The sequence below is a fragment of the Drosophila virilis genome, chromosome X (assembly GCF_030788295.1).
Source record: "Drosophila virilis strain 15010-1051.87 chromosome X, Dvir_AGI_RSII-ME, whole genome shotgun sequence".
NCBI classification, from domain to species: domain Eukaryota; kingdom Metazoa; phylum Arthropoda; class Insecta; order Diptera; family Drosophilidae; genus Drosophila; species Drosophila virilis.
The window spans coordinates 24,055,152-24,177,619 of NC_091543.1; the positions used below are offsets into that span (position 1 = coordinate 24,055,152).

General features: G+C 41.6%; 8 protein-coding genes and 1 long non-coding RNA gene across 15 annotated transcripts; 6 read left to right on the forward strand and 3 right to left on the reverse strand.

Moving 5' to 3' along the window:
• The first annotated feature begins 38,896 nt into the window (after positions 1–38,896).
• On the forward strand, positions 38,897–44,270 carry B-H1 (homeobox protein BarH1). Of its 3 annotated transcripts, none has more exons than XM_002055282.4 (3): positions 38,901–39,996; positions 42,749–42,977; positions 43,083–44,267. In XM_002055282.4, exons 1-3 carry the CDS (start codon positions 39,216–39,218, stop codon positions 43,726–43,728), a joined length of 1,656 nt encoding a protein of 551 aa, XP_002055318.2. In that variant the 5' UTR covers positions 38,901–39,215; the 3' UTR covers positions 43,729–44,267. The 3 variants fall into 3 exon arrangements, with proteins under 3 accessions (XP_032296009.1, XP_002055318.2, XP_032296010.1); XM_032440119.2 differs by having other exon boundaries at positions 39,872–40,001; positions 43,083–44,270; XM_032440118.2 differs by lacking the exon at positions 43,083–44,267 and having other exon boundaries at positions 38,897–40,001; positions 42,749–42,938.
• On the reverse strand, positions 40,449–68,762 carry LOC6631520 (probable ATP-dependent RNA helicase CG8611). Of its 3 annotated transcripts, XM_002055281.4 has the most exons (5): positions 68,625–68,762; positions 66,763–68,567; positions 66,267–66,694; positions 59,988–60,177; positions 59,030–59,910 (listed from the first exon to the last, which is right to left on the reverse strand). In XM_002055281.4, the coding sequence occupies exons 1-5, from the start codon at positions 68,679–68,681 to the stop codon at positions 59,646–59,648; spliced, it is 2,745 nt and encodes a 914-aa protein (XP_002055317.2). In that variant the 5' UTR covers positions 68,682–68,762; the 3' UTR covers positions 59,030–59,645. The 3 variants fall into 3 exon arrangements, with proteins under 3 accessions (XP_070063498.1, XP_002055317.2, XP_070063500.1); XM_070207397.1 differs by lacking the exons at positions 59,030–59,910; positions 59,988–60,177 and adding an exon at positions 40,449–40,486; XM_070207399.1 differs by lacking the exons at positions 59,030–59,910; positions 59,988–60,177 and adding an exon at positions 60,643–60,671.
• LOC116652048 (uncharacterized) lies at positions 55,284–59,150 on the forward strand. Its single transcript, XR_004305039.2, has 3 exons — positions 55,284–55,562; positions 55,640–55,996; positions 59,071–59,150. It is a non-coding gene; the product is annotated as an uncharacterized lncRNA (long non-coding RNA).
• Positions 68,763–69,472: 710 nt separating the features above from the next.
• LOC6631519 (uncharacterized) lies at positions 69,473–103,822 on the reverse strand. The gene is made up of 3 exons (XM_002055280.4): positions 103,593–103,822; positions 70,102–70,398; positions 69,473–69,831 (listed from the first exon to the last, which is right to left on the reverse strand). The coding sequence occupies exons 2-3, from the start codon at positions 70,154–70,156 to the stop codon at positions 69,683–69,685; spliced, it is 204 nt and encodes a 67-aa protein (XP_002055316.1). The 5' UTR covers positions 70,157–70,398; positions 103,593–103,822; the 3' UTR covers positions 69,473–69,682.
• On the forward strand, positions 70,541–75,943 carry ENGase (cytosolic endo-beta-N-acetylglucosaminidase). Of its 2 annotated transcripts, XM_002055279.4 has the most exons (4): positions 70,541–70,968; positions 74,017–74,254; positions 74,312–74,638; positions 74,699–75,943. In XM_002055279.4, the coding sequence occupies exons 1-4, from the start codon at positions 70,794–70,796 to the stop codon at positions 75,912–75,914; spliced, it is 1,956 nt and encodes a 651-aa protein (XP_002055315.2). In that variant the 5' UTR covers positions 70,541–70,793; the 3' UTR covers positions 75,915–75,943. The 2 variants fall into 2 exon arrangements, with proteins under 2 accessions (XP_002055315.2, XP_015026451.2); XM_015170965.3 differs by lacking the exon at positions 70,541–70,968 and having other exon boundaries at positions 73,775–74,254.
• LOC138911231 (uncharacterized) lies at positions 95,924–101,306 on the forward strand. 2 transcript variants are annotated; one of them, XM_070209096.1, is made up of 2 exons: positions 95,924–97,458; positions 97,536–101,306. In XM_070209096.1, exons 1-2 carry the CDS (start codon positions 96,206–96,208, stop codon positions 97,639–97,641), a joined length of 1,359 nt encoding a protein of 452 aa, XP_070065197.1. In that variant the 5' UTR covers positions 95,924–96,205; the 3' UTR covers positions 97,642–101,306. The 2 variants fall into 2 exon arrangements, with proteins under 2 accessions (XP_070065197.1, XP_070065201.1); XM_070209100.1 differs by having other exon boundaries at positions 95,925–97,480.
• Positions 103,823–107,692: 3,870 nt separating the features above from the next.
• p-cup (presidents-cup) lies at positions 107,693–110,462 on the forward strand. The gene is made up of 5 exons (XM_002055278.4): positions 107,693–108,494; positions 108,561–108,953; positions 109,158–109,621; positions 109,909–110,054; positions 110,118–110,462. Exons 1-5 carry the CDS (start codon positions 107,949–107,951, stop codon positions 110,429–110,431), a joined length of 1,863 nt encoding a protein of 620 aa, XP_002055314.1. The 5' UTR covers positions 107,693–107,948; the 3' UTR covers positions 110,432–110,462.
• A 204-nt stretch (positions 110,463–110,666) lies between these two features.
• On the reverse strand, positions 110,667–113,188 carry LOC6631516 (enolase-phosphatase E1). Its single transcript, XM_002055277.4, has 2 exons — positions 112,659–113,188; positions 110,667–112,134 (listed from the first exon to the last, which is right to left on the reverse strand). Exons 1-2 carry the CDS (start codon positions 112,948–112,950, stop codon positions 110,771–110,773), a joined length of 1,656 nt encoding a protein of 551 aa, XP_002055313.3. The 5' UTR covers positions 112,951–113,188; the 3' UTR covers positions 110,667–110,770.
• Positions 113,189–118,120: 4,932 nt separating this feature from the next.
• On the forward strand, positions 118,121–120,329 carry LOC26531704 (uncharacterized). Its single transcript, XM_070209707.1, has 4 exons — positions 118,121–118,950; positions 119,007–119,718; positions 119,802–120,015; positions 120,069–120,329. Exons 1-2 carry the CDS (start codon positions 118,136–118,138, stop codon positions 119,092–119,094), a joined length of 903 nt encoding a protein of 300 aa, XP_070065808.1. The 5' UTR covers positions 118,121–118,135; the 3' UTR covers positions 119,095–119,718; positions 119,802–120,015; positions 120,069–120,329.
• The last annotated feature ends 2,139 nt before the right edge of the window (positions 120,330–122,468 follow it).

The following is a 122,468-nucleotide window of genomic DNA, read 5'->3' on the forward strand; positions in this document are numbered from 1 at the left end:
GTATGCAAGTATTAAATTAACAACAGCCTACAACATCGCCCGTCCTCACGCACCCCGATATCTGGCTGCCAACCAGCCAGCCAGCATTGCGGCCACAAAGGGGGGAACTGTGCGAATTGTGCGGTGCGTGCATTGACATTATGCGTTTAGTTACGCACTCATTTGTTGGCATTCGCTGGCATTTAGTGCACGCAATGCACAATTTTGATGCCCAAAGTGCACAATTTAGTGCTCCCTTGCTGTCTATCCCAATCTCCAGTTGCCCACCCTGCTCGTCCTTCTTCCCAACCACCAATCAGCCATTCTCTGTGAGTCAAACTCAACTTGTTTGCTAAATAAGCACTTAAGGCCCTACATTTTCTCGCAATGCGTCAGTGCGTCCATAGATTAGTGCGTCGTAACCATTTGGGCAGGCACTGTGCCAGTTTTATGACACTTGCAACCAGCCCCCCGATTAGCTAGTGGAGTTGAGGTAAATTGATTTCGTATACTACTATTGCATGCATCTTTAATACGAGAGGGGGAGCGAGAAATAGAGGCAGGGAGAGAGAGAGAGAGAGAAAAATAGACAGAGAGGGAAGAAAAAGAGGGAGGGAGAGACAGGAAGAGAGAGAGAGAGAGAGAGAGAGAGCTTATCATGGTTTGATTATATCTTCCCATTTACAATACGCCCAGACTTGGCAGATTAGATAACTTTTTCTTGGATTACAAATTTATTCTTACAATATTTACACAGCTTTTCAATACTTTTAATTAGCACATGATTGAATAATGTAAGAACTTGTGTTGGAGTATTGAAACTCTCCGCGAGGATCGTAATAAGGAAGGAACAAAGCGTCCGCTTCGTTTGCTATGAACATAGTAAGTAAAAGTTAGGCTTTAAGTTTTGGTAGATTATTATTGTTATAAGTATCATAAGTTTTTATTCATCTTCTTAAGTAATATAAGTTAAGCAAACAAAATGTTGTATTTGTTAAAACAAATCAAACATTAATTGAATCTCGATTCTGATAATTGTTTTTGGTATCGTTTTTGTACTTTGCATGCATAATTACTAAGGGCATGACTTATCAAAATGCTTCTCTCTCTCTTTGAGTATTTATAAACTGATTAATTATGTAAAGGGGCTTCCTGTCTTGAGCAAATATTTCAGCTTTCCTATTGTCTAGGTTGAGTTTCTTTGTCTGTAGCTTTTCGCTGCTGGCATTTCAAAGTCAACGTCGCGTCGGTCCCTGAATATGTGATATAGCATACAATTAAAGCAATCGATTTCTGCCGACAGTCACGTCACGTTTTCTCTAGAGTACACATGAGAGGGAGCCCGAGAGAGTATGGGTATGGCAAGGCGTCTGGGGGAGGACAATGGGGTCGCTCGATCAGTTGATCGGTCGATCAGTCGCTATTATAAGATCGTTAATAAGCGCTTGTCAATTTCCAGTAAATGTACAAAAAACGTTTATAATCATTAATAATAGCAATTTTATAATTTTGTATAGAAAACCGAGTCTCAGTTTAGAGCCGTAGCGTCGCCCCCCAGGCAACGCAGACGGCAGCTGAAACGTTGGCTTTTCGGTATCTCAAGTGCGTCAAACAGTAGCTAACAATTTTTTAAAAGCTTATTTAAATATTTCAATCCCAAATGCGACGTAAGAAAATATAAGAAAACGATAGATAATGAGCGCCGGCTATCCACGGCAGCAAAGATTATCATTAAAGAAATCAAAATGTGCGGCAAAAAGAGGTCAAACTAAAAATAAATATAAAACAACAAATACTGAGCCAGTCAAAACTCTAAGGGGACTAATTGGAGAGTTCCGGCTATAATGCCAAATATGTCCAATGCTGTAGATTATATTCGTTGCAAATTAGACAGAGGTTTAAGGTAAAAGACTTATATACACATATCATAAGGTTCTGCTTGCACTTGTACTGAACGCTACTCAGAACTCTAATCACTTTTTTTTTTACTATAAGTCGAAACTGAAACCAAACCAGCTGATCAATAAAACAGCTCATCCGAACCATTTTACTCGTAGCATTGGGCTTGGTTCGTAATAAACAACTTATCTGGAGATTTTTGTTACAGATCAACTTCTGAATGGCCAGCAATATTTTAAATGGAAGAAAATATTTCATTGAGAATTGAGTTGTACCATTAACATTTTTAAAATATGTGACATAGCAAAACCTAGATTCAAGGATGTGGAGGGCTAGTTAACGAACCGAGCACGAGGGCAGGAAGCTGGTTCGAATCGAAAACCAAACCAGCGGCAATATTTTGTAGGCGTGTATTAAATATTCAAGAATCAAATGAATTGCAAATTTCGTTTAGGTTATTAGTCTTTCTCAACTACTGCTCGCCTATTCCATGCTGAACAAGTTGACAATTTAGACTTCTTTGCTCCCGTAGAGCATTTTAATTGGTCGGTCTTGAAGAGCGTTTAACACATGCGGCCAAGGCTATTAATAATTGCTGCTGCGGCAAAAAGGTTACCAGTCACATGGAGGCAGAAAATGGATCAATGAACCTGAGCCCGAAGTGCTTGGGGCGTCGCTGTCGGCGAGAGCAAAGCCAACAAAACGCAGTGGCTAGTAAGTTGGCGTCGGCATCGACGTCGACGTCGACGTCAACATCGGCTGCAGCGCTCATTTAAAAACCTTTTAAGTCATCAGGCACGCCCACTTTTAAATGCCGTGCGCAGGCGCCACCCTGACGCCAGCCCGGAAACGGGCAAAGTCGAAGCCAAACACAAAGACGTAGTGCGAAGGGCGAAGGTCTCGTGGTTGACTCTGGTTCATTTTCCACAAGCATTTTCATTTCCATTTCAATTTCTATTTTCACTGAGCCGGGAAAAGTTGCTGAGCTCCTTGACTAATTCGATTGCAATTAGTTGCAGGCCGAGGAGGCTCGACAACAAAACTGGGACGTATCGTGTCTTGCCGTGCTGTGCCGTGCCATGTCGTGGGTGCGTCATAGATGTGTGCTGTGACAGGATTTGGCTCATAATCCAATTAAATGCGTAGCAATTGCGACTCGTTTCCTGCTCGCACCTGTGCGGCATCTCTTGTCTCGGTTTGGTTTTAGTTTGGCTTTTGGCTTTTGGCAAGCGGACGCGGAACGGGAACGAAAACGAGAACGGGAACGCGGCGGGTGACGGCCATTGATCGATCGGCCAATGATTTTGCATAAATTATGAACCAAAAAAACAGTAAACTTAACTTGTGGACTACAAAAGCCAAACGCCGCCAAATGAATACATAAAAAATAATTCAGGAAATGAAGAATCAGCCATCAAAAGCCGAATCTCAAATTCTCTAATTGTGCAATTCCTAGTCTCAAGCTATATCTATATATATATATATATATCTATATCTATATCTATATCTATATCTATATCTATATCTATATCTATATCTATATCTATATCTATATCTATATCTATATCTATATCTATATCTATATCTATATCTATATCTATATCTATATCTATATCTATATCTATATCTATATCTATATCTATATCTATATCTATATCTATATCTATATCTATATCTATATATATATATATATCTATATCTATATCTATATCTATATCTATATCTATATCTATATCTATATCTATATCTATATCTATATCTATATCTATATCTATATCTATATCTATATCTATATCTATATCTATATCTATATCATATGTCATGCGTGACATGCCGCATGAAAGTGCGACTAAAGCCAACAGACAACTGGAGCGACAGCGGCAGCTTTGTGGATGCCACCCAAGCGGGCATGAATAGATACGGTTACAGCTTCAGATACAGATAAATATACAGATACGCAGCTTCGATTTGGTTGCGTTACTAATTTTTTTAGCGTTTTGCATGCGACAAACGCATTGAAATAGATATTTCAAGAGTCAATTGTGCGTCAGCATGAGTCAGCAGGGCGGCTGTCGGGGGCAAAATGAAATGGGGCATGGGGTTTGGGTACGGGGTACAGGGTATAAGAATGCAGTCAGTTTGTCAGTCAGTCTCTGTGGCCGGCCCGTTAACAAGCGGCTATCAGCCGTTGCAGATCTGCAGCTTTTGTGGCCTTAATTACAATCTTTTGAATACATTTGGCGCTTAATCACGTGGCCATTATCTGAGGCCATGCCCCGAACCGCTGCCGATCCGCCGGCTCTCTTCATCAGCACCTGCGACTCACAGCAATTTCATTTTATTTACTTTTATTTTTTTGCTTTGTTAATTTGTTTTTTATATTTTTGGCCAGTGCACAGTTGAAAGGCATCCCGATTCAGAGACAGTGACAGAGTCAGAGTCAGAGTCCAGGTCCAAGCGCCCGTAGTCGGGGCCCTGAGCTGTAATCATCAATCAAAGAGAGCGGGCTGTGCGGCTTTCAACACGTTTAGCTGCACTCGAGCGGTTTGAAATTTCAACTGGCACTCTCGCATATTGTTGCTGGCCAAGTCGGAGCTCCTTTTCTTTAAAGAGACTCTAAATGATTGACCACTGGCCATAATAGTCCAAGTTGTTGCTGTTTTATACCGCTCGCTATGATTGCCAATAAGCTCCGATGACATCGTCAGCGTCTCGACTTCGTCTTCGACTCGACTTCGTATTCGCTTTCGTCTTTGTCTTGGGCCTAGCTGCCTTTTGTGGCTTCTTTTTAACGTTGTCAAGTGGAAAATGTTGTAGAAATGTGTGGTGTCCGGCACCACCGCAGAAACCGCACAATTTAATACCGAATACCAAAAAAGAACGCATGTATATGAAACTTAACTAACTACAAGTTATTGTAGCTGCCAGCTACATTTTGAACGACACGTCGAGCTGTGGAGGATGATCTATCGAGGAATCTGTCGGGAATGTGTCTGTGGCAACGCTTTGTAAAGTGCTACTTAACACATGACCGCATGACCGAACCTCGAGCGGCTCCACAAGGGTCTACGAATGTAAGCTGTATAAATAATAAGAGAAGGCGTATTGAGGGCGGCTTGGCAGTGCTTACGCGTATGGTCAAGCAGTCAATCAAAAAGCTTCAAGCGTAGTGAATAAAAGCAAATTACATAAACAAACATAAAAATCAACAATTACTACCGAATTTGAACCAGCAGCCTCTCGCGTATTAGTTCGATGCTCAGATAGCTTATCCCCCACGGGACTGAGATATTTTTCAATGTTTTCCACACAAACTTTGAGCATCGTTCCTCTCTACTTGTAGATCGAATTTTGCAATGTCCCATCTTAGTGCACACTTTCAACCCAAAAGTTCAGTAACAAATTCAGTTTTCCAGTCTTACGGCTAGCGCTGTGCTCTTCTCATCATTACGTCAATCAGTCCGCCAGCTTAATTTGTAAATCTTAGCTGATCCAAATCAGTTCTGCGATAAATCTATCTTAAATCCTTGGCGCCTTTAAGCTCTTTTTATGTTTTAAATTCTTTTACAGTTCCTGTTGCAATAAATCTCGCAAATATGTTTTCTTACTATTTTAATTATGGGCTTTAATGGTTTCTGTTTATTGTGTTTGTATGTTAAACGATAATATTTAATTCAATCAGCCGATCTTCAAACGCACTTTAATATTTTTATGAACTGTAGCAAGTACAAATTGCTCTTGCAATTCACGATCAACCATCATTTACTCCTGTAACAATCACTTTTAATGAACTTTAAACAACAGCCTGCTTCCTAAAGGCTCTCTTAGTACGGCCAGTTAGTAGTAAACCAGCATCTAGATATCTTTTACCGTTGACAAACTGCCGGACACTCTCCCCCGATATATACTTATATATACACATATATATATATACATTTAGCTCAGCTGCTGGTCACCGCAAACCGCATATATCAACGCACACACACCCAGTTCCAGTCACAGTCGCAGTCGTAGTCCCAGTTTATGTTCCATTTGCTTCATCTTCATTTCACTTGTCAATTGGCTGGCCCCCCCTCCCTTTGGCCAAGCAACTAAATTGGTAACTAAATACTTAAACTAATTTTAAGGTTTAACAAAGTCCAAGACGTTGTCGCGTTGACAAGCGGCCAGTTGCCCAAGGGAGAGTCGAGGCGTGAGCAGGGCGGCCGCATTGACCGCAAGCAATGAAGTGTGTGCTAGCCAGAACCAAAGACGAAGCCAAAGCTGAAGCCGTGCACGGGGGGGAGCACGGGCATGCCTGTGGTTAGGGCGAGTGACGAGGCGAGGCCACGCCAGGCCAGGCAGGGACTGCTTGTCTGGGACTGGGAACGGGAATGCTTAACTTGGGGGTAGGGAGGGTGTGCGCATCTTAAGTAGCCACTAACTGTTATTTACATTGTTTGTTAATTTCGCTCTGGCCCAAGTACCGCTCAAGTACCTCAGACGATAAAAATTTCTAGGGTTTCACCGTGAGCCAAAAAAAAAATTTAACAAATAAACTAAAAAAAATGTAAATTCTTAAATCCAAGTATGAAATTCAATAGTGCAGCCGAAAACAAAAAAAAAAAAAAAAACAAGAAGAGAAAAATGCAGAAATTAGAAGACAGCAAGTGTAAATAAAGCAAAGCTTAGCCTTTGCTCTTTCTTGTCTTCTACTCAAAATGGACACCCAGCTGTAGCCCGAAGGAAGTCCCTAAACGATCATTGGACTTATCATACACTCGACACTACGGAAATCGTGAGCCGACATGATTTGCCTGAACTTCAACGCTGTTGCTCTGTATATCTTTGTATTTGTGTATCTGTGAGCTACATGTATCTGCGCCTCCCTTCAGGTTAGTGTATCTTTGTATCTTTTGCTAATTATTTGCGAGGTTCGTGTGAACTCGGTTTGTAGGTTTGTAGCTGTTCGTGGATTTTTTACCGCAAATGTCTAATGAAGTTGGCCCGCTTTGATTGAGTGGGCGCAATTAAGCAGCCAGCCGGGCTGGCAGCTTTGTTCGGTGGTGTGGTGCGAGGGGGGGGCTGGAAGAAGGGGGCAACCCACACGTACTGACAACAGTTGAGATTGGCTGCGACGTTGCCGCGCATATTTCTCACTCATAATTAAGTCGTTTTGAGCGCGTTTAGAAATTGTTTTCGCTGCGTGTTTAGTTTTTTATAAAGTGAGCAGCTAATTGCAACAGATTTTCCCATGGAACACTTGCACCGCCGCCTGCCCACCACCCACGGCCGCTGTCTGCCGCAGTCGCGACCCCAACGGGCCAGCGAAAGTCAGCATCAGCATCAGCTTTGGCTTTGCTTTTGGTTTTGGTGGCAATGCTTCAAATTGGGTTATTATGTGCATAGTTAAGGCCATCGCATGCGACACTTAATTGCAATGGAATATGCCCTAAGCCTGAGATTTGGGTCAGCTAAGTGGCCCACAAATCTCAACCAACTCAGGCAGCCAGGTAGGCAGGCAGGCACGGGCTTAAATCTGATTCGATTTGGATAACATTTGTGGCGCCAATGTGCGCATAATTAATAATTACGTATACGACGCGTATGCGGCGCATAATTATGCACGGCATTTGCGGCTTTGTCGCTGCCGCAAAAGCTAACACGCAAAAGATAAAACTACGGCTGCAAATACAGAAACAGATATAGATACAAATACAGATACAAATACAATACCAATACGAGGCACATATACAGATTTAAATCATTTCTGGTTGTGGCTGCTTGTCTCTATTATTATTTGGTGCCGGCCATTTTGGTGGCCATTGAAAATGTTGGCTAAGGCGGAAATATGTTGAAATTTCAATTTAATTTGCTAGTTAACAGGTAACAGTAATGAGCAAAAGAGAGAGAGAGAGAGAGAGAGAGAGAGAGAGAGAAAAACAGTGTGAGAGAACGAGGCAGAGAGAGAGAGAGAGAGGCAGTGTAGCTATTGGAGTAAAAATCTAGCTTAAATTTATTTGCAGCTGGTTTTGAAAACTTTTCTCATACTTCATCCTGTTTGTTCTTGTTCTTGTTCCCATTTCCATTCTGTTTGTGTTTAGCGCACGCATCAGTTCCTGCCACAATTTCACAAAAAAGAGCTGAAACGCATAAATTGTTATGGCTCATAAAAATACAAAATAACAAAACAAAGCTTCGAAAATAAAAACAACAACAGCAACAGATACAACAACAAAAGCGTAACGTCAAGTAAATTGAAGCATTTCGTGACCAAATATGCTAAACAGTGACAATTTCACAAATGTCTATTGTGCGCTACAATATAATTACGCGTCAGATACGGCAACAGATACTTATGCACACACACACACACACACAGCCAGACGCACACACATATTAAAGTAGATACATTTGTATCAACAGCTGTGCAAGTTTGCCAATTAATTTGTGAAAATGCGCTATACAAAAGACAACAGCGAGCGAGTGAGAAAGATGACGAGCAGGTGCGAGAAAGAGAGGGAGAGCGAGAGAGTGAGGGGGGCTGGAATATGGAGATCGGTATCACTTAGGAAAAACTTTGCGCACATGAATCTAATTGAGTTCGCCGCTCAAACTCAATTCAAATTATGCATGCAGTCAGACAAACACCCAACCACCCAGCCAACCGCCCAACCACCTGGTTGCATCCATTGTTGTAATGCGCCACTTTATCCGCTTTAATTAGTTTTCGCCACTTGAATTCCTTGGCCGTTGTGCCCATTGTTATGCAGATGCTGCAAACGCTTCCCCTTCCCGTTTTTAGCTGCCGTCTATCTGTTGGATGCACATTTAAATAGCATACATATCATACATATATACATACATACATATATATATATATATATATATATATATATGTATATATATATAGTGCGCTATTATATATAAATACAGCACAATAATTTGATTTTTGTAAGCAATTCAGTTTGTAGGCATGCTATACCAAAAATTATTTCATTATACACAGCTCGAAAATGACTTCCGTTTATGGCATCGACTTTTGTTTTAGTTAGCCAACTCTCACACTCAGCATCTCCACCGAGAGCTCACTCAATATCTCCCTCTCTTCCTCATGCTCTAGCTCTGCTCTGCGGAAATTCAAAATAACCCTAGATCGGAAATAGAGACGGAATGAAAAAGGGTTAATTGCATTTTGATGGCTTTATAAAGTCGGACGATTACTGCTGTTCATTTTCTTAGCTCGGTTCCGTTGCTCTACTCTAAAACTATTTACATTGTAACAACCATGACATGTGTGATGTGTTTGTGCGTGTGTTGTGTGTGTGTGTGTGTAATCCCCTCTCATGTGCGTATCAAATCCCACATGAATTGTTGATAAAATACGCTGCTTTGCCAAGCACTTAACCAAAAATTTTATTTTGAATGTTACTCTAATGTTCGATAAATCACTGCTTATACAAACACACAAGCACACACAGATACTGCTACAGATTGCGACAGATAGTTGGCTGGCGCATCCGCCAAACTGGGTCCATCCACAGGCCAGCTCTATCTATATCTATGGTACATCAATTGAATTTTAATGGAAATCGACGAGGAATAAAAGAGACTAAAACGCTGCAAAAAGGAATAAAAAAAAATTGCAGGAAAAAAAACCGAAAGGGCAAAAAATAAAATGTTGGTAAACTGGCAAACTGTTGGAAAAAGGGAAAATTGTACGTGAAATTAAAATGAAAATGGCAATGAGCAAACGGTTTTCGAGAGTGCAGCGGGTCGTGAACTGCTAGACGCTCTACGCTACCGTTTTGATGGGGTATAACTGTTATACGGAAATCAGTCGCAGAAATTGACCCAAAAATATGTAAAGAATTGTGCGTTAATCGCGGATTTAATTCATGCCACACATTATCGGAAGTATGACCCATTCTAAGCCTGTTTAGGACAGATTACCATTACCTTAAAACCCTCAGATGTCCCGATCTGAGTGATGCCATATTACGGATTGAGTTAATTTAGTTAGGATTAGAAGAGCAAAGAAACGATATGATAAAAACTTAATAACGAAATGAGCTTAAGAAACTAAATGCGAAAAATCGATGACAGTGGTTGTTACAGTTCTTATAATCGATTAAAACAAAACTTGCTTAAGTGTTCTCGCTTCTTAACCGATCAATTTTTGTAACAGATTATCAGTTTTCTTGATTTTAAATCGATAACATGTTTCATAACAAATCCGATTTTAATATGGATACTGAAGTCAGGGGGCTTTAAGAACTATGTGTATAACAGCTTAAGTTGTCTGTCCAAACAATAATTAATAATTAATATTATTTATGGGTTTATATAACAGTTAAAGCTGTTTGTCCAAGCTAAGCTACCCGAAGTTCCAGTTATTCCTCGCACGCATCACTGCTAAATAAAAGAAATCGATAACCGTTTTGATAACTGTTTGCTTTACTATCGATTCTAAGTCGATTAGTTCCTAGAGCTGCGTTTCTCGTCGATATTAAATCGATAATGCATTCTATTAAAGTTTAAGCTGATTGTTTGAGCCAATGTACAAGTACAATATATAACAGTTGTTACAATAGTTTTTATAACAATTTGCAATTCTGTCGATTTTAAGGCCATAACAGTTTCCATAAGAAATATTATAACAATTTTTATAACAGCATTTGTATATAAGTTTAAGCTGTTTGTCCAAGCTAAGCTACCCGAAGCAGCATATCGCTGATTGTAACGCATTTACATAGAAACATTCATCTCGCTCAGCTGTTGAACTGTCTGTGACTTCTTCTTTTTTCCACAAGCTCAGCGGCTCAGCGTTCTGCTTCAATGCAGCCAAATTCTGTTATACTGGCATAGAACCTGACGCCAAACGGTCCCGAGCAGCAAGGCCAGCGACCACCCAACCCAAACAGTGCCCAGCGTAACCAAAAAGCTAAAATGGCCAATTTTACAATTTCAACTCTGCTTCTTCTTCTACTCGTTGTTGTTGTTGGCCTTGTTGTTGTGCGCGACAATTTTTCTACACAATTTTGGTCCTTTTTTTTTGGTGGGGCGAGTTGGTATGGCAAAGGACTGTTAAGGGGAGGTTGGACTCAATTCGCGCCGCTTCGTCTGTTTTGCCTTTTTTGCCGTTTTTAAATGGGCTTTTTATGCGCGGCAGATCAATAATACATACTTTATATAAAATAGAGACACATGGCAATGGCCGGGGTATTGACTGTGGTGGGGGTTGGTAAGGGGGTTGGGTTACTGACTGGCTAGGAAGCGCGGACAGGATATGCGCGCCGAACGGAAATGTGCACATTTATTTATCCTGTTTCGATTTCGCTTTGATTTTTCAACTTTTTGTTGTTGTATTTTTATTTTATTTTTGTTTGTTTGTTGAAGCGCCCAGCTAAACGAAATTTTCAAATGGTTTGCCAGGAGCCAGGAACAACGCCACAAACCATGCCCAACAAGGAGGCAGAGACAGCGAGGGCTGGAGCCGGACAGGCACAGGGCGCAGTTTAGTAACTTGTGACTGGCCACAGTGCCCAAAAGGATACAGGGCTCGTACACACATAAGCACAGCCATATACAGTCACACACACACACACACACACACATACACACAGACAGAGGCAGACAGTGGCCTGGTGGCCACAGGCTTCTGTTTAGGCAGGCACAAAAAATGTTGTAAAATATTTGAACACGAGTTTTTCACGGCTGGTAGTTTGAATGTTCAGCACGGTTACAGTCGGTGCTCGGGACATTTGCATAAAGGAAGATCTAGGCGCCAGCAATACGCAGACTCATGCATTTATGCAATCAAAATAGCCCAAATGCCGCTCCATAATTTCGTTTTAAAGTTCAATGGCTACACAATATACATACAGACCATTCGGTCGCATCTAACAGCTACCCGGAATATATTTGAATGGACTTAGACACCTGCTCCGGAACATATATAAAGCTTAAAAGTTAAACACAGGCGAATATAGCTTTCTTTTAGTCGAAGACTATAGTTAGCCAGTCCGATTTTAAATATTTGATAGTTGAATAATTAAAAATTTATAGGTATATACAAATATTTGAAATCGACTATAACAATATTTTCCCAGTTAGGTATTAAGTTAACCGCAAGCCAACGAAAAACTGAAGTACGGCTCGAACCAACACCTGATCTGGAGGTTCAGTTAATATAAACCCGGCTTTTAGTTTAAGCCTTTGCCTTTCATAAATGAATTTCATAAATGTTATTACAACAATTTAATGATACATTTTGTATATGCTTAGATGAATTGTCTATATCAAAATGACATTTGATAGTGATCAAGTGTATATATACGTTATGGGGGTGGAAAACGGGTGTATTCTCTGCTTTTAAATACATTTTTCGCGCCCAGTTCGCTTGGACGACGCAGCCGCTGAAGCCTAATTGAGTGCACCAACGGATTCCGATACGTGCAAACAGTTGCGGCCAATTGCAATTGCGTTTTGTTTATTTGATGCTACCGGGTTTTAGCTACAATTCTGGCCAACTCATGTAACTGCGAGCTGGAGGACGATTAATGAAACGGCCTCTAACTATGCTGCCGTTGAAAAATTAATGATCAATGCGCAGGTTATTAATGAACTTGACTTTCGTTCTGGCTGTGGTGCTGGTGGTGCTGTTGGCTGTGCTGCTCTTTCCATCTGGTGGCATCTTCCATCTTCATCTGGCTTGCCGACTCTCGTGCTGGCTGTTATCGAAATCTTTTACCCAAATGTGGCTACTGTGCGTCCAAGACAACTGCAGTTGTTGCTGCGGCTGTTTGTTCTTGCGCCGCGGCTGCTCATGCCGCTGCTGGTTGCGCGATAGCATCGGCCATCGTGTGGCGACCATTAAGAATGTTGTCATCCGTTCGGAGCAGCATACAGGAAACGCGCCACCAACCACCACCCTGAAACAGATTTAGCTCTATGATCAATTTAAGCCAAAATTCAATTAGTTGGGGGCGTTGTGCCTGTGGGTGGTCAGTCAGCAATTGTCAGCGAGAAAAATATATCAAATAATGGCAATATTGCCTTTCCCTTAATTGAGGAAGCATCTCAGCCAATTTTTTTAACTGTCCTTGAATCGAGTCTGATTGACATATTTTATTACTGTTCATTTTTTATAGACAACCCTTTTTATTTGGAACGAATTTCCTTATAATGTAAGACAGGCTTCTGAAGTATATTAACAAGAATACAAAACCTTAAACCGCCTTAAACCGAATCTGAGCCGAAGTTCCAGCTTTTGAATTGCCATAAGCCCAAACTTAAACCGCTAAATAAAGTATATATGAGAAAACCTAAACCTGAACCGAACCATATTAGTTTTTAAAAAAACTTTTGAGTGTATAAACGTGGTGCAGCAATTTGGACGGCTTTGTGTATATGTATTTAAAGTTGGCGCAGATTCAACAAGCCTTTTTCACTATTATTCGTCTGAGCTGTATAATGCCGGGTGATTTCGTCTAGTATATATCACTTTATGCGTTCAAAAGTATCTGTTTCTCTTTTTCTCTCTCTCTGTCTATATATATATATATATATATAAATCTCTCCCTTTCTCTCTCTCTCTCTCCCTTTCTACCTCTCTCTGTTTGTCTTCTCTTTTCTCTCAGACTTTGGTTTAAATTTTTGATTTAAAATACGTACTCAACATTTAAAAAGAAAAAAGGATATATAGCAGAGTCCGATATAAGGACTTTTTTCCCCATAACAATAGCCACATAAGGCTCTGCTTCGGCTTGGCAGAGGTAAGCAGCGATTAACATTAGACCTCTACATTCGAGTCGTCTGCTATCGACCATTGGATAGGCAATGTTGCTCACAGATTTGGCAAGCAGTTGAGAATTTGCGAGTTGAGAATTGACGTGGTCTCTTTTCGCAGCATCGTTTTGCAATCGATACTTTGTCAATGGAAAAACGTGAGCTGCCCTGCCCAGCCAAGGCATTTAAGCTCAATTGTAAGGCATCAGCCGCAGCCCCAGTCGCCCACTCAGCGATCCGATCTGGCTCGGATTACGGACTACACTCGCAGTTCCGTGCAACAGTTGTTGTTGTTGTAACTATTGTTGCCGCAAATGGTGTAAATGAGTGCAAGTTTGTTAATAATAAATGTTTAGGCGCTTGATTACATAAAATAGCAATTTGTCGCCGATGCGAGTCAACCACAAAAGTTGCCTCAGCCAGCAAGTGAGACGTAACTAATAATGACTAATAATAATGATAATGTTTTAACCCACACACGCACACACTAACCCAGAGAGACATACCAATAATAAGCTGCTATCGATTTACAGAGCAAGCTACCATTATATGGCCAAAGTCAGCCTGCGACCCAGAGTTAGCCTCAGCCTCATCGAGTCACTCGACCCAGCTCGCGGCATTATTAATAAGCCACAATAACAATTACAACAATAAGGCGCAAGACGCAGACGCAGACGCAGCAGCAGCAGCAGCAGCTTGTTGTAAGTAGCCCGAAACAATTTTGCGGCCTAAACTGCTCAGACGCTGGCAAAGACGTAGACGGAAATGGAGATGGAGCTGAAGCTGAAGCAGAAGCTGTAGCTTGGAAGCGCGCGCCTAGTCAAAAGGTGGACTCATCGCGGCTGCTGCCTGCCTGGTGCTGGATGATTAATGTAAGGCAATCAGAGCCTTTGACTTTTGGTGTGACTACTGCGTGGCCGCCTCCACTCGCCACCACTCGACTCCACTCGCCTCCACTCGGATCCATTACAAATGAAGCCGGTTGACTTGGTTTTGTTTGGCGACTGATGAATGCAGATAAAGACCTGTGGCCAGACGCGGGTCTGGAATGCCTTTGAAGCGAGCGCGCCTCAGCCAACCGGTAGGACAAAATGCAACAATAAACCAAACAGTTGACGAGCTGCTCGAGCGGCTGTTAATGAAACCGACGTGGCTCCGACTCTGACTCTGACTCTGACTCCAACTGCGGCTGCGAGCTGATGGTGATTGATGAACTGCTGTGCGCTTTACCTTTTGGCTGGCTCTAAGACTGACACGATTGCAGCGCAAATTAAATTGAAATTAAATTAACGCTGAATCGTTGAAAATGCGATCAAAGTGTGAAATTAACATTCTGCGCTAATCAGGCGGGGCACGCGTTGCAGATCCCCGATGGCCGCCGCTGGAGATCTGTCGGCCACCCGGCCAATATGCCACACAGCTCCAGCTGAGCGCAACTCGACTGAACTGTACCCAACATAGCTCAACTGAGCTAGGCTGTGAATTGTAAATTGTGAGCGGCTGTTACTAGAACAAATCAGCCTGGCTCTGATAACCATCACAATTGCCCATCCAGGTTGCAACAAAGTCGTCAACCCTTGCGGCGGCGGTGGCGGTGTCGTCTGTCAACTGGCAGTAAATGCCAGTTGCACCACCATCTGCATTGCCCCGCAGTCAGGAGCCGCCTGCCGGATCTGGCTCCGAAAAGTATTCATATTCATATTCCCATACCCAATAGCCATATATTCATGACCCATTCCATGTCGCGTTGTACTTTTTGTGGTAATTTACATTTGGTTCACCTTATCATTAGGCTTGTATCTTCATTTTTTGTTTTTCATATCACGACGTGCATGTGTCTATGTATGAGTGTGTATTATGTGTGTGTGCATTGATCTGTGGGGTGGTTTCGTCTTTAGCCAAGGGTAGGGCTAGTTAGCTACCCTCTTAGCTAAGTTTTTGTTAAATCATTGACAGTTGCAAATTTTCAATTTTTGAAGTGGGCAATTTGAAGTGAACGCGAAATGTCGAAATATTTCACTTAACAGCTAAACATGTCAGCGCGAAAATTAATAATACTTTTTTTTTTTAATTAAGCTATGTTCACTCAAATTAAAGATTTGAAAGAAAGGTCAAAGGCCAAAGGTTAAATAACCTTAATTTTATGAGAAACTACTTCTACATTTCAAGATGTTTTCTCTTAAAAAGCAAAGCAAAAAATCACTTAAATTAAGTTAAAATGTATTTTGTATTCAAAAAATTATTCCCTAAATACTTCTTCTAAGCTCTCAGCTATTTTTCTTGAGAACACAAATTTGAAGATTTATTATTAATAACAATATTTATACTGAGATTGTTATTATTGTTATTTTTTTATAATTATTATTATTATTATAATTATTATTATTATAATTATTTTTTATTTATATTATTTTTATTATTTTATTATTATTATTATTAATATCTAGATATCGTTTTTAAATAAAAACTTACCAGCAAAACTGCTCTCAAAACATTGCCAATTTGTATTAATTTTTTAAAAGGGATCGTTCGATTTGCCAATAAAAACTAAAAAAAAAAAGAATTTTAAATATGCTTTAATATTGATTAGGTAGCGCACAACAAATTCGCAAAAGTTTAGAACACAAATTAGTTTCTGTAAAGTGAATACTACGCTACAATTAATAGAATCGCCCTGCAACGTAATATTTGCTAAAGAAAACTTTTAGTTATAGATAAAACATTTTTGGTTAATTTTCTAAAACTACTTAAAATAGTTAAAGGAAAAACAAAATATAAAACATATAAAAAGCGTAGGATATGTCTATGTCCAACTATGTTATTATTATAAAAAATAATGGGGAAGTAGTTAATTGAATCTTGCTTCCCGATTCATCACTCGTATCTCACAGGCATTAATTGCCACATAGGCAAACATTTCAGCAGCTATACCCATACTCAAACTCTTAGCTATACTCATCTCTATAGTCAACAACATGCCCATTCAAGTATCTAATCATTGCGCTTGCACTCATTTTGCTGGGTATTGTTTGCAAAGCTGAATGGCGCCTTCCTTTTGGATCGGTCTGGTTGCTGGTGTTCACACAATTAAATTCATTTAAGTGCTTCATTATGAACATTTCTTGATGCTCCACTAAGTAAATCTCGTTTGCGGCACTGTGGCTGCTGCTTAGCAAGTCGAATGCAAGTGCAACTGCAACTGCAGTTGAGTCTGCTAATTGCTGCAACGAGTTTCACCAACAATTGCCATGTGGCAAGCACCTCTGTCAGCTCAGTCAGCCACATCCCCAACTGTTGGCCGATTTTCCAGTTGTTGTTTGCATTTTCAATTACCATCTTTTTTTTTTTTTTTTGTTAGTTTTTTTGTTGGCATCTCCATTCATAATTAATTTTTATCAGGCGCAGATCTGGCCGGGATTAGACTCTAACGCTGAGAGAATCTCTTGAGGCACTGGAAACGATGTCAGCAGCAGCCGCAGCAGCTTTTAAGGCAGTTGAGCCACAGTCACAGTTGAAGCTATAGAATTTAACATTTGGCTGGCCGATTCGCATTGCCAACAACAACGCAATCCCAAAGTCAAAAGCCCCCAATCATTTTTGGCCGTTTAATTTTCACATAAATTCCTTGTCGTATCGCGGTAATCGCCAGTTCAAGTCCGAATCCAACTCTGAACATGTTCGAGCAATTTAATTTTTGCTAAATTTTCTCATAAAAATGCACAAAAGTCGAAAATACAGGCTGCACATAATAATAATAAAAAAAAAAATAAAAATAAAGAAACCAACTATGGCCGATCTGGCCGGTTCCTGTTCGGGATTGATGGCCAGTTGCGTTTGATTGTTTGATTGATTGCCGGCTGGCTGGCTGGCTGACTGACTGAATGCCAGCTTCGAAGCTAAAGTTCGAACTGAGGCAAAGGCATTTAATTTGCAACATTACAACCGATAATCAATACAATGAAGAAATATTGCAGAATTCGAACGGGCGACCCTCCTGCCTCTACGTTACCCCCTACACCCCCTCCTCCTTAGTCCATAACAGTCGCACATTTCAAAATTGTTGCATTTGCGTCGTTGATGGCTAAAACGTGATTTCTATGTTTCCCAGTCAGCAACTGATTCGCTGGCACCGCTGATGACGACGATCTGGCTTATAGCAGGTCAGCTTTTATAGGGGCTGTAAAAGGCAATACGGCTAGACGGGCAACCGAATGGCCCTACATTGGCGCAGTTTGTCAAACACCTTTAACTTTTATTGAAACTGCGCAACAAATATACACACCTACAAGCATTAATGAGACCTTATATAGTCCATCAGTTTGCAGATGCAAAAATATGGCTGAGATACCCAGAATATATATAAGAATTTATTAGCTCCTATGCTTCCAATATCTGAAAAATTGTATGTATCTATTTTCGGAGAAATTTATATAAATTTGCAAAATGTCTTTTGCTTTTGCTTGCTTATTGTATAATTGTGTTATAATAATTTTACAATTTTCTATTAACATTTAATTTTTTAAACCAACTTTTTATAAGCACAAGCACACTTTTAGTTACCTCTTAACATGGTTAAAGGTACAAGTTGAATGCCTAGCAAATTTATTTGTTTCCAAATTAATCTTTCAAGCTCTTCTGAGATATTAAGACAACATACTGTAATATAAATTCTGAAGAATCTTCATACAAAATTGTAAATATATATTATATGTATATTTATATTCACATTAATTGTTTATTTATTTTAACGATGTTTTCATTTCAAACGCTTTATCAAGCATGACATACCTTTAAAACGTAGCGCATTATAACAAAAAATAATTTTTGTATTTTTCTCAATTTCTGCGTTATTTTTTCTTTTTTTTTTTGCCGTTTCGTTTTCCTTTATTTCTCTAAATTGCAATTTGTGCAAATTATATGGCAGACAAAGAGCCACAAATGCTGCAAAGTCCCCCCGCTGCAGGGGACAGGCCAGCACAGGCCAGGCCAGGCCAGGCCAGGCCGGGACAGGACAGGACAGGACAGGACAGGGAGACCATTGGACGTGCAAAGAAAATGCATTTTATTTAGACGACGACGTGAAGCATCCACCGAAAACAATTGCGCCAAGTCGAAGACCCAGCAGACCCCAACAGACCCAGCGCCAGCGAAATTACTTTAAGTAGTGCGCGGCAAAATGTCTGCAAAACGTGGACCAAAGCGCCTCCGGGGGGGCAGAAGTCGAGTTGTCGAACCGTCGATCCACCGAAAGATCGATCAATCCGACCATCATGATGTGGATGCATGGATGCAGCCCCAACTGGCGACTGCAATTGCCAATTGCTGATTGGCAATTTGAGGAGGTCAAAACGTTGGACGGCCATAATGCGATTGGTGCATTTAGTTGCCAGTTGGACGCCGCCTGTCCACGCGGTGGCCATTTTGAAAACGCCAGCGGGCCCCCAGCGAGCTGGCAGCTGTTGTTGCTGCTGCTGCAGCTGCAGCTGCACAGATGCGATCGGGGCGGTAACTGGGACACAGACTCTGCTCAGACTGGGTGCTCATAGTGCGTTTTACTCAGCGGATATAGCCGGCCATTAAATTAACAATTTCCGCGCATTTAAAAAAGAGAACAAAGCAGACAATGGTCCAAAAGACCCAAATGGGGGTAAGCTCGCCAACCCTTTCAATGCATTAAGCCGGCTGGCAATACGCGCTACAGTAGAGCATCGCTTTGTACAAACCCTGCTGCTGCGCTTAAAGTAGAAAAATATTTATATTTAAGCGGGAAATGCGAGTGTGCTCGACAAGGCGATACTCTTTACGCCAATTTTATAACATATTTCCATTGCTGTCGCCGTTTTAGTGTTTAAGCGATAATCTGGCGATAACGCGGCAATTATAACTTATGAAACTCTCTTTTATCTCTCACACGGCACGCACTCCTTTACCAAAGAAGTGTCTCGCAATGGCGAAAGGAATTAGATAAGAACGCGCTATAAACAAAATCGGGCATTTCTTCTATTAAATATATAGATAGGATAGAAAATGAATTCACTTTGATTTGATTTTATTTATAACCAGTTAAATATTTATTTTGCTGACTGTGGCCAAAGGCTTGTGGAACTTCTGTCTATCTGTCTGTCTGTCAGTCCGCTTACCCCACAGTTTTCTCGTATGTGTGCCAAAGTCTTTTAGAAACTTTTCCTCCACAAATATCAATTTCCGCTGGCGACGTTTTGCCCATAAAAAAGAGCAGCATAAATTGTTGCCATTGAGAAGACAGTAAATTGTATGTGAAAGCAGCTAAAAGCGCCACATTATGCATGCCAGAAGTAAGAAAGAGATAAGCGGCAAGAGCGAGACAGACTGGCTGGCGAAAAAGAGCGATAGAGAGAGAGAGAGAGAGAGAGAGAGAGAGAGAGAGAGAGAGAGGAGCAGGCCATAGATAAGCGTTAGGCAAAGACATAGCTGACAGAGACCGGAAATGTGCGCTAAAACGAGATGGCTCTGTCATTGCCAGGGCTGATATTGATGATGATAGCACAGGGTGGGGTCGCAAGGGGAGCTTTCCATGTGGCCTGTGGGTGCTTTTCTGGGGGTGGTTCCTGCTGCTGCTGCTGCTGCTCCTGCTTGGGTGTGCGTGCGTAAAACGCGAATGCCGCCGCCATTGAGCGGACTATGGGCTTGGAGAGGGAGTGGGGCAGAGACTCCCAGCTCTGACGTCAGCTGCAGGCACAACAACAAACTAGCCAAAAAACTTTCTATCAAACTTTTTGCAAAAACTGTATGCGTGTGTGTGTGTGTGCGTGTGCATGTACGTGTGGGTGTGTGTGCGCACATAAGCGTTATTTTTCTGCGCTAGAAAATCGGCATAATAAACGTAAATGTTTGCTGAAAGACGTAAAAACAAACTGACACAGTCAAATGTATGAGTGCGTGTGTGTGTGCGGGTGTGTGTCTGTGTGTGTGTGTGTGTGCCATGCCAAGCAAATAAAACTAAATCAGTGGCACTTTGTGCAATTTATATGTTAATATCATTTGCCTTTGTAGAGAATTTGGCCCCGACGGGCGCTTGTAATTGGCCTGTGGGTGGAGGATGATGCGGCGGGCGAGGGGGTTAAAGAAGCCAAAGCTTAGCAAGGAAGACACACGCGTGTGCGCGTGTGTGTGTGTATTATATGCAAACTTGCTGAACTAGAAGATAATGCTGCCAAACAGCGACTGCGACAAACTTGTGTCATAAAGAACAAAGACAAGCTAAGAACGAAAGAGCGAGAGTGAGAGCAGGAGAAAGAGAGTTAGACACACACACAAGTTTTTAAATTGAATTAATTGAGACAAAAGACAACGAAAAAGAGTACAGAATATTCTTGAGTAGCTATTTGAATCAAGCCTGCAAGACCAACAAAATAAAAGTCGCTGGCTCAAAGCACCTATCCGTCTTTAGCTTCGGCTCAGCAGTTTTCCAGCAACCCTGAGCCCAGGCATAAGTTTTTAATGAAACATTCAATTTTTAATAATTCTTTTCCCATTCTACTGTAAATATTGCAATTCATAAATTCTAATATTGAGCTCTTCTACAAATATATGATTTTGATTTTGCCATGGCATTGTTGAATATAAATATGAAAAAAAGAAAAAACACACAAATGACTTAAAATTCTATTCAATATTCATACGCTCACAGGCGTTAACCACTTGACGCCTGTATCCTTGGGTTGTGGCTAGCCGCAGAATTTAAATTGCCAACACTTTCAGGCAATGCAATTAGCCGACTCGCTCGGCCCTACTCTCGCTCTCTGTTTCTCTCGTGCCAGCTAGCCAGGTCTTGAATCAAATTGAATAGGAGTGAATACAAGCTGGGCTGACGCTAATTGCCGTGCGGGCAGCCAAAGAAGCACAAACAAACAATTCAAGAGTCAAACAAATAAACCAAAATAAGCAAACGAGGCGAAAGTCAAACGGATGTTGCGTATGCGCCGTGTGGCCAACGACCAACGCCCACGGCGATGACGATGACGAGGACATGGACGTGGAAGTGGACAAGGTTGAGGTGAGGTTGGCGGGCGGGGGTTTGAAAACGTGTGGGGGCATAAAATGTCACACACAGCGCCACACACGTGCCAGGAAGTCAAGTGGTTGGTCATAATACGGCTGACACTCATAAATCTAAACAAATGCCAAGGCAAATAAATGCGCACAGGCACCAAGGACACAGGGACACAAGGACAAGCAAACGGGATGGCTGGTTGGGGTTAAGGGTAGTAAAGCGCAGGGCGTGGACTGCCTAGCCGAATGCCTTTTGCATATGCGTTGGCCATGACTAATTTGCATTATGATCCGCAGGACGTTGAGGACAACGTCGCCGGTTGCCATAATCTGCCTCAAATCGTTTTTATTGTTCGCACTTAAGTTGCGTAAAATAAAAATCATGTTTCTAACGCCACAGCCACAGCTACCCCCCTAGCCCCAACCCCTCCTCATATATTCAGCACACTGAGCTGAAGAAAAGCCACAGCATGTGAGTCTTTGCTGGTGGCCTTTCCTAATCCCCATACTAAGCTCCATTTGCCCTGAATGCCATAATTTTTATGTGAAAGCATCACGCATGAGCCCCACAGTCCCTCAATGCCCCAAGCCCAGCGCCCTTGGAGCTTTATCAGACTTAGCATTGCGTGTGTGTGTGTGTGACGGCTTTTGTTCAAGAAAATCTGCGCCACAAATCTGAGCTTTTTGGAGGCGTGTGCATTGGGGCACATTTTATGACTGTATTTGCGTTCCATCGCATTTTGGGGCACAAAGTATTTTTATAGCTCAATTAGCATATGCAAAGTAAAAAATAACCTCCAAGGAAAGAAAGGGTTCCGAATGCGGCCAGATAATTAATCAAAATAAAAGTTGTATGCTCAACATTTTCCAGGCAAATTCTAACCTAAACGATGTGAGACTTAATAATATAAGAAGCTCAATAGATGCAAGTTGCAATATTTGTAGACGAAATTGAATTAGAGAATGAATCAACACACACACACACACACACGCAGGTGGCAGGCAGAAACACGTGTGCTAAGTTGTGTGTGTTTTTGCCTACTTTTGTGCGCAATTAGAAATTAATTTTAGCGCAGTTGCGCCTGCCGCGTGTTCAGAGTGGGTTAAATGACTTTAATCACTTCCCATGGCAGCAGCGGGAACAACAACCACCACCACAACCACGAAAGTCAAGTGGCCTGGCCCACTCTAATGTGGTGTGGGCTCACGTGTGCCGCTCGACCCCGAGCCCAGTTCCAGATGCGAGCGCGTGGGGCAGAAAGCATGATTTATGCTCGCCAATGGCAACAAAAACAAATCAACGACAAGCGGCGTCAGCAAAAAAAAAAAAAAAAAAGAGGAAAACTACAAACGGAAACAAAATACCGTTGGAAAGCACTTAAGGACCTTTTCATTAAGTGCGCCACGACGTGAACGTGAATGTGAACGTTGACGTTGACGCCGGCAGCGGCGACGACGGCGTCAACGGCGGGAGCGTAAAATTTCCCTCTTGGGCTGATTTGACATGTTCACAGGCAAATTAGTGTCGCCCTGACTGGCGGTACATTAATTTCAACGCCACACACACTTACGCAGAGAGAGAGAGAGAGAGAGGGACAGACCAACGCACCACCCTGCGCACCACCCAGGGCCAGGGTCTGTCCCAGTGCGTGTTGCTACTTACAACAAATTTCGTCGACTGGCACCTAAAATGTTATTTAGCGCATGTTTTAGCGTTATTTATTAAAGCGAAATTATTGTTAATGAGCCGGGCAGAAATACTTGAGAAACCACTAAGCCACCCAAAAGGGAAACCCACTTCCACTTCCATTTCCACGCCGCGACGTGAGTCCAAAATCAGGCAAACGAATTCCGACGCCTTTTCGACATTAATGTGGTTGGTTGGCCTGAGGGAAATGTTGGAAACTAATTGCGTGAATTTCGTCGAGCAGTCCGGGAAACTGTTTCGCCTTCGCCTATCGCGCATTTAAACGAAGGCATTTGATTTTTGTGCCGATAGTGCCACAAAATGATTTAAGGCCGGCCCCAACAACAGCTCGGCCAAAACAAAAAACAAAAACAATAATCATAACTGTCGTTATAAGCGGTCTCCGATTTTCGGAAGGATTAAGGGTGGCTCGTACTACATATATATATTTATATACATATATATATATATATATATGGTAATAGGGACTGGCAAATGTTGGCGTTTGGTTAGAGTAACTATGGCCCATAAAATGTGTAACAAAAAGGAAACTCATTTAAGATATTTATGAAGTACTTTGCCAAAAGATTTGTAACGACCCAGCGCAACTTGTTTGGCTTCTGTTTTGTGAATAGACCCAACCAAATTGGCTGGGTGGGGTTTGAGGCCTATGTCTGGGCTTAATGAGCTTGAAATTGTGGTTATTGCGGGACATATGAGCAAGAAAACACGCATCAAACTCCAATAACAATAAAAGTCTAACGAATTGTTCTTCAAAATTAAGAAATAATGAATGGAAATGTCGTAGCACAAATATAGCATATCTCAATAAAGAACCCTGCTCGAACGATCAGAGGAACTCGAGTCTTTTATGGATCCCAGATCGTGCAGAAGGGCCTATATCAATCTGTTTGATATCCATGTTATCTAAGAGGATTTTTAATGTCAGCACCATTGTAGATAGTGCTTTAAAAAGAGTAGAAGATAGCAAGTAGCTTTAACATATAATTGAGGTATCACATTTTATATCCCGTTCCCATGTGAATGTATATAACAATCAGAAGAAAGCAACTGCAAACTCATAAAGTATAACAGCCGCATCTGTCTGTCTCTGAGTCCGTCTTTCTCTCTGCCTGTATGTGTAAACGCATCGATTTTGAAGCCAAAGAATTCGTATTTAAGACACAGATCAAGTGAAGTTACTCCAAGCTATCGATACAGCGTACTTTTTCCAAAGGCAGCTCTCAAGTCCGTGTATATATTATATATTTAAAACTGTGATCCACATTGCTAACGACCGAATTTATTTTAAATAATCGATAATTCACCCTAACTGCGCAAAATCGATAAAAATCGTTATCGATATATCGAAGCGATTGTTTGTAACTGCAACTCGGGTACTCTCGGCATAGTTGGGCACTCTCGATTGTCTTTGGATATACTTCAAGTAGCAATAAATAGTTAACGCATTGAAAATGGTGTCGAATAGAAAAAAAGAAGAAACTGCTTTATCTGGGCGAGTACCTGAGGGACTGCATTCTCAAACTAAGAACTATAGCTCTTATACTATATTGTATTGATGGCGAAACGAGAGCCCCAACATATCTTAAAAATCAGGCTTTACAATAAAAATAAATAAGGAAACAGAAGTGGAAAGAAGATAAATCAACAGCTAAAAATCGCTAGTACTTTTTAAGTAAGTACTTCTGCACAGTTCTAGAGCTTAAAACTTTTCATGTTCACCATTTAAAAAAAAAAAGAGTAATTTTATATATAACAAGAAATTAAGACTCATGAATTTGGGACTACTTAAGATTAGGCTGTCATGGCTGCTCAAGAGTTCCGCTATTTCCTCAATTTCCACGTCCAAGTGTCCGCGTTTTGTTTGGGGTAAGTTGCGTGCTTGTTACGCGTTGTTTCCCACACAAAATTGCCACGCCCTGCGATCATATTGAAGCGCAGTTTTGCGCCCCCCAAAGACAATGGATATGCATACACACACAAACACACACACACACACACAAATAATCAGCCACACACGGCGCCAAAGTGTAACAGAAAATTGCTTTGGCAATTAAAAAACGGTCGGCATACAGGCAGAGAAATACGATGAGTAAAAGATGATGGCGAATACCTCTAAAAACTCGGAAAAATAATAAAATACATACAATTAAAAAAAAAAACTATACAAAAAAATTGCCGCATCATTTGAAATTCATTAGGTCGTAGGTTGTTTAGGGGAGTGAGTGAGGCGATTCGCTTCCTTTCTTGTTGCTCATAAATGTGGCATAAATAAATCAACAGCCTCGCGTGCTTGACAGTTGGCCGTGAGTAATAGAGATGAGATGCGAGACAGAGAAAGAGAGAGGGAGAGAATGATGCCCAATTCGAGTACAAGGAAAAATTGGGGGGAGAGAGAGCATCAGATGGTCGGAGTTGGTGAGAGGTCGTCAATCATGACAGCGAAATGTGTCAACAAACGTCAAGCAGCAGCGGCCACAGTGCGGTCACAGCGAGAGTCGCAGCTTCATCAACTGTCAGGCAACGAGTCGAGGATGCAAGCTGGCTGCCAGGAGACGGGAATACGTGTATGTATGGCAGGACCAGGCCCTGGGCCAGGATAAGCGCGCCTCTACATCAAATTGAGTGATGATCTGGCAATGATTTGTGAAAAACAAAAAAACGAAAAAGAAAAAAAAAACACTAACACAACTGAGCCACAGATTCAAGTGTTTGCATTAAAGCAGGCTACAAACTATAATTAACTTTAATAAAAAAACAAAAAAAAGAAAAACATTTCAATTGTTGAGATTTACTCGAATTAGCTATTATTTACTTTTCATTAACACAACCTGGCATATGGTCAATGATCTTAGTATCATGTCGATCAATATTATGAGGCATCGTTAAATCATTTTTATGCCAGAGATCAAGATCAAGATTATCAAGAATCAATAATTGTTGTTCTTAAACCTTGTTCTCGAAGTCGATTAAACTTGAAAATGTTTAAATAATATTTAGTTATATTTTGAATCACTTTTCCAGCCGGTTTTCCGAATTTAAAGCTCGCCCTTTTGTAAAAAATCTAGTTTTTGCATAAAGCCGTAAGACTGCAAGTGTATTCAATAGCCATACCTTCTTTCAACGAATAACTTTTACACCTCTTAAGATATATATATCTATATGTATATATGATGCATTGCAAATAATATAGGCAAGCCAAGCAGCGTAGGAAACTCGTGAGATAGTTGAAAATATGTAGCGTACAGCATTTAGTTATGAATATTTTAAAGCTGAATAATTTGTAGCTAATAACATTTTATGTAGCTGTCTGCCTATACTCATTTGTATTTGTTATATTTTTCGCTGCGGCTGGCCTTTAATACGCTTATCGCACCTCTTTGAAATACCGTGCCACAGGCATTTAACAATTAACAAGTTTCATTCGTCAGCAATGCCATAAGGCTTGGACTGCGCCTGGACTGGGCCGGTTCTTGTCCTTGTCCAATCTACCCGCTTTGCCGCTTGCCAGTTGCCACTAGCCACTTGCCACTTGCCACTAGCCACTAGCTACTTGCCACAAGTCGCAATGTGTGTGGTTTCGTGTTGTTTGATATATAAACATTTTCCTGCATATTTCATTTCGATATTTTTTGTATACGTTTTATGCATTTATGAGAAAAACGCAACGCAACGAAACATTTTTAATGCGTTTTATGCGTGCGCGCATTTTAAGTGACTGAAAATGCTAATCGGACAAATTAAATGCCCTACGCCTAACTCTCACGCTTTGCCTCTCCCCGCGCCCCCCATCAATCACTATCTCTACTTCTCTCTCTCTTTCTATCTTATATCTAAAAGTGTCTCTGTCTCAGTTGGTCAGCGTCCGCTAAACGACGGTTTGTTTGGCTAACAACAAATGAGGTTTTGGCCAAGTGGTTGTAGTTCTTATAATTTTACGCTAATGTGAAAGCAAACTAATACAAGGAGCCAGGGCCAGGGCCAGGGGCAAGTGGTAGCGCTGAAGGAAAGGAGGGGGGTGAGGTAGGTAGGTTGCCGGGGCTGCTGCCTTTGCATGACCAGCAAACAGTTTGTTGTTGTTGGTGTGTGAATTATTTTATGTGAATTTGATTGCGAGCGTTTATGCCGGAAAACACGCGGCCCATTCCGAGCCGACTCCCGAGTCGGAGTTCGCGCCAGGAGCTGAAACTGAACTTCACTAGGAAACGGAATCGGCATTAAGCGAGCCCAGAGCCAAAACAGTTGCCGTCTGAATTTCGAAGTCCGTGCCCTAATGTCCGCCTAAGCCCCGCGTCCTAGCCTTCAAGCTTGCCGCCTCCGATTTGCGTCCCCCTCTGGCGCAATTCTATCTTGCACATTCGCAGCTCTCCCGTATTAATAATAATTATGCAAATTTCTTGCCACTGTGCCGGGCCCTTTGGCGACCATTGCGGGGTGGCGACTCTTGCGGGGCCTCTCTTTGTAGGTTGTTTGCACAATTTTCCACCTTTTATAGTACAGTTAATTTTCGTGCTCGTTGTGGGTTCGCGTTTAGCTTTGGCTGTTCGTCGCCTTTTTGCATAATACATGACTGCGTATAATAAAAAAATATAAAATAAACCAAACAACAGAGAAAAATGTATATAAAAAATGTATTCTCAGCAAGGCAGTGAGACAGAGAGAGGGGAGAGTGATAGAGAAGGAGAGGGAGAGAGAGAGAGAGAGAGAGAGAGAGGGAGAAGGGAAACAAAGGTAGCTGACTAAAATGCTGCAAAGAATTTCCCAGCTCGTTTTGAAAACGTTTTTATGCTATTTATTTGTGTTACGATTAACGCGAACTTTTTTCAGAGCTTTTCAAATTTACTTAAGTACTCTTTAATAAAGCTACTTTTAGGTAAGAGTCTATACTTACTAATCTAAAAGTAGTTTTATAGGTTAGGTAAAGATTGAAGTTAAAAAAAATACCTTTGAATCAAATTTTAGAAAGTAAATTAGTCTTGTTCTTACAGATACAAACCAACTTATGACGTGAACAATTGAATAAAGTAAGTCCAAATTTTAAGATAATCTGCCTGAACTTAGTCCTTAATATGAAATTGAACATAAAACACAACAATTTTTTAAATATTAGCTCTTAAATATATTTCAAACTGAGACTTGGATACTGCTTGTTGAGGCTCAGCGAAAATTTCTGAAGATCATTTGAAATTTGTAGCTCGTCTTTGAGTTTTATGATTGCGACAAGCCTGTGGCAAAATTGCTTAGGTAAAGAGCCGTCTAACTGCACATGGCCTTAACAAATAATAATTAACTAATTAAAGTCAAAACAAGCAACGAGCAACAACAACCGGCTGTAATCGCAAAATTATGAGCGCGCGCTTTTCCCGGGCAGCTCAGCGCATTGCGGGTTGGGATCCAGCAACAAACTAATATTATATATCCAGGTTGACTGAGGAGCAGGCGGAGTCGGAGTCGGAGTCGGAAAAACATTTGCCAAAACAGAGCCAACAACGCCTGTGAAAAACCGCAGCAAGCAATTTTCACACAATTTCAAATGCGAACGATGCCATGAAATACCGCAACCCGAAGCTGCAGCTAAAGCTCAAGTCACAGCGAGCTCTAAGCTAGGCGCTTGCCAACTTTAACTAGTTCAGTTCATAGTTGGATTGTTGTTGCCGTTGTTGTTGCTGCTGCTGCTGCTGCAGTAAATCAAACAGTTAACTCGTGTTGTAACTAGGCGCCAAAATGCGAACAACAAAAGCCAATTAAACATTTTGTTGTTGCTGAGCAGCTGTGAAGTGCATTCACTTACGTAGGACTTGGACTTCCTTCAATTGTAAGCAAACCCCTTGCCAGCGACATATTGTGCATTAAATTCCCCTAAGTCGAACTGATACAATACCAGCTTAATTAAATATGTACATTATTAGTCACTTGAGCGATGTTAATTTCCCATTATGTGTCTAGATTTCTGGAAGATTTGTATCGGCTCGAAATTCCCAATTTGTGTACCTAAAACCAATCAGTTGTCCATAAAAGCGCCGAAGCAAACTTTGAAATAAGTAGAATGGCTTAGGAAAAAAAATGTTTGAGCTAGAACGCGGTTCGAACGTTGAAGCCAAAGAGCGACTGTTTTATTTGGTTTTCTGGTCAGCAAAGAACTCGTTAAAAATAACTTATTAGAGACGACTTTATCCAGTCTATCTATTTATTTGTTTATCTATCTATCTGTCTATCAAAGGGAACTGAAAACATATATGTGCATCAACTAAATATCATTAAAAGACGAAGTTCGGTCTAAGTTTGTTTTACATTAATAACATGCAGCGTGTGACGCAATTGAGACAATTGAATTGTTGAAATGGTCAAAAAATGTTGTCGGCGATTGATTGATTGATTGAGTGCGCAGCGATGGCTAAGTGCGTTTTGGTCATTTGTCACAGAAAATGCCCAAAAGATGTTAAACGCCTAGCACAGGGGTTGCTAGCCCTGCCTGCACTGCAGCCCAGTCAGAAACCCCCAACCCTTGGCGCAGCTCCTGGGCATATGCAAAGCGCAACTAAACAGCGCTAAAGAGTACAAAGTTGTAGTGGGACCTCCTTGAATTTGCACGCGTTCACGTTAAACGCTGGAAATTAAAAGCCAACAAAAACGCCACCACCAACTTTTGCCACCCAAACCCCCAACAGGCATCAACCCCTACACCACTGTGCTGCAATCGGCTGCAGTTTCGTGACTCGTTCGTCTTTGACACCAAAAAGCTGACCCGTACTTAAGCTAACAACAACAGCAACGACAACAACAGGGCACATTGCCCGGCCAGGCTCTAAAAGGCTCTTTTGTAATGCCAACTATAGGCAACTCCCAGCACGAACCGCAACCCTAGCCCCTAGCTGGGGTGCTGAAGCTGACCAATTGTTACGATTGCATGCTAACATTATAATTGATTGCCTAAGCTCAACTTTGAGCCGTGATGTGGGGGGGTGTGGGCTGTTGTTGATGTTGTTGCTGTTGGTAATTTGATTGCGCAATTTGCGCGCATTGTATTGCATAGTTTTTGGCGAGCGAGCCTGCATGCCAGCTGCAGGGTGGTGCTGCCGGTGCACTCTGGGACCACGACACGTATAAATATATCTAAAAAAAAATGAATAGCTTAAAGATTGGGCAGCCTTTTAAATATATATTTTTTTTATAAGTTCACAGCATTATACGAAAAATTTTGGCACCGTCTTTCATTTGATGAATTCAATAAAAAAAAATGCACAGTGATCAGAATCCATCAGAAATATTTTACTTCAGATTTCATTTAACGTAAAGCTGCTCAGCTTAACAGCTGATATAGATTCGGGTGCTGTTAAGATTTTCAATAAGTAATTATTAAAGGTCTTTTCTTAAGCACTTTTTTTTGAATGGATTTTTGCCAGAAAAACGTGTCTTATTTGCCATAGTGCAGGGTGGTCGATTGGTGGTGGTTGGGGCAATAAAAACCCACGAAACAGCCAACGAACATGACATGCATTTATGTCACGTCACATGCGGAACACGCACGTCCAACACCAATACCAACACCAATACTAACACTAACACTAACACTAACACACACACACACACATACATGGACGAGTGCAACTATTTTAATTGGCGACATTCCGCAATTTTATGACTTTTAAAATTCTACATATATTTCATGCCTTCGCATGGAAATATGGCAACATGCAACGTTGCCACACTTCAATTGGCTTTTGAAGGACACACACACACACACACACACATACACACAACGAGCGCAAGGATATGCCAGAGTAATGGAGTGGGGAAGGGGGAGCGGGGAGCGGGGCAACTGGAGGGTAACGCGTGCTTGTCGGCCCTGTTTGTTCTTGTTGTTGTAATTAGTGAGCTGCATTTCTTTGGCACTTTTGGCCGTGGCAATTAAGCAAACTGCCAGCGGACACAGCACCCAATTGCATGGACACGGATAAAACCAGCCAACATACTCCCCGCACTTCCCTGCCCCACCATGCCTCTTGACTGCGTCAAAAGGCTTTGCAATAACCGAATATGAAATTATGCAATTATGCAGCCAACATGGCGTTGGGGAAGGGAAAGTACAGAGCATTAATGGAGCTTTGTAGTCATACGTAAATGTATGTAGAGAAGAAGAATTGCGCAAGTTATTAAGGATATACAAAAGGGGGTGGGGGTGGGGAGGAGTGTCGTTTCGAATTGGAACTTGAGCTAAGCCAACATTGACATGGGCCAAGGGCAATGCCAGGTGAATATAAAAAATTGTTAACTACATGCGATTAACTCTTATCAAAGTAGAGTTAAAAGCAGGGCCAATTTCGAACCAAGCCGATTTAAAGACGGAGTTCTAATGTCATTTTTAGTATAAAACAAATCTTAAGAACAGCCGAGCCAAAACACCATTCACCATACAAATTCTTTGAGGAGCACCCAATCCCAAAGCATTACTTGGGCCATTTACTTAACGAAATTGTATGCCAATTTGGGATAAAGATCAAATTTGGACCCCAAACTTTTTTATGGGCATTTTTATAATTCGACGGCTAAGCTAGTTTTGAACCAAACCCTGTGCTAATGGGTTCAAAAATCCAGGTTTAGAAACTGAACCCAAAGGCAGGTAGTTGATTCGAACCGCGAACTTTACCAGCTATAATATATTTTTGGTCATATACGATAAAGTGTGCAATCGATATATTATCGATTTCCTTAATAAAAAAGGAAATGGTTTGTTGACAGCACATCGCTCGCCTAAAAATATTGATAATTTGGACCGTGTAAATGGCTATCAAATTACTTAAGACCTAGAGAAACTGTAAATCGAAGTTGCAATAAATATATTTTATTGTTGCGTACTTGCCATCACAATGGCATCAGCTTAGACTGTCCTCACACACAGCTCTGTTGCTGTCGTCGACAGATCCCGAACAGTTTATCGGCTTAAGCGTTGCCCAGCGGGATGGCTACTCAGTGGAGCCCGAGTGTCCAAGTCGAAACCTCAATCTGAACCTTTTCTTTTTTAGTTTTGGCGCTGACAATGAACGAACTGCAGCTGCTGCAGTTGCAGTTGCTTCGGCTTCAGTCGGACACAAACACCTTGCCCACTTTTATGGAGGTATCATTAAACGTGGAAGATGGATACCGCGCTGAAGATGAGGCTAGGGTTGGGTACGGGGACGTCTCACAATGTTGCCGGACATTTTTATGGTGGGCAACTGGGGCCTTTTTGCATTTCACTTTAATTCAAGACGACTTAATTTCTTTTTGGGCCCGGCGAATGCGACCCGCAGCGACCCGTTTGCTGTAGGAAATGCGAGAAATGCTTATAAATGCCCAATGCGCGTAGCCGATTAATTGCACATAAAAATTAACAATAATCAGCAGCAGCAGCAGCAACAGCACCTGACAATGGCTAAGCCACTGACCACGCCGCAACCTCATAGTTATCACACCTTTCGGTACGCAACGTGGACACAACAATGTTGCACTTTGTATCGCAGGGCAACAAATTTTTTATGTGCACCAAATTGAGTCATAAAATACATTTTCACCTCCGCCGCCGAAACTGGAAAACTCGAAAACCCGAACTGAAAGTGCAACTGGCTGCCTGTCGGCGGCCAGTTAGACAGCGCGGGCCTTAAGCGATGCATTTGAAATGCGTTGGGTACATATATATACATATTTTTTTTTTTTGCTTTTTATGGGGCATGCAAATGTGTGCCGTCACACGGGGCCGACGTTTAGCGAGGCTGCGCGCCTAATTGGGCATCAGGTGCCTTAAAGTGAGCCCGTGGCTATTGAGCACAATGTAAATGCACCATGCACACATATTTCACAAATTAATCGATATTTCTTCAGGTAGTCAGTACGATAAGAGGCATGTTTTTAGTAGTTATCGATTAATGCAAGCGAATGACTAAAGTGCTGTCAACCATTTGAAAGCTTCAGCTGTCGATAATTTATCGATAGTGATTAATCAACTATAATTGACTATCGAAAAAGGATAGGTGCACCAATACTATTGAAGATTTATTGTTGTTTATAAGTTTAATTATCGATACTTTGTGATTGACTTATGTTATCGATAACACATCGATAACATAACGATTGTTTTAGTTGATCGGCGATTATCAAATATTAATAGCATTATTTGAACATGAGGTGCCTAAAAGCTATCGATAACATTTCATTACATCAATAAATAGTTCAAGAACGGACATGCTGTTATTTCTTCTTTTTGATAATTTTATGAATATTCGCTGGCATTGAATTGAATGTGCGATTCTAATGAATGCGACAGATATGCTGTCAACAATTTGCAATCTTAAGTTATCGATAACGCCTAATTGATCATTATCGATCAATGATTATCGAATATGTATACCGGTATGCCGTATTTCTTATAAGTCGATTAGTCTTTGCAATGATTCAAAGCTTTAATTTATGGCAACTGGTAACTGGAACTGAAACTGGAACTTGATCTGGAATTGGAACAGCCGCAGGAACTGCGAGGCGCAAGACAAAATTTGAAATGTTTTATTGGCAGAGCGACTAAAAATTTGCCAGACCTGGCGATAAGAGGAATCAAGCAACACGGCAACTTAATGACTAACGACGACAGCCCGAAATAAAGCTGAAAGCAACGACTTGGCAATACGCTTACCCAGCTCCATACAACAGCAAACGGACAAGCTGCATAGAGTAGCCGCAATGGTCGCAACGAGCCACTCACCAGCAGCAGCGCGCGCAATGAGGTGTTGATTGTGGCCTTTTGTGAACCTCTCAGCAGCTCAGCAGCTCAGAGACTCCTGGCGACCATAAAATGTTTGCACAGGTGCCAAAATCATTTGCGGAGCTGGCCTCAGATTTTCTCAGCTAGATGCGTAGAATTTATAGGCTCAAGCGGGCACTAAAAATTTAAATTGCGGCCATTTAGTGGCCAATAACAACAACAGCGACAACAACAACAGCAACAACAACAACAACTCCTAAGAGTCAAGCATCAAACGACATCAATTTAAACGAACGCCGTTCTATGGGGCATCCTTGCTTTTTATTTATTTGTATGTGTTCGCAGAGGGTATTCAGATTCTGTCACTAAGAATGTAACGCATTGCAACAGATATTAAAATGTAATTTATATAAATATATGCTTAATCTGGATGTTAATGTCGATCATATATATACTTATAATAAAGAGATATCATCGCCCAAATATGGATTTGTCGCTTGAGTAGCACAATGTGCTCAGCGTCCACTTTCTGTTTATAGCAATTACTTACAACCCAGACTGTAAGCCGCGTTTAAGCCTAAACGGTTTAAGCCCAACTAACCAAATAAGCCAAGTAGAAAAGGAAGCAGAAGAAATTAGAAAATAGCGAAACCCTAACTAAAACATTTTTCTTTTAATAAACAAAACTATATTTATTCAAGAAATTGTTATGCTAATCATTTTCAATTTGAGTTTATAATAAATATACTTGTTCCGCTAAAACAAACATATGAACAACCAAAATTTATAAACAAACTTAGCTATTCTATTGCAAATCATCAAAATCATCTTCACGAGCCAAATTTTTGGACAAGACATTGATTCCAACCGTTGCCTATGGTTGCTACGTTTCATAAACGAATCAGAATGGAAAAACCGTATTGTTAATTAAATTCTTCTTAATAACAATCTAAAAATGTTTCACATCAAATACTTTAAGGTTTACTCGCATGTCTGTCAACTTAGGCAATCTGATTGCCAGGGTATTAAATATTCGGCCCTGGCTGAACTGAGCGCTTCTTTCTTGTTTGCTTTTCATGTAGTCTTGGGCCTCGGCTGTGCTTTATCTTAGTTCTTCTTGTGGTTGCTGTTGTTGGCGTGCTGGAGCTGATCTGGAGCAGCGATAAATTCGAGTCACCTTTGTTGGACCGTTGTTGACAAATCAGTCGAGTCGACGTCGGCACACGCGCTGCCCAATTTGGAGCTGATCCACCGGCAGACCCGTTGTCACCTACAAAGCCATTTACCCCCACGTTGCGATCGGGATTTTTGCCTGGCATCCCAATGGACCGTCGTCTGCGTCGTCTGCGTCGTCTTGCTCGTCGCGAAGGGCAACACATTAAAAGTAAATTAACTTATCAGCGACAACGATCAGTTATTTTATTACGTTTGTCCATGCAGTAACACGAACATTATAATATCAAAGATGCCGATTAAGATTTCCAACGGAACTGGGCGAGATGGAGCCTGAGACAGCGATACCGATAGCAATCCAGAGTGAGATCAAGAGTTGAGCTTAAGCCAAGTTGTTGAGGCAGGGATACGTTTTATTTGCCTTGTGTGGGTTATGTGCCCGAAGTAGACCCAAAACAGCAGATCTTAAGCCAGAATCAATAAGTTAAGAGAGTCTACAGAGAGTCTAGATAGTACGCAGAGAGTTTTAGCCTCTGTGATATTCCCTGAAGTACTTCTTGCAAGTCAATTCCCAATTTTCAATCATAAATTCTTTGAATTGAAAAATTATTGAGTGACTTTTGTGACAGCCAATGTAACAAGAAGCATGTTTTAAAGAGTACCCGACGAAAAGATACCCTGCACCTGCTGGACAGCGACATTGAGGATTCCTCCCTGATTCCACAATATACAGAAATGGTTTCACAAAAAAATGCGGCATTAATTTTTAAATATTTTAAAGACAACTAAAATGTTGTTCCTTACATAAATAAACCAACTTAGGAAATTATATGAAATCGTTTGCATCTGTAACTTTCTATTTAGATGTTTAAAATTGGTTCCTGAATTCTTTTTAATTTGAGCAAGGATACTTCTTTTGGCAAGCCAGCTTAGCCATGTTTATAAATTTCCAATTAAAAGCAGCGCAGATCCTTGAGCTCATCGAGTGGCTAGTCACAAGGCCGGACGCGACTTTGATGCGTGCCACAAGTTAGAAAGTCCGACGCCAAGGCAGAGTCTGATTCTGTCTTATCTGGCCAGTCGGTTTGGGGCCAAGAGACACGGGCAGCTGGCCGCATGTGTTGCGGATGTTGTTAACAGCAGAGCAAACACATTGATAAGCCAGCCGAGTCAATAAATTAGTGAACATTAACTGGCAAACAAACACGCTAATTAGATAGTTAGATAGCCGGCCAGACGGCTGGCAGCAGGCGGTGCAAAATTCGCAGAACACACACAGCAAGTGCGCGGCGTCAGAGGAATGGGGTCGGGTATAAGGGGGCTGGATTAGACAGAGGAGAGCCAAGTCTTCCTGGGGCTGCGCCTGCAAATGCATGAATGCGACCGGAAAAACTGGCAAATGCCCAACAGAAACAACAGTAAGATAGAGGCAGGACAAGGGGCAGAGCGTGAGTGGACTCTCACTGTGTCTGGACAGACAGTATTGGCAACTGCGCATTGCGGTTGGCGACTTTTATACAGTTTGTACAATTATTTTAAGCATTCAATTGGAATTCGACCGCAGAACGCACAAAGAGGCAACCGCAGGATATATATATATATACATATACATATGTATGCCTGGCTGCAATTATATGCATTTAAATGCAATAACCGTCATCAGGCAGGCTGAGTAAGAAACCAGGCAGTCAGCCAGCCACAGAAACATTCGTTCCTTGATCCTTGCCAGAGCATAATTATTTTAAATGTGCGCCCCGCAATTGAAGCGCGCGCATGCGTCCTATCCTCAGCTCTGCCTCTTCTCTCCTGTCAGTTGCTGCTCTAATTTCGTTGCGCCTTTTGCCACCAACCGCACCAGCAACGCCGACTAATGACCTGATCTGGGTCGTCAAGCCCAATACCAATACCAATTCCAATTTCAAGTCCGATTCAATATCAATCAAACGTTTGCCGCTCGACAAATTGCGTTTGGGCTCGGACTCGGGACTGTTACATCCGCTGTGCGAAGTAATTAGTCCTGGACTAATGCTGCCCGGGGGCAACATGTGGCCAGTTTGTGTCTGAGGCTTAGCTATTGGCGTGGAATTTTAATTGGCGCTTATGCTCAGCTACTTGAACTACTTGGGCAGAAGCTGCCAACTGGCAAAAAAAATAGAAAAAAAACATTGGTATAATTACCTTAGCTATGAGCACATACATATATATGAATTTGGGTGCAGTTGGGTCTATATGAAAGCCAATTCAATAAAAATTGCAAGGAAAGAGATTTTGTTGCTTGCCAAACTCGGAAATAAAGAAGACATCCAAGAATAAAAGAATGAGAAATGAGAAACATTTAGAAACATTTAGAAAAATAATGTTGCAATTAATCAGATGAAAAACACTCAAGCAATCAAGTGAAGCAACTAGACAACTGGAAATGCAGAAATGAAATAAAAACTTGAAAGGAGTTAAAGTCAAACTTCAAATATGTGCTAGGAAAAAAGAAGAGCCTCTGAAGTAAAGGAACTCCGAAAATCGAAAAACTAAAACGAAAAGCTTCATGAAATACGCCAAAATAAACCAATTGGTCTTCAGCTTGATAAAATCAGCTGATCTCAGCAAATTAAGGTATAAACTTCTGAACTATTTACTAACATTCCATATAATACAACCATAACATAATAATAGCACGACTCAGTGCTGCAACTTATAAGACTTATTCTGAGCCTAGAAACTCAATTTCAAACAGCTAAAAATTACGCTTGTTATAGCAATATTATAGAATTTATATATTATATATTTCATAGCTAATTCGCACAAAACTCGTTATTATTATATTATTGCAATCAAATTCTTTGAAAAATATTCACAATTTTTACTTGTAAGCCTTTATAAGATTAATGTAATTAGTTCATAATTTATTTATTTATTTGGTTTACTATTTAAGTATTATTATTATTATTATTATTAAATAAATTCATTGGAATTCCCAAACACTTTTTTAGAGCAGAGTTAATGCAGTTATTAAAAAACAAAATGAAAATCTCAAAAGTTTTTCAAAAACAATAATATGGTAACTGGACTATATTTGTTAGTCTCAATACGACAAGAGAAGCTCAAAGCAATCGACTTGCGATCCTCTTTTGGATGGTTCGTCGCCATTTTGTTGGCCCCACTGGGCGCTGCCAACTTACTGGCTGCGTGCTGCCCACTTGCCGAATCGCCGCGTCCTTTTGCCTTGCCAGCCAGTTTGACCGACATTCGCAAACGCTTTATGGCACAGCACGTTCTTAATTCTCTCAGCTCGCGGCGCTGCCTAACTGAGTTGCCATAAAAACTGGCTACGAAACTCACCACAGCTGAGCGCATGTTGAGTTCGGGGCCAACAACATGGCGCTGCGCACAAGCGAGACGGCACATTGAACGCAGATGGGAACAGGCCAACGGACAGGAGAGAGAGGCCGTTAGGCCGAGGCCAAGAGGCAGCGCAGTCGAGACGCAGCGTTCTCGCTCTCACGCGCAAACAACTGAACAGTCACCACCAAAGCAACCGCTAGCCACCACCACCATCATCGCCTATGACAAAGTGGCAAAAATTGTTGCCGCAGCCGCCGCTGCGACTGGGTTTTGTGCGGCTGAGGCGCTGCAGGTGCGTTTAGTCTCGTTTTGGCAGCCACAGCGCGACGACGTCCAGAGCGGAGGCGACGGGTTGTCCAAGTTCGAAGTCGTATTTTCTCAACATAAATACCTAGATGAATTTAAAGTTCAAGTTGAAGTGCGCAAACAACAAGAAAACATTGTGCAACAAAATCAAGAACAACATTTTTTCAACTATAAAAAACTAAACAATTTTTTTTTTTTTGGTTGTGCATTTGTGAGTGAACGCCAAGTGACAAGTTGAAAGTGCATCCAATTGAAATCTGTGCGGCCGCCTTGTTGGCAATGAAAGACTCAATGAGCATATTAACCCAGACGCTGCCCACGACTACAGCGCCCAGCGAGCCGTTGCCACATCATTCGCATTCGCTTTCGCATCATCATCATCATCACCATCATTATCCGTTGCATCCACCGCCGGTCAATATGTCAATGTCCACCTCGTCCAATTTGAAGCCAAATCGATCCCGCTTCATGATCAATGACATTCTGGCGGGCAGTGCGGCCGCCGCCAGCGCAGCTGCGCTCTATAAGCAGCAGCACAACAACAACAATAACAACAACACCAGTATCAACAACAACAACAACAACAACAACAATGCTAATAATAATAACGAACACTTGGATGCTGAGCCTGAGACGAGCCTGGCGCCACCGCCGCCTCCACATCAGTTGCCCCCACAGCCGCATCCACATGCCCTGGCGGCAGTACATGCCCATCATCAGCATCAACATCCGCATCCGCACACACTTCCGCACGCCAAACTGACCCACTTTGGACCCACCGCCCAGATGGGCGCCAACGGCTTGAACGTGGCGCAATATGCCGCGGCCATGCAACAGCATTATGCAGCTGCTGCCGCTGCGGCAGCGGCGCGCAACAATGCAGCAGCTGCGGCGGCAGCAGCAGCAGCGGCAGCCGCTGGAGCTGGCGAAGGGCCGCCGCCGCCGCCGTCGGCGGAGCTCGACGATAGCAGCGACTACCATGAGGAGAACGAGGACTGCGACAGCGACGAGGCGGGCAGTGGCGGCGGTCACATGGATGATCACAGCGTTTGTAGTAATGGTGAGGTGAGCTTCTGTATTATTTTGGGGCAACGCGGGGGGCAGGGCATAGAGCGCGTGTAAACCAGCAATAGTTACAGATCGAATTCAAAATCTTATCTTGGGTTGAGCCATGTTTTAATTAGCAAAGCGAAAATTGAGAAAAGTCAAGGTTCAGATGGGGAGGAGTTAATGAGAAATCCAATTTGTGGGGAATGTCTGTGCCTGTTAATTATGTTTGATTCATTCCGGAACTCGTTAATAATACCATATATACATTTCGCTTAGTATTTATATGATACCTTAGCCCAACTCGCTGGTTTTTAGATAGGTTATCTCCAGTATATGTCAAAATTATAATAATAAAATAATGACAATAAAATAATAATAATAAAGCATGGATAATACAAATACTAATGCTAATTATTATCATTATATTTTGACTTACCAGTTGAAAAGTCTGCAATCGATTTCCAATCTGCGAGACAATTAATTAGTGGTGCTTAAACGTTCTGAAAGAAAAACAAAAATGGCTGCAATGCATTAGCTTGATATTTATAGATCGTCAATAATTATTGCTTTATTAATTAATAAGTTATTCGCGACAGAACCGTTTATAGAGCTTAAATGATAAAAGCCAAACACAGTTAATGCATTTGCATCTGTTAAATAAAAGCCATAGTTAAAATTTTGCAACTTGATAATTATTGATGATCAATTTTTAATGAACAATAATTATTGATATGCATTAAAATAGCCGCAAATCTTAACTGGAATGCGTACGATTATGATTATATGTGGTCTGTTCTCATTTGAAAGTTAAGAACTTTTCTTTATTTCAATTTTTTTTCTTTGATTTCCACTCTTGAAAACCTTCGGGCATGACATATTGGTTGTCTAATTTTATGGTATTCCATGACAATTGTCGGTCTGGTAGCGATAACCAATCATAATGCGAATCTCTTTGTCCGTCCGCCTGTCTGTCTGTCTATCTGTCTGAGTGAATGTCATGCCAAGTTCGTTGCCAGAGTCTTTTGTTTGTAGGGGGACGCAGCCGCTTTGCAAAACAAACTGTAAAAATTGCATGAACATGCCATATTCTAGTTGCCGGCGGGCGTGGGGGAGCAGAGTAGGTGGCTTTGGATACTGCTAAAAAATTGCATTTTCACGCTTTGTTTGTTTTACCCCAGCCCACCAACCACCTTGCGCACTTTTGATGCATGCGCCATTTCAAAATGTGCATTTGTCTGGCAGCAAAATTGTTTAAACAGCAAGCAGCAGCAGCAGCAACAACAACAACAACAACAAATGATAATGGAAGAGTTGGAGGCGTGGCCCGCAGTTGAAGTTAGCTAGGGTAGGCGGAGGGGGTTCTGGTGGGGGGTATATGTCTTCCTCATGAAATACAGCAAAACGCAGCTTGCAAATATCATTTTTTTATGTTTTTTTTTTTTTTTTTTTGTTTTAGCCGAGCAAAAATCTAATTATATATAGTTAGAAGCAAAACGTTGTCTCTGCCCGAGCATGTGCCTGCACTCGTTCTTTCTTTCTTTTTCTCTCTCGCACACATTCTTTTAATTCTACAGCTCGCTCCTACTCAGTTAATTATGGTAAATGTTATAAAAAAAATGCATTTAAGGCCACTCGATAGATGCCCCAAAGCAAATTTTGTATTGAATGTTGTTGAGTGTGTGTATGTGTGTGTGTGTGTGTGTTGTGCGTGTGTCTCTTTTGCCATATGATTCTGCACTCTTGTCGACCATTTATTACTGCAATTTCCTGTGTGTGCAATTGTAATTTTATAAACGGTAGTCGCGTCTTGTTGGCCCAGCGGCTTTGGCCTCAACAGCCAGCCAGCCCTGACGCAGATAGGGATAGAGAGAGAGAGAGAGAGACCACAGACACAAAAAAAAGGGAGAGAAAGATCCAAAGAGATCGCTTAAAAGTTGGAACCAACTGTTGTGCCTGGAAGCAGCGAAAGCTGCGTCTCTTTAGCATCTGCCTGGGCTGCACTTAATTTGATTTCTTGACTGCAACTCTGTTTAAGCCTGGTAATTGCAGGCAGCAGCATTTTTGTTGTTGCCCGCAGCAGCTAAATGTTAACCATTTTCTAGCTGCCCTGAAAGCCGTTCAACAGCTGGGTAAACAGTTCTCTCAGTTTAGAATATATTATGTTAGGCATTTGGCTTAAAAGCGCACTTGGCAAATTTTCGCTTTAAACTAATTTAACGCTTGTGAGCTGGCCAGAAAGTGGCCCTGGAACAGAGGCGAATCGCTTATCGACTAACCACAATCAGATAAATTTACATAAATTTTATGTACTAAATGGCAAACGAGCCACCAAAGTAAAGTAACCAGAAAGGGGTGGTCAATAGGCCGGCAACGGAAATGGGAGCGGGCAAGAGGACTGGGCCAAGTTTAGACATTTTGCTACACATTTTTATTACAGCCACAACAGAGAGGTAGAGCTTGAGAGAGTGAGAGAGTGAGGGTGAGGGAGCGAAAGGGACAGCAGCTATAGAGACAGCCTTAGCCGTTGAGAACGGAAACGGCAATTGCGTGGTCTTAAGCGTTGTTCAACTGTTACGTCGCTCCTCAGCTCCTCAGCTCCTCGTGCCGCTGCCTTGGCCATGTGCAGCCGATACAGTTAGGATGAGCTGTGTTTCTAGTGGTCGACAGCAGCTGCATTCAGCATTAACTTCTTGGCTATTATCTAGTCTAGCGAAATGTTTTATAGCCGTGGCTAACAATCTCGCTTATGTCTGTTTGTTTAGGTGGCAAGGACGATGATGGCAACAGCATCAAGAGCGGCTCCACCAGCGACATGAGCGGGCTGAGCAAAAAGCAGCGCAAGGCGCGCACCGCCTTCACGGATCATCAGCTGCAGACGCTGGAGAAGTCTTTCGAGCGCCAGAAATATCTTAGCGTACAGGAGCGTCAGGAGCTGGCGCACAAGCTGGACCTCAGCGATTGCCAAGTGAAGACCTGGTATCAGAATCGCAGGTGCGTTGATTCCCACACCTTCCCAAACCCCTCGTCTGCCGTTGGAGCGCTCTTAGTAACAGCCATAACTGAGTGCTCTTCCTTTTGCATTTTTCCATTCCGCAGAACCAAGTGGAAGCGTCAAACGGCCGTTGGCCTGGAACTCCTGGCCGAGGCTGGCAATTTTGCAGCCTTCCAGCGGCTTTACGGCGGCTCACCGTATCTGGGCGCCTGGCCGTATGCGGCAGCTGCCGGCGCCGGCGCCGCAGCAGCCGCGCATGGCGCACCTCCACATTCCAGCATCGATATCTACTATCGTCAAGCGGCCGCGGCGGCGGCGATGCAAAAGCCGCTGCCCTACAATTTGTATGCGGGTGTGCCCAGCGTCAGTGTTGGTTCGCTGAGCGCCGCAGCCGCGCCCTTCTCGCATCTATCCGCCTCCAGTTCGCTGTCATCGCTAAGCAGCTACTATCAGAGCGCGGCGGCTGCTGCCGCGGCAGCCAATGGGGCCGCTGGTGGTGGCGCGGTGCCACAGCCACTTGCAGCAGCGCCCGCAGCCGGAGGCGGCGTTAGCATCATACACAAGCCACAGGCGCTGGCCACATCGCCGGCAGCGGGTGTGCAGACACTGGCGCAGGCGCAGAACGCCGCCGCATCGCCGGTGCATCCGCCATCCACGCCCAGTCCCACGCTGAATCCGGGCAGTCCGCCCGGACGATCCGTGGACAGCTCCCAGGCTCAATCCGATGATGAGGATCAGCTGCAGGTGTAAAGCGGCCCAGGTGCAAGCGGTTGAACAAAGAAAAAAAAATAACGAAATCCAGCAACAAAATTGAAACCATTTTCAAGTATTTGTTTCCAAAACACAAAATGGCAAATGGTTGAGTGTGTGTGCGTGTGTATGAGTGTATATATATATATGTGTGTCTGGCTTAACTTATTTGTTTGCTTTTAGTAATTTATTATAAAAATAATAATAATATTTACCGATATATACAATTTTTTTTTTTGAGGTTAGGCTTAGGAAATACGAAGCATAAAATATTTATTTAAATGTTGTAAAAATTAGCAGCCAAAACAATTACATTTAATAAATTAACAAATAGAAGCAACAATGTGCATAATTAAGCTAGCCACAAGATGTATTAACGTGAAAACAAAAACAAAACAAAAACAAAACTTTTAATAGAATTGCATTTTGTTTTTATTTACAATTTTTTTTTTCTTATTATAATTATTAGAATAAATGTGCTCGTTGTATTTGTAATGTAAATGTAATTCAACACAATTTTTTTGTCTAAATAAAAATAATAATAATAAGAGAAACATAAAACAATAATAGAACGCAAGTGAATGAGAGCGAACGAGCTGAACAGAGAGCGAGAGAAAGTGCGAGAGGGGCGCAATTAAATTATTGAATAGCAGCAATTAACAATTGGTAAGAGCATGAGTGGAGGAGGAGAGGGTTGGAGGCGAAAGGAAGGGCTCACTGACGATGTGCGGTGCCAACCCCTAATGATAATAATTGCATGCAAAATGAATTTAACCGCAATTAGTGCATTTATTAGGCCAAAAGCTGCGACTAGTTGGCCAGTTGGCCGAGAACTGTTACTGCAACTGCAAGCTGCCACTGCCACTGCCACTGCGACTTGAACTGTTATGACCATGTCCAGTTAGCCGCTTTGGCTGCATTGCGTGCACCGCCTGCACCACATGCGAACAGCAGCGCTGCAGGCAAAGCCGAGGCGAGCCTTCAAGTTTAGCTAAGGACACCTGACCAGCTGACCAACTGCATAGTTAGGGCACAAGTGTCAGCATATCGAGCCTGGCACATGAGTCATGCATTTTGCGAATTAACCAAGACTGCAAGGCCAACAAACGCTGGTTCGAACCAGTGTTTTGCCCCTAGGTTCGCTAGCTGAACCCTGGTTTTTCTCATAGGTAAGTCCAGGTCTTCGCTTAGCTATTTCTTTTACCATCCAATGAAAGAACTTCAATTTGGAATAAGTAAAAGCCAATTTTAATTTAATTTGATATTAATTATAAATTGATTCGAATCATTTATTGAAAAGTAACTGGTTCAGCTTTCGACTCAGCTCCAACTAATTCGGTTAAAGTTCAAGCCTGCTCGGCTTTAAACCGGTTTGAAGCTTTGGTTTTAACAGATTCTCGCCTCAAGGTTCACCAATGCAGCGCACACGTTGGTCGTTCTGGCCGCAACTCACCCTAACCAAAGTTTTTCACTGCACGAGGCTTCTTGGCATGAAACACGCGCGTTTCTCTGTTTTTCGCCTTCGTCGACAAATTGGCTGCAATGTTAATGTTGTTGGCTTAAAACAAAAGCGACGCTTGGTAGGACAATAAATGCAACGGCCGAGAACAGCAGCCGCAGCAGCAATAACAATGCCCGCAGGGGGGGTTTGGGTAACCGTTCATTAAAGACAAATGACATAAAACCGGCACCATGGATGAGCCCTCACTGACTCTCTCGCTCACACTCGCTCTATCCCGCTCTCTCTCTCTCTACGTCTCTCTCACCGTACCTGCCTGCCTCTCGCTTTGTCTCTGGGCACGCTCAATTAAACATGATCGTTGTCGGTAGCCAAATGTTGCTAATTACTGCAATATCGCCAGCAATTGGCGAAAGTGCCTGGCCAAAGTGCTGGTAAGTGCAACCAGTGTTGGTCAATAGCATTAAAGATAAGCAATATAAACGACAAAGTTCGAATATCCTGACTGTACAATACTCAGTTCTTTATGCCAAACATTTTATCTGAAGTAGGATATGAAGCCTGACAAGTTATTGTAGAGGTATTTGACCGATTGAGCCAGGATTTACAAATTGCTGTTTAGCCCTGAACCCATTGAAGATGGTGTACCCAAAATTATACTTGTATATATCGACGAACTGAATCGATCTAGCAAAAATTCACCCGTTTATGTAAGTGCTGTGATCCAAAGTTAGAGATTTGAAATTTGGTATATTTACTCTCGCATAATATTCACAACAGAAGTTGATCACTTCTCTGGATAATCGACATATATCGATTTTAATCATAGCTCACAAATGTATATGAGCTGCATACACCGAACATGGTATGTGGATTTTAGTAAAGTTTAAGATTGTTTTACCTTTGGACTCTGCCCATTACCTCCAAATTGGAAAGAAAATATTATTTAAATATCGATTTTTATCGATTCAAAATATGTTTATAGGCTCTGAGATCCTTGCCTTCATACATACGGACAAGCAGGCGGATATGGCTAGGTCGACTTGGCTATTAATTCTGATCAATATCTCTGATTCTGATATTTATCTCTTATGAGGTCGAAGATGCTTCCTTCTGCCTGTTACAAACATTTCCACAGAAACATCATACTCTTTTTACCCATTTTCAATGAGTACAGGGTATAAAACTATATAAATACCCAGTAATGTATTTAGGTGTATTATTGATCAGTATCCATAAAAATTTCTAAATTCTAGCCCTTACAAAAAAACATTGATGGTTAAGGTAAGAAATAACATCGCACATTGCCAAACATATAAAATTCTGATTTAAATTGCTTTAAGGAATCAAAAATATAATTAATAGAAACCATATTTTGGTTAAACCTGTTTTTTAATATATCAATAAGGGACGAAATTTAGTTCCTAACAAAGCTTAAGTTAAATCGAATTTGGATTGTTGGACGATACTTTAGTAAAGTCAAACTTTCCTTAAGTTTTACTTAAAATTGAAATTGTTCTATGAACTGTTTAAGGGCACACAAGTAATTGGTAATTGCGTAAATTTCATGCATAAATTAAAGGCACAAACGAAAATCGAAATAAATATTATGGAGCGGCTTATCTGGTTGGTCGTTATCGATATCAACATCCGTAAAGCTATGGACATTCGTTTGATATGCAAACTTGGGCAACTGATGGATAGACGAGCGCCCGTTCCGCCGGGGATTGTAGCGGCAATTGGGGATTTCGCCTGGCGCATTTATGAAATGAAGCCGAAATATTGGCTGCTTACTGTGCTGTAACATCAATTTGCATGGAAATCAGCAACAACAAGCCGCCGCCTGTCAAAGTAACCATCTATGCGAGTGTACCCACACCCATTGCGACTGTTTGCCACACACACACACGCACTCACACACGCCTGTGGGTGTTAGACGCATCATGCGAAAACATAAACAATATAATGTTTCATTATGGCTCTGTATTGTTTATTCATTGTTCATTTTGCTTTCTTTCCTTTATGTGATTTATAATTCCCAACTAGTTTAAGTCCAGAAAAGTTTTATTGATGCAAGCTAATATAATGTCCTTTTATAGCTGTAACTTTGCATTATTCAGTTTTTGGTTTATTTTCTGAACTAATTTTTAATTGATTTGTAATTCTCAACTAGTTATTGATCAGTTTAATTGAGAACTTGACATTGTTTGTTCTTTGTTCAGTTTTAATTTAGTTTATGTTTTAATTTCAGATTGATTTGTAATTTCCAAATAGCTCAAGTACAGAACAGTTTAACGGACGAAAAACAATTTGATTTTCTTTTAAAGCTGTAATTCGGCTTTGTTTAATTATGATTGATTTGTAATTCTCAACTAGCTTCAGCTTAGATCAGTTTTATTGAGACTCATGCGAAAACTTACAGCTGCTGCTTGACTTTGTTTATACTTTGCTCAGTTTTAAGTATTTTGTACATTCTACATTTTTGTAACTAGTTTAAGCCTAGATCTATTAATTATTTATTTTCTTTAACTGATGGTCAATTAGATATGTCGAATGATGGTCAATTAGATATGTCGAATAATTTCAAATATTTGTCTAAGCTTGAAGCACCCAGAGTTCAGTCTGAAAGCATTTACCAGCTAAATACAGGGAACTACTTGAAAATGCTGTGGGTGGAACGAGCGAACCGGAACAACGCCTACGATTCAGGATTTCAACCTTTGCCACTGGAGAGGCCTCCAAATTGCAAACGGAAGAAGAAACTCTATGCTAAGCTCAGCGCCATGCCGAGCTGCAATTTACTCTGCCGCACGTTTAGTTCTACTAATGTGAATTTAAAAAAAAAATAAAATAATAATAATAAAAACAAATGTTTAATAGAAAAACGAAAATTTTCATAAAAACAACATAAAACACAATGCAGGCATTATGGAAAATTAAATAACTATTTTATTGCATTTAATTTTGTGTTTATTTATTTTTTTTGTGTTTTTTTCGATTGCATTTCCGTTGACCCCTGCCATATGGCACTTATCAGCGCCGACTGGACTGGTGTTGAGCGGCTGGGCGTGTCAAGTGGGCGGCATTATTAATGATAATGATAATGATATTGAATGCATCGCTTACTGATGTATCTTGTAATGTATGTAATATAATGGGCTAGGCAGAGCAGCAGCCTAGCTACGAATAGAGACAATAACCGCACGCCCCGTATAATTTGTCACAGCTTGCAATTGTTTTTATTGTACATACCTTAAAATATATATAAATGTGCATATGTATGCTTATTTTTGCAATAGCAGTAATAAATACATTTGGCAGTAAGCGGAAATGGCGCTTAATTGGCACCACAAGCCGCAAAGTTTGCTTATCATTACAAATTATATTTTTTTTAATTTGTTAATTTGTTTGATAATTGCAAGAGAATTTTCATTGAATCGGCTAAAAATCGTAGTTAAGCTAATCGTTAAAATAGAATTGCGAATTGTGAAATTGATCGAGCCTACAGTCAGACAGAGTCTATCCACTGTGAGGGTATTTAAGGTTCGCTGTGTACGCAGGCTGTGGCATAGTTTTGCAGCACGGGCTGAAGCGCAACGACTTGGGGGCGGCACATGCAAATTTCATGTGTTTGTTTTTTGCAGCGATTATATTCAATAATTGTGTGCATTTAGATAAGTTACAAGCCGCGGGGCAACAGGGCGCACAGACAATGCCGCAGACGCAGCACTGGGCCACTTCAGGCGCCGACCAAATGGACGCCAGTCACGCCATCGCACCCTCCCCAAACCCAAACCCAAATTCAAGACCGTGCACGGGCCCAAGCCCGAGACCGAGCCGAGACCGGGCCAGGCATTCCAGCCCCATTCCAGGAATTCAGACGTGTGTAGGTGTTGAAAGTAACTGCAGGCAGGTGCATTGTCATAGGCCCCGCTAACCACTGCCCGCTGCCCCTGCTCCATTGCCCAATGCCCATGACTATTCCTTGGCACTGACTATCAGGGGTAGCCGACGGCATCGGCGTCGGCTCAGAAATGTGTCGGAAGTCTTTAGTAAAAGTTAAATAGAAAGCATATAGAAGATTTATATGCAATTCCCCCCGTTATATTTATGCTAATTTTGGCAACGCTCGCTCCACTTCTGCGCTTCTCGTTCCATTCGCTTCTCGTTGCTCAAGCTGTTTCGCATATCTGGCACAAGATTTGGGAATTTATTAATCTTTATGGCCTGTCATGTGAATCAATACAATAAATGTACCAACATTTCATTTTGGAATATATATATAACCCGAATTTGCTTTAACATTTTGCATATTAAACACTTTTTCAATCAATTCAATTAATTTATTACGTCTCACGTTTGTTGTACTAATATTAATGGTACAATGTGTGGAATGCCGATATCATAATTTAACCTAACTCAACCTGATATAATAATTTTTATGTATTTATCACACACCATAAATAACGGCCAATGTAGTAGAAGCTTTATTTCTAAAGATATAATTTCTAAAATATATCCTGAAGAACTGCAAGTTTTAAAAAAAAAAAAACCATCTTCCCAAGAAAAGCATCGGTAAGCCAATAAATCGCAGGTTTGGTCAAGAAAGCCGTAAGAGCAGAAACGTTTTTAATACAAGGCCTCAATTTTTGATTGATTTTTTGCTATGACAACTATATACACACAGACTATATAGAGCTCCGATCTGTCCAGTTCTGAAATCTGATAATTGCAAAAAAACGAGAAATTTAAGATATCTTCGACCCATGCAGCTCGAAAATGCTGAGCTTATTGAAAATAGAATATTTAGCCATATAAGCTCCCAAAATTCCACCGAACTTTCCTATAGCCGCTATATTATTTAGTGGTTCGATGTTGATAAGATATTTTCTACATGTAATGGACATAATAAAACTAATAAGATATCTTGATAAGTAGTTCATCTATATAATAGAGTGGTCCGATTCAGACGGTTTCAAAATACTACATACTTTTTGAGTCAATGTTATAATACCCTAAAACACAGCGGCTCAGCTGTAGGGCTATTTCAAAAACCTTCAGGTGCGAATTATAATGCGTAAAGCGACGAAAAAACATTATGCAAAAATGTAGCTATAAAACTGCTACTAAAGCAATCTAAATTGTAATGTTGTAAATTCTTTTTATAAATAATGAAAAATCAATGAAACAAGAAAACGACTGCATTAAGAACTAAATAAGAAAGTGGATGTTGACATAATCTAATTTATAAAAAAGCAATAATAACAGTAAAAATAAAAATATTATTTTGAAGATTGTAATTAACAGTTCTCTAATATTTCGGTGCCATCAAATGGAAACAGTTCAAATACCCGTTTGGCATTTAATCCTTGGGCCTTGCACAGTAAAAATTAAAACATTTGTTGTCATTTTCTATCGCAGCCCTGGGATCTGGGCAATTTGTAGACGGGCAAAAGATAAAAATGCGGAAAAAAAAAAAAAAAAAAATTGAAAATAATAAATAAAACGCACGAACAAATTATGAAAGTAATCAACGGGGAGAGAGCAGCAATGGTGATTGGTCTGGGTTTTCTTTTTTGTTGGCATTAGGTTTGGGATCGGGGCTTATGTCTTATCAGCGATGTGAATTTGAGCATCGCTTGAAAAGGACAACTCGCCGGCAAGAACAACTCAACTCTAAACTAAACTCCCAGCCCGATGGAATGGATGAATTTGTCACATTAGAAGCATTAAGCGGCGGTGGGCATATGTGAAGGAGCTGATAAGATCCAACTCGCGCTGCCGGGCCGGGGCCAATGCAGCAGAAAATCTGGCCAAGGGACGGGCGGGTGGCTGCCGCTCTTGTTCTCGTTGTTGTTGTAGTTGTTGCAAGTGGTGGTGGTTGTCCTTCTAATGCAATTTTCAAATATTGTTGTTGTCAGTGTAATTGCCAGGATATTAATAGGGGTTGTCCTGCGTCCTCGACGGATTACGCCGGGCATTATGAGCAAATTAAGTGTGAAGTGGCATTTGGGATTTATTTACACACACGCACACACTCGCACACACACTCATACAAGCGGGTGCAAAGTCGATAAGGCTGCCAAAGGCAGCCAAAAGATCGCTACTCTAAAGCGCTTTACTGACTGTAAAGCCAGACAACAAACAATAGGCGTGGCCGTTGACACTCGCTAACAAAAGGTGTCACATGTCAAACAGCGACTCCCAAAGCCATATAGCCATACACATGCCCATACCTATGCCTATATACCTTTATCTTTACCTATGCCTTTACAGTTGCCGTTACCTACTGCCATTCCAGTTGCCAAACGCTTTTTCTTTCGTTTTTTTATATATATATATATATATATATATATTTGTTTAAATTTGAAAAGCAAACAAACATAACAAATGCGTTGCCTATTGGCACCGTCAGCGTCGCACATTTAACCCCAAATGCGAGCTAGCCCTTACAGTGGGCCCATCCAAGCATCTCTCAACGGCTTATCATTTACACTTAACGGCTAGGCGAGGGCGAGGGAAACGTCAACAACGGAACGGCAGCAGCGACGGCGTCGGCGGTGGCACGTGCCCGCCTGCCGCATCTAGCGATTCATGAGCCTGACCTGGCGGGGGTGCGGAAACATTGAAGTATTATTAACCGCAAAATGCTCATAAAGGATCAATTTGTGCGCACACGTGCCAAGGATAATGCCTTGGTCACTGTGTGGGTGTGGCGAGAGGGGTGGGGTGCGTGGCAGCGCCATCATTGCGACAAAGCGTGAAGTGCACATAAATCAAAGCAACGGCTGCCAAATGGACACAATTTTGATGACAGCAATATCTGGGAGGGGGCGCAGAGAGGCGGAGATAGAATGCTTGACTCTGCTTGCTGGACAGAGTTCCACTTTCTCACTGTTTCATTGCTTCCTCCCGACTAATAGGGACGCACCTGGCGGGAAGCGCACCTTATGTTCCATTACCACAGTGCGCCGCATTTCCACCGTCTTTGCTAGTCAATCAGTTCCTTGCCTATGTTACGATCTGACTATTCCGTTGCCTCTTTAATCGCACAGTTCCATTGCATCATTTTTCCACTTTTGCACAGCTTACATTTTTATTCACCGTTCCCTTGCTTCACTCCACTTCACAAAGGGATAGTTCACTGTCCCACTCTCTCAATGTTCGCCTGCTCCACTAAGTCATAGTGTCTGTCTGATTGCTCTAGTATCTGTCTGACTGATCCACTCTCTCACCGTTCCCGTGCCATAGAATTTGACGGTCACAGTGTTCCACTGCATCATTCTTTCACTTCCGTAAAGCTTTACTAATACACAAACTCTCCTGAATAGTTGACTATTTATGTTGACAATGTTCCATTATCGTTTTCAATACTCCTACTACACCTATGTACCATTTCCTCCCACTTGGCGTGATCTGGATTCAGTTCTTAATGCCATGCAACACAGACGGTAGGTATTCACTCCCCCTTAACCGAAGAATCGAACTTTCCATTCGTACCCCTGTGTGAAGTCTCTCGTTGTCTGCCCCTTCTGATAATCCGAATTATGTTTCATTGACAGACAAATGAATTTACACTGTTCCATAGTATTCCCGTTGCCGAACCATTGATCTGCCTTTGCAAGTCATCTGCTCTGTTTCGGCTGTGGTGGCGCAACTTTTTGTGCTTTGTGTTCCGCTATTCATTGACTGTTAAAAGGCAATTAATTAGTACAAGTTCAGGTCGTGGCCAGCCCAGGTACCAGCCCTGCACATCAGTCAACTGTCCTCCCAACGGGCGGTGTCGGTGGCGGCACGGCTCACCCCCAAAAGCTGCAGTGCCCACAAATTGTTTGCAATTTAGCTGAAATCGCGCCTCTTGGCCAAATTGCCTTTAAATTGGCAGTTGGCACAGCGCATCATAAATCCAAACGGCACCAAAGAGCACCATGTGTGCTTCTCTTGCTTCGAGAGCAACAAGCTGTAGCAGCATTTCCATTTCCATTTACGAAGTAGCGGAAGTATCGCTTGTCCAGCTTTGCGCCGCATCCATTTCCCACAACGAGTCGCCGCGGCGGCCTCCTTCTGGCCGTGGGGCATCGTTGGCGGTCAGCGGCGGCGGCGGCGGCGGTCGCAAATTATCAACAAATTAGACTTTTCGTCGAAGTCATCGTTGGAGTCGAGCTGCGGTGCTGGAGCTGGTATTGGAATCATCATTTCATTTGTTTGCATGTCTCGTTGTCATTTCGTTGATTTTGGCGGCGTCTCCTTTGGGCAGTCATTTCTCAACTCTCCGCTCTCTCGCTCTCTCTCTCTGTCTCTCCCTCTCTCTGGACACAGACGCCGCTGGTAAAGTGATTTCTTCAACGCTTTGTTAGCGCACAGGATTGATGCAGCTGTCATTAGGCGTTTTCGGCTTAAACGGATCCAAAGCCAAGTTGACCCGCTGCCTGTGCTGCTACGTTTGCCCCGTTTGCTAAATGCGTTTTTAACGTGCTTTTAATTGTCAGTTGGTTATGACTACACACTTACACCCCCCAGCCCCCTAGCCATCCAACCCAGCTGCCTGCTGAGCAGCAGCTGCCCCTCTAAGCCGTTGGCTGGAGCTGCTGCTTGAGCGCAAATTAAATCAAATTGAAACTAATTAACATAAATAAATTTACACAAAATCCAATTGCAATATGCCTCGTTACAGGCTTTCACACTTTACGCTTCACTGGGCGCCGATGCTCTTGCTGCTACCTCTGCCAGCTACTGCTGCCCTTGGGACCTACCCCTGCCCCCCACCACCCACCATATACCCGCTAAGCCAGGCCTGATATTTACAAGCGACAACTGTCAAATTGGACAAGTTGCATTTGCAAATAAATAGACGGGCACTCGTTCAAACGGAAACGGAACTGACGGGCACAAACGCGCCGGAGACGCGCACAGAAGTCGCCTTCCATTAAGCTGTGGCATGGCTGCGTAAAGGGTGTGGAGGTGGGCGTGGGGGTGCGGCTGGGGGGTTGTTGTGTGTGTGTGTGTGTGTGCTGGGGGTATGCTGGGGGTGTCGGCTGTGGTTCGACGCCTCCGCTTAAAGTTTTAGGCGCAATACAATTAATTGGATTTGCCAGCGTTGGCTGTTGCCTGGCTGTCTGATGCTGCTATTTGAACTGTTGTCAGGGCAAGCACCAAACCTAAACTGAACCCCCAACCCAACCCACAAGCCCTTCACCTGACACTCACCCGCACAAGCAAGAGCTGACTACACTCAACTAAGTTTAACTATCTCAATTTTAGAAAATCACCAATCAAAATAATTTGATGCTTAACAAGGTGTACTTTTAGCTTAGCGCTAATTAGAAATTTGTAGAAAATATTTTCTAAAATTAAGAGTATGTTATATTTTTTCTAAAATTGACAATATTTTATTTGTTTTTTTGTAGCAGTGTAGTAGTGCAAATATTTAAAACTGTTCGCCGGCCATTCGGCGTATACGCAACGCAAGCGACTCTCAGCCCCCCCCGCTGCTGACCCACCCCTTAACCGGGTTGCGCTGTAACAAGTTCAGTTATTTACTGCCTTTATTTGCGGTCTTGTCAAAGCAATCAACACAGTCAGCCAGTCAGTCAGTCAGTCAGTCAGTTAGTCCATGTCCGTGTCCGTGTCCGTGTCCATGTCTGCGGCATCCTGGTGGTGGATTTTATTTACTTCACATTCGCAGCGACCCCAAAGCCAAACCTGAGCCGGGTCTACGGCTCGGGCTGTGCCACTGGCTGGCTCGTCGCCGTTCTGGTTCTCTTCTGTCCTGGCTGTCTCGTCGCCAGCTCGTTGAGTTTATTTGCAGAATGATTTTTCAATAATTTATGTATGATGTTCGTCGACGCAGTGCCACTGTCAGAGCTACAGCCACTTGATTTAATGTGCGGGGTGTTACTTTCAACACCCTCCAATCATAATAATAATAATAATAATAACAGCAACAGCAGCAGCAGCAGCAGCAGTAGCAGCAGCAACAACAACAACAATCAATAGTGTTTTTGGTGTGACAATGCAATTATCAATGGTGACAAAATAATTTCCGCTGCGTGATTTTTATGACAGTTGTGCGGCGCATTCTGCTCGAATAGGTTCGCGTACAGAGGCACAAATTAAATAAGTATTAAGTAGTTTATCTGCAACCCCTGCCACAACACTCCCACCCACCCATCCAAAGCCGCCTACTGCAACCCAAACTCCTATACCTATCCCCACCACCATATCAAACGCTACCTCTCCACCCTAAAATCTTATCCTTTTGCCTTTTGGCTCGTTTCAAATGCGAATTCAATGAACATAATTGGATAAAAATGCAACAAAAGAAATAGTAAGCGAAACGGCTAGAGAAAGAGACAGAGAAATGGAATGAGAAACAGTAAGCGAAGCCCATAACATAACATTGCATAAAATATATATAATTTGAGTTCATCCTGATTTCCGGCCTCTTTGCAGTTTGTGTGTGGGTGCCCCATCAGGCTGTGGCTCCACCTCCGACATCGAACGGCGCCGTCAAATGAAATCATAATTTAAAGGGTGTCCGTGTATGCCACCCCACCCCACCCGTATCCGCCAACGCCATAGCCCCCGTCTCGAGATCATCGCGAATTCATAAAAGCATGTCATTTTGTGCACGCAATCGCGTTGCGTTATAATTGGAAATTGGAAGTGGCTGAGAAAAAAATGAAATAGCAGACGCAAACCTTTGCGGAATTGACTGGACCTGGGCTTTGGTTTGAGTTTTGAGTTTGAGTCAATCGATGGGTTTGGAACAGTCGCCGTCTTTACCTGTCTATACTTGTGTCATTTGGGGTAAGTATTGGCTTGGCGAATTACATTGTAATTCCCGAATTGTTCAGACCCTAGCTTAGTCACTTCTACGGCTTTAGCGCCCCGCCAGATTATTTTCATATTTCGACTGCAGACAAGTTCTTTATACTTTATATTATACTGATTGGTACTTTCCGGCCTTGCTCAGATCCCATTTGTTTTTCTAATATTGAACATCACCCATTTGCCGCACATGAAAAAATGCAGTCTATACGTCTCGAGTTATATCCGTCCAAGAGTTAGAGTCAACATTTGCCATCCGTTTTATGACCCGCATTTTCCCCACAAGATGCGTAGATTTTGTGAAAAGTATAAAGGGCTTAGTGAATTGTAAGACAAGACAACCACCAAATCTTTGAACCATGATTTCAAACAAAAACTGGTGAATTGGTCGAAACGCGTGAAACACCTCACAAAAACTCATGAACAAAGATTTTTGATAACGAATTTGGGGCCGATCGTTTCCACGATTTTTCCACACTTGCGGGCGGAATTTCCCCAAGCCGCGTCTTAACGTACATCTTCTTCACACATATAAGTGTCCCAGGGAGATGCGCACTCTCTAGTGGGTAATTAAACAACAAGGTACGAGCTGCTGTCTAATGTGTGAAGGTAGTATTTAATATAAGTTGTAAAAATAAAATACTTAGGTCCCATTTCACTTTTAAACAACAACATTTTGCTTAAACTTTGATCTGCAGGGAATTCAAATGCCAGCCAATATTGTAGCCAATATTGTAGCCAATATTTAAGCATTTGTTAACTTCCAAAAAAAAAAAACGTTCATGTCAGTTAGGCAGCGAGGTGCGAGGGGCACGTACTTATTTTTAGATGGAGTATATAACAATTAAATTACAGTGGGGCTTTGTATGACGAAACAAGGTGTCAAATCCATGCGGCCTTCGTCAGTTAGTTGCCACCAGCCACCGGCAACCGCCACATCCTTTGTGCCAATCAATTGTCAACGGGCACGGTTCGGAGCATTGTCATAACCAAAGTGAAGTCTCCCACTCCTGCCCACTTGTGGAGAAATGTTGACAGCTGTTGGGGTTTTACCTTTTCTTTTTTTATTTTGTACCTCTGTCGCGTTCTCTATTCAATTTGAATGAAAATATATATGACAAAAAAAAAAACCGGCAACACTTGCACCTGACCACAAAAGAACAGTCCGGCAATGGCATTGTTGATGCAACCGCTACAACTTTATTACAACCTTCTCCCTCACAGCTACCACCCCGCCGCCTCCTGCTCCAACACCACCCACGTACCACGCACACTTAAAGCGTTAAATCCACCCCATAAGCCCTACCCCATCAGTCGTCAGCCCTCGACGGTCGAACTGCCGATCGGTGGACTGGGGTCAAGCCGTTGGCTCTTTAAGTGAGTTGGCTTTTTATTGGCAGCCGGCGTATAGACAACCCCCAGAATGGTCATAGAACGAGGAGGATTTTAATTTACCCTAATGCGTCTATAATTCGAGCCATTAGTACAATCGCATTAGAAACACTCAACAACCCTTTGCAAACGGCATTGACCAACCAACAGCCAGACTGAAAGCTATTAAACCAACACCGAAGCGCAAATACCCTATACAGCTCAGTTCTATTATGGGATAAAAAAGCTTATTCATATCCTTGCAGATGATTTATAATATTGACAATTATTAATTATTTTGTCGGGAAAACAATTCGCAATTTGGAATACTATAAAATAAAGGAACAGCTATATCTTAATGTATTTCATATACATATAGTAGAAAATTATCTTCCATAGCGTCCATAAGACCTTGCAGACATATTGCAGATGTCCGATATATCTTTTATTGTTAAATTCGTAATTTGCGAGTTTATTAGAGACAAAATTCGCACCTATGCAAAGTTCCAAGACACAGCTGTTGATATCGATTAAAAAAAAACTATTTAACTTGGGTCGGAGATGTCATCTCAATGCGTTACAAAAATCGTAAGAAACTATTATATCATCAAATATAAATAAAGTACCAACAATTTCCCACTCATATTTCGCCTTTGCTTGTATAACTCCTTAACAATGTGCCCAAGCTCTTCCGGCTCTAGGTGTACTTTGTTAAATATTCCGCTAATAACTATAGCTACAATACTTTCTGACTTTGATCAATATGCGTTTCAATAGGGAGACTAGCAAAGTTTCGATTGGGATATAAATTAGAATTTAAAACGGTTGCAATGCAATCCATTCTAAGATGAGAACCACGGAGATCGGTCTATGCCGATTGTTCCTATGTCAACTGTATGATCAGAACCGTTTCCTGTTCTGAACCCAACCAAAATTTATTCAATGCATATACATTATAATGCCTTTATATACATACACACTATGCCCTCGCCAAATGAGAGTATCAAATGAGAAACAAATTTTCTACTTTTTCTACTATATATTTTCTCCCAAGAGGACAGACGGACATGGATGGACCGACTACAGGCTATTGATGCTAGCCGAGAATATATAAATACTTTATGGGATGGGCGAAGCTACCCTCTGTCTGCATCATAAATTTGAACTCTCTAGCCATTTTTAGTGGGTTGAGGGTATAAAGATGGGTTTTGACAATCCGTCACAAGTTGAACAATAGTTTCGTAAGGCCCGCCCGGTGCATACACTACCGGCACGGTTACCTTTTAGCCGCGTGCCTGAGGCACCTGTATCAAAATATTATTTCATATGTTGACACTCGCATGTAATTAGGACTCGGCTCCACCTGTGGGTGGACGCTTGATTGGCTGTCGGCCAATTTGACTTTCGAGTTGGCTGTCAGACAGACAGACAAACCGGCAATAAGGCGGCTAATTAAAAATCAATCGTTGGCCCCATTTTAATTGGGCTGCATGCAGGGCCGCTATTAACGGCCACGCTAGCCAGCTTATCCTGGCACGTGTTCTGCGCAAATATTGCCGCACGCTTTTGGCCGTCGCTCGATGGGGGATACAAAAAAAAAAATAAGCAACCGACAAAAAAATGTAAAGCGAAAGCAAATCGTTTGATTTTTTTATGCGTTTATGTTTAATATTTATTTATAGCTTGTCCAACAAATTACGCGCTTCAGTTACACAAAAAGGCGACCAACACGTGCCCGCCCATCCACCCTCGGCCTTTGCGCGACACAGGGATTGACATTTTCAAAACTGAACGAATCTGCAGTGAGCGGAAAATGGATTTCTAATATTTGCCTTAAAAAGATATTACAAAAAAAAAAAATATATATATATATATGTATATATGTATACATACATATATAAAATAGCAACTAACTGTAAAGATAAGCTTTAAATATGCTAGCGGCGAGCGGAGCTGGGCGTTGCAACTTTTCCCGGAGGACGTCCGGGCTTAAAAGTTGAGAAAAATTAAACTTTTATGAGTTGAGCTTGACAGGTTCTTAGCATTTTTTAACCGCGCTCCCGCTCCCGCTCCCGCTGTTCCTGCTGCTGTCGCTCCAGCTGCTGCTAAGGGGCAATTTTATTTTCGATTAAACGCTTGAACAGCGCTCGAAGAAAATGGCGCGCATAAATGGGGCTCGCCTGGCCGACAGCCCAGCTCCAGCTCCAGCTTCATCTTCAGCTTCATCTCCATCTCCTGCTCGTCCCGTCATCAGTTACTACGCCAGCTTGCGCCGCTTGGGATCACCGATGGCGGGCAGACCGCTATCAAACTCGGATATGTTGAGGGCGCGCGATTTTTTGAGGCTCTTCATGAAGCTGTTTCTGCCACTTGCCTCCGGCAGATGGCGCTGTCCGTTTAGCTTCCTATGCTCGGCCCCTGGTTGCTGCTGTTGATCCTGCACCTGTCGCCTCTCTCCGCTAACCGTTGTGGTGTAGAGACGTCGCTTGGCGCGCTTCGCCTGCTGAAGCTTCTCGGGATCGCTGTGAATGGGAGGATGAGTCAAAGGAGTCAGTACAAATCCGCTAGCTTATCGGCAGCAATTGAATGTGACGAATACCGCTCTGTGTAGGTCAGTCTATTGGTGGGCGGGGCCGCCTTTGGGGCCGCATGCTTGCTGGCAAATTTACTGGGCGCCTCCTTGAGCGCAAAGCTCTTGGCAAAGTGGCCCATATGCGCGATGCGTACATTGAAGATGGGCTTCAGCTCCTTGGGAAACGTTGAATAGAACTTCATCCAGGAGACAAAGGCTGCAACGAAATGCGGAGTCTAAGTTGTTGGCTGGGAGTCGGAGCATGTTAATGCTTTCAGAATTAATTGATGTGTTGGCTTAAGTGCCTGTCCTGTGTGTGTTGTATGTGTGTTGGTGAGTGTGCATGTGCTTGTGCGTGTGCGGTATGCGTATGCGGTATGTGTGTGCGGCATTCATTACAAAATAAATTTGTTAAAATGACAAATGAGCAATGTCAGCAAAGGATTTCTCTGGCTGCCAACCACCTCCCCAACGCACTCGTCCTCATCGTCTCGCTGTATCCTTTTGTGTGGTTGGCCCTGTTGTGGGCATGTCCTTGCTAATTACGCAGCACTTATGCCAGGCAATGCCAAATTATACAACAATGATATCAAATTACCACAACGTGCATAGCTCGAAAAGCCGCAATTGTCCTCGAGTGTGATAAGCATCGCACAGAGAGCGTGAGTGAGAGATATGTAAATGCGATGTGAAATTGTCAAATGAAAAATGCTATGGAAATGAACAAATAAAAAAAAAAAACAATAAAAACCACGAACGCAAAAAAAAACGAGACAGCTGTTGTTGTTGTCTACATTGGATATGGGTGTAAGCGGCAGCAGAAGGTTCACCTTTAGTCAGAGATCGAGTCATATGCGGCCAATCCAAAGCAAAATGAAACAATTACCTAACCACAATTCAGCAGATCCAATTGATACATAATCATCACTTGGTAAGCGATATAGAAGTAGTTCTGCTCCTCTGCGAATCGGAGTACTTAATGGGTTTGAAATATACTCATCATAGATAACAGTTGACTCAGAGACAGAGCATTAATTTCATCGACAAAGCAACAAAATTTCCTGGTATCTAAACGGTGGGGATCCACACTCGAATGCACGTTATATTTTTGAAAAACGTCCCAAGCTTAGCATAGTTAATATTATGGAGATTATGGAGAATATGTTTGAACTAGTTCACAAATTACAAAAATTAAAGCCTGTGGATATAAGTTATAAAAGAGGGCCAATATTCTGAATGCTGTGCCTGCAGCTAAAAATAATATCCACTCAGGGCATATGTTTCAGAGCTAATTCCGAACTACTTGAAGAAGAGTATGCAACATTTTTAAGAAATATTTTCAAAAATTTTTTTTTAAGCTAAACCACTTGCGAACCAGCTCGCAGTCAATTTGTTGATCGATCAAAAGAACTAGACATAAATTTAGGGTTCGTTAACCGCACAACATACACACAGAAAGCGACGAAAAAATGAGTGTGGCAGAGCGAGCGAGCAAGAGAGAAGAGCAAAACTAAAAGACAAAGACGTTGCCTCTGCCCTGGCAATTAACTCGCAGCAGCCGGCGTTTCGTTACGTTCCATCCGCCCGCTTGGTAGCTCGTTCTTCCGTCCGCTCCGTTCCGTTCCGTGCCATTCTGTTCATTTGTCTGTGAGCTGGTTGGTCCCTTTGTAAGTCCCATGGCTATGGGAGTCTCAAAGTCAAGCCCTTGTCTTTGGGGCTGCTTAATTGCCGCAAACGCGCTTACAGTCAAGTGGCAGACATTAGGCAAACAAAAAGTATGACGAGCCCGGATGTTTGCAGACGTCTGCAAGCCGGAAGTTGCGAATAAAATAAATGTCATTCGAGTCGACTGTCGATTCCAGGGTGAAAAGGCGAGAGCCTCCCCCGCCCAATAAACTCCGCCCTTCGGTGGAAACCGCACAAAATGGCTTTTTATGCCACTTTCTCATCCCCAACTCCAAGCTTCTGCCCAAAATCCATTCTTCCCCTGTGCCCTGGCCAGCCCGATTTCCATTGTTTAGCCTGTGCAATTGACGGGGCTGGGGGGCAGGGTGGTCCTCGGCTAATGCGCCCGTCGACGGCTCAGCGGCAAATGCGAACGGATATTTTATAAAGCGCGCGTGTTCATGCGGTTTCTCTTGTTCCTCTTGCTGTGTAGGCGTGGCAAATTGTTGTGATTGTTTTTCCCTTTGCCGCCCTCAGCGGGCTCGGATTTTTGGCTTAGGCTCAGTTTTCGGCTTAAGGTTTTGCGGCCTGCGGTTTTCCAGCTATTGTCCACTCTGGCCAGTAAGTAGTTAATCATGTGCTACCACGAGCGCTTGGAGAAGGGCCAAAACTTCAATGGAGCTAATGTTTGAATAATACAGGCTTGACAGGCTTAAGACCCAAACAACGATGCTTATGTACAATTTCCATCTGATTGTTCCTATAAAGCATGATATAATGCTCCTATGTTGATTTGTTGAAAATGTGTAAACATGTTTCATTATCTCCGATTGTTCCTTTTGGAACTAAATGCTATGGTGCTCCAATGTTGATTTGAAAGGACGAAACCCTCAAAATTGAATTACTTTAGACTATAGAGGCAAATCCGTAAACCTAATCAAGAGTACTTATAGATATACTTTATGATTAAAATTCGCTATGCAAGGATATTAAAAAAAAACTAGTGAACAAAAACTATTGTAACTTTTCTTTTGAGTTGTCAAAGTAATAAATTAAATAAAAACATGTAGGAACGTGCTCGACTACAAAATACCCCGTTTATCCCTTAGTTCACATTATATTTTTGTTTGTACAAAATCAAAAAAAATATATAAAAATATGGCAATCAAGGTTAGTTTTTTGTTAAATGTTGGTAAATTTTAGGGTAGATAAGAGATAAGAGTTTTTGAGTAATGCTTAAAAAAATGCATGTCTTTAAATCGATATATTTGAAATGGGACAAAATGACGAACTAAAATAATAAGTTAGTTAGGCTTTTTTATTTCGAATTTGTCTCTCTTGCTTGGATAGACGGACTTGGCTAAATCGGCTCAGTTCGCCGTCCTGGTTAAGAATTATCGGGTCGGACATGCCTCGTTCTGCCTATTACATGCATTTGCACCAAGCCAATATACTCTTGTTTTACCCATTTCAAATGCCCACCTGGTATGAAAATAACTTTAATCGATCTTTAGAAGAGCATATGATACGAAATTTCATCACTTTAGCTTAAAAACTGTAGGCTTTTGGCGATTTGCCACGCCCGCAGTAGGCGTAGGTTAAAGACTTGTAAATCGAGCATTAAACGAGATTAGAAGATCAAGAATTTCGCGATTAACCACGCTCCACGTGAGCGCATAACGCCATACAAGGGTTTATAATCTGAGGTCTAAATTTTCTTACTTCAAAAGTGCCTAACAATAATGAACATAAGGACACACTCCAAAAGGAGAGGGAGAATCAAAGCCAATATTTTTTTGATTTACCTGTCTTGAGAGGAGGGGAGCAGCTGCAATATCTCAGTTTGAGCAAAAAGTGAATTTTAAGTTGGAAATTGTTTCAGTTACTCACGCATGCAGCTCCACTCCGACATTGTCCTAGCCGGAGTACATACATGCTCCTTTCTATACATCTCTCTATCTCTCTATCTATCTATGTTCTATCTGTCTCTGTTTATGTGTTTACTCTCACACTCTCTCTTTCTCTCTGTTGTGTTTCTAAATGCTTTTATCTGCTGCTTTGTACAGTTTTGTTCAAGCGTAATACTTTTTAATGGCTTTTTGATTGGACGCGGCACAGCAACTGCAGCCAGCTCTGGCAGCACCTCGCCTCCGCCCGGTCGCAGTCTAGCCTTAACTCATACTCCTTTGGGTGAGAGCGCTCTCAAGTTTTGCCAAGCGGCTTCCTGCCTTGACGCTTGACTCGACGCTTAAGTGCAATTTCAGTTGCCATTTTGGCTGCTGCCTGTCTTTAGTGCCGGCAACTTGTTCTACTTGTTGTCCCCTTTCCAATCACCGGCAACAACAAAAGCTAGAGTACACTAGTCGGGTGTGCAGAACTAAGAGACACCCTGCACCCAGCAATGAGTTACCATTACACACATTTGCATCTTCTTCAATAGACACACACAAACGCACGAAAGCCGAAAGCTTACTGCATACTTTACGCATTCTTTCCCCAGCAACACACCAGGGAAAAAGCAATCTTCAATACCTTCGCTAATTACAGTCCAATCCTATATATATACAATGTTTTGGAGCCCAAATTTTATACCCCGAATTTTGGATACAAACGAACGGACAGACAGATTGAAGGACAGACAGACGGATATTGTTAGCTTGAGTCAGCTCATTGTTCCGATCAAGACCCTGATCGGGTCGCAGGTGCTTTCTTTTGCCTGTCGCATACATTGGCTTAAATTATACACTCCTTTTAAAAACGTTCGGGCTATAACAACTGCAATAACAGCAACAAAATCCTCATCATCTTCATCTTTGTTATCATCTTGTGTAGCGTCGTTTTTTCATGGTTTGTTTTTCTATGATGATGATATTGTTTTTACTTGTTTTTTATCTCTTTTTCTATACGCACGAACAACAACAACATTTTCATCATCTTCATCTTTGATATCATCTTAAACATCTTTTGCTTTGGCTTGTTATTTTCCCATTTGAATATTTCGCGCAATTTCCGTTTGTTGTTGCCCCGTTACGTTTTTTTCATCTCATGATTCATTTGCATTCCAATCCTTTTGCGGGTGCGGGGGGGGCAGTTTGTTTGTCTGATTTGTCTGATTTTTATGCTTCAATCAAATCTGACCGTCAACACCGCCTGTCACCCCACACAGATGTCAACCCCTATGCAACCACCGCCCCGCCCCCTCAACAACAACCCTTTCCATTTTGTTAAGGGGGGGCGGGCGGCCCTAGTAACATCTAATTAACTTTTTTCTCTACCGCGCTGCAATTACAATTTCAACAGGACATTAACAGGACAACAAAACCAAAAAAAAAAAAATAATAATAATAATAAACATATCGCGAAAAGATAAAACCGAATACGGAATACCCTCAACTCGCGTTGTCCCCAAATATCAGACCATTGCGCGGCTGCACGCCCTGTGGCACAATCCCCTTTGCAAGGGTAGACGAGGCAAACAAAGAAAGAACTGTACGCCGAAGGTTGAATACCCTTGCTGACATATGGCTTTCGGATCTGAATTTTCAACCGATCGCTCCTATATGCCAGATTTTCTTTTGAAAAAATGTGAAACTAATAAATGCCGATATTTGTTCAAGTTTACTCGAAAAACAAACATTTTTTCATGCAAAAACCTACGTTTCGAACGATCGGTCCTATGGCAGCTATATAATATAATAGTAGTCCGATGCAGATTAGATTTTGCATATATGGAAAAAAGCAGAATAATAAACCCATTTTAAACAAGACCCTCATTTTCGACCGACTGTTCCTATATCAGCTATATGATATAAGAATCCGATGTTGATATGTTTTTGATTATATGTGAGAAGCATAGTTAAACTTATACGTGCCGAGTTTCGTCAAGATATCTTGCTAAAAAAAAAGTTGATCCTACAAGAACTAATTCCTCGACGAATTATAGTATAATATAGTGATGCGATTCGGCAGGTTGAAACATATGAACAATATTTAATGACCCTAAGAGACTTGACAGAGTGTTGGCTCTTGATCTGATCAAGATATTTATATTTATACTCTATAGGAACGGAGCTGTCTCCTTCTGTGTGTGTCACACATTACATGATAAAAAAAGTTATACCCTCCACAAGAGTATAAAAAGGACAACGGATAATGGTGCGACGACAGGAGTTGGTCACTGCACACACATACACAGACAAAGAAAGAGAGAGAGAGAGAGAGGGAGAGAGCAGAGGCGGTTGGGCGGGGCAGCGTATTCGACACGCAATCGAAATTAACTTCAAATATGAAATAATTTTTAGTGTTTTTTACGCGCGTTGCCAGCGTACAAGTGGGCGGCTGGTCGCAGAGGCGTGGCGCGAACGTCCAACTTATAATTGGAAAATAGCAGCGTATATCTGTGTGTGCGTGCGTGTGTGTGTACCTCTCTGTATTTGTTTGCCTTTTTCAGCCCTCTCCGAAGAGCGGCGAAATTTGTTGTAAAAAAAATATCATAATTACAAAGTTAATATCCTTTGGTGAAAGGATTAAATTGCTAGTTACGTTTAAGTGGACTGAGAGAGGGGGTAGCGGATGAATGGAGGGTGTTTGGTTAGACAACTGCCATAGGAACTAGCTGAACTGATTGAGCGAGCAACTCACCCTTGCAGGACTTATCATGAAGTTCGCGATCCTCCTCGAGCAGCGACTGAAACTTGTGCTGCAAATTGGATGCTGCCTCCTGAACGGTGCGCGCCTCCGCATCCCGCGGCATTAGGGCCTGCAAATAGGCATACATATCGCCCTGCATAATGCGAATTCGTTTGCTCTCCAAATGGCGAACAAACTGCGCCTCGCTGGGCGCCAGAAAGAGTACAGCCCGACCGCGTCGGCCCGCACGCGCTGTGCGACCCACACGATGCACAAAGTCGGCGGTGGTCTGCGGTGGTGTATACTGCACCACCAGCTTTATGTCGGGCACATCGATGCCGCGGCCAACGACATCGGTGGCGAGCAGCACACAGCTGGCGCAGTCGCGGAAGCCGCGAAATACGCCCTGGCGTTCCGTTTGCGTCATGGAACCATTGAGTCTGCAAAACAGAAACGGATAGACATTAAATAAGGATCTCTGTTTGTGTAGCCAAGGTTTTGCACTCACTTGAAGAATCGCAGCCCCTGGAGCAAGGGCCTTTCGGCATCGTCGTCATCATCAGCCTCTGGCTCCTCTTTGGCCAGTTGCTCATCATCCTCGTCGAGGACGCGACGTGTAAGCGCCTCGTTGAGCACATCGTGATGAAAGTTTACCATTTCCGTGGTGCTCATAAAGACAATGGCCTTGAATTGCTTGGGACTGGCAGCCAGCTCCTTGGCGAGCAGCGCTGAAATGGTGACCAGGCGCAGTTTGGGCGGCACCACCACATAGCTGAGCTGGAGATTCTCTGGTATGCTCAGCACGCCCGTCACATCCTCCACGTACTCACCGAGGCCGTCGTCCTGTAGCGCCTCGATGGTTTCCTTCTGATAGCCATTGGTGCCTTTTAGCGCCGCATCAGCTGCCTCATCGCTATTGTCTATGTAGAGCGGTTCTTTGAGCGTCAGACCGGCCAGCTGCTGCACCTGGGCGGTCAGCGTGGCGCTGAGCAGCAGACGCTGCATGGCAACCGGCGGTTGTTGTGGCTCCTCGGCGCGATGTTTGTCAATGGCCTCCACAAGCTGCTTAACATCACGCTCGTAGCCCAGTTCGAGCAGGCGATCCGCCTCGTCCAGCACGAGAAACTGCAGCTTGGAGAGCTTAAAAGAGGCTGTGTGTAGTAGATGATCCACCAGGCGACCAGGTGTACCCAGCAGCACATTAATGCCCTTACGCAGGCGCGCCTTCTCGCTCTTGCGACTCTCACCGCCGAGTAGAGCGCCGGGCACAATCCATGTGTATGGCTTAACCAGCTTCTGGAATAGCTCGTACGTCTGCACGGCCAGCTCACGTGTGGGCACAATGATAAGTGCCAGAACGCCATCGGTGCGCTTTATGCGTGGCAGCTGCGCCTGCAGGCGTTCGACCACGGGCAGCGCATAGGCCAGCGTCTTGCCGGAACCGGTCTGTGAGCGCACCAGCACATCTTTGCCGGCCAGCACCTCGGGTATAGTCTTCTGCTGTACTGTTGTCAATTGGCTAATGCTCAGCAGATCCAACAGATTCTTAACCGCATGCGCATGCAGACCCAAGCTTTCCACCTTGGTGCCGGCAAATATGGTTTCCTTAACGGGCTTGACCGCACGCTGGCCCAGCTGCTTGAGTGCCGCCACATCGCTCTGATCGAACAGGCCAATTTTTTTGGTGCGAAACTTATTGGCTACCTGTGGGGCATTCTTTTGCGTCTCTGGCGGCGTCTGCTCTGCAGCGGATGTCTCAACAATTGGCTGCTCAGCGGCGCGCTTAAGCCTGCGCTCCTCGTCCAATTGTGCCTTGAACAGATCGCCTGCGCGCGGCAATTTGTTGGGATTCTCCATACGCTGCTGTCCCTTAAGAGCTGTACGCAACTGCTGCTTACTAATGCCGACGCCAGATTTGCCCAGCGTGGCCGGCAGTTCTATGGAAGCCTCCTTCAGGTGCTGCTGTTTGCTTTTATTGTCATCTACAGCGTGGGCTGTGTACACATTGAGCATCAGATCGCATTGAGGCTGTTCTGTGGATGCCACTTTCGACTGCTGCGCCTGCTGCTGTCTCTTGTTGCCATTCTCATCCTTCGCTGCGCTCCCATTAAGATTTGGTTCGCTGGCGGGCGCAAGTGCGACTTTGGGCTGGGGCGTTGTCTTGGACTTGACTGGTGGCTCCTTTGACACTGGAGCACGACGCCGCACCACAAGCGCCTTTACCTTAGGCTTATCCACATTGAACTGAAAGTCGAATTCCGCACCCGCAGCACGTTTTTGTTTGCGCAGCGGCTTTTGTGTTGGCGCCGCCACCTGTCGAGCATCATATGTGAATATGTGGCCTTGGTTTATATATTTCTTTTCACTCACCTTTTTTGCAGTATTGGGCGTCGGTTTTGTACATATATTAAACATTATATTATCCATTTTCGTGCATTTATGTGCAAATCAACTTCTTAGTAGAAAAACGTGCGCGCTTTTTTACAGGCACGCATTGAAAAAAACAGCTGATTGGCTAGCAAGCAGTGCTACATGTGAGCAAGTAGTGCAAAAATACTGCCTGCCAACATAGTGGCAACGCTGAATAGTGTAGCCAACGAGTTGCATGTGTAACAAAATGTATAATAAGCGCGCCTTTTCAAAATAAAACAAATTCTAAGGTAAAGTCAGTACGAGAATGGTTTTGCTATATATTCTTAAATGTAGGCAAATTAACTGACACTCTTACATTTAAGTTGTACAGCTGCTAGATATATTTTAAGATTGCAACAAGTGCAAGCAAAAATACTGTCCGGCTTGACAAACTGGCAACGCCGTCGTGTGTAGCCAGTGAGTTTCCAGTGTAGCATAATTTCGAATTGGCGCGCGATTTGAAAAAAAATTCTTAGAGTAAAACCCTCATGAAAATTGTTTTTGCTATATATTAATATATCTTGGCAAATTTAATAACATTGTTTTTAAGTTATACAGCTTGCGGCTCTTTTCTATGATTACAACAAGTTCTTGATTACACGGAAAAAAAATTTGTAACGAGCTGCCTATGGCAGCCGTCTGTGCCATGCATTATTTGTATGTGTATGCGCTTGTGGGTGTTTGCTTTAAATGGTGGGTTATGTTTTCCTTTTGGGTTAACCCCAACTGCGAGCACCACAAATGTCAACAACAGTCCAGTTCATGATGGTGACCGCTGACTCCGCTGGTTCGTGCTCGGGCTCGGGCTCGCGCTGTGGCTGGGGCTCTGACTGTGGTCCTGGGCCGGGATCGGTTGGGGCTGACGCAGTTGCGCCTGCTGCTTGGGGCGTTGCTGCCATGGCCGCTGTGATTGACAAGGCCTGCGCTTCGCCTACATCCACATCGACATCCACATCCATTTGGATGATGCAGTGCGTAGCCGCTGGCAAACCACACTCACCGGCTGCATACATTAACTATGCTGTCACGTAATATTCGCGCTGACGTTTCTGACACTTCTCTCGTGCAATGTAGCACAATGCAATCGTTATAAGGAGTGCGATAGTCACGCCCATGCCAATGCTGACCCACATAATTTCCTCGTTAATGCCCACATACGAACGCCCTGAGGCCAAGCGTGAGCGTGTGTGCAAAAGAGACAGAGAGAGAGAGAGAGAAAGAGATTGTATACGCATATTAACCCAATTAAATTAAAATTTAAGAACCCTGTAGCCATCCAGCAATGTTGGCTACAAATTAATTAAAATGCATGTTATTCGATTACGGACGCAATTGATGCGCACATTAATTGTATAACCAGCTGCTGGACTGCCGAATGCATATAAAATTTTAATTTGTAAAAAAAATAAAATAATAATTTAAGATGGATACAAACCATTGTAATAGTGATTGGAGTAGCCGGCTTTACCGGCCACCCGACCCGCTGGCATATTGTGTACTTTTTGGTGCGTCTCCTTGCTGCCAAAAACTTGTATAGAATTGTAATAAATCAAGAACAAATGCAGCTCGTTTTGTCTTTTGCTTCTTGGCAGCTGTGCCAAGCAAAGTTTTGCTGTCTTCCGCCTCGCTGGACGCTTCTTTAATCACAATTTATATCCAGCTGCATTGCGGCCTTGGCTTAATTTTGCATTGTTTCTCCTGCCAAAAGGCAACTGATTGCCACTGTTTTCGACTGTAGAAAGAAATAAAGATAAAAAGTCGTATATTGAAATCAAGGCAAGCTGAGAAATTCAATTCAGTTTAAGGCCGTAGCTGCTTAAATTATTGTTCAGTTGAACGCAAATTGCAGTTGTTTTCAGCACTTTTAAATAAAGACAAACAAAAATAGATGTAATTCATTTAAATTATATTTACATTGCATTAACCTATTAGCTAAATTTCCAATTCAAATTCCAATTTGAATTCAAATTAAGAAGGCGCGCAGAGCTTGCGCCGCTGTTAACCACTGCGCGTTAACCAACACTGCACGAACAGCTGTTCGTGTATGTGTCACCAAAATTTGAGCAAGTTTTCGCCGTGTTTTATTTTTGTCACTGCTGCCGTCTGCTGGATTAGCTTCTCGTGCATATGGACGAGCAGAAGGTAATGGAGCAAAACATGGAGCACTTGGCCATCGCCATGCCGGCGTCTCCAACGCCGCGCCAACCTAGCCTGGAAGAGGAAGCAGAAGTCGGCAAAGATGCGGCATCTGGCCAACAGCTGAGTGAATTTACCGCCACAAACAGTTGCACCTGTGGCTGCCGTAAGTTCATGCATATATTCCGCTTTTAAAAATATGTCCAACAACTCGAAGCTTTGTCCTTGCAAACAACATACACTTGATGGCTCGCTTCCCGCTTCCAGGCGATGTTGAGGCCTAGTACCAAGGCGATACCCAACACTTCTCATTGGAGCTGTGCTTGGGCATCGTTTGGGCAATGCGTCTGCAGTTGTGTCCCGTCTTTAAAGCGTGGCAAGACAACAGCGGCAGCTTGTCCGGTGACACGTTCCCAAAGGGAATGCCATGTTGAAACTTGCGTAAGGCTTTGCATAGGTTCGTCATTCTGTTGTGGGGCGATTACATTGATCGGTCCAAAATTAAGTATCTGTATGAAGAACTATTTGTCAAGATATCTTGACCAAACTAAGCAATTACAAGCTGCATTATGCTGCTCGAATATCACGCGAGAGTTTCGACATATCGAATTGTATTTTTTTAGCAACAACTTTTTAGTTTAACAAAATATCTACAACAAACTTGACAATCAAGTGCTACACAAAATCCTAAAATCTTTCTGTCTGTATTGGAACAATCTGTCGGAAATAAAGTGTGTTTTCTGGTCTCACACTCATTTCTAACATCACGAGCGCGCGGCTATCTGCGGAAATTGATATACATACTTATATATATTGTTGTATTAGTCATAAGTTTGCACAATTGATTGTATATTGCTGATAACAAATATATATTTAGGTCACGTTTACTTTCAACTGCAAAATTCCATATCGTTTTCAGTTTTAAAGTCATTTCATATATATATATATATATGTATATATGCAATATGTATGTAGATTCTCCCTTCCAATTGCAATGTTCTCCTGTTTTTTATACAGAAAGGGGCTGCAATCAAAAGTGGCCGACCAGAGGATACCCTGTTCCTAGCCCCCTGCGGACGCAACATCAATTCGAGCTTCCTTTAATGGAATATGCCTCTCCTTAATACCAGGCTAGCCTCTAGAACTACCTGACAAATCACATATTAACTACCTACTAGCCTGAAATAGATTCTAGGCTCTTGGAGGAAAGCCTGGCTTATGTGCAGAGTAAAAAGTCTGTCCATCTGTCCACTAATCTCCGACTTGGCCCTCTATCAGCAGGTCTCTAGCCCCCAGATCTAGATTTTCATAATTATGAACGTGGTAAAGTTTCAAGATTCAGACAGCCATGTTATATCTATAGGTTATTGCACAAAACCAAACGACTATTTGTTCGTTTTTTGAACAGTGTAGAAAGCGATGTGTGCCGCCCCAAACTCTCATTAGTATTCCCGATGTGCCACTGTAAAATCCATATCCTTGCCGCAATGATAGATTTAAGTTCCGGTCAAACGCCTCGTTGCCTTCCGTAAGCGCACAAATTGCACAAAACGTCAGTCCAACTGCGCCTGATACCACCCAAGCACCCAGCCACCCAACCCTAACCCTGGCAATTCCCACCCCCTCAAACGGCCGTCCATTGAAGCTCTGAATGCGAAAAACTTTTGCCACAACAGGAAGCGGCAGGACATTACTGGTGATGCTCCTGCTGTTGCAGTTTCTGCTGTTGCGTTGCCCATTACCAACTGCAATGGAAATGCTCGGGTGCTTAGGTGGGTGGTGGAAGGGGTGGGGGGGGGGGGGGGGGGGGCAAGGGGCTTGGAGTCTGTACGCTGACCGCATGAATTATTCACATAATCCAAATGAAAATTTTCGTGTGTGCGCCCGTAGAAATCGAGGTTGGATAAATGATAAGACGATATCGTTTTGTCTGCTTTAGATTATGCTTACTGCGCATTTAAGCGCATTCAGTCCAGGGACCAGATCTTAAATCGAATACTCAAAGCCCCGATAATATGATATAAATTATGGCGCATGCATGAGTTATTGTTATTGAAAAATAATTTAAGAGCATAAGTGTCGCTTGGAATGAATTATTATTATTATGCCAAATATTAGTTTTATATGTGAGATGTGAACATTTATAAAAGAAATAAAAAAAAAAAAAAAGAGTAAGTGCAAAAAGGGAGGATAGTTAAGGATGAATGTGAGAGTGAAATGTAGAGAAAGATTCAAACTTCATTTAAAAAATATATTTTGTACACATTTTGCTGTCAATTACAAAATTAGTTTTGCATACCTTTGAATAGGGTATTATAATTTTGTCATGAAATATGTAGAGAGTAGAGTATATATATATTCTTGATCAGCATATATCTATTGATCAGCCGAGTTGATATAGCCATCTGCATGTTTCTAGTCTTTCAGTTTTGTAGCTATCTTCTTGAATCTTTGCATATGTCGGACCGGAGCGGGCCACTTTATCATATCGCTGTCAAATATTCTCTCTTTTTTTTTTAAATATTTACATCAAATTCAGCATTTACCAACTTCATTATTTTTAAATATCTGCAAAACCGTAAGGCAAGGATATTCTTACTTTCTCGTTTTGTTTAGTTTATATACTAATTATAATCACATAGACTAGCCCTTCACATTTTGAACATTTGTGCGAGTACATTAAAATTTGTTGTATAAAAGTACATTAAAAAGTTGGAAAAACAATTTTAAGGAATCAATAAAAGTAGCGCAACTCGGTTAAACAATTTGAATTTACTCGCCCGGAATCGCATATTTTCCGATTTTCTGCAAGTGATAAAAAATAAGTATATGCAATTAAATCTTAACAAAACGAGCTTAACCTTAGATCGGTCTGTTAATTATTGAGCCAAGTCAATTGAAGGTACGGTTCATGGTAAATGCAAAATTTGAATTCCGTTTTTATAGATGCGGGAAAAAGAAGAATAAAATGCACATGGGGGCGGGTATTAACATTGGGCGCAATAATCGTACAAGGTCGACCTTAAAAGCTCTCATCTAATGCGGATGCCACGTACGATAAAAGAAAACGCGTGCAGGGCGGCCTCGTAGCCGACTCTGATAAATGCAAGCCAGCCAGTCGCCGCTGGAGTCATTTCGCAACAGGCAACAGCTGCATGAACAGCATCCGCTGCTGTTGCCCACATGCGACCCGAATTAACAGCCGCAATTGCAGCTCAGCTGGAGGCAGAGCCAATTCTGGACAATGTGCAGTTGCTGGGTTTTATGGTGCGCAGCCGTAACATTGACTGGAAGCGCTACGTCCAACCTTTGGATACCGAAGTGCGCGGCGATGCGGTCTACTTGGAGAGGCAATCCGATTTTCTGAGCAACCATCGGCGTACGCTGAATAACAACAGTCGACGCGAGCTGCTTGTCTGCCACGACATGATGGGCAACTATTTGACAGATCGGTGAGTGAGTTTTATGCGACATACGATTAGCAGTTAATTTATCCCATTTTTGGACAGGCACTACCACAGCTCGGAAAAGTACGATGACTATCGATTTATGCACTGGTCGGCTGTGGATTATTTTTGCTACTTCAGCCACAAATATGTGACAATACCGCCCAGTGGCTGGCTGAATGCCGCCCATCGACATGGCGTGCCCGTGCTGGGCACCTATATAGCCGAGGGCCACTCGGGCAAACAGCTACTGCACGAAATCCTCGTTAGCGCGGAGAGCGTGCAACGTACTGTGGCAGCCATGACACGGCTCTGCCTGCACTTTGGCTTCGAGGGCTGGCTGGTGAATGTGGAGTGTCCGGTGCGTGCCGAGGCCATGCCCAATCTTTAGTGAGTAACGCATTCCGATTGTGAAGTTTCCATCACTGAATCTGGCCTCGTTCGCAACAGCCTCTTTGTGGAGGAGCTGCGTCAGGCGACCGAGCGGCAGGTGCCGCATGGACGCGTTATTTGGTACGATAGCGTCATCGACAATGGCGAACTGTCCTGGCAGAACGAGCTAAATGAGCGCAATGTGCAATTCTTTCGCGCCAGTCATGGCACTCTGATCAACTACACCTGGAACGATCGCAGTCTGGACACGAGCGAGGCATCCATACAGCGTGAGAAGGCAGCACCGCATCGTTTGTTTCTGGGACTCGATGTGTTTGGGCGCGGCCAATTGGGACGCTTTCAGAGCTCTCATACTCTGGCTAGAATTGCGGCACGCGGCTTCTCGGCGGGCATATTTGCGCCTGCCTGGTGCTTTGAGACGCTGCAGCAATATGGCTACAATATACGCAACAACAGCGGCGATGAGTCTGTTAATGCCGCCTTTCTGGCCAGAAACGAGCGCTGGTGGGCACGACTTTGGCCTTCCCTAGGCACCCATCCATACCGTTCGCTGCCCTTCTACTCGAACTTCTGCGTGGGATCGGGCCGCACCAGTTTCGAGTGCGGCGTACGCCAGCTTGCGGCACGTCCCTTTTTTAATCTGGCGCGCCAGGCCCTGCAACCGTCGGTGCCGTTGGGCGACAATGCGGAGCACAGCTTCGACACCGCCTACGCTGGGGGCTGTGCCCTGCGTATTATTAATTATGAACGTGCCTTTCGGCTGTTCCTCACCGAATTCCAGCTACCATTGGGCGTACTGCTCTTGGGCTATGCCTACAAAGTCACCACGGAGGACGAGAAGCACGCACTGGATGTGGTTCTAAGATTTTGTCCACCCCGGCAACCCATGAAGGATATTTATGTCTTTTGTGGCACTTATCATGAGAATATTCTAACGCAAGGTGTATGCTACATATCGCCACTGGGCGGGACACTGGCGCCCAGCCTGGTGCACGACCAGCTGCCGCAGGAGCACGGTGCCCTGGGCGAGAACTGGCGTGTGCGATATTATCTTGTCAAATTCGATGGACCCGTGCAGCTGCAGGACATAGGCCTGATGGGCAGACGCCCGCAACTGTCCACAGCGAATGCATACTTGGGTGCCATCTATGTGCAGAGCCTGCACCTGGAGGATTATGAAGCAGCACAAGCAACGCACAAGGCCAACATTTCGGTAAATCATGGACAGCTCTGGCGTGATCACGAGTTAATGGAAAAGGCCTCGGCCGCTTAAAAATAAAATACATTTTGGACAGAAAGTAATCGCACTCTTTTTTTTTTTGTATTGTCTACATTCGCTTCCCTTTTTTATGAAGGGCATTTGCAGCTGAATGGGTTGAGTCATGTCCGTCTGACAGTTGCTATAACCAATTTGATAAGGCTGGGCTTAGCGTTCCCCACATTCCATCGGCTTACTATATAATTTAGTTCCCATAGGAACTATCATTTGAAAAGCTTATTTACTTTAAAGCTTTTATATGCTTTCCTCGCTCATTTCATGGCCGATTTATTAGGCTTCATATTTTTATATGCCCAAACGTAGGCAAAGTTCCATCAATCAGGGCGGCAAGCTCATTAAACATGATCTGGCTCCACTCGTGATTTGAATTCAAAGCTGGGCTTATCATATTTATCATCGCCCGTTCTAAAATATTCCAATTTTATGCACCATGCATTGCCATAAGTCTGCAAGGGTATTTAAAGTTCGGCAGCTTTCGACCTGTTATCTCGCTCGCTCTTCCTTGTTTTTTTTTTTGCGCCGTGCAATTTGCCTTCGGGCTACTCGTCATTATTCATCATCAGCTGCTGACCTTCGCACAACGCTGCAATTTTCGTAGTCTTTTGAATCTCCGGTTACGCACATGTCGGCTGCAGCCGCCCACTGGTGGCGCCCTGCTTGCCACAAGGGGCATTTCATTCCAATACCCAAACGTCAGTCCGGCCACTTGACCATCAGTCAACATCACTTGCAGAGCTCTTGGAGGGGCTACGGGGCGTGAAAATTGCATATGTACTCTATGTTTGTTCTTGTTCCTTGGAGGCAGGCGGCGTGCACTTTGTTAGCCAAAGGCGTCTCTTAAAAAAGTGGCACAAAAACTTGCTGCTACCCAAAAAAAACCCCTAGGCAAGGCACTAATGTGATACCGCATGCATATATAAGCATATGCCACATATCTATATGAACGTGTATGCGAATATAGATTCAGTACTTTGCTGACCTCTGTGCGACTGCAACTGTTTGCCAAATGCATCTCTCCGTGGCCCAGGTGCTGCGGAAACTGTAATTTGCCGCCGTTGTCGCCCGAGCAGCTCATATATACCTATCAAGGCGTGCGTGGGCGTTTGTGTATTCTGCATAAATTCAGTATTTGGTATTCTGAATGCGGTAGTATGGCATTTTGATTAAATTTGCATATATATATATATATATACGGCTCTGTGTGCGAATTTCGGCTCCTGGTTTTTTTTATGTTTCTACTCCCTGGGCCAGTACAATTGCCAGCTCCGCCTGCAACTGACAAACAGCTCGTGCTCAGCTTGCCGCAGTTGACATCTGTTCAACATTTTATGACAGTATCTGTAGCCACTTCTGTGCCCTCTTCTGACACACACAGACATTTAAGCAACGTCTCTCAAGTGTTTAAATGGCCGTACACATATTATTATTGTTATACGCTGAACCCATAGCAGATGGTTCAACATGATCCTAACAGGCTAAAGTAAGCTCTTGCGAGACCAAAAAGAACATACCTGATCTGTAAGACCAGCTGAGTTGATCTAGAGACCATAGAAGCGCATATTAAGTTTTTTTTCGTTTAAAGATTCAAACGTGTAAATAAGTTCGTGTAAATCACTAAACATATTAGTTATTGCCTTGGAATAAGGTTTTAAGATTTACGCCCTGAAAATGTCATTAGGACACCTAACATATTCAAGAAACACTATTCGCAGGTGTGGGGCTCAGAAATAAGTGGATATTAAGCTAAGGCGCAGATTGTAGCCGGCTTAAGAACGCTGTCTATAAGCCTTTTTTAAATTTTACCAAAGAACTCCCCAAACATATATAAAGAGCAGGGTCTTAATGGCGACTATGCTAAGAGATTAACTCTTTAGTGCATTTGGCTGATAAAGCCGAATTTTAAGAAAATCATATGAAATTTGTCTTAAAATCCACTTAATAAAGAAAAACTTATTTAATTAAAAACAAGTAAGAGTGCGCTAGCTGGCTATGCCCGACCAGATGATGGGCTGCCCCTGTCCTGCCCCGAGCTACCCTGACAAACAATTTAACTGCGTTTCAACCAAACATCCACAAGACTCCCACCCACACACAGTCAGACAAACACCCACAAACACAAACACACACACACACACACCCACACACACACACACATACACACAGACACACCTGAGCTTAAGAACTATAATGCATGGAATGTGAACGTTTTTATATATTTTCTTCTTATTTTTCTTACATTTTATTAAATTTTTTTTATTTTGTGTTTTCTTGGCTTTGACTTTTAGTGCAACGTTTTGTGTTTCTGTCTCCGTTGACATCATTTTTGCATGCATGACAGCATCTGAGGCCAAAACGACCAGCTCAACCCGGTGCCAGCCCTATCCGAGCGTGCTTGCTTTATGCCCAGACTCAAAGTTTTTATGCTCGTTTACAAAGTGAATAAAAAATTGTGTGCAATGTTCGTCTTGCCTATCCGCCCGTCTTCTCGTATCTTTTTTAGGCGCCATGGAAGTCTACAAATTGAGACTTGAAAACATGTATCTGTTTATGATAGATTATATGGATATGCTCACTAGGGGCGTGGCAAATGGTGCTCAAATACAATTAATTAAATGCTTTAAAGATAGGGTATACTCAACGATTAGAACTTAGCACTTACTTGTCCATTGCGACTTCTTTTTATACACATATAAACTTGACAGCTTGTAGCTATGGGAAAGCTTTCTTTTTGAAATATTCTGCCCAAGCCCAATTATTGGGATGGAGACGTGACCACAAAAAGTAAAATATTCTAGATCTATATATACTCTTATATATATGGTGACCCTTGCTCTTTCAAGCTGCAATTTGTGGTCAGAAAACAGTAAGCCGATCCTGATCTTTATCAATATCAATAGACGAGGTCTATTATTGATGATTTGTATTAGAAGAAGCTAAATTCAAAGTTTCAGGTCGACAAATTTATACAAAGGAACGGACAAACAAGTAGAAAGACAAGATACACTCTGCTGTTGATGATGATTAAAAAAGGAAGGAATATACATTTTTAAGCTCGGTTCTACTGTCTGTTACATACATATGCTCAAAACCAATCCACACTTCTTTGCAATTTTCAATAGTTTCAGGGTATTTAGAAATATATTTATGCTATAAATATATCTTTACTTAGAATGGGCGTGTAGCCCGCTAGAAGCTATTATTGGGCCTTAAACGAGTATTACCCAGTCGGTTGCATACGACTGCAACATTCGCACTCTAGCATTGTTCCCTTTTCATTTGTTTAGTTCGTTTTTTTTTTTTGTTTTTCCTTTTTTCCCTTGTCGCCCAACTTTTGTAGTGCTTTGGCTTTGCTCAGCTCCGCTTGGCAAAAGTCAGCCACGCAGCGCGCTGGTGCGGAAGCGTCAACACAGCATTGCTGTGGGCGTGGGCTATGATAGGATGCTTTGGTGCTTCGGTGGGTTGTTGCAATGAAAAGAGCGTTAAGAGCATGGCAGCCGTAGTCCCGCTTACGGCTATCATCATCATTAGCATTATGGGCTTACTTGCCCGTCGGAGCTCAGTATGTTGGTGTGATTTGTGCCACACGCCCTCACGCTGCCAACTACTAAATTGGTTGGGTTATATGTTAAGCCTTCCCTTTTCCAGCCGAGCAGCTCATAAAAATGAGATGCATAGTCTATGAAACTGAGCTGGGCTCCAAACCCAAAAAAAAAAACAGATGCCTGCTTTTACGTTCGGTTTGTGAACCTGCATGGAAATTTGATGTCTAGCCGAAAAGGAGATCCACAAAATATGATTAGATACATTTAATGGTTATTAATGCTTTGAAGCTGAGTAGGCCTCAAATGGCTCATAGTTTCAGCCAACTTATTTATAAAAAAAATATATATATTTTCTTTCTAAGTAAACTGGATTACCGACTTCGAGCTCGCTCGTTTCAAAACTGGCTTGCAGCCTTGGTATTTTCCCATGCCTCCATTTCGGAACTATTCAAAGTACCACCAAAAAGAATGAACATCCCAGCAGCGCAACTAAATTGTCCATTGGGAGCAGTCAGTAAAATTGCCCATACCCAGCTACCCTGTCGCTGTCCGTGTCCCCTTTGCCTAACAGCAGGTTTTTGGGAAATTTTGTTGCGGCTCTAAATCAGCTAAAAGCAACAAATGCAACAGCTACAACAACAACTGCGCAAGCCTTTCGCACTGAATGGAATTTAAGTTGACCCAGTTTTTGGCTCGGTCAACGTGGCTAACCTCTGGCAGGGATTTGGTTTTGCCATTTATGTGCATGTTCAACGTTATTTCCATAAATGTATACCAAATCGTTAATTTAATAGCTGCCTGCAACAGCCAGCCAGTGGCAAATAGATATCATATGCTCACATATATATTATCTATATATGTGTGCTTGTTTGTTACTCGCAGCTATTGTAAGTCTGCATGGAATTCAAATTTTACCTAGAGATAACACAAGAATATATACTATATGAATATGAAATGATTTTGCAATTGTTACTAATGGCATAATGGAAACCGCTCCGAAACTAGATTTTTACAATATTAAACATAAAACAAGCTGAAACTGAAGTTGACATTTTTGAGTAATTAACTTGTTCCCGTTGCTATAACATAGCCTGGCCGCAAATGTTCACAATTTCAACATTTTGTTGACACAAAGAACAAGCTAACTTTTAGTAACTTTTCACGTAGCATTTGTGCAGCAACGTGAATAAGTTCACACAATTAACGAGATTAAGCTGCTTTCGGCTTAGTTTAATAAGTTTGAATACAGGAGACATAACGTGGCACTGCAACAAAGGATGCCGGTTCCTCAAACTGACGTCTGTCGTGGAACATAACATTACCTCATACAACATTACATAGCCTAACCTCACCTAACATAACATAGCCTAACCTTTCCCAATATAACATAACCAAACTTTACATAAGCTAACAAAACCTAACCTAACCAAACCAAGCCTAACGTAACACTACCTAGCCTTACCTCACCTAACATAAACTAACATAACCTAAAATAACATAAAATAACCTAACATAACTTACCCTTACTTAACATAACATAACCTAACCTAATCAGGCCCTACTTAGTTAAATAACATTTTGATAAACTGATTTCATTGATTTAGCGACGCTGTTGCAGACATAAGTATTATAGCGACTATGAATATGAAAAAGTCGCATAAATATTACCAAAACATTAAACGGACGAATGCATGGAGGCAAAGGAAGCCAGAGTCAAGTTAACTAGCCAACTCAAAGACCTAACTGCAGTGGGAACTTTTCTAATAAGCCGGCAGTTTGGCGAGCAGCAGTTGGACAAACTTTGGCCAAAGTCTACAACAGGCAACATAAATAATAATAACGCAAGCTATCAATGTCGTTAAATGTCAACATAAACCACCGGCTGCTCCAAGTGCAGCAATGCGTAGTATACGTTGTTCTGGTCGGGCCCAGTAAGTGAATGGCTGTGCCGTCGCCACGGCAGGTCGTTTGTTCTAATTATAATAACATTTAACCCGTTCAGGACCTTTGACCCATGCACCTTGCCCTGCAGCTTTTAGCTGTTGGCTCGGAAATAATATTTCACACACTTAAATCGAGTGCAGTGCACACAAAATGCAATGTGCGCAATTTCCGATCTCTGCTCAAGTAGTCAATCTGTCGGCGTGTGTGTGATGGGTTTGTGCGTGTGTGCTTGTATGTGTTTGACTCTTATTTTTATGCTGTCATTGGGCATAATTGTAGCCCACTAATGAGTTTCCGTCCGTCTGGTTTGTTCCAGAGTCTCTGTGTCTGTCCTTTATGCAATTTTGCAATTTTACAATATTTAAAGCCTACTTTTAGGCCCTCGCTTTCAATGCAATACATAAGCTGGCTTTACAACAACAAACGCAGAACGCATTTTGCGGTTGCAGACCGCAAATTGCGGCGACATATTTGACCTCATCCGATGCGTTGCCCAGCGCGCAAATAAAATGTAAGCGAAAGATGAGTTCTGAAATTCGCAAACCTCTCAAAATCTTCTGTTTAGTTTAGTTCTGGACAAATCATTGATTAATATGATCATGATTGTTGATTGAGTAAATTAATTTATGCTGCTTTATTCTAATATACAGTCAAGCGGGTTCTCATAAACGCCTTTTTTTTAAAACATTTTCGCCTCGAATTGTGAGTAACATATGAAGAGCTGCTGCTTATAATTTTTATTCCCACGAAAAGTCTGGTGGAATGGTAAATTATTTGGCTAAAATCAATTCGTTTTTAAATGAGCATTATGGTTCGAATCGCAGTGTTTGATAAGTTAGTTGACAGTTTGTAGCCAAACACTTTATAATATTAATGTATTGAGAATAAAAACTTCGCAGTCAAGCATTTACATAAGGGTACAGGCTACATATTCCATGCACAAATCCCTCAAACAGTCGGCTAAAGCCTTTATATATAAATATATTGAAAAACTGTTCGGTGTGGAGAGGTAAGCGTGTTACTCGCATCAAATGAATACTAAATCACGCTTCGCCTTACCCATTTTTCAACTCATTCTGCATTCGCCGCGTGTCCTTCTTTCTGGAAAGGTCTTTTTATATAAAATTGTTGGGGCTGTTTTCAGGTCTAGCGGCGCCTCATAACTTTTACACTTCGCCAACGAGCACAAGCAACACCAACCACAACATCAGCCCCCATCATGATGGTAAAATATGTTGGCCGCGGCTCTTAAATTTTCTTCTCATACCCCGTATCTATTCAATGCGTATAAACTGTACTAAACAGTTCTAGAAATAGCAGTAAGTATGCTCCTAGCAGAGAGCATTTTTTAACGATATAATTAAAACTGCAAAGTATTTTATGTATACAGTATATAGAAATATAAGAACAGCATCACAGTCGAGTACATTTGGATACGCATGAAGTAGCTTGTATTAGACCCAAGTAACTTCAGCTTTGCTAGTTTCCAGAGAGTAGCTTCTAGTCGAGCACTATCAACCAACCGATTTACACTTTTTTTTTCGCTTTTTATACCCTTACGAAGGGCACTACATTTTTCCCACTAAATAAATAACATATGGAAGAAGGCATTCTGTATATTACTGACGATTTGAGTTGACATTAACTTTCCACCCAAAATTGAATATACTCAAAGTTCCTGGCTTTATTATATATACCCATTTTTGGTTTTTGGATTTAGTGTATTCGCGAGTCGAGCACACACGACTCAAGCATTTTTTTTTTTTTTTTTTGTTTTTGGGTTGAAAAGGATTTTCTGAAGGATGTCCCATGCGAACAAATTTTTTCTTATTTGCCAACGTTGTTTGGCTAAACATTTATTACTTTGGCTATGACGGATATTCGTCATTATTTGCGCCGGTTTATTTCCCGCTGAAGGTATCGAAATCCCTGGCAAAAGTCCCGAAGGCAAAGCGGCAAAGACATATATTAATGCGCAATTGCTTGGAATCTTGTTGTCAATCAGTTGGGCAAACGACGCAGTTAGGGGCCAAAAATGCTTGATAAATGTGGCATGCAACAGGCTAGGCGTATACGCAATAAATCAAACAAATCGCATTTTGATTGCCACTAAAATAGAGTCTGTGCCTCCATGCAACCAGCCTATATGCTTGGCAAGCCTTCCAACATCTATTTGCATCTATATACGAGCACTGACAATAACAAATTTGATGTTCTCATCACTCAAGTTGTCCTTGTCAGCGGCTAGGAGAGAGATCAAATCAAATATGAGTATATGGTAAATGGGGCACAATTTATCATTCATAACTAAGAGAGGAAAGACTGCATTGATGTTGTACGTTGACTCCATTTACATTCAATGGATGTGTGATTGAGCATTGCGAAAGTTCTGAATATAAAACTTTTCACGCCAAATAAGATTCTGTTCAGAAAAGAACATTTATGGGTCGTTAAGGCGAACAAATTTGATAAGAGCTGCTACGCAAAATTTGAGCCAGACGATAGAAAGAACAAATTAAATTTTTTATCATAAAACAGGGCAAATATTATAAACAAACTAACTGGCTTTTTTGGTTATAGCTATTTTTTTTAAATGAAAATTTAATAAAATAAATTATTTTTAGAAATCAAAAAATGATAACTGAAATCAAGGCCATATGCAAAAAATCTGAAATCGAATTCAATAAAAGTATTTTCATAAAATATTGTGAACTAAATTGGATTGCGAAATTCAGTCTGGCGTTTGAAGAAAACTTCAAACTAAAGAGTCCTTGAAAGCATGTGAAAAGCAATTATTTGTTTATTTATTTCTTCTTTTTTTTTTCAAATGAAAAGAAAAGATATTCTTGATATGACGACAGCTCTCAGCCTATATATAAAAGCGATGCAAAATAATCAATTTTGTTAAGAGTTTGCTTTTGTTATGTAAAGAACATTTTCCAGTCCCAAATATATATATGGACACAGCATTTTATTATGCTATACCCATTAAACACTAGACAAAAGTAAGCTGAAGCAAAGATTGAGAAAATGTTATTCAGTTGAAACCGACTCCTTTGAAAAACAAATATGCTTCGGTTCGGGCTTCGATTCGGCTGGGCAATTGCTTTGCTTTAAGGTTCGGTTATGCGTTATTTGGCAACAACTGCTCAGAAATTGCTACAGGGTTTCGGCCAGTCGACTATTGCATACGTTTTTGTTGCTTATTTGATCGCTTTCATGTGCCAGCTTCATCACAAAGTTTTCATATCCTTTGGTGCGGCAAAGAGTCCTTCAGGTGACTGCTGCCGGAAAGGCTCACGGTTTGAGCGACACTTTGACGTCAGCGGCAATTGTTTGTTTTTGTCGTTTTTGGTTGCTCATGTTGTTGTTTTTATTTGGCCTGTTGTTATTGTCATAAAAAATATGAACAGAAAAGAAGAGGGAAATCAGCCAATTTTGGCAGCGCGAAAATTTTGCGCTGTCAGCGACGTCGACGCCTTCCGTTCATTTTCCTGTCCGCCCGTCTGCTGTTAAACTTACTTTGATGACGAGCGACTACAGCAAACATGAAGTGCCAAACAACCAATACACATGCATAACCCACATAATTTACACAAACACACGCACATACACACATTTATGGTCACAGGGACGGATTGTAAACGCATACACCTTGGAGCAATATACGTGCAGAGCGAGCATATATTTATTAAAGGTCGTAGAAATTGCCTAAGTTATAATTTTGAAATCAGAAGAGATTAAATTAACAATTAACTCGAATCCGCTTGAATTAGCACTTTAACCACAAGGCTGGATTTTCCATAAACGGTAAAGCATATCTCAAAAGACATTTAAATATAACTTAAAACATTATTTTAAAGTCGTTGCAATTAAAGCAAATTAATTGCTATCAACAAACATATTCTGAATGAAACATTTTCTCAATAAATTTTTGCATAGAGCTCTGTAATAAAGCTTTTGGTTGGACAAACGAAAAACATACACAACTGTCCTATATACAACCAAAAACATTGGCCCTAGGCGGCGACTTTTCAAAAGGGTTAAATCACGTATTCATTGACTTTTCATGTCTCCTATGAATATTCATATTCAGAAAATGTTAATAGATTACCAGCTGGTGTTACACAACTTTGTCCGCGCCCAGTTTTCTGTTCAAATGTTATGCAAAAGTTGCGCAACCATATTTACGCATGTGGGAAAATTTCAATTTTCTTTTTCTACTTTTGACTTTTATAACCGCTCGTCGAAATGGATTTTACACAAAAGGTGCATCGAGTTAAAAATGATTTTCTACATATTTCAGCCAATGGGTATATTGGAAAAGAGAGAAAGGCTTACATGTAAAACAGTTTTCCGCTCATTTTTCACTTGCTTGGGTGAATTTTTCAAAGGAAAGTGCAGCTCGTTAGAGACTTAAGCTTTCGTCCATTCAAACTATGAGCACCGTTTTCCACCCAGCGGAATGGATTTCTTGACAATAGTCAAATAAATAAAATCAAACAAAATTTAACAAAACAATTTTCCACAGTTACTGTTGGAGACTGTTAAAGCATCAGCGATCAGTTAGTCAAGTCAACTAACTTATAGATATAAACATTTGTCTTGGCATACATACATATATATGCCCAGGCATTCCTAGAGTGTCTGTGTGTGATCGACCCTTTGTGACCAACTGACCGATGTGGCCGTTGCATATTCCCATGAGAATCAGTTGGTACAGCTGCTCCGCTCCTGCATGTGGACACACACACACCCAAACACACATTGAGCCTATTATGCTACATGATGTGTTTGCTGTTTACAAGCCTCACGCACTTTTTCATAACAGCAAACGAAAGTTTCTTTTGGTTATTTTTGCCACTGCTGATGGTTTTTTTGGCTGCGGCTGTAAGCGGAATGCCAGTATCTAAAATATGCCATAAATAAGCGCTTAGAGCAGCGTCATGACTGCGCCCCCCAACCAGGCTCTGGCATGCTGGTGGGCTCATGTGTGGCTGTGTTGTTTTTTTCTGGTGGATCTCAGTCATTGTCTGCTTACGTTCTCAAGTTGTCGACGTGGCCATGTGGCCATGTCCATGTCACCGATTCCGATTCGGAATGGCATATGCAAAGCAAAAGTCACATAAATCAAATTGCCCGGCCAAACACGAAGCCTGGCAAAGCGACAAAAACTTGACACTGAGTAACTGTTGGCACTGGCGATGCCGATGCCGATGCCGATGCCATGGCTGGCAAAAGGTCAGCTGGCAGCCAGAGCAAACCCTTGGCCCTTGCCTGCCCCACAAATTGTCCAAGGTCATGGCCGGGCCTGCTGCTGAGCTCGGGTCAGCATCGAGAAGCTCCGGTGTTTGGTTGCCGGTGCGTAATGCGTGCTCTGTGTTTCGAGTTGCCAGCATTAATGTGAAAGTCGAGCTTAAACGGAAGCGAGCTGACACAGGACTCACTAGCACAGGATGCAGCAGCCAGCCAGCCCGGATGTTAGGCCGGAAACAAAAGGTGCATTGATGCACTAAATGAGATTTTTTCAATAAATCCGGAGTGTATATACAAACTTTAAGTCCGCATTCATAACCTATGCAAACATATAGCAGATTGAGACTGAAATCGTTTAAATATATGACACAAAAAAATCCGTTTATCAGGCACTTGACGCACTCAAGCAGCTCGCATAACCAGCATCAGCTGAAGGACTGTCGTTTATCCTTGTGTCGTTCAAATGTTCCTTAAATAAACTTGTCTCCAACTCTGGCGACACTTGGCAGCTGCCAGTCAAGCACTCACACACACACACACACACACACACACACACACTCTCACAGAAACACACTCCACTATTGCGTGTCACTTTAAATTAAAACTTATCTGGCGCCCTGTAAAGTTAGCTACATAAAATTGCATTGTCCATGGTAAACAGTTTTAGCAGTTACACTTAGCAAAATCAGCCCAATTTCGAAATAACTGCATTATTAATTAACTTATTTTAAAATCAAAAGTGTTTTTAGCATTTTCTATTGAAGTAGAATTACTTGAAGCTCTGTTCCTTTTGACTTACTTTAAATGGGTCTTAGGCACTTTAACATTTCAGTCAAATCAATTTGAAATTTATATAAGTTTATAATATGTTCACAAATCAATTTGTTCGTGTTCCAAACTGAAACTGAGATTCATTATTTAAAACTTTATAGACTAATAAACTCTATAGATTAAATGTATTTTGCTTTCGCTACCTTCTGGTGAATCAGTTCCGAACACGAAATTCCAATTTAATATTATTTAATAACATTTTTTTGAAATGCATGAACTTTGCGCTCAGTGGTCGTATACATTTTGGCACTGGCATCTGAACAGTTGCCCCACAATGTGCCCCCCCTCCACCCTCCACCCACTGTGCTGAATGCATTTAACTGGTTTTTTTCTGCCCTAAGCCCCTACTTAGATCACCGCTTGACGTCTGCTGTCAGTGGCATATTGTAGTGTTTGCCAAACCACTGGCAGCCTTCGCGTTTAATTAACTCTCAAAATACATAATCTATACTATATATGCCATGCATTTATACATATACACACGTGTGTGTGTTTGTGTGAGTGAATTTGGCAATTTAAAGTGCATTTGTCGTGTCCTTGCTATGACTGCGGTTGTTGCCTTTGTCGTTGTTCTTGCTGTTGTCATAGCTAATATTAATGGTAAACATTGAGCCTAAATTACATTTACAAGCCCATGTATTGAAATTTATGACAACATGCCCACTAATTGGCGTGGCATTTGGCCGTAATCATATGCATTAGCTGCTAAATACAGTCGGTACATAGATTGAGGGCAGATATGAAACGAAACTAGTTCAATCCATTTATTACGATGCTGTCAATTAGTTGAGTGTAGAGCTGCTTCTAAAACTCATCCCACAAAAATATGCTTCGCCTAAGAGCCAAGCACATACAGATAACTAGTGCAAGTGCATCTTTTGCTCAGCAGTTTAAAAGCAAATGAGTTGTAAACGGGACGTACAAAAAAGAACAAACAATACGTGAGCTCGTCGAAGCCCCAAAAGTCCCTTGGCTAAAAATAATATAGTTCCAAAGGCTAACACCCACACACACACACACACACACACACACACACACACACGTACGCACAGACACACGCGCAAACACTTGTGCACCTACAGAGCTGCAATGCAAGACAAGTTGAAAACCGGAGCACACAGGAAGTGAATAGGAAACGGGACGGCCAGGACGGCAAAAGGCAAAAGGGGCCCAAGTTGTAATGCTCTCTAACAAGCTGGAGACGCACTTGGAGTATGTCCGGACGATATTCAAGGCAAACAACTGAATGAAGCCATGGGCCATGACATGAACAGCAGCAACAGTACTAACAGCAGCCGCAACATCAACACAAAATAAATTAAATGGGTGGGAATCGTCGTTTTATACCCTTGTTGAGGATCGTATTAGTTTCTCGGGAAATGTGCAATGCATCGAAAAAAGTATTTTTGATTGATCTGTCTTTGTGCCAGTTTTTACGCAAGCTAGTCTCTCAGTTTTAAAGCGAAACTCTACGTGATATATCGAAATATATGTCGGCCAGATTGGATATTACAGTAATTTCACATGGCTGCCATAAAAAAAGCGATTTGATATATCATGAAGTAATTCCAAGTTTTATCATTACGTATAGCAAAATTATCAATATACGGCTACTATATAGATTATATCGCTTAATAGAAAAATAGGAAAAAATCAGTCAAAAACTGAGATTTTCGTACGAATACTCATCAGTTGCGAGCTCTACTATGCTGCTAACAAAACTATAAGCCTGCACCAAATCGATCTTCCATATAGTATAGCTGCTAATAAGCACTTCCAAGACATATTTGAAGGGTATTTAATGCTCGGCGTGCCGTAGCTTGCCGTTCCTTTTTGTTTTTAGTTCGAGGCGCATATGATGGGCGTGCCTGATAGCTCAGCCGGCTCTCCTAAGCAGCTGTAAGTGTGTGTGTTTATGTGTGTTTTGCTTATATTTGTGGCTAGCTAGAGGCATTTGGCCCCAACAACACGAAAAGTATTATCCTTAACAACATCAGCGTAAACATATTAATACAAAGTTCAGCCCACACCCAGTGTGACCAGAACCGCTGCTCGGCATCATCATTTTTCACACTTAATGGCATTAGTTGTTGGTCTAATTAAATAACAAAATACTTCAGTTGTTATCGTTATTATGGAACATAAAGTATATATAATTGGCAATGCTACATAAGCAAAGCGATTTATTTATTAAAAAATATATATATCTATCTATTTACTTAGCAAGAATATAAACAGTTTATGCATGTGAATCTATTACAAGGATTTAATACAACTTTGTGACAACAAATGGATATATTGAAAAATTAAAAGCCATGAGCTGTTGACTTACAAATACGTTTCTGATGTTATTAGAAAATGGGAATAGAAAAAGAATGCTGAGATACCTATGAAGCACATTTACATCTTTCGAATAGAGAACTACTCCGAGCAAAAGCTTATCGCTCGTTCCATTTGAAATTTCCGAAGAGCAAAAGTTAAAGTCTCATGTGGCTCGTTCCAGCTGGGTAACTGAATCAGCACGGATGCATGTTTATACTGGCAACAATATAAAGGGGCAACAAAAGTTGTGAGGGTCGAGCATTTTATTTGCTCAAATCAACGGCAAAAGCAAATTGAAAACGCGTCGCAGCGTTATCGATATATAAACAAATAAACACAGCATGCTCTTGTGTGTGAATGTGTGTCTGTGAAATTTTTATAAAGCTAAAGTCATGTGCAGAGTCCCAAAGAAAAAACATTAATTGGCAATGATATTTTATCTTACGAGAACCGAACAACAACTGTAGCGTAGTCTAGGAACTGCTGACCTCTTGACCTCCTTAACAGCTCCAGCCCCTTGTTTTTTTTTTTTAACTTCAGTTTCACATGTGTAGACAAATCACGACGAAAATTTGTTGCCATGCATTGCTCGAAGACAGCTCAAGGCATTTTCTAGGAATTTGTTATACACTTGCAAAGGGTATTGCCATATCGCTTACGAAATCTGTAATGCAACTAAGGTATGATCTATCTGATTTTATATGCAGGTTTAAAGCACTTTTTGAAGACTCGGTATAGGTTTATTCTTTCAGGCTGTAGATATGTAGGACTCAATATGTTCTGTACCCTGTAACCAACTTGACTTGACTAAACCCAATTCTAAACCAAACAAAATTGTTTAAAGAAAATTGTAAAAATCAAACCGAAACTTAATGCGAGCCATTGGCTCGCAGACCTTCGACTTAAACGTGGTTCTTCTTAATCACAATCGTAAATAGCTGCCACAAAAGAGCATTTGGTGGTCGGCATCACGAGTTGAAGCTTCTTTTCAGCCCTCATAGGTTCACATACATATAAAACAAATACATAAATATTGTAGCATACATTTGGGCGAGGGCACGCGTGCCTGTTGGGGGTGGTTGGACAACAGAAAAACGGCACACAAACTCAAGAACAACAAATATCTTTGGAATTTCAGTTGTAACCAAGCAGAAAAAAAAAGTAACCTAATGCAATGTGAGTAAAGAACCGAAATTGAAGCTTAATTACGTGCAGAAAGTGAAATTTATCGACTTTTCTCTAATGAATGAATATAAAAGCTGCAGATTTTATTACGTTCATAGATCTGGTACAATGTATATGTATTTTTGACTGGCTCGTATTTAATTAATTGATAAAGGCATTTGCCTACAAATTCATTCGCAGATATTGCAAAGCATATGGAATTGAATTGTATCGCAGATATTAGACAAATTAGACAATTTCCTTCAGTTCTAATAAGGCATTATCTTTGATAATTAGCGCATGCTCTTAACCCATTTAAAAAGTAGTTGCTTTAATTATGACTTAAGTAGCTAAAAGCCGTCTACGTGCTGCACGGGCTGCAGCTTTGTCTTTGGATCACAGTAAGTGCAGAAGATAATCGCAGCTCATTAGCATTCAAAAGCTCAGTTTGCACTTTGCCCGTTATGCTTATGTTTCCGGTTGTAGTTATCTGGGTTGGCGCTTAGCTCCGTTCCAACCCCTCGCTTTATGGCTGACAACGGCCCCTTAGACCAACAGTCTTAAAAAATCGTGTTCACGATACATTTTTTATGTGCTGTTATATTATGTATAGTGTTTTTGTATACCCTATTTCGAAAATGTAGCACACAAAGTTGTACTAAAATTGGAAATAGTGTATGTACATGATATTTAATGGACAGCTTTGATCGCTGGGGTCTGAATAACAGTTAACAAATATGAAAACTGAGTTTGAACAGTTTTGGTTATTGTGAATATGCCCTGAAACCATTGAAAATCGCTTTCAGACAGTCAGAAGACAGCACATTCTTGATCAGGTTGACGAGCTGAGTCTACAAATGACCGAATGTACGTCGTTTCTTTCTGTGTCTTCTCTCTATCTATTTCCCTTTCGATTTTTTTCTCTCTCCGTGAACACATCGATTTCAAAAACTGCAAGAGGTTGAGACTCGAAATTTAAAAGATGAATATTCTCGTGTTACACACACAGGTTGAGTAAAGCACTCTTGAATTTATTTTGCGTTTAATTATTTAAAGGAATAAAACACATGCTTCGGTTTGCATCAGATTTCGGCTGCGGCAACTTCTTTAGCTTGCAGCCTTGCTTGTTACAGGGTATCTTGTAGTCACAACACTCTACCACTTGTTGTTTGTTCTCAGCCACTGGGCGTGCCGCAAACAGCTGCGATGCAGTTGCAGTACTATGCACATTAAGTCAAAGCCACATGGTTTTAGCACTCTCCGCCCCTCCACACACATACACACATGCATGCCCAGTCCACCCCAATACCCCTTTTTTTTTGCCGCAGCTGAGCTGCGTCTCAAGCGTTGCCAAGGAGGCGCCTCCAGTCAGACAAGGGATTGCATCTATGCATGCACAGGCTGTCGGTTGTTGTTATTGTTGTTATTGTTGTTGTTGTTGTTGTTGTCGCTTTTTGCATTGTTTTGTTTACATTATCTGCCGGTTTCTGCACAGCTGCCTTTGAATGGCGACAGTACGATATTTTCGCTGTGGTTGCCCATTGTTGGCCGTGTTTATAGAGCTGTTAAGTTGCCACCCCCACAAACCCGTTAAAGTCCCCATCAACCCCTGCCCCTGTCCGCACTTGAGCAGAGCCGCGTTGAAGCGTTTTTATCTGGCATCGTCATGTAAATTAAACTATACTGCGCTAAAGAGAAATTGGCTGCAAAAAGCACATACATATACTCTAGAATTTGCTGCAACTGTCTTCTGTCTCCCTTTCCGCGCTCTGGCCTTAATTCGCTAAACGCTGACAAACGTGTCGATTGAAAAAATGCCGAAAATTCGTGAGAAAATTGTAGATTGCACGTGCCTTTCAATTGGCATCGAAACGAACTTTCGAAAAGTTTTTCTTTTATATATTATTTTTTTGTCCCAAATTAATGAGTTTCAACAAGTGGCACATAAAAGGGGAAAGCCCAAAAAAAAAAAAAAAGCCAGCTAAAAGGCAAAAGTTTTTCATAAGACGCCTTGCCCAAGTCCACATAGCATTTGCCTGGTTCTTAGAAAAGCCAAGAGTTGCCAGAAAAACCACAGCAATACCTCGTGTTGGCCTTTGGCATTTGCATAATTTTCTACTTTTTATAGTGTTTTCAAAAGTATTCTACATTTGTCATGAACTGTGTAACGCTTAAAAGCAAACGTCTGTAAGATACCATTAAATATTTCTACACCATTTTCATTTTAAACGCTTTGAAAATAATATTTTAAAAATCAAACTATTTTTTATACAATGTTATTCAATTTAGCACTATTCAAATTCCCTTTTCTCACTTTTGTCGACTCAGCAAATTTAGCCGAATTTTATATCGTTAAAGCCATTAAGTTTTCAATATAATTGGTCGTGTTTGGCAAAGATTTGTGCTATTGACAAATTTTATTTTGCTCACATTAAATGAAATCTTCAAGCATAAAGTTTTAAGATAATTCCTATGAATATTAAAATATATTTTTATATATTGATTTTGTTTATAGCATAACCTTGGATACTATTGTTTTAATTGCCTGAACTTGTGGGATTTTACGTCCCTTTTAATTGAAGGTTTAGTTGTTGAATAAATGAATGCATGAACGCATACACATTCGATTTGCGATTTAATAGAGCAAATATTGTTTTTTGTTTAACAACATTTGTTTATTTCAATTATTTGAATAGCTTTTACAAATATGCAACCAATCAGCTATTTTGCTACGGGGAATTTTTTTTTTTTAGATGCCTTTTTTTCTTAGGAAATCTTGCCTGCGGCATAGCATGCACACACATTGTCATAAACCAAGTCATAAAACTTTACAGAAAGCATAATTCAAAGAATTAGTTTTTGAATGTTTTCTTTTCCAAGCTACCGTAAACCAACTTGGATCAATCAATACAATACCATATTGTTTCTGTCAATATGAGGCCAAGTCATTTATCTAAGAGAATATTTAATCTTCGGCGTGAATTTAGCCACACCATCTGGTTTTGCAGATGCTTTATGTTTAGAGAAAAAAAAACAGCACGTATTATGGTTAGGCAACATGCAAAGAGTTGTATTTATGCTGGCGCAACCTAGTTTAGCTCGTTGGCTGACAGAATGAAGTTGCAAAATGGACCAAGACAAAAGGCAACCGAAAATGGCAAAAGTGATTCAATTAGCGGGCAACTAGAACGCAGCTGTTGTCGCTCATACGCCCAGTGGGACATCAGCAGACAGTACAAAAAAGAGCAGAGGACTTGACAGGACACTCTAACCACTGCGCGGGCAACAGACGCAGCATGAAATCTGCCAAAAAAAAAAAAAATGTTAATTAAAAAAAAACCAAATTATGTTTATGCATATTTCAAGCGCTTAATGAATTTACAAAACTTGTCCTCCTGTTGGTTTTTGGCTCACGTTGACGAGCTGTGCGCAGACGAGCAGACGTGGTCTGTAAGTGTGCTGGTGTCGTGGCGGTGGGTGGTTGGATTGGTCTAGGAATGGGCGCAGCTGTTCACTCAGTTGTTCGCTAAGTTGCTGCGCCTGTTGCTTGCACAAGCATGCCCCGCCTGCGTCTTGCATGTGTTGTCACATTTCTCGTTTTTCGGGGGGCAGGCGCTGCATAAATTTAGTCCACTTATGAAGCACTCAGAAGGAACTCAGCTTGTGCAATGCACTCAAAGCATGTAACCCAGTTTGGGGTCATAATTGCAATCTTCCATGAAGATAACACATGATTTACAGAGCCACAGTCGAAGCGAAAGTTCGCTAAGCGTAGCTAAAGAAAATAATGATATATTGCTAACCTAACTGATCTTTAACACATTATTTTGTGGAAATGCAAATTACGTATACGTTAAACGCCTTTTCCGAGAAGAGCATCAAATGCTCTCGTCAAAGGTGACTTCTAACGAGTTCTAGGCTCGGAGTGCGTTATGACATTTCAGTAGAACTTGACTTTGAACTTGACTTCTTTCCTACAAGATATTTCAAAAGAAAAACGCAAGGAAGTGCTTTCAACTGGGAGTGACTACACGTTATATGAAATACATTCTAGAATAACTTTGATATTTACAGTCCGATCATGCAGAAATTTTAACGCATAAATATGGCAGCCAAATGTGTGTACATACTTAGACACAAGCCTAAAGTTGCAAGGAAGATGGCGCTTTTTCTATTTTGGAAAAAACAGGTAATAACAGGTGTTATAAAAGTATTAAACAGTCATATTGTGGCATCGTAATAATATCATGTTTAATGTCACTAGCTCTTAAAATATTCGAGTTGTAACCAGATTAAAAAATCCATATATATTGATATTCCACAAAATGTGGGAAGTATTCAAAAAAAAAAAAAAGCTATACATGTTCAGCTCATAGTTCACAGTAATATATATTTCGATTTTCCGATCTTTAGATTCTATAGTTTCGTCGTCCTGATCAAGAACAGATGCATAAGCTTTATGGGCTCGGAATTCCTACTGTCGGGTAAGCACGTAGGTGCACGGAATACAAATACTGCAAAAGCACTTGAATTACATGAATGCGAATTGCAAACCCAGATTGCCTACGAAATACGTCACATTAAAGCTTAATACAAAATAAAATCAGGTTGCGTTCAGTTCTAAAAAAAAAAAAAAACAGCTCTTAATAGAGCTATAAACAAGTGCGAGTCATTCGGGGATTGAATTGCCACATTTTCAATGCATTCATTTAAATAATATGAAAATGAAATAAATTTTAGCATAAATATGTATTCATTCAATATGCAATAATGAATTGAATTACAAATTGAATTGGTTTTTTATTTTTTTGAAATTCACAAAATTGATTTCACTCATTTGAATAAAGAACTGAATTCAATGCAAAGCTGAAAGCATTTTTTATGCTCGACTCACAAAGGAAACATGAGTATATTATTTGTGCATTATATAACTATATGTACATACATACTGTAATAGGATAAGAGCATCATTGGTAACCCTAGCCAGGGTATTATAGTGTCACTATCTATGTTAATTATAACAGTACGATAAGTAAATATCGATAAAGAAAAGCGGCTGCAGAGAAGAAGTGGAAGGCAGTCTCTCTACAGTACTAGCAGTAAGAAGACGTGTTGTTAAAAATAAAAAGGCAACCCGAACATAAGTTAAATCAACGAAGAAAATCATACTATTACAATATCAGAAGTGGGATTGACTCAGAAAAAAAAAAAAAAAAACACAACAAAATGGAAAATATAAATATAAATGACGTGTCAATAGCGACATTGAAAAGTTGGTTGGCATTACTAAATTTGCCAACAGAGGGTACCAAAACTGAGCTGATGGCGAGATTAAATAAGGTACCAGTGGATATCCGAGACGATGCTGCAAAGGAACTTGAAGTTCAACGTAACAAGGAACAGACAATTGAGGCTCAAAATGAGTTGCAAAACATAATGCAACAACAGCGTGACGAAATAGCAAATGGCGCCGAGATGCTGAAATTGATGCGTCTCGAAATTGAAGCGTCTCGAAAATTCCTAGAAGAATTTCAAGTAACGGTGAACCGCAACTCGCACATCGGCGGGAGCGACGGGGGAGAGCAAGAAAGTGAAGTCGGCGATTTATTGCAGCTAGAGGATGGTCACACTGAAGAAAGACCACGGTCGACGGATGGCAACGCTGGTGCAGCTGATTACACTGGAACGGATGGCAACGCTGGTGCAGCTGATCACGCTGGTGCAGCGGGCAACGCTGGGGCAGCTGGAAGGATCGACGAAAGTGGCAACGCTGTCGGAGGCAACTTAAATAATTGCATCCAAACTGGAGCGATGATGTTAGCCAAGGAAATTTTATTAGAATTTACTGGAGAAAGTGAGGTGCGTAAATGGGTAATGCAATTCTTCAATGTGGCCAAGATCTACAGACTAAATGATATGCAACAGCACTTGCTTTGTATAAGCAAATTGAAAGGCGGTGCTTTGAAGTGGTTGCATGCAGACCCTATGCGCATCATTGCTCCGATTGACGAGATGCTAAATCAATTGGTTTTGGCCTTCGGGGGAGGATTTTCGAAGTCGGAACTACGACAGAAGTTCGAGGATCGGGTTTGGAAACCAGATGAGGTGTTCGCCACATATTTTAGCGAAAAAAGCATATTGGCACAGGACATCAACATTGATGTAGAGGAGTTAATGGAGGGTATTATTCGAGGCATACCTTGCGAAAACTTGCGCACTCAAGCTAGTATGCATTGCTTTACCAATCCGGCTCAAATTTTACGTGCGTTTGCAGCTATAAAGTTGCCAATTAAACGGGTACGAAACCATGTAGTGAAACAAACTGCACAGGAAGCACAGGCGGACAAACAACAACGTTGCTACAATTGCAATGTTAAGGGCCATTGGGCCAAAGATTGTTTAAAGCCCAAACGGGAGGCAGGATCTTGCTATGCGTGCGGCTCAAAGGATCATTTAATAGCAGGATGTCCAAATAAAAAGTATGATATGGAAAACAAATATGTAAGATACTTAAGAATTCATTTTAGTAACTCATTTAACAAATCAATAATTGCAGAATGCCTTATAGACTCTGGCAGCCCTATTTCATTTTTAAAGGAAAAGTTTGTGCCATTAAAAGTAAAGCGTATGCCAGATGCAAATTCGTATGTAGGTTTAAATGAAAGTAAATTGAAAAATTTTGGAAAAATTTTATGTTTTATGAAGAAAAAGTTAATAAATGTTTATTTTAATGTTATAATTGTGGCAAATGAGTCTATGAGGTATGACGCTGTGCTTGGTAGAGATTTTATGGATTCTTTTGGTTTAAATATTGATTTAAGAACATTAAAAATTGTGAACGGGCATAAAGTTGATCACCAGAATAATGGTAAAAATGATATCATAGCTACAAGCTACAAAGAAAAACAAAAAAAAGTGGACGATGAAGATATCAAACACGAGCAAAATGAAACTATATTGTTAAATGATAAAATCGTTAATAAGGAAATAGTCAGTAATGAAACTGGTAGTGATGAATTAGTTAGTGAGAAAATTGTTAGTCCGGAAACGCTTGGTGATAAAATTGGTAGTGATGAGATAGTTAGAAATAAAATAATTAGTGGTGAAATAGTTAGAAATGAAGTGATTGGGATCGAAACTGTTAGTGATGAGATAGTTAGTTATGGAGAGCTTAAGCTCGAACCTGATAGTGAAGAAGTTGTTAGTGATGAAATTATCTATAATCAAACCGGGATTGAAAAAGTGATTATAGAAGATATAGGAAACAGTGCAGTTAAAATTAATAATCATGTTAATGAAGCGCCAGTGAATAGCGAAATCATGGGAGTGTTAGAAGAGAATTTTGAGAAGGATATCTTAACAATAAGTTGGGAAGATTCTAACAAAAGAGAAAATATATATATTTTAAGTGAAGATATTGATTACAGCACAAAGTGTGAATTTGAAAATTTATTTGAAAATACTTATGTAAAAGCGAAAAGGCCAAATCAGCCAAAATTAAGACATGAGTTAAGCATAAGATTAGAAAACGACAAAGTATTTAATTGTACACCTAGGCGGTTATCTTATATGGAAAAAGAAAAGTTGCAAGAATTATTAGACGACTATTTAAAAGATGGAATCATTAGGCCAAGTTGTTCAGAGTATGCATCACCTATAGTACTAGTGAAGAAAAAAACTGGAGACATGAGGTTATGTATTGATTTTAGAAGACTGAACAAAATTATATGTAGAGACAACTACCCGCTACCATTGATCGACGATTTATTAGACAGACTATGCGGAAAAACAGTATTTTCAAAGTTGGATCTAAAAAACGGGTATTTTCATGTTTTTGTTAATGAGCAATCTATTAAATACACTTCATTTGTTACCCCTTTAGGACAATATGAATTTCTTAGGATGCCCATGGGTTTAAAAACTGCGCCACATGTATTTCAAAGATTTGTTAATAACATATTTTGTGATATGATAAAAGATAATAAGGTAATTGTTTACATGGATGATATTATGATAGCAAGTACAAACATAAAGGAACACATGGAGACCTTAAAGGAAGTGTTTATAAGACTGGTGCAAAACAAATTAGAGTTGAAATTAGATAAGTGTGAATTTTTTAAAAGCAGCGTTAAATATTTAGGATTTGTGGTGGATAGTAAAGGCGTTAGGGCTGATGAAAAAGGGTTAGAAGCGGTTAAATCCTTTCCAATACCAAACAAAATTCAGGGAGTACAAAGTTTCCTAGGGTTATGCTCCTACTTCAGGAGGTTCATTTTAAACTTTTCTATATTAGCTAAACCCTTATATGATTTATTGAAAAAAGATAAGAAATTCAAGTTTGGAGAAGAGGAGTTTAAGTGTTTTAATATGTTAAAAGATAAATTGTTAGAGGCGCCAGTACTATCAATATATAATTACAAAGAAGAAATAGAACTACATTGTGATGCCAGCGCAGTGGGATTTGGGGCTGTTTTATTTCAAAAAAAAGAAGATAGGAAATTACACCCGATTTTTTATTTTTCTAAAAGAACAACCGAAGTAGAGTCTAAATATCATAGTTTTGAGTTAGAAACGCTAGCCATCATTTACGCATTACGCAGATTTCGTATATATCTGCAGGGAAAACGATTTAAAATAATGACAGATTGCAACTCTTTAACTTTAACGCTTAACAAAATAGATTTAAATCCGAGAATTGCTAGATGGGCGTTAGAACTACAAAATTACGATTTTGAGTTAGTGCATAGATCGGGCAAGCAAATGCAACATGTGGATGCGTTAAGCAGATGTTATGAGGACATTTTAGTTATTGAATCCAATAGTTTTGAGGACAATTTAGTTATTTGCCAAAGCAAAGATGACAAACTGGTAGATATTAGAAAGATGTTAGAAAAAGAAGAGCACAAGCTATTCGAAATGAGAAATGGGGTCATTTACAGAAAAACAAATGATGGCAGATTAGTTTTTTATGTACCAAAGGATATGGAAGAACATGTACTTTACAAATATCATGATGAGTTGGGACATGCTGGGAGAGATAAGATGATCGATGCCATTGGAAAGAGTTACTGGTTCCCATATATTAAGGAAAAAGCAATAAAGCATATAGGGAATTGTTTAAAATGCATTGCCTTCGCCCCCAAGACGGGTAAGAGTGAAGGACTATTACATAGCATACCGAAAGGAAACAAACCGTGGGAGATGATCCATATAGACCATTATGGACCAATTAATGCAGGAAGGGCTAATAAATATATATTGGCGGTGGTTGACGGATTTTCAAAATTTGTTAGACTATATACAGCAAAGACAACAAGTACGAAAGAAGCGATTAAGGCATTAAAAGATTATTTCAGAGCGTATAGTAGACCTAAGTTCATTGTATCGGACAGAGGGAGTTGTTTTACTGCAAAAGAGTTTGATGAATTTTTAAAAAATGAGGGAGTAACGCATATTAAAATAGCAACGGGTTGTCCGCAAGCAAATGGTCAGGTGGAAAGGTTGAATAGAGACTTGGGTCCGATGATGGCAAAAATGGCGGAGCCAGAAAATGGTTTACATTGGGATGTTATTATAGAAAATGTTGAATATGCAATAAACAACACACAACACAAAAGCATAAAGAAATTTCCAAGCGAAATGTTATTCGGATTACAACAGAAAGGAAAAGTTGTTGATGAATTAAAAGAAAAATTAGAAGAGTTTACACAGGTGAACACGTGTGATAAAAGAAATTTAGAAAATATAAGAAAGAGTGGAGAAATATATCAAAAAGAAGCTCAAATCAGAAATGAAGAGCGGATTAATAAAAAGAAGAAAGTATCAGTAGAATATAAAATAGGTGACTATGTCATGGTAAAAAATTTTGATAGCACACCAGGAGTTTCAAAAAAGTTAATACCAAGATATAAAGGGCCTTATAGTATAGAAAAGATTTTAAAAAATGATAGATACTTGTTAAAGGATGTAGAAGGCTTTCAATTATCTCGCAACCCGTACGTTGGTATCTGGAATAGCCAAAACTTTAAGCATTGGATGCGAAAATAGGCAATAAGCATTAGTTATAAAGATAGATACACATATAAAAGACAGAGATCGGGAGCTCTCTTTGTCAGGATGGCCGAGTTGTAATAGGATAAGAGCATCATTGGTAACCCTAGCCAGGGTATTATAGTGTCACTATCTATGTTAATTATAACAGTACGATAAGTAAATATCGATAAAGAAAAGCGGCTGCAGAGAAGAAGTGGAAGGCAGTCTCTCTACAGTACTAGCAGTAAGAAGACGTGTTGTTAAAAATAAAAAGGCAACCCGAACATAAGTTAAATCAACGAAGAAAATCATACTATTACAATACATACATATATATAAATGAGGAACTCTACTCATAAGATGGAGCCAAAAATATTGCGCCCACGCCCACAATCGCCCCGCAAGTTGCACAAATCAATATTCCAAAAACTTAGTGCATAAAGTCTTAGAGTACCCAGCAACATATTCAAGAGGACTCTACTTTAAACAGAGTATTGCGCAGTCGTTTACACCCTACTGCAACGTTTTTAGTTCTTTTGACTTGCTTTGTTTAAATTTTTTCGTTTGACTAGACAATTAATTAGATTAAAATTCGATTGCATTTGTTGAGAAAATAAACTAGAAAATAAACTAAAACTGAAACGGAATTTTTTTTTAACCAAATCGTTGCGAAGCCGGAATTCCAACTTTGCATTGACCTTAAATGGAACCTTTAAGCGTCTTAGCTGACTACCTGAACCGGAATCATATATTGCCAGAAGTTGTTACGATTCAAGCAATATTATGTTCCACGCAAAATTGTTAGAACATGTGAGAAACAAGGTTCAAGCAAAAACCAGCTGTGCCTGCACTCTTGCTGCCCAATATTCGGCTGCACAATGATAAATGTTATTTATTCCAAAATATATAAATCCAAAAATAATAACAATTATTAAAATGCAATTTGTATATTTGTTTTTGAATCATACAAAATTGTGAAAGCAGCAAAAATTCGATGATTGCAAAATTCATCTGTTTGCGGATTTCGCACGCAAATATGTTGCAGCTTTAGTTTTTGCCACACTCCCAGTTTTAGATGCTCTAGCTTTGCCGCATAAAAAATGCATTCAGTTGCAGTTCCTTAGCCCATTTGGCAAAAAATCAAAAGGGCAATGAAACTTTGCTGGTCGCCTCAGTCAAGAGCGTTGAGGCCATAAAAAAGCTGAAGTGTGGCGCCGCAAAGCGGGCAACACGGCGAACGCTTGCGGCAGCGGCACTGTTGAGGGCAAGTGCTATAAATCTAACGATAATTTGATGCGAGACGTTTAACGATGCTCTTGCGACAATTTGCACAAAAGAATCAACCCAGACCTGCCCGTGCTGCCCACACACCCGACACAGTTACAACTAGAGGTCAATGATCTCATCTTGGGCCGAGCAGCATTTCGTTTTAATTTCAGCTCGCCCGGGGCTCAAGCAGGTCTTAAGCCAATTAAATTAAACAAATGCCACAAAACTGTTGCATAGCTGGGCACAGTGGGGCATGGTGGTTGCTATTGTGTGTGTGTGGTGCCCTGAATACGGTATCCGGAATTCAGAATTCGGAATCCGCTTCGCTGTTGTAAGCCATTTGCAAAGTTTACGAGTATTTTATTTTTTACACAGAATTCTACGAATTCCATCATGTGCCCTCCGCCAGGTGGCGCCAGTAGCTCACTCAGAGTCTTTTCTTTTGCATAAATTTCAAGATGATTGTGTGCGGCCGCTTGTCGCATGCCCCACACCTTCATGTGCCTCACACGGCTGATTTGGCAAACATTATGCAACTGCAACAATTGCTGGCAAACGAAGCCAATCAGTCGCCAGCGATAAAGTTGACTGGCGGGTGCTGAGTTTTGGCTGCTGCTGGAAATTACAGTTAACCAAAAAAAAAAAAAAAAAAATGCATTGAGCCACCGCTGCCAAGCTCCACCCGACCAGCAGCTGCTGACGAGACACAAAATCGTCTGCCATAAATATTAGATTTGAAAAGTGTGTATGAAATATGCTGACAGTTTGACGATGGGCCGGGTTTTTGTTGAGCATGTGCCCTTATCAGCATATTGATCAGTGCCGCAGAGTTGCATTCACCGAGCTCCATGTGGCACTCAACAGAAAGCAGGCGCAAATTAAGCGAGCAAACAAATGGTACAAGTTTGTCCATAAAAAAAAAGGAAGAAGAAGATGAAAAAAAAAAGTAACAGGCGAAAGACACAAAAAACACGCACGGGGGCAACATAAAGTATCATGTGTACGAGTATGAACCCGAAATTAAATGAAAGATTCATGTTAATGGCATTGAAGTGTTTATGCGGCGTATACTTGATTTTTATTTCTGTCGACCGCTGTGTTAAACTGTCAGACAAAAGTGCGTGCAACGAGCCGACAGATAAATAATAAATGAGGCCAGCCTGATGACAGACCTATACATGTCAAAGGATATTGAGATGTTGTCAATGGGATATTTGATTGAGTCTGGCTAAGCCACAAGAGATATGCAAGTTAATCGCAGGAAAAACATCTTTACAACAAGAATGCCAAGAATTGATAGCTAAATACTTACGCCAAATGCTTGGCCAATCTCTCAGTCAGTGCAGAATGCAATCTGTCCGGTATCAAGTGCCAAGAAACCAACTGATGAGCACTGTTGACAAGGATGCCTCGGCAACGCCTTAGTTGATGAATCCGCTTTCAAATTGTCAACTGAAAATGTACGTCGAGAGCGTTGACTGCGTCGGGCTGCTCGCAAAGGACCGTCTGGGACAACCTGCCACTGGGCGAGACAAAAGCGAACTGAATCAAGTCCGGCGACTGATGCTGCACCAAATACGAAGCCGACTGCCAACTGCCAACAGCTAGCAGCCAACTGCCGCCTGCCGCACGATGCCGAACCGAAACGAATGTCGGCCGACCGACCGACCGACTTACTGCCCCTTACTGTTCCCCATTACTGCCGCTTAACTTTTGTCCACAGGCATTCCACATAATAGTAAATTGTAGACTGATATAAATATCAAAAAAAAATAAAAAAATATTTAAATAAAATAAACCAAAATTACATACTTTATTATTTTGTAGAGGCCAAGTTTCAAATTATTATTACTAAAGCATTAGTCTGCCAATCGCAGTAATTATCAAACTTGGGCGCCTCTCATCGCTGCGCTCGGCTCACAGTCAAAGTGAAAGTAGTATTAATATAACACTTAACAGTAACAGACAAACTTACTGTCACAACAACATCAACAGCAACAGTAAAAGTAACAGTAGCAATTACAGATCACAGTAACTGCCAAAGTAGTATTTAAGTTTATGTGCCCATTATCGCTTGCTAATTTGTTAGTCTCGGCCATGCTGGCAACTCAATCACTTTTATTGACTGTCCCACTAATAATATCTATGCAACTATATTGAAAGCAACAGTAATAACTGCAGTCGTAGTCACTACAACAGTTACTTTAACAGTAGCAGTAACAATCACATTAATATCAGAGTTATATTATCAGCAACATTAACAGATGTAGTAACAAGCACAGTAACAGTTGCGGTCATAGTCCGAGTAACTTTAACAGAGGCAGCAACATATGTAGTCAAACTAACAGATCACTGTAATATCACAGTTATATTATCAGGAATATTAACAATTGCAGTAACAAGCACAGTAACAGTTGCGGTCATAGTCTGAGTAACTTTAACAGAGGCAGCAACATATGCAGTCAGATCAGTCAAAGTAACAGATCACTGTTATATCATAGTTATGTTAACAGCAATATTAACAGTTTCAGTAACACGCACAGTAATTATATTTACAGAGTTGATGTGACAATAACAGTTACAGTTAAATGGAAATTGATGTGCCAATTTCGTCTGTCGCCTTCAATAGCTAGCCTACATCTGAATATTTCCAAACGCTTTCCAACTGCACTGCGACGTAATGAGCATATGTAGCTCGTGTGTTTATGTGTCACAGCCGAGTCAAAGTAAGTGCCAGTTGGGCTTAACTCAATTTGCACCTGTCATAAGGGAGGGCGGGGGTAGGCGTCATTTTAGTTGGGTGCATCTCGAGTGCAGCGCGGTGCATGCAACAGGGTGCATAAATAAATACTGACATGTTTACACTGACTGTTTTTTGTTGTTTTTTTTTTGCTGTCAAAAGGTGTTACCAACTTTGTGCTCCAAATGGGGCGTAAAGCTGTGAACTTGCCATTCCGAATGGCTTGTGTGCGTCTCCACTCAGCCCCGCACCATTGAATATGTATTCTTGCATAACTTCGGTGCTTATTGTCCGATCGTTATGAAATTTTCAAAAGATCAATATATACAAATTCAAATGTGTGTAAGTGCAAAACCATAAAACTTTAGCTGAGTGAGAGCCAGAAAGAAATACTATTCTAAATGAAGTTCTTAGCTCTTATAGCTGCTGAGGGGGGATTGCGTCAGCAAAACAAGTAAGATGTTCTAGGGGATACCCTCAACCCTCTTATTCCAATACCAAAAAAAAGAGTTTCACGCTGATAACTTCCAAGATCGACGCAATCATATACTTTACTTTTAGAAAGACACTTATTCTAGTCCATAGATTACAAGAGTTTTCTGAGAAACATTAAAGAAACTATTTCGGGCAGAGTTCGTATTTTTTAGCCTTAAGAGTTCGCGGTTTACAACACTGAGTCGTGCATTTCTTTACGGTTTGAGAGTGACTGTATGCCGCCTAATTGACATGCTGTGCAGCCAGTTTCCAGTGTTGCCTGACCCCACGGTTTCCTCATATGTAAGTGTGTACCTATGTATGTGTGATTGTATTTATTTATAGCTTTTGGCCACACGTTGCGCTATTGCCAAAACTCAGACAGCAAAAAAAAAAACCAACTTTAATTGTCGCTCAAGTGGCATACCCCGTTGGCCCCCCTTCTGCCGGCATCACCACCTGCTGCTGGAACAGTAGCAACAGTTTCGCTACCTTTTTGTGACTTTCTTTCCGCAATAAACGTAAAAAGTGACACCCACAGCTCGTTGGCATACAAATGCGAACAATTCGAGCGCTCATCAGCGTTTGCCAACATCTCTGTCCTCTTCTTCCGTCCCTCCCACCGTCTTCTGACCATTCAAGCCCCATGTCTGGGCAAGTCGAGCGTCTGGTCAACAAAATTGAAATACAAATTCAAATTCGCGTTGCGCTTATGCAAAGAAAACAAAAGAAATGCACAAATTATGTGAAAAAAAAAAAACAACAACAGCCAAGATAAGCGAGAGAAAAAAAAAATGACATAAAAATAAAAACAATTAAACAAATTACATTTCGAGTAAATATTTGTAATAATTGTTGTAAAATCGTCGTGGCTGGCCATGCATTTGGGCCAAGTCTAGCCCGAACGAAGCGGTTAAAACAAAGCACAAAACAAAAACCCAAATAAAATAATAATTAAATAATTTGGTCTGCCCCGCAGCAGCAACAACTTAAAAGTTATATAATATTCCACGATTATGACTGTGGTAATTATTTGTTATTGTTTTTTTTTTTTTTCGCGTCACGATTGCCAGCTGAGCTGTTTCTCTCTACCATTGAAAATGGGTACAAAAAATGAGAAAGGGTATTATTTTTCTTCTACGTTTTTTGGTGGTTTCTATTAGTTTTTCGCTGCGTGAACATTGCATCGTTTGTTGGAACCGTGGCCAATAGCGTTAACTTCTGTGATTATCCGACAGCTCTATCTGCGTCGGTGTGAGAAGAAAGAAGACGCTGACCACGATGCAATCGTTTCCAGCTGGGCTAGGTTAGTTAACTCGCAAGTCGCTAAACGATTAGTGGTTCATTATGTTTTCGACCGATCTATCTATGATTAAGAAAGTAACATTTAGTTTCAGCCCTAGACATCATTGTTAGCTGATACGATCTGACAAATACAACAGGTATAGCTTCTGAGCAAACGAAGCATAGGCCATTATAGATACATTGTACCGCCTACTGATCTACCTCCCGTTCTTCCTTAAATACAGCCGATTGAAAGAGGAGCACTTGGTTGCATCGCGGGGCAAAGCATAACCCTAAAATAGCTGACGAAAATAGTTATTTTCGATGGAGAGACGAGCACTTAGTTCCATCCCGATACAAAATGCACTTGGGGTACTAACACTTAGAAAAGTTGATAATCTTCCAGCCAAACGAAATTTGTACCCTTATTGGTCCATATTAATGCCAACCGATCCACCTGCCTCCTTGAACCCAAATAATAAAGTAACGCGCACCTGGTTCCAACCTGGGTCAAAGCTTACAGCTGAAAAGCACTTGGAGGTCCTAACCTTAAAAAGACCTTAGAGATTCAACATGAATAGATTTTTAACAAAGACATTTAGATCAATATCATCCGATCTATCTTCCATTTTTCCCTGAAGACAAACAACATCCACTTTTCCATAGAGTTATTAGAATAAATAGGGGCAAGTCTAGCGGCATGAGTGCTAACCAATCTGTGACCAGTAATGGTTAGGACTATTTATACTGTATCCTACAGTTTGATGCGAAATTGGTTTCATGGCAGTGAAAAATATCCATGGCAAGCACTGCCATTTTAAAAATACACAAATAAATTACAGAAATTTCTCAGTATTTATGATATTCATCATAAAATATTAAATCGATTTTGTGTTCCGATATGTATATGTATATAGACAAAAGTTCTAATCGCAATGCTAGGCGACAGTTTGGAAGCAACTGGAGAGCAGATCCGTGCACTGCTTGGCACCAGGCTGGCTTAACATGAACATTTTGTACAGATTCGAAATTCGTATTCGAAATTCGTTTGTCAATTCGATTGATTAAAAATTACGTCAAGTTATTGCCAAAATTTTACATAATACAAATTCAGCGCAAGTATTGAGCTGTCGTACAAAATTTCAATATCCAACACATTCATAACCAAATATGTCGCTGCTTAGTGAGATAATAACTGGCACAGCCATTACGGCTGGCACACGGGCGGGCACCCTGCATCCAGATCTGAAACCGTGGCAGCGCATCGATTTGCCGCTTTGCACCCAGTCGAACTTGTTTAAGGACTGGGGCTGTCGGCTGCGCAACAAGAAGGCCCTGGAATATTTTACACGCGCATTGTCCGTATGCAAAAGTCAGGGGGATGACACCTGCTGTTTTGACGGACCGACGAATCCGGCTGGGCAAAGGTGCAAACCAATTGATGGACAGTTTTGCAGCTTAGCCTCCGATGCGCTGGATAAGCGTAGCCTTTGTCGACGGTCAATTGCCCAGCCGGAATTGGCGTGGGAGGATGCGCAAAAGGCGCACGAGCTGTTGGAGCTACAGGGACTCTCGAACGTTGGCTATTTAATGAACAAATGCGATGCACTATTCGAGTGCAATCGCTTTGAAGACAATCTAGTCCAACTGAACATTGAGGCTCGTAAGTATCAAGGACAATCTATCAAGGATCGCTTTCAGTTGCGTGCAAATCACGTGAGTTCTTGGATGTTGACTCACGGACCCCGTCCTAACAATCCTTTTGGCATCTTTATACGGTAGACAATTGGTGTGCTCGAGGATACCCTTGGCGATAGCCTCCATCCGTTTCTGCTCGACAATTGGCCGTTGATAACGGAGGTGGCACGCGCTCGCCGAACATCCGTTGTGTTTATGCCACGCCCTCTCTGGCAGCAGCTAAGCGAGAAATTTGACTGCGACGTGGAGAGCGTTATCGACATACAAAAGCCCCTGCTCTCACCGCTGGAGCGTGCACGTCGGCAGGTCTGCAAAAGAGTCTACAACAATCAGTATTTGCACAAGAGCGCCATCGATGTGGTCATGCTGGGTCAACTGCAAAACGACAAAAACTTTCTCAATCCACTGTCGCACTACTCCACGCCCTACATGTCTGAGCTGGCCTCTGAGCAGTATGCAATTGTCAAAAAGTTCATGGTACGCCTGGCTTCTTGTTATACCCAGACGGATTTGTCATTTTCGAGCCTTACTATTCATCTGACACATTCGCAAAAGCACATCAAACTTGAATACAATATTATGTAGCATTAATGGGTATTTAGGCTTCGGTGTGCCGTAGATAATCGTTCTTTCCTATATTCCCATTCACCTTTGATTACGATTTATGCCGCCTGTTTACAGAAATTGATGCATACCCGCAGCCCACTGTATCACTGCAGGCAGGTGAAATGTCGTGTTAGCAAAATCTGTGAGAAGAACCGCGAGAATTATCTGTACCGTGTGGAGTATCAGACTCGTCGCGACTGCTTCCGTATGCTGCGCGAAGTGCACCGCCGGCGCCAGGAACGGGACATCGAGCGTCTGACCGACTATATTGAGCACATCATGTCCAGCAGCATTGAGCTGAAGACACAACGAACGCTGCCGTGGAAGTGGGAGTTCGTGACCGAGGTGTACAACATATTGGCACTGGCCCATATCGATCGGTGTGCGGTGCCAAAGAATATTGATTTTCTGGATCTTAAAAATCACTCGATGCTTTATTTGCTGCCCACGGATCGCGTCAAGGAGCAGACTATCACATTTGGAGGGCCCAATGTATACAGTGAAATTGACAAGGATGATGAGCGACTTAGTCGTGTTACGTAAGTGCTTGGGGGAATAAATATGTTACACTTATATATATATAGATACATATCGTATTCAAAAATAGTTGTCGATGGTAAGGTTTAGCGTTAAGCAATACTCTGCATTTGGGTTCGGCTTGATTTTCCACATTGATGAGCTCGGTTTTAAGTTCAAGTAAATAAGATTTATATTCTATATTCAAAATTAAAGAACAAAAACGGCGCATGTCCATCGCTAACTCTGATCATAACTATTAAGTACTAATTGCTATTCCAAACTCCAATCTGACTTACTTAAACTGCAGAAAGAAACTGAATCGACTGAAGGATCGCCTAATCCACTCTCGCTATGCGATCGAACGGACCTATCTGTTCTTCGAGATAGCGCGCTGTCACTTTAAAGAGTCGCGTTTCGACAAGACCCTGATCATGGCGCATAAAGCGTCGCATGGTAAATATATATAAATATATAAATTCCTATAAATATAAGTTAATTTATGTGGCCAACTTTTAGAGGCACGCATCTGCAACAGCATTGTTTGGCGCTTCAATATCACATTTCTGATTTGTCAGGTGCATGCGATATTCAATCGCTTCGAGCGTCTCAGCGAATCTCTGGGCAAGGCCAAGCAATTGGCCGCCAGGCTAAAGTCAACCAAGCTGCAGGCCTATCTGGCGCTTTGCAATGCGGTCAACGATTATGAACTGGATTATCAGCGTAAGAAGCAATCGGAACACAATTTACCGAAAGGCCGTAGGCGCAAGGGACGCCCCTCGCTGGCATCTTTTGACTCGACTGAAAATAATTTAGAGCACTTGAGTCAATGAAGGGGTGTGACGAGGTGCAACAACAACAGCAACAGCAACAGCAACAACAGCAGCAGCGACAGCAACTGTTGCTGCTGTTCTTGTTGCTGCTGCTGTTCTTGTTGCTGCCGCTTGATTCCAATTGTTTTCTTTAATCTTTTATACGTTTTTCCATTTGAGTTTTTTTTTTCTTAATTTTCTTTCGCTTAATCTTTTATTTGTTGACTTTTTTTCTACGTTAGCAATAAATATGTATTAATTAACAAGCATTTAGCATTAACAATTCATTAACAATTATAATAAATTAACAATCAGCTGTTACTGCTGAAACCAAAGCTGCTGCTGCTGCTGCTGCAACAATTAAATGCCGCTGCGCTGTCGCAGCAGCAGCCGTCGCAGTCGTCGCTGCTGCAGTTGCAGTTGCAACTGCTTAACCCCAGTTCCATTAGCATTGCCATCAACAGCTTCACGGCTTGGCTCATTGTTGTTGCTGCTGTCGTTAGGCCTGACAGCGCTTTCATTGTCATTAGCAGCTGACGCCTCCTGGGCTAGCGCCAGCTTGTCATCGTTTTTAGCATCATCACCATCATCAACATCATCGCCATCATCGCCATCATCGGAATCATCATTATCACCGTCATCAGCATCCTCATCATCATAATCATCAGCCTCTGCTGGCGTCTCCTCAGCTTGCTGCGCCTCCTCCGTTTGGTCCATTGCTTCGGTTTTGTTCACACTATCCGCTGCTTGCTGCCCCTCGGACAATGCCTCTGCCGCTTCAGCTGGCTTTTGCTGTGCGTCAGGCTCAGTGTCATCTTCCTCTACTTCTTCCTCATCATCCACATTCACTTCATTGTCACTGTCATCTGCCATTGCTGCAACTGCTGCTGCTGCTGCCGCTGCTGTTCCAGCCTCCTCCTTTACCTCCTCGGATATTGTGGGCTGCTGCTCAACGCTGGCTTCCACTTCATCCTCTGCTAGCTGCGCTGGTTTCAACGTTGTCGCTGTCGTTGTTGTTGCTGCTGGCACCTTGTTGCCTGTTATTGAATTGGTAATTGTTTCAATTACTTCATTTTGCTTTAGGTCGCTCTCGCCAGCACTGTCAGCGGCAAGCTGTGGCGCCTCCTCCTGTTGCGCCTGCGCCTGCACAACACCGACATCACCTTCACCTTCCACATCAGCGTCACCGTCGCTGTGATTGTCACTGGCTGACACAGCCAGCTCTTGATCCCCAGCCATAAGCATTTCACTTTCAATTGGCAATGGCTCCGGCTCTGACTCGAATTCGGCCTCTGTTTGGGTCTCCATATCAGGCTGTTCAGTCTGCTGATTCCCGTCCTCCGGCAGCTCGGCATAGTCATACTCGAGCGTATCCGTGTCATGCTCTTCGGCTTTCGTATCGCCGGGCGGCAGGACTGGCTTGCCGTTCTTGTCCACATACTGAACGCCATCGAGACCCATGCGCATGCACTGGAAATGCATCTCGAATAGATCTGTGGTGGCCAGTCGGACCACAAAGTCCATGCACATGTTCAAATTGTTGCCCACCATCGCCACGTCGGTCAGCTGGACGCACATGGCCATTGGCACGCCCATCATGACGGGTATGCAGAAGGGCGATGGATTTCGCAGAGAGATGCCATATTTGGACGAGGGACGCTCGTTTAGATACACTTCCAGCTGTGCCTCCTTCAAATGTGGCACAAATGTTATATTGGCGCAAACTGCAAACGCACAGACACATGGCAATTAGTTAGAAAGAAAGTAACAACAGTTCGATCGACAGTAGAGTGTTTGTGTGTGTGTGTGCGAGAGTGTTGCCCGCAGTGCAATGAAAGTTGCGGGTGGAAGTTGCAAGTTCCAATTGGAAGCCAAGCGAACATAGCTCCGAGCGGCAACATGCGAAAAAAAAAACTACGCCAACGATTTGTGGCATTTTGATTGGCAAATGCGAGCATGTCATGTGAGCAGCAACAATTTGTTGTTGTTGGTTTTTTTGTTACTGTTGTCTGGCTGTCAATGTGTCGGCCATGCCACAGCTGCAACAAAATTAAACGCTTTACACACTAGAGATGGGAACGGGTCGAGTGCCACAAAAGAAAAGATTTTAAGAGGAATGAATGGGATTTTTGCATGATCCCGAAATGCCTGTGGGTGCCGAAACATATCAGCCAACTGGACACGCGAAGCAACACTCTTGCTGTTATCTCTGGAGCAGCAGCAGCAGCCCAGGCGCTTGGTTACCTACCCTTCTGATCGAACTTGTATTGATCCACTTTGAGACCGGCACAGCAGCCGCATATTGCGGCGCGGCACTCGCACGGCTGCCCGAATGTCGACCAAATGGAGCCCTTCTCCGAATACTTAACGCTGGCCAAGTTGCGGCCACGCGACACGCTCACCGTTGGCGGCAAATACGGCGTGTGCGTGCCCAGCTCGTAAAAGATGAGTCCATTGCTGTAGCTGCGTGCCACAATCAGCGGCAGCAACGAGACGGCGCCGGCGCAAACGCACGCAAGCAGCACAGTCGAGGACAACATTTCAATCACAGTTTGCAAGGCAATATGACAATATCCTTAAATCAATTGCACAATTAACACAGCAACAAAAATAAATCACAGAAAATCTGTATAACTTTTTTTGTACACTCAACAAAAAAAAAAAAAAACAAAAAGGAGAAGCACGCGCGTTGTTGGCGACGTTCGATCAGCGTCCGCGTTTTGTTGCCAATTGCAGTAGCTCAACCGCTCGCGAGTGACGGGAATTAAATATTAAAACGCTGAACGCGTCGAGCGTTTGCTTAAAAATGAAATGGAAACCGCCAGCCGAGGCAGCTGGCAGCGACGCAACAGCGACGTCGGCCGAGGCAGCGACAACAGCAACAACAACGGCAGCTGCTGCTGTAGCTTTTTGCAATATTTTTTCCGTGAGTAAACTGTTGTATACGCTCGCAGAAGCAATTATTTATACAATTATTAATATTGTTTATGTACCAGACGAAATAGCCCGGCATTGCCCGCGTCTAAAGATTGCTGTTAAAAGGGCAAATGCTCAGTAGCATATTTTTGCAGCTCACTTTAATTTCGGGCAGACACAAAAAGCTATAAATTGATCAGCTTTGCTTTATTCTTTGTAAATACCAACAGAGTTAATTTGCTGTTTGAGTTGAACCGGCGACTTTTCGCTTGTTGGTCCGACATTCGAACACCTAAGGCATACAGGCTCATGACGTCACGTTTGCAACACATATATCCGCGTTTTTGTGTCTATTTTTTCTGCACATTTCGTACAACGTTTTCCTTTTGCTTGGACAGGCTTGTGCTGAGCCAAGCAAAGTTTCTGTACAAATTACAATCATAAGGTTTGCAGTCAGTCAGTCAAGCAGAAGAAACTCTTCTGTGTACATAAATGTATGTATAGCATATATACTAGAGTTGCCTAACATATATTCCAATTTATATATATAAAAAAACATATATTTGTCTCTAAGCACTTACCCAACTATCCACATTATTTTATTGACATCTATAAGCAGGAAACTTTTCCAAATACATATCACTAAAAAAAAATAAGATAATGAGCGAACGAATTAGAGAATTAATCAAAGCCTAGCGAAAGTCTGTAATCTTAATTGAATTCATGAGAATCGCATAACAGCGCGATCTTTACTATATTACGAATATCTAGATATTTTACTTATTTAGACCTAAAATGACCAAATTTTAAATAAAGATGAGCTTCTGATGAACTCCTTACTATATTCATCCTAGTATAACGCCCATTGTACTGGGTTCAGAACGGAAAGTCTTAAACTCTTAGCAAATTTGGATTTTAGCTCGCCTTAAGCTGCCATTGAAGTGAAATAAGTTAATTAAACTTGCATTAAGGTAGTCAGTCGTGTAGCAGCTCGTTTTTCGTTCGACAGAATACGCATTTCAATTTCAATTCCACCATCGAGGGTGAAATATGGGTGGAAAACTTTTGATTGCAACTTCATTCTCATTCTCAATTTCTTTGTAAAAAAAAACTACCTGATTATAGAAATAATTTTCGCTCTGTTAAGAGTTATTTGACTGCAAATTTAACTAATAGTTAAATGATCAGACATGCAGATAGCATTTTAGTGTTGCACAACAGCAATTGACAAACTCTTTGAAATGCTGCAGCAGAGAGCATTTCTTCGTCGGCTTGTTAAAAACAGAAAAATGTTTGCTTTCTTGTTATCAGCGCGCTGCAATCGTTGGCAGTCACTGTCACAGTTAACGCTAGCTGCTGCTGTTGCCGCCGACTGCGACGTCAGCTGCGCAGCTGTTGTTTTTTGGCTTTTGGCTGTTGCCGCTTTTATTATTATTTTTTTTTTTGTTATTTTTATTTTGTTGCTGTTTGTTTGTTTGTTTTGTCTTCTTGGCTGCTGTTGCTGTTGCTGTTAACTGTTGCGGCTGCTGCTTGGCTTTGTTGCGTGTGCCGCGCGTTTCGGGTGACAGTGACAAGAAAATTGCGCCGGTCGTGACTCGCTGGGAAAGCCAAAAACTGCTGCTGCTGCTGCTGCTGCTGCCACTTGAACCTCTGCCGCTGCTGCTGCCGTTGCTGCTGCTGTTGGCGTTGCGGCCCACCCATTGTTGTTGCTGTTATGCAAAGCTTGGCACTTGGGTTAGGTCAGGGCGCTTACGGGTTCTGCACAGCGTCTAATAGAAATGAAAAATTCAAAAAAAAAAGAAAAAAACTCCCACCTTAAGAAAGCAGCAGCGGAAAAAACAAAAAATGTAACTGGTAAAAGCGACTGATTTGTGGGCAAACGCTGGCCGTTTACATTGCTGATTTATCAATGGAAAGCAGCACCATTGTTTGGGCCATTTTCGCCGGCAATTTCGCCAGCCCAGCCGCCCAAAAAGGGTCTTTAAATCCAATCGCATTAAGCGCAGCGCTGCGATTGCATAATGTGTCGGACTCGCATTGCAATTAACCACGCCTGCCAGCTGTTCAGTGCTCCCAAGCCCAGTCGCTACCAATCTTTTTAAGCGTTTACGGGGTGCGAAGTCGGCGCGAGAAAGAGAGCGGAGTGCACGACTAAGAAATAGCCTATGTCCAGCATATGTGTATGGAGGAGGAAGTTATCCTAAAACTGAAATATTCAAGATCTGATTCTATACAAACGTGACAAGTTCGAATTTAAAACAAACTCGTACTGCTCAGGGACATTGAAAGATCTAAAGTCCATCTAAGATCTATGTTCAAAATTTCTCCAACTCTTTTCAGATCTGAGGTCGACTCGTTCAGACAGACGGACATGACTAGACTAACTGTATTGTCAACGATGCTGTCGTCTGTCTGTTACATGCCGTGGCTCACAACCCATATGCCCTTCTTAACCATTTTCAATGAGTATATATATATATATATATAAATAAAAAAACTGTCAACGCTGCCAAGAGCTGCGACAATTAACGCTAATTCGACGTCGTCATCGTCTGCCACTGCCACTGCGCCTGCGCCAATTGCTAGACATTTGGAATTTCAAGGGGGCGGGGTGGTTGGGTGCCGGGCGGCCGTGGTGCAATGCGCCCGTTTATGTAATGAGCATCGCTGGCGTTGTTGGCCATTGTCATGGCAATAGACGCGTCGCATCGCCTGGTCGCTTATTGGACATTATTATTCATTATTCAGTATTCGTTATTCATGTTTCATTACTGATAATATCAATTTTGAATGCGGCCGCCTTCGTTTCTCTTTCTTTGCCACTGTTATGGGGTCGTCATTAACGCTCGAACTCATCAATTGAACAGGTGAATTGAACAATTGCAGCTGCATATGGGTCAAGTGATGAACGCGTAACGCAAGTCGAGCCGATTAACAGCACTTATTTTAAATGATGCCAGTCGCTTCTTTCTTTATAGTACCTATTTGTAAAACGGCCTGATGCAGTCACTGGTAATGTTAATTACACGCTCTGATCAGCTGTCGCTTTAAGAAAATGTAATTGCCATTAACTGTGCAGTCATATAATGTGTCAGAGTTGCATTTCAAATTTACAAGCAGGAATTGGGCATTGTAAAGTGACGGGTAACTGGCAGGTAAATAAGTGCAAGAAGAGATTAAAATTTGGTTCGAAATACTCGCTTACTTTTGTCCACAGTTATTATTAACTTTTTTAAATAAAACTCAAATATTAAATTAAACCTTTGGATAATATAGCTGCTGTCAGGAGGATAAGCCCAACATGAGGATAAAATGTTAATCGTTAGCAAATCAAATAGTAGCCATTGCCTGTCGTATATAAATATATATAAATATATTGAATCGAATCAGATCGAAATATCTATGTGCTTACAAGCGAATTTCCATTTAGGAAAGAGCTTAAGTATTAAAATTTGACTTTATTATTTATTTGCGGTTATCTTAATGATCAAATTTAAAATTAACCCTAATGTTTTAATGAATGTGGAATCGTACTATAAGCTATATAAATATATATGTTCTTGATCAATAACAACATCTGAGTCTACATAATTATCGCAGATGCTTAAACGCAAACTAATCTCAGAAATTTGATAACACTCTAGGTATGTAGCTTGTGAGCTTGTGCTACAATTATATGTTATTGTGTTACCTTCTACTTAAAAAACCCAACACTGGGACAAAATGTTAAACTTAAGTCAAGATGGATGCTAGAACTTAATGATTCTCAAAAACAATTCTATTATGAAATAATTGAGACACCCTCCTAACAGGTACTATATATTGTTATAAATAACAACTACCCCAATCCCAGAAAAGGTAAAAACACAATTTAAGAAAGTGAGAAAAAAAACTTCGCATAATAATAAATGAAATAACTACAAGTAGCCATGAGTACCCATGAATGCATTGTCCGCATAAATCCGTACACAATTTGTAAACGTTTCCTCGAGCCGTGCAGATTACACCGCATAAATCAACATAGATATTCACACAAGCAGCCAAGTCCAAAATGGAGCGTTGACTGTTACAGATCGGCAGGCAACTGGTTTGCTATGCCAGCGCCTGTCCAGCAACTGGCCCATGCTGGCAATAAAGCCACCTGGCCTTTAATATCAAAAAAAAAAAAAAAAAACCTAACAAAACGAGCATTTGCCAGCACATAAATGCTCGACTAAGTGATACCGTGTAAAAATCAAACCATACTCACATCATTTTCTGTGCTCGTGAAACACATACTAACACATACTACACATTCCATTGGAACATATCTATTTAAAATTAATAGAACATTTTTTAAAGGAAAACTACATTTTTACCCACAATATAAATACGTTGAAACTGGAACAAAAGAATGTGTTAATCCTCAGAATTAAAAGAAAAAATCTGATATAATGGAATATTGTCTTAAGCTTTATGTGAATTCTAGGCTTTCTGTCTGGATGAAAAGAAAGACCCCAACTGGAAAGGTAGATTATACATTAAGAATGTAGTTCTTCATCTGAGATATAATCATTGAAAGCTGTATTATGCCCCATTTGAGGCAATTTTGTAGAGGGCATCAAATGTGGCTTGCAGACAGACTGGAGATGTGGCTTGGACTTGGACTTGGTCATTGGCAAGGTACGCATATGGATTCGTGACTTGCGCATGGATTAGAGTGACCATTTGGCATGTTTATAACCAGTTCACCCGCAGCTCTGTGCGTGCGCTTCCGTTTTCCGGACCAGGTCCAAAAAACTGGATGACAGGCGACATAAAAATATAAAAATGCGCAACACCTGCAATTGGAGCAACAATCGTGCAACAACCAGCAGAATGTCAACTTCAAGTCTTGTGTGGCTGCTCCTCCTGCTCTGTCATGGCATCAAAGGCCAGCAGCTGGTCTACGCGCGTGGCCAGCGTTCGCTTTACGGACCACCGTCGTTGGACTGGAACACCATCGGTAGCTTCAATCCCATCGGTCTGGGCCATATGACCAAGGATGAGCTGTTGACGCTACTGGAGGCCTGGCAGGATGCCGATGAAGACACCAAGCCGCCTGCACCGGAGCCAGCTGAGCATGCAGTACCAACGGCAGCGCCACCAGAGCGGCCACCAGCGCCACCACCACCACACCGTCCAGCGCCGCCGGCGCATCCGGCACCATTGCCTCCACGTCCTGCTCCGGCACCAGCACCGACACCAGCACCCGGAGCACCAGTTACCGTGCGTCTGCCAGCCTTTGTGCCCATCCAGCTCTCGGCCATGTTCACGCCACCTGCGCCAGCTGGTGGTGCACAGGGAGCAGCTGCTCCCGTGGACACTGGAATTGCCCTTAACATTGACAACGGTGCGGTTGGCCTTGACATGGTTGCGCAATCCAATGATAGGGCCTCGCCACGCCTATTCCGCTTTATGCAGCTGCCCATGATTGCCGCTCAGCCGCGGGCACGTTCCGCCCAGCCGCCAGTAGCGCGCAATACCCTGGAAAGTGTCGACTCTGGCATTGCGCCACTTGTGCAGGCCAAGGCGCTCAGTGCAAGTGACAGGCCTAAGGATCTGCCCATTGTAGCAGTGCGTCAAGCGCCTCCAGTTAGACCCAGGTAAGCAACTCTTGTTGTTACTCATCTCTTGTGCTTATCGCAATGCACCTTCTTAGATTTGCGCTGCCACCCTTCATAGCCAATGCGCCCGGCCCACTGGAACTGGTGCCCTCCTCACAGATCATTGGCGAATGGCGCGAGTAAACCAAAGTCCATGAGGCTTCAACATATTTTATTTTTTTTTTTTTGTTATATATAGTCATAATGTACACACAAGAAAAGCCTGACGATTAACATTTTAAACAATTTTCCTATATTTTTCCTCCCATATTATTAACGCGAGTGCAAAAGATTGACTCTTGTCTAAGTTTTATATTTTTTATGAAAAACTCTTTGTTGTATATATTTTTTAAGTCAATTTGCTCTAACAAAAATAATAAATAAATTAAGTAACCATTAAAATCAAAGCTCTCTCTTTCGATTTTAAATAAGCCACCTTTTTTGTATTTTCAAACACCGGCTATTTGGAGAATTTTGCCCCTCTGGTCACACTTACGTCAGACACTAGACTAAAGAGTGTTGCAAAACAAACGAAAAAATACTAAAAAATCAGTATATCTGTTAGGAAATGTTGTATTTTATAATACCACGAATAGAAAACACGTAAACAGCTGATTTTTAACATCAGCGAAAATGCCAAAACAACAAAATTATTGCATTTGTTCGCACAAAAATAATATTTATATTAAAAAAGCAGCTGCAATGCAATACAACACCTCATATATGATGCAAAAACTCGTGGACTCGTGAGAAAACAGGAACGTGGAAGTAAGAGATGGTGCTTATTTGCAGCCATTCAAACCCATTTCATGAACATTAGCCGATTTCACATTTCAATCAATCTTGTTTAGACCGAGGCCTACAATTAAGCAGAAATCAATCAATTAATGCTTGTTACTTGCTCGACTACGGAATACAACGGATTTCCGGGGTAAGCGCAGTACGAATCCGAAAGAGATGGCATATGGCGACGCGTCCTACACCGATTAGAGGGAATAAGCGCGATTCTCAACAAATCGTATTGCGATGAAGGAGGACGGAGAACTGGAGCGTGGTTCATAATGTGTAATTATAATTATAACTATAAATATAACCAATTACAACAAGAGCAATTGCAGCAAACATGACGGAAACGACATCATGTGGAAGCATTTCCCCAAAGGATTCTACCAAAATCTCAAAGGTTATATATCGATATTACAAAAATATGAGGGAATATCGAAGTTCGACCCGTTTACCCAGAGAACGATTGGAACTCACTTTCAAATTTGATAATACCAAATGTCCAAATTACTTCAATTTATTGGAATTAGATCGAACTCCTCGACTTGAGTAATTTCAATTTTAGTTTAAAATAAAATGTTTTAAGTATTCTTAAATAGTTATTGTACGCATCTAAGAAGTTATGAGATCTTCAACTGTCGAAACCTGTGCAGTTGTGCCTTTTGGAAAGCTTTGCCTGTCTTTAAGGACCAACAATTGGAAAAAGGACCTAGTCCTACTTGCCCCAAAAGCCAGCAATGAAGACACATTGATGCGAGCACGGATCAATAGAAACCCGCGTCCGAAATCTACATTAAGAAAATAGACTAAAAATTGTTCTGTGGTTCCAAATGGAAGTTCTTAATTAATATACTTGATCTTTGTAAGCTAAAGAAGACATTGGAGGAGGTCCTAAAGTATATGAACTAGAAAACGGAACGTGTGCCGTTGCCAAGGGACATAGATTAATCAATTTTGTTGATATTACGATCTTGATCTTGTAGATATATAGTAAAAGGTATAAATTAAGTTTATAAGTTAGAGGATAATATATGCAGCATTGGTGGAGATCAGGTACTGCAGAGCAGCCGCAATGCAATGCTACGCAATTATAAAAATCATGCACACTCTTCAACTTACCAGCATGTATATATATATATATATATACTCCGATATCGGTTGCAGCGCTCAGCTCTAACATAAATGCTGCTGGCTTCAGCATGCTCAATACCAAATTGTCCTCTGTGTTGGCTCGTGGCATAGTTTCCTCCAGCGGTCGCCTGTTCGCTAAGAATCCTTCACACTCGAATCGGAGTACTTGCCGATCCTCCAGTTCCAAGCTGCCAACTTGAAAATCAGTTTATTCTTCAAATGGTCTACAGCTAGCTGGACAATTCCTGCGATGCAATAAAACGCGTCCATAGCCGGGAACAGCAAATCATCAGCTTCAGTTAGGAACGTAGAGCACCACAGCATTTTGGACAATCAGGAAGACGGTGTCACTGTTGTTTGGATCCTAAGTGTTCAGGCTAATCCTGGATAACGCTCAGCCCAGCTGCGCAATGGCCCAAGAACTGAGCCACAGCAGGCGCTTGATGAGCAAATGAGCCAACAGTGATCGGGCACAGTTTCCTGGAGTTATTAGGGGAATCTACCTCAAAAATATGCATCCTTTGTAAGGCCTGTTGCAGATATTCATCATCGGCACCTTGCCCAGAATTGACAAGTTGTTTGCACCCTGTCGCTCTATATGTCAGGCACTCGGCGCCTTGTTGGCCGTGTAGGACTGTTCCCATTTGCTCCATGTTGCCTCTCAGCATTGTTTGTGCATCAGTAATCTCTTGCACTGGCAACGGCCAGTTGTGCCATGCCTTGCTACACTGATGTTGCCACTTGGTGCGGCATACATCGCAGAGGTGCAAAGGTGTAAAGGTCTGCAGCTCATACTCCATTCTGGCTACCGTGACGTCATCTGCTTCATCTGCTCCCGAGGAATGATTTTGTGCAAGGCACATATGTATGTGTGCATGTGTGTGTGTGGTAACACATTAACCAATTGAAGCGATTGAGAGAAGATATACACAATTTTGTGTATATATGTACATACATACGTATGTATGTTTGAAAAAAACATGTAGTCACACATATGTATATATGTATGTACATACATACACACACATACAGTGACCGTTTGAAACAAGCCGAAAACCGAATCGCGGCATTAAATCGGGTTGAAAATACGACTTTAACCAAATTAACTGCGAGTTTTCGATAGTATACTTTAAATATGAAGGCAACTTGTTTTGATTATCAAAGTAAATTCGTTACTGATCGATTTGTAATATCCTACAACACTTCTTTGCACTTGGCGGCTCAAATGCTTACTATCCCCTCTCTCTCTCTCTCTTCTCCTTAAGCTTGCCATGTTCGCTTCTGCAGTCGGCGTCGCTGCCGCTGTTCAGCTGCATGCTTCGGGCATGGCTGACTTCTTTAGCGACGTTAAACGGTTTCTCGATCGGCCCGTTATTTGGGATTTCTATTAGTGGTGACATTTGCTACTCGTGCTGGTTGAATGACGACTATCGTCGCCTCCTCGTGACACATGAGATCAGTTAGTTAAGCAATGCTTAAACTAAAGCAATTAAAGTAAAACAAGAATTTACTTTTTTGCATTAGTTCAACGCAGCGTAGTGCCACACTTTATGTAATAACCCATTGTCCAATAAACAGTCACAAATTTCCTATAGTATAGTATT

Bases quoted from the DNA above. Each gene is read 5' to 3' on its own strand.
- p-cup (XM_002055278.4), top strand. From the start codon at position 107,949: ATGTCGCTGCTTAGTGAGATAATAACTGGCACAGCCATTACGGCTGGC. The intron at 108,954-109,157 runs GTACGCCTGGCT...GCCTGTTTACAG, and splicing joins CAATTGTCAAAAAGTTCATG to AAATTGATGCATACCCGCAG. The intron at 110,055-110,117 runs GTAAATATATAT...GCCAACTTTTAG, and splicing joins GGCGCATAAAGCGTCGCATG to AGGCACGCATCTGCAACAGC.
- ENGase (XM_002055279.4), top strand. From the start codon at position 70,794: ATGGACGAGCAGAAGGTAATGGAGCAAAACATGGAGCACTTGGCCATC. The intron at 74,255-74,311 runs GTGAGTGAGTTT...ATTTTTGGACAG, and splicing joins GGCAACTATTTGACAGATCG to GCACTACCACAGCTCGGAAA. The intron at 74,639-74,698 runs GTGAGTAACGCA...CGTTCGCAACAG, and splicing joins GAGGCCATGCCCAATCTTTA to CCTCTTTGTGGAGGAGCTGC.
- LOC6631516 (XM_002055277.4), bottom strand. From the start codon at position 112,950: ATGTTGTCCTCGACTGTGCTGCTTGCGTGCGTTTGCGCCGGCGCCGTC. The intron at 112,135-112,658 runs GTAGGTAACCAA...GTGCGTTTGCAG, and splicing joins ATACAAGTTCGATCAGAAGG to TTTGCGCCAATATAACATTT.
- LOC6631519 (XM_002055280.4), bottom strand. From the start codon at position 70,156: ATGCCAGCGGGTCGGGTGGCCGGTAAAGCCGGCTACTCCAATCACTAT. The intron at 69,832-70,101 runs GTTTGTATCCAT...GCTTGGCCTCAG, and splicing joins CTCCAATCACTATTACAATG to GGCGTTCGTATGTGGGCATT.
- B-H1 (XM_002055282.4), top strand. From the start codon at position 39,216: ATGAAAGACTCAATGAGCATATTAACCCAGACGCTGCCCACGACTACA. The intron at 39,997-42,748 runs GTGAGGTGAGCT...CTGTTTGTTTAG, and splicing joins TCACAGCGTTTGTAGTAATG to GTGGCAAGGACGATGATGGC. The intron at 42,978-43,082 runs GTGCGTTGATTC...TCCATTCCGCAG, and splicing joins ACCTGGTATCAGAATCGCAG to AACCAAGTGGAAGCGTCAAA.
- LOC6631520 (XM_002055281.4), bottom strand. From the start codon at position 68,681: ATGGATAATATAATGTTTAATATATGTACAAAACCGACGCCCAATACT. The intron at 68,568-68,624 runs GTGAGTGAAAAG...GATGCTCGACAG, and splicing joins CGCCCAATACTGCAAAAAAG to GTGGCGGCGCCAACACAAAA. The intron at 59,911-59,987 runs GTATTCGTCACA...TCCCATTCACAG, and splicing joins AGACTGACCTACACAGAGCG to CGATCCCGAGAAGCTTCAGC.
- LOC138911231 (XM_070209096.1), top strand. From the start codon at position 96,206: ATGGAAAATATAAATATAAATGACGTGTCAATAGCGACATTGAAAAGT. The intron at 97,459-97,535 runs GTATGATATGGA...CAATAATTGCAG, and splicing joins GCAGGATGTCCAAATAAAAA to AATGCCTTATAGACTCTGGC.
- LOC26531704 (XM_070209707.1), top strand. From the start codon at position 118,136: ATGCGCAACACCTGCAATTGGAGCAACAATCGTGCAACAACCAGCAGA. The intron at 118,951-119,006 runs GTAAGCAACTCT...GCACCTTCTTAG, and splicing joins GCGCCTCCAGTTAGACCCAG to ATTTGCGCTGCCACCCTTCA.